The sequence below is a fragment of the Cyprinus carpio genome, chromosome A9, assembly GCF_018340385.1.
Source record: "Cyprinus carpio isolate SPL01 chromosome A9, ASM1834038v1, whole genome shotgun sequence".
Taxonomy (NCBI): domain Eukaryota; kingdom Metazoa; phylum Chordata; class Actinopteri; order Cypriniformes; family Cyprinidae; genus Cyprinus; species Cyprinus carpio.
In genome coordinates, this window is record NC_056580.1 from 9,023,309 (window position 1) to 9,167,487 (window position 144,179).

Below are 144,179 nucleotides of genomic sequence, written 5' to 3' on the forward strand. Positions count from 1 at the left end.
TCCACAGATTTAATTTACAGGTACCCAAGTCCTCATGGGAACCAGGTATGCGTGAGCAATTCCAGCATGCATAAATGGAATGCAACTTGTTTTTAAATTTTTGCATCTTGATTTTGGAGATCACAGAGACACAATTACAGAGTGTGTGGATCCCACTGAGCATGTCCTCTTCCCTTTGATGGATGTAAATAAAGACATGGCTCCTTGCAGGCCTGCCTATTGAACTTGGCTGTTGACAATGCCTCAGAAGTGGTCAGATCCAGTCAGAAATCCCTTCTGCCCTCAAGAAAAGAGCCCACGTCCTTAAAGGCAACACAGCAGCGGCTGTTCCGTCTCAACCGGGCGATGGCAGTGGTTCAGTCGCCAACCCAGGCTCTTTTAGCAAGAGTCCATTGATGTAGCAGAGTTATTAATTTGCCCTGTGAAATAAGAGGACACCCGGGCCAAAACAGAGGAAGATGGGTGCCTTTCAAATAATGCCAGCCAGGGAGCCTTTCATCTACTGTCATTGGGGTGAGTGAACTGGGTCTGCTGGGTTCTCACATGGGCACCAGGGCTACCCACGGAACTAACCAACAAAGGGTGTGCAGGAGGGACAGGGAGAGTGAGTGCCGAGGAGGAGGAGGAGAAAGAGAGAGAAAAAGAGCATGGGCAACTTGGTGTTTCTCCACTATTAACTGGTAAACAACTCTGTTTTTAGTTGTTTTCGTTTTTCGGAATGGCGTTCTTGTGGATTGTGGTGGGATTTGGAGTTCTGTGAGCCACTCTTTCAATCCCCTGAAGGTAATAGCAGCTTTTTTCCCCATCACCACTTCCTGCTGTCCCTAGAAACCTCAGGGGAAAGAGGGGCAGTGCCCTCAAACTGCCTGATAAACCTCATAGGGTCTTAACAGCCTCCATACTTCACTAGTTCTCTCTCTGGTGGAAGCCAAAGGCAATTTTACAATTAAACACTCTTAGAAAAATGCAAAGGAAAAACCATTAAAGGAAAAACTTATTTAAAAAGTTTATCTACCCTTAAAACCTTATTTACCCTTAAAACATACCCAAATCCTGCTCCTGGAAGGTCACTATCATGCAGAGTTTAGGTTCAATCCTTATCAAATTGGATCTGAACTCTGCAGGACTTTGGCCTTCCAGGAGCAGGATTGGACAACGCTGCCCTAACCGGTGCATATTAGCACTTAAGGTACTACCATGAACCTTTTAGGGTTAAATAAGGTACAACGAAATAACAAATCACTTTAATGCCACAGCCACAATCAAAAACTACAACACAATCACACTCATACTCAAAGTTAAACACCATTCTTCTAAAATTGTTCCACACTGTAGCATTAGTAGTGCTAGTAGTGCGTTCACACTGAAACACACTGAAAAAGTGCAGCATTTGAAACAACACTATCCTTCTAAAATTCCTACATTAGATGACATGGTGTGCAGTTTATGTGCACAATGCATAGTACATCATTTAGGACACAACTTCTGTTAAGGGCACCTGAATCCAAACTTCACTTGAAGTCTCTGGAGGCCTCTGTTTTGATTGGAGCAGAGACAGAAGATGTCACTGAATTCATTCATGCATGCAGAGGGCTGTGCAGCGTCAATGTCCGATTACTCCATTCCTCCACATGCATTGGAGCACGAGGAGTGGTTGGGGCAGTCACAGCTGGAGCAAGCAGGGAAAAAATAATACCAGAGATGTATAAAAGCAGAGGCTAAAAGCAGCCTGAGCCAGCCGCCTGCTAAAAAAACAAAGCACTGCCCAGGGGACAAGCACAGGGTCGGGCAGTGTGGACCGGACTCGCCACAGCCGCGTCTCCACACGTTAGTGCTCCTGCCAAATGGCTGTAATTGAGGCCTAAAGTCAAGAGCCCTGAATAACTCAATGCATCAATAGCAGCCTGTGGGACCTCCCCCCTCTATGGTATTCTTTACCTTCATAACCGACCTGAAACCACCTCTTCTTTTTTTTCCACGGATGAGCTGAAACCTCAATCACCTCCATGGCTGTGATGACCTTTACTCTTGGCTGAATATATAAGATGATGAGATGAAAGTGGGTTTCAGTGGTTCTGTTTCTAGAATAACCTCTGTTGAAACTTTCTTTTGTGTTTCAGATTAAGGAATTTTAACTCATGCAGTGTGTTTTGAAGCCTACTTCAAATATTTTTCTTATTCATACACCAGAAATTAGTTTAAGATGTCACTCTGATTATGGCCTATCCTAAAAGAGCCCACAAGAAGTCAAAGTTCACTGTTTGTGATTCACAGGGATCCTGATAACGATAAACATAGTGATCATTATTATGATGACTGTCCAGTGTTGTTTTGCGTAGCCGATAGCTGTGGAGGGATCCATGCTAATGGCAGCGTTTAAAATGAAGTAGGGCACATGCTGCACATTTCTGCCTGTTTATTGGTTCTACTGGGTTCTTCTCTCAGGCTTCAGAGGCCTGGGCTGCTTTTTTTCCTGCACGCATGCCACAGCTGTGGTCACTGTGGTGATGTTTCACTGCTCAGAATGGATTCACCAGCTCAAAAACGTTCTTATTATATTTATATTTTACTATACCGCTGCTGCCCTTGCCAGCTGTGTACTGGCTAACAGCCTTTTTTTTACTTTAAATAGGCTGTGACAATATGATTAAACAGCTAAAATGAAGGTAAACATCAACATTCAGTACCCAGTATTGACATAGAGCCCACAAGCAAAAAAGGCTGGATTTTAGGCCTCAGTTTTTGCTGAGAGGCAAGACCGAGAGGTAAAAGGCAAGAGTACAATGAGTCTCAGTGAGTAGGAAACTAAGTTTGATATTATGTCGGAAGCTGTCAAGCTTGTTTAATTGTACTCACACCTGCCGTTGCGATTGTTTCTGCACTTCAAAGTGAACATCCGAGCAACCTAAGGTTGGATTGATCTTCATGAAATTTATGGCTCTATTAATGGATTTTTGTTCTGAAAGGTGGTGCTTGAAGAAGACAGAGAAAGAGGACAGAAAGGATAGAGAGATGAGAGGGAGAGTATTGCGCAATAACGCAAGTGAAGAAAAGACAGAACAGATCCTGCGTGTCCATGTTGTACGGGTTTGTCTCGTGATCTTCTGTGGGATGCCGCTGTCACCCCGGCTGTGGCAAGCTGCTGTGGTACTGCAGCAAGCTTCAAAGACTGCAGGCCTGCCCGCAGCCCTAATTAGAGGGTGCTTGCTTGGAGCTGGGGATAAGCTAGCGGAACGTGTGCGCAAGTGCACACACTATGCTTCAGTAGCAGCAGGCTGACATGGATGAAGGGAAGGGATAGCATCCTACTCTCATCTATCTCTTAGTAGTCTCTCTTTCTTTCTATCTGTCTGTATCTCTTTCTGTCAATCCATGGCACAGGCCTGGAAGGAAACCATTGGTGCTGTAGATGTAGCCTATCTGCGACTGTAGCTATAGGGAGTCTGGGCCTCCTGACTGTATATTTCTCTAGGCCCCTTACCTTTTTTAAGACAAGCTTGGACGAAGATGTGGTCTGGTAGACGGTGCACATGCTCTGACACGTGGCACTATATGCTTATGACCCAAGTTTAAATCTTGCTTGAGTAATATTCCAATTCTACCAATATTACAATATTACAAAATTAAAATAAACTTTCTTAAAAAGTCATTTGGTTTTGCATTGTGTTTCTACACTGCTTCTGTTTTCATTCTCCTTCCTTTCTTGTCTTTAATGGTGAGCAGATCTTTGTTTCTTTCCTGACAGTATGACTCGCTCACCACATAAAACTTCTCGCCTCTCGCCTTGATTTTTTTTTATTTTTTATTGTGGCTTCAAATTAATTATTTTACAGGATCCTACAATCAATCCTTTTGGAAATACTGTGGGTCTCCCTGGATCTGTGGGCCCCTAGAATCATTCCCACCTTCCAACCCATTAGCAATGGCCCTTGGCCTACTGCTACAGGATATAGTCAGTTTGTGGTTAAATGTACCTGGTTATTTCCTCAGTGTAATGATTTAGTGGACACCAGAGGATTACTGCAACATCCTTTCATCATTCCACAACTCTTAGCCATTAGCTGTGATGATGAATCAGTTCATTATCATGGCCACATCTCTGCCTGGACTGTTAAATGCTGTTTATGATCAGCACAGCAACATAGAGGTCCTTTTTTTGCTAATTTTAACCTCTTCCCTGTCTGTCTTCAGGTCCCCTCACATTCCCTGTCTCACCTACACGTATATACAGAGGGAGACCCACAGGCCTGCAGTATAGCTAATCTGACCACAGGTAAACACTGTCTTACCACAGACATGCTCACTTAGGGCTATAATGGACAAAAATACCACACTGCGATGAATGCACACTCACACATCAGTGTACACACATACACCTTAAAGCAGACTGACTGTTTGTTGCTCTCAGAGAGAGCTTATATCATTCAGGGTTTTCCAAGAAAGACCACAATCTGATTCATGACACATTTTCTGTCCTCATGGTTTGTGTATATATTACAGTAAATTTTCCCATAGTGCATTCGTCTGGGGAAGGGAGTCAGGACAAAAACAGATTTACAAAAGCACAGAATTAGGTTACTGTAAATATCCTGATTGTCTATCACTCATCTAATATTTATTCTGGTCACAATATGTGATTTACTGTTTATTTATTTATTTATTTTTTAATTATATTGTTTAGCATTTATAAGTTAGCAATCTCGTGCTCTACTTTCTGGTGTTATATATTTGAACTGACTTACTTTCTACCCATACACTTCCATTCAAACGTTTGCTCAAAAGTAACACACAGACATTTACAAAGTTACAAAGCTACATTTAGAAAGGAAATGTATCACAGTTTCCACTAAAATATTAAGCATTACAACTGTTTTCAACATTGATAATAAAAAATTTAATGTTTCTTGCAAATCAGTAAAGAATGATTTCTGATGTGATACTGAAGACTGGAGTAATGACTGCAGAAAATTCAGCATTGCATCACAGGAATAAATTACATTTTAAAATATATCTAAAAAGACAATCATTATTTTACATTGTAATAATATTTCATAATATTCCTGCTTTTATTGTATCTTTGATCTAAATAAATTCAGCCTTGGTCAGCATAAGAAACTTGTTAAAAAATGTAAATGTTACATTAAATGTTGAAAAGGTTTATATATATATAATGAATATCAATGGTGTAAAATATATATATATATATATTTTAACAATTAATTTTTTATGTTTCACAGAGGAAAGTAGGTCAAACTGATTTTATAATGACACGAGGGTGAGTAAATGATAATAGCATTTTTCATTAGCATTTTCATCCCTTTAAATAGATAGATGCAAGAAAAAAAACAATAGTAGTAGTAGTAAACAAAAGACATTGCCTGGACTGTAATTAAAATAAATTAATCACATAACCAAGTGAATTAAAATTGCTATATTAATAAACAAGCCAAGGGCTAATATTAATTGTTCTCGCCGACTAAAAGCAGTGGAAAAATCCACTTATATTTTTGGATATCTATAAATGATCAAACTTTTATTTCCGCATATAGATATGGGTGGAGGTGTTCTCTGCAGACTCACAATTGAAAGTCAAATTCAGAATAGGAAGGAAAGTGGAGGAGACTCATTGAACAAACTTCATGTTCACAAAAAGATTCAAATCTGAAGGAAGTAATAATGGCAACTCCCATGCAGCCGCTGGAACTCATTGGTACTCTTGTGCTAGCGTGTGCTAACAGTCCCACCTCAGCCCCAATTTGTCATCAGTAGTGATTTAAAACAGGCAAGTGCAATCAGTGAGCAGCGTACAGATGCACTGAAACCAAAACATTGCTCTGTGATCTTCACAGATTTCAAACGTCAATGGCGGGGGGTTTAATCACGCTAGTTTTAATACTTCTATAAGAACAACAGAATTTACCGGAATTGCCATTTAATCAGAAGTTATAATAATGACTAATGTTATTGTCTCCTATGTTTCAGTCAACATATCTTTTATCTTCACAGAAACACCCTTCCTGGACAAAATATACTTCAGAGAAGAGTAAAGAAGAGGAAAAAAATTAAAGGCATTATAAAAGAACATGACGAGAAGATTGAAAAAGAGATTGAACAAGAGAGGAAAAGGCTGAGAGAAGAGATAAACAGAAATAACCTGACACTCAAAAGGATAAACTGAGTGAACTATTCTACAACACAGTAATATTCGAGTCTATGAATGCAAGGTCTGGAAATAAAAGGTATAGCCTGAGTGAGACTGATCAGTGATGTTATATGAGCGAGAGCCAGAGTCACTTGCATCGCTCAGCACTCCGACCCAAAAGCGCACATTCCCACATCCCAGCGCACCACTTTAAAGAGTGTCCCGGCTGCTCTGGTTCGCCACTCCCTGAGGAAACTGCAACTCTGAAACGGCAAATATCAATACATTCATTATGCACTTTATATTTATACATTTATATTCATGCTTTTATATAATCCTTGTATTTTGCTGCTAATAGTATTTTTAGAGAGGAGATGCAAGGCCGCACTAGACTGGCAGAGAAACTGTATGTTTGTCGAGTGGGTATGCAAGACAGAGAGAGAGAGAGAGAGAGAGAGATTTGGTTCACTGTGGTTTTATAAAGGGCAAATGCAATGGGCGCCCTGGTCAGTTCAGAGCACAGCTGTGTAGGAAAGAAACTGCTTCGATCCAACCCAGCTGTGGCTGCTGGTGTGCTGCTGGCACGAGGCATATTAACCCATCTGTAACAATCCAACGAGTTTTTCACACCGTTTAACAACTACCCAAACTAATGGCTGGAATGGCATGAGATATTTGTCAGCTGAGAGTAAAAGCAGTACAAAATGGCTTTGGCAAATAAATAATGTGGCTTTAGAGCCAATCAACTGATTAACCTTATTATGGAATAGTTCACCCAACAATGAAAACTTGCTGTTAATTTACTCACCTTCACGCTATCCAACTGGGTGAACTACGCCTCTAAAGAAACTGGACCATAATATATGATTAAATCAATTGATAAAATGATTCAAGATCAAAAATCAATTATAATCAGTTATAAGATGGCACCATGCATGGCTGCCTCGGTTTGTAGCTCCTTGGTACTTTTACTATTTTTGTTTGTTTGTCCTGTTTTAAGTAACTTTTTCCTATCAGCTTTATTAAGAACAAAGAACAATGCTGTTGAATCTCGACCCATTTTCAACGCAGTATTTCTTTTAATGGACAGGTTTACATCACCTCTACAAGTTCACAAAAACAAACAGCTTGAACATTTATTGACAGGTTGTCTGTAAATGTTTAACCTGTGGAATAAAGGGAAGAGGGCAAGAATGAGTGAGAGAGAGCACGAGCAAGCAAGCAGTATAATCAGAGTCTGCACTGGCCTCTTGTAGCCCTTCCTTTCTGATAGCTGCACAGCCTCTGGTCCAATGAACTCTGAATTGCAACATAACTTTGAAAAAAAAAAGAGCAAAGGAAGGAGAAAAAAAACATTCACGATCACAGTGCAAACCAGTTTTACCCCATAAGAACTCAGAGTCAGAAATAGTTGCTAATATAGTCAGCATAGTATAGATATAATTTAAAAGTCTGTTAGTGTATGTGACAGTCTAGTGTACATGTGAGGGTCATTCATCAAGGAGAGGTACACTGTTTGTGAACCTGGAATCAATTATTCCTAGCCAGTACCTAGGAAGACAGGTTGATCACTGCATAATTGTATTGAACTATAAACTAGTCATTTAATTTGTGCGTAAAGCTTTAAAGTAAGTTTATGAAAATTCACTTTGATTGTAGCAGAGTTGATAGTCTAGTGGATAATCATCACAAACAGTATTTAAAAGCTTCAGTGCTTACTCTTAACTATAATGATTGATATTAATATGGGAAACTCCATGTACACCCTCAAAAACACAGACGGCTCCAGTAGCCCATCAGGGGGTCTGTCCTGCAGAGCATTGGGCACGAGGGGAGTGATATTTACACTCGGAGACTCCAAACACACTCATTCATTGTTCATGTGTTTATTGTGTAGAGCACAATATTACTTTAGCTGGCTCGCAGAGATTTTGCTGATTGTTCATATTGTTTCATTGAATTTTATTTAAAATGGACCTAAACAAACGGTCACTGAGTGAATTTGCTTGCTAATGGAGAGTATTTTGCTGTGCCATTTGTCAAAAAGGCCACAGGGTTCGCCTTTAGTGACACTTCACAGGTCTGCTGCATGAATCAATTATTTTCTGTCCTTTTCTGATGCTTTGATAATATAGCATTGTTCATATGTGGTTTTACAGGAATATTTTGGCTTAAATACAATTTCAGCTATGTTGACAGCATTTGTGGGCACAACAAAGAAGTCACCCCTCAGATTATGAAAACAAAGGAAAAATCCAATGGAACTCTTACAGTGGAAATCCATATGGCATATACAGAACCGTGAAAAAATGTTGCATTACATTGAAAATATAAACATAAACATTACAAATGTCAGCATGGGACTGATGTGATTACCAAGCTTGTCTGTTCTCAGACTGCATGATATCTTTGCAAGAATATACCCAAAACAAAGTTAAAGCACTTTTCCGCACAAGGTCAAGGACTCAAAATGCAACTTTCTCTATCGATGATCATTGATAATTAACTACATATTTTGAGGATTTCTTCTGCAAACAGCCTATTATACAGTTAATATACAGCATATACAGTTAATAAGCATAGAAACCAGAAATATTCAGAAATATTATTGAATTGCACTGACACTACTAGATGAGAACAAAACCGAAACTAAACTGAGCTGGATAATGACAGTATTGTCTTCTGAAAAGATACTTCATAACTGATGAACTATGCAACACTGTTGGCACAGTTAATAATAATAAGGCTGGTTATAGCTGAAAAAGCCGCTAAATAATAATAAGGCTGGTTATAGCTGAAATTGAAGTCATTTCATAATTAACGAATTTTGCAACACTGCTCTTTTCCTGTTTTTCTCGGGGAAGCTGCTTTGAAACAATGTGTATTGAATAAAGCACTATACAAGCAAAGAGAAAAAGATGTTTTGCCATTCTTTTTTCTTGAGGACTCTAAAACCATGAAATGGACATATTTTCCATGCTTTGACGTCAAAGCTCAGGATAACCACTAGTGGAGTGTTTGGGACTGTGAGTTCTTGTGCAATCAGCGTTCACGTGACAATTTTTTCTGCAGCTGCAGTGTTAAAACATCTATGCTGAACTGAGCTCCCAGTGATTTAACAGATTTCAAATAACAATTTACATTCATGTACTTTAGTGCTATTGAACCCTCACTCTAACCTGAGTAATCAGCAGGTCCCAGCAGGCTTTGTCATGGAAAGTAAGTCTATAGACACCTCCGGGATTCTGTGTTTTTCTGACTTGGCTCAGTCGGAGTTGGATGGACAGCAGCAGCACTGTGTACAGGAGGGCAGAATAACCTCCTAGCACCTTCGATGAAGCATCCACAGAGTCGACAATCCAGGAGGTAGCGAAAGAGGCTGACTGATTGCTCTAATACACCTGTCCTGGAACCTACAGGGCCTGCCCGAATCCTGCATCCCAATATTTGATTGTATGCATTTTTAAGCTTTGGTTATGTTAATCTTCACTGCTCAGTCAAGGCATTTCCTTCCCAGGGCCTGGGTAATCAACGGCTGTCGAACTTGAAAATAAACGACAATTCCCCGAAATGCCTGTTGAGTCATATGTAGCGGTATATTGACTGTGGCCTTTGTGGAGAGGTAGGTTTGGAGGTGCAGAGCAGAATCAGAGCAGAGGTGCTGAGAGGCCAGCCACAGCGTGCACACAGGCCTGTATGTCCCTCACAGAGCCTGTGCTACAGCTCCGAGCAGGGAACAGGAGGGGGTGTGTGTGGTTTCGGGGGGTGTTGGGGTTTAAAACTCAGAGCCTCTAATCCTGACACACTGTCTCCACCAATTAGAACTCCTTCAAAAGGCGAAAGGGGAGGAAAAAACAAAACCAGAAAGCCAGCGAGGGCATATTTAGTAACATTTTGGCAAGCTATAATTACATGTATGGCTAACAGAGAGATTTAACTGCTTTTTACCCATTGATTGACAAGGCAGAGAACTACATGGTTTCAATACAAGTCTGCAACAGCCAGACACGCAGAGCAAGGACTCGGACAAGTGAGTTCACTGCATTTAAATGTTAAGAATCAATAGAAATCTGTTTATAAATACCAGGGCTCGACAATAAGGACTGCCCGATGGTCTAGGAACAGCGTGAAAGAAGCTCGGGACAGTTGACGAGTTTGTCACAGGCCTGATCGGGCCACTGCTGCACCATCATGAAAGTTAATAATTTGCAAGTTTTTAAGCCTTTCTTATTTAAAAATTAATGCAATTTTAAAGCATTTATAAAAAAAGACGTGAAAAACAACTGCATTCAGTACTTGCGCGCTGTGTTCTGTTTGTACAGCGTCCATTCTTGCGCTTGAACGGATAAATACATACAAAAGTATGCCAAATAGGCTACCTCTCTTGGCGAGTAACTGTGTAGCTTTAACAATGATTAATCTATATTTAATTTATACAGTGGAGTACAGATGCACCGGTCGACTGGCCATTTTTTGTTTTATTTCAACCGATTTCTGTTCCGGGCTTGCACACAAACTGCACCAAAATGTAATTTGTGAGGAAATATTATGAATTGTGTAAACAGATGTTAACAGAGGCCAGAGACGCTGAAGACACACACAAAATAACAGACACATAACCACAACATTCCACAAATTAATAAAAAAATGAATATTACAATAACCCTCAAATGTGGAAAATATTTGATACATTATTACAATGTTCTTCAAATGAAGAAAAAAATGTCTCTTTTCAGAACTGTTCACTGAAAGGTTCTTTGGGGAACCAACGGTTCTTCTATGACACTGCTGCAAAAATATTTTTGGAATCTTTATTTCTAAGAGTGCTGAGGTAAATATTTATGGCAAAATGAAATTTCAGTCACTTTTGATCATGTAATCTAAATGAAAACTCTTAACACTAGCTGTTGACAGCAAGGCTGCTGGGTCGGCAGTGTTCAGAGGGTTAAAATTATCATACAGGTCAATATTGACTGCTGGAAATTTATTCCTAACTTATAGTAAACATACAGAAATACATGTTTGTAGTGTAATGTGTATTAAGCGTTTTTCAAAATCCATTCATAGTATCACAGACCCTACAGAGATAAGCAAAGGAGAGCATTTTGGGCAAAAAATCTCTGTGAAGGTCCTTTGTAAGTCCTGCACGAGTTCATCAGGCAATGACCTTCCATCTAACAAAACACCATTATCAAAATTTCCAATATACACTGAAGAGCAGTTGATGGGGAGTGTAGGGCGCTGTTTCTCCACAGGACAAGTTAACCACATAAATCAACCTTAAAACAAGACCCCTTTTTCAACTTTTCAGATGAGGGAAAATTATTCTCCAGAAATATCTGGCTCTGGACTTTGATGATGAATGTCCTGTTTCATTCATCATAAACTTGTAAAAACATTGACAGTGACAGGGAGCTGTCCTAAAAGTCTGTTTGTGTTCAGGTCTGTAGAATGAGAGCAGGTTTATCATTATTACACCAAACATGATTCAGGATTCCCTGGGAGACGCAGGGAAAATAAACTATGCTGAAGACACCATATTATGGGAAAGTTTAAAAAAGAAGAAAACTGATTTCATGGAAAGAGCAATCATTGCTTTTAAACTGGTAGAAATAGCCATGAGACTGAATTCAGCATGATTTGTGCCATGCCAGGAAACCATATGGAGTTACATGCAACCAGAAATTCATGTGCATAAGTTTAAGGGATAGTTCACCCAAAAATTTAAATTCTGACACAATTTGCTCACCTTGATTCTGTTTCAAACCTGTATGTCTTTCTTTCTTGTGTCAAACACAACAGAAGATATTTTGAGACATTTGTTTTTTCTGTCCATACAGTGGAAATCATTGGTAACCAAAACGGTTTAGTTACCAACATTTTTCAAAATATCTTCTTTAATGTTCCACAGAAGTGTTCCAGGTTTGGAATCATGAGGGTGAGTAAATGATGACAGAAGTTTCATTTTTGGGTGAACCATTCCTTTAATGAACTGCTCACTGTGAAGCCGAATATTACTAATTTTGGTGGAATAGGACCCCCTCAGTGGTTACAGCCTTGTAAAGTGATTAACTACAGCTTACCATTATAAAATTTGGATTTTCCTATTTCCTTAATGAAGTGAGAAAAGTTTAAAAGTGATTTTAAATACTCAAGTTTGTTTTCGTTCATTGTCCCCATTCTTCAAAGCTTTCAAATCTCACTGAGCAACATCAGATTATAAATGTTATCTTTGTGGGAAACAGTTGACACATACTGTATTGAACTGCGTATGACACATCACACGGTGTGTTGTAGAAAGCTGTCGTACTGCACAAGCGCACACGCTCGCACCACATTGTCCTGTCAGAAGTGAAGAATTTCAAAATCCTGATAAGGGTCAATAAGGAAGTTGGTGAATATCAAAGTTGTTTACTTCCCTGGCAAATGCCTGACAACAGCCAGCTGTCAGACAACAACGTCAAAACAACAGCACACGCCTCACGCGCACATCCCGTAAACGAGCACCAACACCCATATAACAGAGAATTCCACGGCTCCCCAACCCCTCATTTCCTCTGCGAGCTGACGACCTGTAATCACACTTGGAGAAACCGCCATACTTCATTACTGCAGTGATTACACCAATTAGCAACATGTAGGGAGTGGCCCACAATGCCCAGCGTCACCGCCAGACTGCTCGCTTTCCACACATGCCGATATAAGTGGGACGTTTCTACTTTGCAGTCAATCAGAACATAGCTCTGTAGTCTTTTGTAATGGTTTATGGCCACAAACAGGGTGGAGAAATGAATAAACACTATGTGGTGCCTGTTAGAGCAAATATGAAATTGAATTTCTAGGAACATTTTATGAGATACTAGGAAGATGAGCAGGTAACTATAAAACATGGTCTAATTTTTGTTGTTGTTTTTTGTTTCAAAGAGCTTCTTCCATCTGTTGTCCATTATTCATTGTGACAGATGTGCATTTAAGGACATGACTAAATGTGCAATCAAGAATCTGGTGTGAATCACTGTTTATGGACACATTTTCTAGCCACTCATCTTTGATGTGCACTTGTCTGTCACAAAAATATCAAATGAATCATGAAGGAATCTAAAGATCTAAAGGCCCAGTGATCTCCATTCACCAAAGCCAGAAAGGCTGTTTTTGTCTTTCAACTCAACACATGACATGAATCTGAAAATTTGAGCACAAGATTAGCAGGTTTTTTATGCCGTACCCTTCTCCCTTTCAACATCTTCCTCTAAGCAGATGTTAGGCTCAGGAGTGGCATCCCAATAAGCCACAAGTGAGCGTATTTTCTTTCCACAGGCTTGAGAGAGAAGCCACAAAACAGTCTGCTGCAACTCAACATAAAACAAAGCACATGAAAAAGAGGGCAGAAATGAAGCGATTTCTCAAAAATTTGGGGAGAGTGGAAACTAAAGATTTTCTAATGCAACCTTTATTGAGGTTCCTGGTTTCAGCGCAGCAAACTTTTTATGCGTTAGAGGAACTCCCTGTAATTTTTCTTCACCACTAGCACTGGACAGGCTTATAATAAAAAGATGTCTATTCTGGGATTCTCTGTAATAATGGCCTCTTCTTGTCTTCATGCACTTCTGTCTTGTCTGAAGACAGAAAGACAGCAGGTGATAAATGCCTGGCCAGATGGACGGACAGCTGAATGAAGCCATGTGTGGATAAACAATCCACTGATACGAAAATTAATAAACAAAGTCTTTTTTTTTTTCATTAAAGTAATAGTTCATCAAAAAAATATGCAAATATAAAATATATTAATCAATTCAATTTAGATAGGACAAGATTGGTCAATTAAAGCATCATAATAGTCCTTATAACTTGGGACGTCTGAAGTCATATAATATGCAGCTTTGTGTGAACATTATTCATTATTAGTCATTATTCACTGAACATCTTGCCTTTACTCTTAAAATTAAAGGTTCTTTTTAGGCATCTATAGTTCCATGAAGAACCTATAACATCCATGGAAACTTTCCATTGCACAAAAGTTTCTTTATAATGAAAAAGGGTTTTCGGATTATTAAAGGGGTCATATGATGTTGCTGAAAAGAACATTATTTTGTTTATTTGGTGTAATGGAATGTGTTTATGCAGTTTAAGGTTCAAAAAACACATTATTTTCCATGTAATGTGCATTATTTTTTCTCCTCTATGCCCCACCTTTCTGAAACGCGTCGATTTTTACAAAGCTCATCGTTCTGAAAAAGCGAGGTGTGCTCTGATTGGCCAGCTATCCAGTGTGTTGTGATTTGCCGAATGCCTCAAGCGTGTGACGGAAATGTTATGCCCCTTAACATACTATGCCGTCTCCTAGGTCAGCAGCAGCACGAGCCTCAGTCAAGCATGTGCACATCCCATCATCGGTTCTCTTTTAGCAGTTCAGTCAATGTACTGTTAGGAGTAACTGAATAACTCAGGATATTGGTTTATTTGTGGATTAGTGCGTACTGCAGATGCAAACCGTTTCACACGATTCAGTTCGATTTGGTGAACTGGTTCAAACGGTTCACTAAGAAGATCTGGTTAAATAGAAAGATTTGTTCACGATCCGGGCATCACTAGACGAGACAAAACCAATAAAACCCATTACAAACGAGGCATTTGTTGCATCCAGTGAGGACATAATTACTGATTATAATGACTTACTTTGTCTTTTTACGCATTGTGTTGCGTATCATGCTGTGTAAACATAAAACCATGTCTGCATTTGTGATCGGAGAAACAACAAACAACAAGCCTACTCTACTGCTCAAAACTCATGTTTGAATCATCAGTGGTAAATTATTTGAATATAAAAAACTTACTTACACGCTGTGAGTCAGAAACACCAGACTGAACACTCAAATTTGAAACTGCCCAACTTTATAGAAACAGCTGTTGTGCCACAGACGCATTGCAGACAACAGGTTCAGGAAACAGTCCTCTTCCTCCATAAAATGTGCAGCACATATCAGAATATTTGAGTTGAACTGTTCTGGAACAGTGTTGAAATACAACTTAACCACTGATTTCTAGTCATGTCCACTTTTGGAAGGCCAAACAAAGTACTTTCGCTTTCACAACAAAACACACACCATCTCCACAACATGGCAGCGGCGGCAACAGAAAGAATAAAAGTTACGACTTCTTTCTTTGCGTGAACATTTGGGCGGTGTTATGCAAATCTTCTCACATCGTGATGTAGACATGTGGGGGCGTGTTAGAACAAGCCCTGTTAGGGGGGTGTGGTTGACTCTTAACTTTTATAAAAGTCTCTTTGGGTTTGAGACTTTAGTCTTTGCAACTTTACAGTTCTTCTTTATGCACCAAGAGCTTGTAACACTCCAAAGAGAAAGGAAAAACTGAAATCGCATCATATGACCCCTTTAAAATGTTCTTCATACTAAGAGAAAAAAATGTATTTTAAGAAATGATCACCAAAAGGTTCTTTGGGAAACCCAAAATTGTTCTTCTACGTTCCTCGTTTTTTTGTGCAAACTATTCCTTTACATGACATTTATCATTCATTTGGCTTAAATCACTGATTACAAGCCTGTGAACACATATACACACATGTAGACAGATCCTTCTCCTATAATTAGAAAGATGTGTCATGTTTAATTAAGCCTTAATGAAAGTGTCAGACAATCCAAAACACCATACTCTTCTCTTTCGCAATCTGGTGGCGAGGGCCATTAAAGAAGGACTCATGTGTGGTTTCCCTGTCTAATGGGGTGGATGAATTTCTCCAAAATGAAGGGAAAAAAGTGAAAAACACACTCTTGTTGCATGACAGAATCCCTCCCAACCAAGACTTGTCCTTTAATACCAAGACCTTTTTATGTGGCTTCTCCACGATTGCACATGGGGAAATGCAAACCACACTGTTACAGTGCTTATTATATACTGAGAGTATGCGTATGTGTGTTACTATGTGCACAAGGAAAGATCACTGCAGTTGTGCAGCATGCCTTAAACTGAAATGACACGTCTTAATTTGTCAACAAGCTTACCCTTGGAAAGAAGAGAAGTGAATGAAATAAAGGAAGCACTCAGTGCTAGATGCATGTGTGTGTACTACCACTATACAAAAAATGATGCAATGGAAGATTAACTTCAACTATCAAAAATCTGACTGGAGAGAGCTTTCTCTGTACATACCAAGGGGATCTATAATACCTGGAGAAAGGTATCTGTTGGCATTCCTGTTCTTCTCCATTACAGTTGCTTAGCTGGCACAGGACCCCGCAAAAGTATGTATTTGAGCCACTCAAGCCATAAATGTTTTGTGACTCACTCTGGAGCCACAGGAAAATTACATCATGACAATACCAACTGGCTAATCCCAAACCCTTCACTAGTGACTATCCTGAGCTGTGACATCAAAGGTGGCAGACAAGGACAAACATAAGTCAATTTCTTAATTTTAATTAAGAGCCTTCAAAAGAGAATCAGGCAATGGTGAAACGTCTAATACAGTGGTTCACAACCAGGGGGCAGGGACTGAAAAAAAGTGCAAAAAATGCGGCAGAATAATTTAAAAAGTGATGAGATCTGGAAAAGCTATGGAAATGAACACAGTTTCCATGGGCATTTGGATATGGAATTTTTCTATGCCAAGCTCTAAAATATTTTATCAGGAAGAAACTGTGCATAAATAATAATTGTATTATTTGTATAGAAAACATAGCAATGACCTTGGTGTCACAATGGTTGAGAACCACTGATTTAATAGAATAGAATAAACTATCTGTAACTTATATTTTGCTTAAAAATTATTTAGACAGAATACAGTCTGAACGACTGTCAATGGAGAAAGATGTTTGTAATTATGTAATTATGACCAGCAGGGGCAAACGGGGCCATACTAAGTAGCCAAACCCTGACTCCTTTATACACTGCAGTCTCTGTACATCTATCACTCATCACAGAAAAACCTTAAGATGTGGATTGATTAAGAATGAATTTTGAGCACTTATGGAATTGTTCTCTTTTAATGCAGGTGTAATTAAACTTTTGGATACCAAGGACTTGAGTGCCAAATATGATGTTCTCTGTGTTAGAGATCCTCTTTATAAATATAAAGGCAGCTAAAAAAAAAAAAAAAAAAAAATGTGTATACAAAACCAATTTAAACTGTGAAAAAAATAGTGATATTATGAAGACATGATCCTATGTCACTGTATACTACAACCAAAGAAGTTACTAAAATTGTATAAAATAAAACATATAGTTATAATAATTTATAAATCTTGGCATTAAATTACAATAAATTGGCAATAAATTATTTACCTATTTTTGACAGACATGCTACTGTGCATTTTTTCTTTTGCAATTGGACAAAAAAATAAAAAAAAACAATGACGACTTCGGCTTCTGTCCAGTTATTTAACTACTCACAGTGCAGTACTAGTTAGCTAGGCTTTTTTGCACTGAAATATGTTTTTCACTTTGCACTGAAATATGTTTTTCACTGTTTGCTGAATCAACAGCCATTTTTGCACTGAAATATGTTTTTCACTGTTTGCTGAATCAACAGCCAACAAATGTTGAATAATGTTGATTTAACTGTACAGGCCTTTATACAGGCCTCAGTTCATTTCAGTTCACACTCTTTACGTGTGCCTTTTTGAAACATTAGTTCAGTCATGTTGTAACGGGACTCTTTAGACGGATCCAAGTGCAAGCTTTAGTAACACAAAGCCGTAGTCGAACAGGCAAAGTCAAGATCCAGCAAACAATGTAATCTAAGGCAGAGACAAAAGAGTAATCCAAAGGAAAAGGCAATGGTCAAAATCCAAGTGAGCAGTCCAAAGTACAAAAAAAAAAAAAAAAAAAACAATGGAACAAGGCAATGGCAAATGAAAACGCTTGGTCGAGTCCACAATAGCAAAACAATACTTTGCAATGTGAATGTGAATGAGTGCAATTTAAAGAGTCTTTCTAAATGGAAACAACTATAGGTGTAAACAGTTCCTGGCATGGGGTGTTATGGGAGATGTAGTCCATGAAACAATGGTACAGTTTAAAATGGAGTGCCCTCTAGAGGATCTCATGGGCACTCCAGCTGGAGATCCTGACACATGTAGGCAAATGCACAGCATCACTGTGTCCACACTATGCTTTCTGTTTCAACAGATACTTGTCAGCAAGCATCACTGCCATCTCCATTTCTCTCCTCTCATGTCCTCACCTCTTCTGTGACAGTAAATTGAAGATGGCAGCTTCGTGGGCACACTAATAGGCTCTAGAGTTGAGTGCTGGGTAAGGTGCCGCCCCCCTGGCCGGACTGTTCCCATTGCCTTCTCTCCCAAAATCCGGTCTACTTGCTGCCATGCATGAACTGCCAGCCACAGGAAAGTTAAAAAAGAGGAGTCTAAATTAAGTGCCCTTTCATTCCAGCATTTTCATGGTTTGGCTAAAAACAGGGTGCAAGATGATTCACATTTTATAAGCCCTCTCTTGCGGTCGCCAGCGTCACCCTGGCGCTCGGACTCTACGGCTCATTCACACATCTCTCTCCCTTTCTGTCTTCTCTGTCTTGGTCTTATACTTTGTCTTCTCTAGCACTCAGTGCTTACAGATATATCTTTTTAATCACAGGTGACATGGCATGGTTAATGAAAGGCATGGGCAACATTACACATTTCACATTTTTTAATAATAATATTAATCGACAAAAATATATTAATTACTTTGTCAATATGTTATGGGACTTTTCAGTGTTTGCAATGTGTCATTGAATAAAGCCTTGATGAATAAACATCTCTGGTTTCACTGGTGCTGGTTTATCTTCTCCTGGAGAATATGCTGAATGACCAAGACAGTCCATAACACCCCTGTAACAGATGTAGCCTAATGTTCATGCTTTTAGCAGAACACAAACTTAGTGGTTAGAAGAAAAAGAAATAGGAAGAGGATAGACATTTCTCTAAACAAGTCTGACAGCTACTACCATACTGACCACTGTCCATTATCATTTCTGCACCATGGCTGCTGTTGGCCTGGCAACTGCTGCCAGAAAAAACACAAGGCAGAGGAACTCGTATGGGTGAAGTACACAGATGTGCTACTGGACAATGAGCTGCACTTCAAACTCAAAGCCAATATGTGTTGTGTAATGCTGCCCTCTGCTATTCATGAGTAGTTTTGCAATGAGCAGTAAATAAAAATCATTAGTTTGTTGAATTGGTGGTGTATGGTGTGAAAATGATGACTATATTTGCATGTGTTTCCTAATGCAAATTTGTATAAAAACGGCTTTATACACTAATGTATACATTTATCAACTCTCAGCACACAAGAATGTTCAAAGAACATTTTGTTAACGTTCCCATTAAGTTATTAAATTATATTTTTGAATGTCGTCTGAACAAATAATTCTGGACAAGGTTTTTTATGTTTAATTTTTTTTATATTGGTCATGTGACTGTAAAGGTAACATTAAGGGGAATGTCCCTTCTTAATATCTTGCAAACATGGGAATGTTACTTTTGAATGTTCTCTAAACCATCTCAGATGAACTAAACTAAAATGTTTCAGAAAAAAAGTCCCATAAATGATGTACAAATAACATATTGTGCTAATGTTTTGAGAATGTAATAAAGTGATTTTGAACGAACGTTCTATTAACGTTACCGGAATAATGTTTATTCAGAATGTTAGACAAAGTTCTGAGAACGTTCCCTGGAAAAATATTGGACATGTTAAAGGCTACAAACAACCCTGTGGAATGCAAAGTGGAAACAACAGCAGAAGTTGGTCACCAAGTGGTGTAAACATGGTGATGCGTTCATGCTACGTCAGAAATATTAATAATAATTTCTAAAATTTAATGAGCAAGCTCGATGGACAAATTCAATTGTAAATACACATTTCTGTAAATACATCCACTTAACAGTGCAATGTTTCTTGAACCTGCACACAAACAAACAAAATGATAGTCCGATTCACGAACAAATGATTCTCATGGGTCGGTTCTTTTAATCAAAACACTCAACTCGAGTTACCGATCTGAATCAGTCTGACGAATCCTGAATCAACATCTGACTCAAGTACTAAACTTTCGTTGCATGGCACCATTGCTTCAATATGTCATCAAGCAAAAATGAATGTAATTATTTATTTCAAACATTTTTTCTTTCGCACAGAATGTCTCAAATATTTAGTTAACAATATTAAGTTTATATTCAGAGAGTCAAAATTGACTTCTAATAAATATTTATCATAGCTTTCTCCTGATCAGGCCAAACTGTTTTTTGTTTCCAGAAAACATGCTATTTTGGACACAGTTTCCTTCTTATAGCAGCGGCATGCAGTGAATTACACATGTGCTACAAGATCATGACCACGTATTTACTAAAGATGCTATTCCACAGAAAATAAAAAGCTCCACCACAAAGACATGGTAATGAATTACATTCCATAGTTACAACTGTACACAGACTGACTGAACAACTCTTCCAACCTCCATTCATGCCAAAGCAGGAGGAAGCTCTGGGCAGTTGGCGAGAGGAAATGGCGTGGCTGGTCTGAGGTTTGGAGGAAGAATGGGAAGTATGCTGTTTCTGTGGTGCTGGTCAGACAGCAGGCTTTAGGTTTCCACACCACAGCTGCACTGACCACATCTGTCCTTTGCTCTCACTCAGTCTTCTCAGCCATTTAAGCTATAAAATGCTTCCTCACTAAATACGGCTCCACCCAAGTCTTAAACTGTGTACATTAAAAGAACACCCCCTACTACACCCACATAGCAGTGAATAAAATGGGCTTGCTCGGCTGTTAAAATTGTTGGAGCGGCCCAGCCAGCTTTTCATTCTCGTGTTCTGATGTTGTTTGTGGTCATCGTTGTCCCTTTATGAACAAGCAGGAGAAAAAAGACAGAGCAGTGATGAGAGGGAAACATTCACAAACACTGGATTCAATGAGTAACAAGAGAAGGACAGAATAAATACACAAACATATGCTTTTAATTCAATATTTTGATATTCCTAAAACTTTAATTCTTAAAAATAAAGGTTATTTATTGTAGAACCTTTAAACTCCATGGAATCTTTCCTGCACAAAAGCTTCTTTAGATTGTTAAAATGTTATTAACACTAACAACAACAAAATGGTTCACTGAAAGGTTCCGAAAGGTTCTTGGGGAGCCCAAAATTATTCTTCTATGGCATCACTGAAAAAAAAAAAAATTCTCCTTGTGAGTTCATTAAAACATTTTTTAAGGTTTCACAGGTACATTTTGTAAACACTGAGATATTCATGAAATCATCCAAACTCAAGCAAAGTCTGCCATTATCCTAAATATTTCACCTGCCCTCTGTTCACTAAAGTCACACAAGCTCTGTACAAGTCTGTACGTAACTGGGCTATTATTTTCTGTCACAATCATATGTTGGCTATGAAATGCAATAGTTTGGAATATAATTTTGATAACACCACGAGCTGTCAACACCATTGACTGTAGTGAGAATTTACAGTAGATGAGCTCAAAATCAGTTTGCATTTTCCAAACCATCCCATTTTTATCACATCAATTACTCACAGAAACATTTCTCAACCCTTTTAACCTTTCAGTACATATTTCTATGTTCTACCATTATCTGTGATTTACTGTGATTATAATCACAATTACATTCACATTTAGTCATTCAGCAGACGCTTTTATCCAAATGAGGACAATGGATGTAATTTGTAAATTGTAATGTTAATTCAAAATGATAATGTCTGGAAATTACAGAGAATGTTTTTCATTTTCAAACACACTGTTATAGGAATAATTCAACCATTTTATTAGAGTATTTGGTTTTTGCTAAAAGTTAATATATGCAATGTGTGCAAATACGTGGCATATATGCCGTGCTTAAATAAACTTATAATAATGATAACGTGGTATGAGTGTTGTTTACATTTAAATAGGCCTACATCAAGTACATATTGTGAACAAATGAATGCATTTGATTTATAATTTTAAATAAATAATACATTTTCTGTAGATAAATTATTATCTACAATATTATCTATTATTATTTATTTGTAGATAAATTAGTGAGTGATTCATTGTTACAATTCATAACGTAATTGGTAGAGCCACTTTATTGACTTTTATTTTATGGACTTTTATTGACCAGCGGAAACGAGAGTTGGTCCTTCAACATAACAGGAACGGATGTGTTCACTCTTTAGTTCCTACCGGAAGCGTAGAAGCTTACAGTAGCGTCTGATTTAAAAAGTTGTATTCGCCTTCGAAGCTACTTGACACGCTCCTGCTGAATTACTTTTAAACAAATAAATGTGCTTCCATTGATTCAGTGTAGCTTTGGATGACGAAAGCCCTCCAAATTCGAAGGTTTTGAAGGTTTTATTTTCTTACATTGTGGTGTTGGCAGTGGTGCATTTCTCATAATTTTTTTATTTCCCCCGTTTTTGAAAGAGCTTTAACAAGTACAGAACGATTTCATGTTAATACACAATAACACTGCGCATGTGAGAATCACTGTCAGTCGATTTGTAGTCACAGAAGGTGGACATGGCTCAGGATTTCCTCCCGGGCATGGAGAGCTCGGCTATCTCTGTCTTAAAGAGAGCCGTGGAGCTCGACCACAGCTCACGCTTTCAGGAGGCTCTGGTGTGCTACCAGGAGGGGATACAGCTTCTGCTGGATGTGCTCAAAGGTAGGATTAAAAACAGCGTGGAAATGGCAAACGTCTTCTACTGCTGATGGATTGAGATGGTAGTCTTACTAAATCAGATCTCTGTTTTTCTAGCTGTAAAAGATGATTCAAAGAAGGGCCACTACAGAGAGAAGATCAAGGGCTACATGGACCGAGCAGAACAGATCAAAGAGCATGTGAACAAACTGAAAGAAGGTAACGTAGTCGGTTCAACAACAAAAAAGTGCTTTAACCCAGGGGGGTTCAAACTGTGCTCCAGGAACCTACAACACTGGCTCAGTTTTCTCATTGTTGTCTCGTCTGTCAGAGGGTAAATACCATGAGCAGATAAAGATAGCAGACAGTTCCACTGGTTTCAGCTATGAATCCCTCTTCAAACCCTACATCAGAGACGGACTGACTGAAGTCTGGGTGGAGGACCCTTATGTACGGCATGTCCATCAGGTAGAGACTACAGTGATGCTCCTGAGCAGTGATGTATCTCAGAATGACGCCTTACAAATGTTTTGTTTCGCCAGTTGTATAATTTCCTTCGTTTCTGTGAAATGCTGCTGAAATGCCCGTGTAAAGTAAAGACGATTCACCTTCTGACCTCGCAGGATGAGGTAAGATTTTCCAGCTTCCACGAACCGTTTTAGATTTGCATTGACTAACACAGTGAAAACTGTGCATGATGTTTGTCATCAGAGGCTTCCATCAAAGTTGACCTTAATCTTGTGGTTTTCCAGGACAGCTCTCAGCAAACCAGTGCCCTTGCAGAAATAAAGCAGTCGCTACAGAGTCAAAATGTCTTTCTGGACATTCAGTACTCGTCTACTATTCATGACCGGGAGATCAGGTACATTCTCATTTACTGTATATTACAGTATCCACTCACTGGGCGTTAATATCACAACATTGTTCTATGTCTAAAATCGTTATATTCATTTTGTTTTCTCAGGTTTAATAATGGTTGGATTATTAAGATTGGCAGGGGACTCGATTATTTCAAAAAACCCAAGGTACCACCTAAATGAAACCGCTGCCATGCTTGCACAATCATGTTTATTAAGCATTTATACCTGTGAAGTATACCTGCTGTTTGTTCATGTATGCATAACGAACATATGAGACATTTTTTTTTTCTCTCTTTTTAAGGTCGCTTCTCTGTCGGATACTGTGATTACGATTTGAGAGCGTGTCATGAGACTACTGTGGACGTGTTTCATACAAAACACACTAAGAAGGCATAATCTTGCTTCAAAAGCACTGTCCTGGCATATCTATGGGGCCTAATTTTAAATGCAATCCTCGCATACCAACTGGAAATGTGCCTTTTGATCCCATTTACAACTTTTAAATGATGCAGAGTAACTGATTTTATTGCTTTTATTTTAAAATGTTCTGATATGATTTACAAAGTAATATTCAGAGGTCTTCTCTATAACATTACTTCTATTCAGCTGTTTTTAAACTATTTGAGCACTAGAAGGCTGTATGATAAGGTGATTGATACTGATATGTATTATTATATGTTTGCTTCACCCGAAGTGCATTTGTAAATAAGGTAGTAGTCTGTAAAATATTAAAACGTTTTTGTAAAGGGGTGTTTTTACTGACAATGCTGATATCGATCAAATATGTATTCTGTGCATCAGCAGCTCCATCCCGTGGTCAGTGAGTGAACCTCCAGTCATCATGCAAAAATGATTTTCGTTATATATTACAGCTTGTGTTCAGCGTCACGTATGGCTGGAGATGACTGTGTTTTTCTGCACTGGCTCAGTTAAAGAGCAAGTGAATGCCAGAGATCACCTCACCTGCACTTTATCAATGATTTACCTCAGAATGTGAGTATACGCGACTGCATTATATTTATATTAAGTTTTAGGACCGTCATGATGTCAGTTGTCGAGTTGATTTTGATTTAAGATAGTGTAATAGTGGTTACGGTAAGTTTTAATTTTGTTTTCTATATTAAAATTCCGAAATATGCGCATATTGTGACGTACTGATTAAACGATAACCCGCATAATGCGTTTTTGAATATCTATATAAAGTTATATTTATATGGGACGTTCATAATAGTCCTATAAAAGGCTTGCTGTTCGTTGTTGGCGGGTGATGATGATTTTAATAACTGTAAATAAAAAGCTGTCAGTGTATTTGTTTGCTTGGACATGTTTGTCTGAGTTGCTTCTTTTGCCTGTCATATATATAAAAAACATTTCTTACAATGAAACGCACGAATTCCCTGCAGGAGGAGATTAAATCTATAATCGCCCTTAATCTCGATATGTGCTCCTCATCTCAGTTCATTAAAAATATAGAGCGTGTCTCTAAATAACGCTAGTCCTCTCTCAAGGGAACAGACTGGAGAGATGAGGGTCAGGGTGGTGAATCTCATGAAACATATCCGGACATATTAAGGTTTTTTGAATTGTGATACTATTTCATGAGAATTCAGCATGATTCCCCTGTAATACAATTTTGTTTTACTGTTGTTTATGAATAATTTTACTTGCATTTTTAGCTATTTAGATCATTTTATTTACTTTTTCTTGGGTAAGTGTCGTGCTTAATTTCCACAAATCAATGCTATAATGCTACTGGTCTTAACAGTGCTAAGATGTAATTTCCTATGATTCTGAAGTGAAATAAATAACCATGAACGTTCTTCAGAGGTTTTGTAAGATTCCTGTGATGATGGTGATGATGATTTGACTATCTGACCACATGCTGTATGTGTAAATAACTGTATATCATGGTTAATACTTTGAATTATATGGAAGAACTGCAGTCTCACATTACTGCAGTTGATATTTTTTCAAGGAAGGTATATTGAGTTTTTGTAAAGTCATAATTCCACAGAATAAAAGACATGTTTTTTTTTATGCACATTGATAATGTGTGAGAACATGAATGAATATTGTATATGGTGCATATGGGGTAAGCAACAATAGTGAAAAAAAAAACTTACAAAGAAACCCAGCAAAAATGTAACTTAAAAATATAAGACCAATAATTTGACCTGCAAAAAAACAAAAAAAATGAATAATCAATAAAAAACACAAAAATAAAAAATAAAAAAAAAAACTAAAATAATGTGTGTGTGTGTGTGTGTGTGTAAACTAAATTCTCCCTCCATTTAGTTCAATCTTGACTGAATGTATGCAAGTGTGGTTTTATTGTGTTTACTTGTTACGCAACAGCTGTATAAATACATGATTATTTAGTAATTTTAATTGTAGGACTGAACATGCAAACTGAACCTAACTAAAACTTAACCTTTGTTACTTGAAAGAAAGTAAACTGTAATCAAAAAAAAAAAAACACAAAAAAATAAAATTAAACTAACTATACTGCTTAAACTAAGGTAATATTTTTCATTTTCATTTAGTTTTTGATGTACTAAAATGACTAAAAATAAAGCAAATAAATTTAATAAAAACTATGTAGACATATTTGAAAAAGACAACAAATTTACACAATAAAATTACTAAAACCTTAAATTTAAACAAATTAAACCTACATAAATTAATTGTTAAGCAGTACCAATGAAATAACAATTCAGAATATTTCAAAATATTAATAAAAACTAACAATATCTCAATGATACTAATACACTGGATTACATGAGTTTAGACAAATTCTGTTAATTTAAGAGATCTATGTGTTTGAATCCAACATACGAAACCACTGAGGAAACAAGCATTAATGTGTTTGGTATCACTCAAAACCTACAGCCCTTTTAACAACTAACACCCTAATGCATATTAATTATCATGACAAAAACAAACAAACAAGTTACCATAACAATAACAAAAACATTATATTACGGTTACACTGTACTTACAGATATATTGAAACACAATCAATGAGCTGTGTGCAATGTGCTTCAACTATGAAAACTGATTAAATGTGTATATAATACATAACATAAGTGTGGAATATTTTTGCCAGAGACCTTGCTGATTAAGAGGAAATTAAAAGGAACATATATTAATCAAATCAGATTATGACATGAATGCAAGCAGGCCATTAATATCTGAAACAATTCATCATGCAATGTCAATATATTTTCTTGTCCAGCAATAATTGGAGGAAAGTGTCACTATAGCAGTAGTAAAATGGAAAGTAGTAGGAAAATCCAGTTTACATTAAAAGAGACATATTTGCAGATTACTTTTGCTTCCCTTTTATATGCATGTTTGAATATGAAAATGTAAATTGACAGATGGATTATACTGAAGGCCGGATGCATAATGTAGGCTGGCTGAAAGTCACCCAGATGTCTAGCTGACTTTAGTCCAGTAGGAGGAAAGGAGAGGGATTTGTGGCCAACTCTGGATCCTGACACAGATTTATGCCTGTATCTGGGGCAAAGCTGCTCTGTGCTCAGAGATAATGGGTAGTTTAATGAGAGAGTAGCATAGGGTTAAAAGGTCAATGAAGGAGACGTACATGTCTAGGTGTACGTCTACAATGGACCCAGTACTTTCTTTTGACAGCCTTGTCTGTCATTTCTTTATCTCACCTTTTAAACATTTCAAATAGGCTGCAGCCTACTTTCACAGTTACTTATAGTAACACACAGGAAGGAGTTGAAAGCTCCTGTCATTGTCTGCACAGAGGGAAAGGAAGCACATCATCTGCTCAACTCAACCCTTATCACCTAACCGCACAAATCGAAACATTCTCATGATCTGAGCATCACAGATTAGCACTCTGCTCATTTATTTATTTATTTTTTTGTTATACACAATACAGAGAAGTAAATCATGAGTCTGATTGAGGAGATGATGGAGGGGTTTAACAAGTGGCTCTTAACTGATTAGTCTTCCCTGATATGGTCAAATATTACTAAAATGTAACCACATGTGGTTAAGACAGCAAGATAGACTTGTAATATTTTAAAAGACAGAAGAAAATGCTTTTCGTATCTTATTGTTGATGTCAAATTCATCTGTCACTTGGTTATATGGCAAATTCTAATGAATATTTTGCCCCATATTTGTAACATTTGTTACATATATACTCCCGTTCAAAAGTTTTTTCTTTTTTTTTTTTTTTTTGAAAGAAACAGTGTTTTTGAAAAAAAGTCACCCAAGGCTGCATTTATTTGATCAGAAACACAGTAAGACAGTAATATTGTAAAATAATCTTACAATTGAAAAATTGTTGCTTATCATTTTTGTGGAATCCTTTTTTTTTCAGGATTCTGTGATGAATAGAAGAACAACATGTATTAAAAAAAATTCTACTGTCACTTTTGGACAATTTAATGTGTCTTTGTTGAATAAAAGTATCAATTTCTTTCTAAAAATCATACTGACCTCAGACTTTTGAATTGTAATGTATAAATGCAAAAATAGAACTGATAATTTTTTCATCCAGGTTAAGCAGCCTTTGAATGGAATATGACGATATTTACATGATTTGCATACAAAACTGAACTACTCTGACGTTCTGATGTGTCAATGCAAATACATGACGCAAATGACAGTTGTTCGGTTGTCTTAACAGTGATATTTTCCATAGTCTCTTTAATAAATCATTTACAAACACAACAGGAATATAAATCAGATGTGATGCTCTGGCTACCCGCAGTTGACCTGACTGGCTCTGTTCATCAAATAGCTTCCTTATGCTCTTACTATCAACATATACACAGTTGCTCTTGCTGATAGAGTGCTGGGTGGTGTGTTGTGTCCAGCTCCTTACTGCCAAACATCAAATCCATCAACGTGACTCTTTGTCAGAGTCTGCTTTTCCTTTTCCTCTTCCTCTTCCACGCTTTCTTTTTCACCAGTTCCTCTCCTGATTTAGCTCTTTCTCCGGTCTGTTTTCCAGTTCCTCCATCTCTCTACATGTTTGTGATTGGGACAGAGCTTCAGTGGTTCATAGGATGTAAGGACATGTGTATCTTTTAAAAGGAAGAACAGAAGCTAAATCACACAGAAAAGAGGAAAGGATTTTTACAGACTAAGTAAGTGATGTCATTTATCTTGCTTATTTCAAGTACTTATGTTTTGTTGTCCAGGGTACTTACAGTGCATCATCATTCATAGCAATTCCATTATTTATATATAATAAATGAATAGTCAATCAGTAATCATTAATATTAATGTTTAAAGATTTTTGCTTTTGAAAGAAAATATTTGTATTCTGCAAAGATGCATTAAATTGAGCAAAAGTGACATTGTCAAGACATCGTATAATGTTATGAAAGATTTCTATTTTAAATAAATGCTAATAATTATTTTGGACATTTTATTCATCAAAGTATCCTGAAAAAAATGTGTCACTGTTTCTACAAAAAAATCTACATGTACAATAAAGCAGCACAACTGTTTCAACATTGATAATGTGAAATGTTTCTTGATCAGCAAATCAGCATGATTTCCGAAGGATCATAAAGACTGGAGTAATGTTGCTGAAAATTCAGCTTTACTATTTACTTTATATATTTTTTAAATAGCATTTTAAATATAAAATTAGAAAACAGTTATTTGAAAATGTAATAATATTTCACAATATTGCAGTTTTACTATATTCCTGATCAAAATGAATACAGTTTTGGTGAGCATTTTTAACGGTATTGTATGTAACTGTTACATGTCTGTTAGTTTTCCTTTAACCTAGTTTTTCTGAGTTGTCTTAATTATGTCATTCTGTTCACCTGGGTTCCATTAATTAAGTCATTAGTTCCTCGATTGCTTTTGTGTTCATACTCCCTGCTCTGTTCAGTTCCTTGCCGGTTATTTTTTATCATTGTTTTGTGCTATGTTCGTTCTAGTGATTCGTCTGCGTTCCTTGTGGATTAATAATAAATGACAGAATATCCGGCCTAACATAGTGATTAATCTGTGACGAGATGGATATCCCGGTTGTCAAGCTCCTTTGCTTGGACCAAGAGGATCGCTCTCACAAGGGACTTTTTAGACCTGACATACAAGACTCACTACCCGGACAGCTGCCTGTGTACTTTTTATTATGTTGGACTGAACACCTTTACTTAGACCAAGCTGTTCGGGAAAGGTCCTCTGAGGATCTTTGCCACATTTGTGGAGTGGGTGCTAGTGAACTGTGGATCGCCTTTTACCATCAGCCCAGTGGAGGAAATCACCAGCCGCACTCCCGACCCAGAGCTCAATCAGCCATCACCCCACTGCATGGAGCTTCTGCCAGAGCCTGTCGCGAATTGAAGAGCCAGCACGAGGAGAAGCGACTGCACCTACCATCGCCCTATAGCCAGAGGCTGTCTGGGTCCACTGGGGTCCCTCGTCCATCTGGCACTGCCTTGGTCAGTTGTTGACCTTCTTCCGCTACGGGATTCCACTCCTCCGGATTCACCTCGTCCCTCCACCTCTCTGGCTCCTCCTTCCCTCTGGCTTCACCGCTTTCCGTCTTCCGGGTCCCTGTCTCCGCCTCGTTCGCATGAGCCATCAGCTCCACCTTGGCCTTCCGGACCTCAGGTGTTACCCTGACTCTACCTTCTGCTCTGCTTCACCTGGATCTCCACCTCCAGCGGCTCGGCCTCCATCGCTCGTCCCCAGGGTTTCATCTGCCAAGTTTCCACCATGGCTCCTCCCTCCCTCGACTCCGCCCTGGGGCCTCATCCTGGCTGGTCTCTGGACCAACATCTGGCTCCTCCTCTCCCTGGCACCTCTCATCCTCTGCTCCCCATGAACTTATTTGGACATGTTTTGGTTCTGCCCCTCTCCTGCTTCACGTCCCCTTCCAGAAACTCTGCCCTCGCCTTCCTGTGAGTTTTAGTTTTCCTTTGATCCAACCCTACGTTCCATTCGGAAGGCCATATCCCTATGCCCTTCAAAGGGTTTACCCTCCGGAGTGAGAGCTTCGAAAGGTTGAAGGGTGTAGGAGACTAAACAACTGTTTCTTGAAGTGCCCTTCTGTGTCATCATCACTTGCACACGCGGAGGCGCCGTCATCATTCAAAGAATCTGCGCAAAGGATCATGGGAGCCCAAAGTGTCCATCAGTTGTACCCTTTGAAATCCTTCATTCCGAAGGGCCCTTTGAAGTGGCCAGTTTTGAGTACTTCGGTTTGGAACAATCCTTCAATATGGTGGCCATGATTGTTTTCACTCCGAAGTGCCCTTCGGAGGGCGATATATTCCGTTTGGAACGCACCGTTAGTTTTCCTGAGTTGTCTTAATTATGTCATTCTGTTCACCTGGGTTCCATTAATTAAGTCATTAGTTCCTCGCTTGCTTTTGTATTTATACTCCCTGCTCTGTTCAGTTCCTTGCCGGTTATTGTTTGTGCCACATTAGTTCTAGTGATTCTTCTGTGTTCCTTATGGATTTATTATTAAAAGTCTGTTGTGGATTATTTATTCGTCATCATGCACTCATTTATAAGCACCTAGCATTACAGTAAACAAGGTTAGTTTTTGGTCCATTGTTTTTCTGCCACTGAGTGTATTTGTCATGGCGGTATATCAGGCCTTTTCAGTTGGGCTGTGCCAGAAGTTTCTGATTAATCTGTAGTTGTAGGATTAGTGCTGAGTGAAACCTTACAGGGATTTCTACGCAGTGTCATCCAGCCCAAAGATAATCTTCATATTCTGTGTGATTTACAGTGTCTGATGCTACTGTAGATATCAGCTTTGTTAACATGGCAGTGACTGGAAAAAGGCACATGTTGACAAGCTGTTACATGCTGATAAAGTATCCATCATTTCTTATATATGCACTGCATAGTCTGCATAATGTTTTTTTTGTCCCAAATGAATACATAAGAATTCATAAGTCTTGAGTACTCAAACGTGAACACATATTTTGCTTAACAATAGTTTGCATACTGTTGGATAGTTTGCATATTGGATATTCTTCTGTGTAAATTAGGCAAGCAAACATTAGAGGAGCAAATGTCAAAAAAGGCATGGACTGGATGGACTTTGCATGTATTTTTTTTTGGTTGCATATCTGCGTTATCAAGGCACGGTCAGTGATAAGAAAGGTTTGTTGTTATAATAAAGGATATGGATGCCCATAAGGTTGAAATAAGTGTAATGCACATTGTTCAAAATAAGGACACAGTCTCACATATTTCACTTAAAGTCCATGTGAACAAGACAACTGGTTCCTGGAAGTCATAAACTCAGTTTGAAAATGAGGAGAGTACTAAAATAATAATATAGCTTGAATGCCAATGGTAACACACATGCCTATGGCACTGACCTCAGTCTGCTTTTAATATGCCTTATGTGATTATACAGCACATTACAGATTTAATGAAAGATAATTGCTGCTGATGTGTGTTCACTTACATATACTACCACTGAAAAGTCTGGGTCTTAAGGATTTTAAAAAAAATGTTTTTGAAGTTTCATATGCTCAAAGCTGCATTAATTTGATCCAAAACACAGTAAAACAGCAATGCTGTGAAATATTATTACAATTACAAGTAACTCTTTTCTATTTTAATATGTTTTAAAAAGTATTTAATTCCTGTGATGGCAGCCATTACTCCAGGCTTACAATTTTTTTTTTTTTTTTTTTTTTTGGAAACAGTGATATATTTTATTTCAGGATTCTTTGATGAATAGAAAGTTCAAAAGAAATATTTTGTAACATTATAAATGTCTTCGTTGTCACTTTTGCTCAAGTCAATGGATCCTTGCTGAATTAAAGTATTAATTTCTAAGTTTAAGTATTAATGTAACACAATTATGTGTATGGAATGCCGAAATCATTGTGTGAAAATCTTCTTTAATAAAATATTATAAATAAGGAGATCATGCGACCCTTCAACGGTGGCGCACTCACGGTCCTTCGCTCTGCTCATCCTGTCAAATATTCTACAATCCTGAAAGTAAATTTCGAACCATTCTCTATCTATTCCATCATGAGTACTTCAAAGGTCAAGGACAAATAAAGTAAAAATTCAAAAGATTCCACCATCAATCTATACTTCACAACTCGATTTATAAAACGTCCCCGCTGTCTGTACAAAACTATGTTTCTTTTGAATCGGCTGCACTACTCATCAGCGGTCCAACACCCACAGTTTTAGCGGTTATTTACCGGCCTCCGAAATATTGCAATACTTTTATAAGTGAATTTGTGCATTTTTAACCCCATTTGTGTACCTTATCACCCAATCTTATTCTCCTGGGTGATTTTAACATTCATATGGATACGGCCAGTAACCTACTCACAAGGGATTTCAATTCTTGCTTAGACAGTTTTGGTCTCCAACAATATGTGAATTTTCCAACTCACTCTAAAGGCCACACTCTGGACCTCATCTGCTGCTCAGGTGTCACACCACGGGACTGTACTGCAGATGTAATACCCATATCTGATCATAAATTGCTTTGGCTCATTGTCTTATATATTTCAAAGTTATTCATAGAGCATGTACAATAACTCCTTGCAAAAGATTCAAAATGAAACTACAACCAAATTACAATTGCCATTTCTGTAATACTATGTCAGCACTCAGCAGGTACTTTTCTTCATATTTTTGGGGAGTGTCCTATTCTAATAATAATCTATGGACACATGTAAACTTTGTTTTTCCCTTGTTAATACAAATTGATTATATGGTTAAGCCAAGTTTATGTGTTATTAATGTACACGAATTGATGGGGCCAAGCCGGGCGCTGTTGATGTTTGGCAGTATTCTTATTCTAAAGCACTGGATTATATAGAGGATGTCTGTTGTTGTTGTTTGTTGTATGTTTAAAAATAAAAAAAAATTTGACCCCCCCCCTCAAAAAAACAAAACAAAAAAAAAAAAACATAAAAAACAAACAAACACTTATTTAAAAAAAAATATAATGAAACATTTTTATTCAACAGTTTTAAGCATTTTTAATGAGTTCAAAAATGTTTTTATTTTTTATAAACGGAGTACATATCAACTGCTCACCCTTCGACACATTACCATCACAGACAGAGTCACAAATGACCAAAATGAATAGAGAAGAGAAACGCTCTGGGGCGCAGGACAGAACAGACAAAGGGGAAAAGAAAAACAATGCATTAAAATACAGCAATGTACAACTAAACTAACTGAAAATGGCCAGCTATTATTATTATTTTATTTGTATTTTTTCATTGTAAGCCATGAAGTCATTCAACATTTAACGTTGTTGCCTAAAGCTGATGATACACAGGGCAACTTATTGAGCAATTTTGCCAGGCAACTCTTTTTGAGCGATGTTCCTTGGGCACTTTCACATTGAGAATGGGTATCAAATATCTATCTGGATAATTTAGATCGGTCGTTGGCCCTTAGTCTCAATGGTTGCCCTTTGATGGCAACATTGCCCAAAGTTGCCCTCTGTAATGTCATCAGCCTAAGTGGGCAAACTGTGGCAAACTGTGTTAATGTTAATATCAGTTCATTTCTACATATCTCTATTGCTCAAAAAGTGAAGTCACGATATGTTTGTGAATGGCCGTTTGATTTACATTTGAGAGAAACTGAGAAGATTGTTAACAAGGTACAAACTAGCCACCTTTCGCCAAAAATTGCCCTTTTAAATTTAAACTAGGTCATTTGTGTGATTCACATAGAAAACTTGCTATTTCATACTTCATAGGTATTTTTAAATGTTATAACAGTGATTTTATAATTTCTAAATATAAATCCAAAAGAAAAACATGTGAAAAGAGCTATATTACAGATTGGAAATGGTAAATGAGACAATGAATGATCCTCTGCTGTCATCTAGTGGTTATATTGGGAATATCATGACATTCATTTCAATAATATTTGTATTTCTATGAGGTAGCAGAAATCTTCCACTTAAGCATGACAAGAAATGCAGATGTTCTTTAAATAGAACTCTAAATACATGCAAAAATTTAAAAAAAAAAAGAAAAAAATATAAATAAAATTAAGGCAAATGAATAATAATAATAATAATAAAAATAATAATAATAATAATAATAATAATAATAATAATAATAATAATAATAAATATTGTAAATCCCTCAAATTACCTAACTAAAAAGTGAGCAATATTACATGTTTTGAAAAAAAAAGATTTAAACATAAGTGTTCTACTGTCTGAGGTCAACCATCTGGAGTTAAAGGGGATGTTATACAACACACTTTTTTCAGATTAAACATTTGGTCTCTGTTGGGTTGAGAAAAGTCTTCTGTTACAGATACAGAATTTAGCCACGTTGCCACACCAGAGATATGACATTCCTCTAATATTTTATGTGTCATTAAACTTGTACTTGTCTGCTGCTCTCTTTTGTAAAACAACTACCTTACTCTATTATGAATTTAAAGACAACAATTAATAGTTAATTCCATTGATGTTTTCCAAACCCTGCCTGTATTTCTTTTTTTTGCTCCTCATTCCATCTCATCTGATTTCTGTGTAACTGTCCTCATTAACAGCTGTACCGGTGAAGATGAATGTTCTGGAGGCTTCAGGAGACCCAGAGGGAGAAAGCAGTGACTACTTAACAGGTCAGAAATCTTTCAGTAAGGCTCAATGCTGTCATCAGAAAGGACGTTTATAAAAAGAAAAAAAAAAATCAGTAATTTATTGTGCCAGATATTTGTCTCTTTTAATCCACAGTCAGATAATTATAATATATGAAATACATAATCTAAAGGTATGAAATGTTTGATGTTTAGGAAGGAAGAAATCTAGGTTAAAGTCTTTTAAGTCAAGCCTGTTTGGGAAGATAAGGAGGAAAGGGGATGATGGTGGTATGAGTCGGTCTGAAAGTGACATCACATGGAGTGTGGAAGACTCAGAGTAAGTGTTCACAGTCTCAACATGGTTTGAGTCAAGAAAAGCTAAACTCAAATGTTATCATGGACAAATAAAAAATTCATGAAGCCCTTGTGAAAATATAATGTGCTAATCTTAAAAAAATTAAATTCAAATCAAATATAAAAAAGAATTACAAAAAAACACAACATATCAAAGATTTAATAAATAAAACTTAATTAAAAACGTGTATATATAAAATGTACTTAAGTTCAATTTAAGTGGGTCAAAAAGCACTCTTATATTTAGCTAATCACATTTAATGTAAATTGAAACAATATATAATTTCCTTAACAAATACTCCTTTTTTTATATATATAAAGTAAATGCCCCTCTTTGCATTTTACATCTTTTCTTCAAAGTTGTTCCAAAGGCATGCTGGGGTCCCGGGCATTTTCACATGACAGCATTTTTCAGGCAAAGCACAGTCATTCAGACCCTGAACCACTGAGAATTCTGTCTCATGGCAAAATTCGAGCTCTGCAGGTGAGTATTACAAACCACACACTCAAAACACTAAACACACTTATTATGGCTAAAATATCCCACTTTATAAACACTCATCAGTGTGCTTGACGGAAATGTTTCAAATAGTTTTAAGATGATTTTTTTTTAACTCCAAAACAAAAAAAACCACAAAAGCATAACCCCCACTTATGTCCTCGCCCACTTCTGTTGCCCATTAAACGGCGTGAAGACTTAGGTGGAAGTTCAGGAGATGACGGCCTTCCTTGTAGAACCTATCAAACAATCAAAAACTAAACAACAAAAAATAAAACAACGAACAACAACCATAAAACATAATAAATCAGCAACCCAGTAACTTTGTTGTGACATAGTGAATGTAAGTGTATTGTCACCAATATATAATATTGTGTGATGTCCCTTTTAAATGTGTACTCCCCTTTCCTTCCAGGCCTCTGGCTCAGTGGATTTTAGCACTCCCCCACAGTTCACTTCCCTCCTGGACAACTCTGCTGCCCGTCACCGTATGTCCCTCAAGCCTAAGAACCAAAGAGCCATTGCCAAGAACAAGAGGGTGACCACTTTGGTGAGCCTTTTTAATGGACCCTTTTACAAATAGTATCCATTAGCATCACCTTGGTTCCCTCTACAAAAAGCCAATCTGATTTTTCCATTGGCTTTTGAATTATTGTAGAAAGTAAGCTCTGCGACCAATAAGAGTTTGTGATTGTTACATGTTTTGTTGTGTAATAAAATGTGTAATTCATCAGCCTTTATGAATTTTAAAGCCTAAAATCAACTGTCAGAAGTAAAAAGCTAAAGTTAGGCTATAAACAGTGCACAACCTCAGTGTCAACACGTTTAATCTTCTGACAACTCTATACAAATTGGAACGTTTGAAATAGAATAGTTAGAAAAATAAACACAACGATGCTGTTAAAGTGGACTAGATAGTAGATAAGTTTACCTGCTTGGAGTGATGTTCAATGTTCTCAACAAAATCTGTAGTCCCATTTAGCCACTTATTAGCAACTTTATTTTTCAAGACATGTAAATACTTAAAAAAAAAAAAAAAAAAAAAAAAAAAAACATGAGTGGGGTGTTACTGACGTATTTTAATGTTGAAGAATAAAATGTCAAAATATCATGAACTTCATAGACAATATTTCATAGTCAACCATAGACCTTATTTCAGGCATTTACCCCAAAAACCCATCGATTTGAGGACCAGAAGTTCAAAAATGGTAATTTCTGGGTTTAAAACGTTATTGCTTTTTGGAGAAAAACAGAACTTCAAATATTGTCTGATTTTTCCATTGGCTTTTGAATTATGTAGAAGAAAAAAAGTAAGCTCTGCGACCAATAAGAGTTTGTGATGTTGTGTTTGTGTTGTGGTAATAAAATGTGTAAGAATTTTAAAGCCTAAAATCAACTGTCAGAAGTAAAAAGCTAAAGTTAGGCTATAAACAGTGCACAACCTCAGTGTCAACGTGCAAACAAATCTCAGTGTCAACACGTTTAAATCTTCTTAGACAAACTGCTGTTTCGGATAAGTTAATTTTAATGATGTTCACCAGAAGTCAATTCATAGTCAACCATAGACCTTATTTCAGGCATTTACCCCAAAAACCCATCGATTTGAGGACCAGAAGTTCAAAAATGGTAATTTCTGGGTTTTAAGACACTTTATTGCTTTTGGAAAAACAGAACTTTTAAATATTCTTTTCCATATAACAGTTCATATTTAATAGATTTTGTACATTGCACTTCCTGTGTAGGCTGGAAGCAGAGCACGATCTGAGAGTTTAAACAATCTGGATCAATCACTGACTACTACGGAGGAAGAGACTACTACGGAGGAAGAGACTCTTGTAAAAGAGATACCTCGCGCTCGCTCGTATTCCTCGCAGGTCTTACGGGGGGAGAGGCTAACAACTTTACAAATCAACAGTCCAGTTTCAGTGACACCTTTAATGTCTCTGCATACTGCTGGAGATTGTAGAAAAGTTTCTGCTGAACCTGAGCTTGAGAGAAACATCCTGTCCACATCACCTCCAAGCCCCAGCCTACGGGAAACGACTCCAGCTGTGTCACCATTTGCCAAACTGCCAATCCCAGTGGTGCCAATTGACAAAAAGGGAAAAGGAGAAGTGAGTGAGATGCTCAGTAGCTCCAAACTACTCAAGAACAGCCAAAGTACCACTGTGTTAACTGTAAGCCCAACTGTAAGACCAAGTGTAACTACCACACCAGAACTGAGTCCTGTGAAAGATGAGAAGTCTAATGCTGTGCCAATAGATACCAAGACGGACAAATGCAGTGTTCAGAATGCAGTAAATATTGAAAATCACACAGCCTCTGCTCATGGTCCAACCAATGTGATTTGTGGAATAAATCTGAGACCATCATCTTTGAGGAGAAATATACCTTCCACAGATGAAAAACAAAAAAAAGAGTCCGGGACTGAAGCTCACACTCAAACAGAATCCATAAAGCGCCAGAGAACTGTGTCTGGATCGTTCCACTTCAGTGTCTCCTCAGACAAGAATCAAGAGCGGCAGAGGACTGCAAGTTTCACTGGAGTATTTGGACAAGCTGGATTAAAAAAAAAGCCTCCATCTCCTGTCAAACCTCCTTTAAATTTCAAGATAGAGCGGCAAGTAAGTTCACAAGTTGAGAAAACAATAAAAGACACATGCCCTAACATACCACCAACTTCAAAGAAGGAAGACAAAACGGACACTTCTCCAGTGATGCCAACAAAGTTCACAGATCTAGCAAAGAGTCACCCTCGGGCCTTGGATGTGGAGGAGAGTCAGGACAACGAGAAGCAGGAGATTGGGGTAGAGGAAGGAGTACAGGAGGTGGAGCTGGCAGAAGAGGCACGTGAGGATGTGATGGAAGATGTGACTATGGGAAAAGAGGAAGATGCTTCAAATGCATTTGGAGTGAAGCTTCGCTCTACCTCTCTTTCACAAAAATTTCACTTGGACAAAGCTCAATCAGAAGAAGTAAAATGCCACAGTGTTGAAGTTAGTGCACCGATTTCCTCTTCGGCCTCTCAGTCTGATTCAACCAGCTATGTGGAGCCTGAAGACCAATGCATTGGCATGGGGTCTACAAGAGTCCATGCTAAACTCAAAGACCCTCCTCTCCAAACTGATGCATCCTCAACTTCAGTTCATTCCTTCGGTTCGCCACCTAAGAGTTCCTGTAGGGACAAAGAGAGAGCTGGTGTCCTCAGACAGGCTGGTGAGTTTCTTTTCGTGGTTTCCCAAGGTGCATGAAGATTAAGCCTCTGGCCTATTTAGTTGCAATTATGACGAATGTGAACAGCTACATATCCTATGAGGATGATGATCCAGGTAATACCAGGAAAAGTCAAACATTTTAGAAAGCTGCTTTGTACAAATGTTTAACTGTGCCCATCTGTAAATACACTGGTAGCGGTTACTAGATTTCTGTTTAAGTTATACCTGTCTTATTGAACAGACAGTGGACTTTACTAAATCACTAAACCAATAAAGTCATTATCAACTTTATTTAATGATTAATTGATTTTAGTATAATATAAAAAGAGAAGCAATCAGCAGAGCAGTACAGTAAGAAATGATATGCACTATAACAAATAACAATACTAAACAAAAAATGGTGCTACAACAGCTTACAAGATGCATGCACATTAGCAAAATTCTGTTGCCCAAAAAAGGTTCACTGTCCATTATCAATAGTATAGCGATGCATGAAACACAGCTCACACAGAAGTTTTCTATTCAGTCTTTTCTATTCAGCTTTCTATACAGTCAGCATGTGAAATCTGCATGGGGTACGTGAAACTCTTGAACGTGTAACAAACTAGCTCAGAGGGGGAAATATTAATAATTACTCATAACTTTTTATAATTAATTATTCATATTTATATAGCTTTACGATTAACTGTAGCAGAATTAATTTTACAATCGACTGAACGGTTCGTCCACCGAACTGATAGTACAATCTTTTATCAATTCAAAGTAAGATTATTCTCCTGGCCAACAAGGATAGCTTTCTCACTGTTAATACTAAACAGCACAAGAGCATGTAACGAAATCATATGTTTAAGTGACCTTGATTTGTGAGCAGCGAACACAGAGACAATCGAGAGTGTTTATGAAAAAGTTTAATAAATGGGACTAGTTGTAACATAGCTAAACTAAGCGTATATGTAGGATTACAAAAAGGTAAAAGTGAGCGAGAGAGAAAGAGAGAGAAAGAGAGACAGAATGGCAATATTTACACATGCCCAACCCTAAGAGCCAGCAAGGAACCAAAATCTCCTTTAAAAAAGGGGTTAAAAACTATAGTGCATCTAACAGTTACTAAAAAAGGTTACTTGCATTGGTTTTGATGCATAATGACAGTCCGAAAAATCAGGTAAGGCTGAGTTCAATGTAGCGTGCTGGAGTTGTCCCTTGTTGGTCTTTACTGGGCCACAGGCATTTGGTGCATGGTGCTGAGTTCATCTTCTCATGGAATGTGCTTGAAGTCAGATCGGGCGACCAGAGTACTGTTCTGTTTAGCATCTTCTGGATGGTGGGGGGGACCCTTGGAAATTTAGCACCCATATAAACATAGACTGTGGGGCCAGGTCTGTAATTTCTATGCAGATGTCAAAAGGCTAAAAGGATCTCTGAGACATAAAGCCCAAACGAACATCAGTGATCCTATGCAAATGCTACAAACATGCCCATGAAATTTTGCAGGGCAATGGTAAATATGGCTCTCTTTTAGTAGCAAGTAAACAAGAACACACCTATTCACCACTACTTATTTAAGTCATATCTGATTTTGCATTTACCCATTTTACCCATGTTGGTTAGATCACCTCTTTCCGTGCAGATTTGTGATTTTGGGTGAAATAAGATGAATGGTATTTTGATAAATAAATATTCTTCTGCATTTTCAGAACCTGCTCAGCCCTCATCATCAGCCAGCAAATCCGCTAAGACTGTACCTTCACCAGCTAAAGAAGATGCAGACTTGCCTCCAGAAGAGACTACAGTGGTATCCTCTCAGGAGAATACAACATCTACAGCTTCAGAGGTGTCCTGGATGGAGATGGCCAGAGAGAAGACCAGAAGTCTCCAACAGCTCTTTACCAGTAGGCTGCCTGAGTTTCCTAGCTTGCAATCACGACCAACAACCTTAACCACAACACAACCACAAACATCCACTTCACAAGCCAATCCAAGAATCACACAAAACATTTCAAGCCAGCCGACGACTACACAACCTCTTTTGAGACCTCCAGAAACAAAACCGTTGCCCTCTGCACAGCAATCTGGAAGATCTACACAATCTACCACTCAGCTGATACAAACTCAGACCAAAACAACAGCAAGCCAGCCTTCGGCAAATTCAACTCAGACTACCACTAGTCAATCTCAAACTGACAGTGCCAGAGAAGTCCAGTTTCAGTCCAAGACTCAAATTTGTAATTCGACAACAAAATTAACCCAGTCTGAAGTTACAAGCACATCGACTGCACAAACCACCAACGTATACACAGCAAAACAGCCATCACAAGCATTGGCACCGCAGACACCACCCATCCAGCCGTCATCACCACTGCGAGCAGCATCACAGACCCCCTCACAAGCTATACTGCGTCACACACCACCCCCAAGTTACCCACATCTGTCATCAAGCCCAAAGTTAACGTCCCACCTAGTGTCCCAACAGTCTGCCAATACTGTCTCAAACGATCAGCCTCAGAATGAGGGGAGAGAGCCCACCGTATTCTCAGGGAAAGCTGACGGGGCGTCTGCGTCTCAGGGGAAAGACACTGGGCCTAAAGATGGCAGACCAGTGTGGGCAACAGGATCAGGAAACAAGACCTCACTCTTACAGCGCTGGGAGAACCAAACAACTGCGACAACCGAGGTATTATTTTTCCTGTAATCTCTAAACACACTCAGTTTATTCAGTCATATATAAACCAGAGAGAAGACACTTACTTAGGCCTCAGAAAACAGAGTGTGATTGTTTCACTCTAGTCAAGATTCCATTCATGTTTTACAAAAAAAATCTAAATGTTTACTGATTTAGCAGAAATGCTTTCACAAGTAGAATCTTTTATTTATTTATTTATTTTTTAACATTAACTCACAAATTAACTTTAGATAACAAAATCTCATTAAAAACTACACATGTCATTAAAAACTAGTTTGGAAGCACATTTTTGTCAAGAGGAACTGAACCTGTGTTATAAAATATACATTGTATGTTATTTCAAAATACTGAACTTCGTATCATAACATTAACACATTTTTCTTTTGTTATGTTTAGATTCAAAATAATACCACTTTTGTCACTTCAGATGTAGAGTAGGTGAAAAGTTAACACAAATAACAAATGCTAACTGGTGCTGGTAGCTAGCATACAAAATGGTTGGTTTGCTGTGATTTCTGGGGAAAACCATAATCAAATACTGAACTTGTTTCAGGTAAAAACTGCTCAGAAATATTATATAAATATATAATGTTATTTCAAAATAAAAAACTATATACAAATATAAAAATTCCACTACAAATAAAACAAAAATATATACTTATTTTTGTGGAAACCATCGTTTTTTTTTGCCTGCCCCCCCCCCCCCCCCAAAATGAATGAACCCAAACTGTGGAAAAAACATAATCCATTTTATTAATTTTTTCAGGATTCTTTGATGATTGGAAAGTTCTCAAGAACAGCAATTATTTAAAATACAGATACGTTTGTATCACAATAAGCATGTTAAGAATTTTCTGTCACTTTTTTCTTCAAAAACAAGATAATGCATCCTTGCTTAAGTTCAAACTGTGTTTACATGGATGTTTTTAGTTTTAACTTTGGACATTTGTAAGCCACATGGATGTTTTTAGTTTTAATGATTAATATGAATTATACATTTAAAAATTAAAATATATGAGTCTTTATGGAGGGGACACATGTACTATTTGCTCATAATATCTAGTACAGTATGTTCTGTTTGTGGTGTTTTGGCTTTGTGAATTGTTTCAGATTTCCTTTTCCCTGATTTTGATAGACAGGTGAGCTGAAATCCACAGCAGACTCCCGAACCACATTTCAATCTACAGTTCCTCTCAAACCAATCTCAAAAGTCTCAGGCACAGGATTCGACTCAGGTTTGTATAAGTGGGTGACACAATATGAGTTTAACATGACAGCTACCTTTGAAGTATATGCTCATATTTGGTGTCGATATTTCTAGAAGCATCAGTCTCTTCTGTTTCCATGAGGTCAGCAGACAGAGAGAATAAATGTCAGCAGAAATCAGTGCCACCATCATCACCTTCATCATCATCTCCTCTGCAGTCTGTCCGTGACACTGCCCAACCATCCTGGATGGAGCTGGCAAAGAGGAAATCCCTGGCATGGAGTGATAAGACTATGGACTAAAAAAGGGCATTTTCATGCTTCCATTTTCTAAGTTGCATCTAAGCAATTGTATTTGAGTCAGAGATTTGCTCCATGTGAGCTTCACTTTGAAGTTGATGTTAAAGCAGTGTGTTCTGGAAGTGAACCACTATTGCTTATTATATTATTGAAGGAAAGTTGCACATTCATCAGTCAGTAAACCTCCTTATAGAGTTTGTCTTCTGAAACCTCACGAGAGCTGCTTACGTGCTCTCCATGTGAAGTATGAATGTATGCACAGGAGATAAGTACCAACGAAACAAAAAGGAGAAGTTAATATTGTGAGCTTTAAAGTCATGTTCTCTTGCAACTCTGGCTAGCAGCTGCTGGTAATGTATTTTGTAAATGCACCACAGTGCAGCACAATAGAAAACACTGGGAAAGTAGATCAGAGGCGGAAGGGGAGGGAAACAAATTCAGGTTCAGACTCAATCAAAAGCACCCTGTGTGAGATCTCAGGAACAGAAACATATGGTACCATATGTTTTACCCACTACCATGTTATGTTGCTCAATGTTTCTCAGGTTTAACACATTGTTTTCTTGTGAAAATAATACATTTAATTATTTCCTTTCCAATTACAAATTTTATTTATTTTCAATAAATAAATATTTCCAATATTTCCAATTCAATTCCATCCGAGAATTTGACGTTGTATCATCTGTTAATTTTCTGACACCTATTAAGTTAAAGACTATTATAATTTTATGTTAAATTATGTGACTGTAAGAATATTTCAAATTACTTTGAGATTGCTTTTGAAAATACCAACTTCCTTGGCCAATAAATTCATCTTATTAAATCTGAGACGTGATATGTTATTTATTGTCATTTAAAAATATACATCAGTAACACAACAACAATAAATATTGTTTAAAAATAAAAAAAATAATATTATATCTACTTTACACAGTGTAAAAAGAGCATATCTACTTTACTCAGTGTAATTTTACTAATATATATATGCACACACACACACACTATTTTACTGTTTATACTACTGTTTATACTATATATACTATTTTACTATATACAGTCGTGGCCAAAAGTTTTGAGAATTACATATATATTATTTTTCAAAAAGTTTGCTGCTAAACTGCTTTTAGATCTTTGTTTCAGTTGTTTCTGTGATGTACTGTTGGCCCTTCTTTTTCAGGACCTCTGCAATTCGACTGGGCATGCTCTCAATCAACTTCTGGGCCAAATCCTGACTGATAGAAAACCATTCTTTCATAATAACTTCTTGGAGTTTGTCAGAATAGTGGGTTTTTGGTTTGTCCACCCGCCTCTTGAGGATTGACCAAAGTTCTCAATGGGATTAAGATCTGGGGAGTTTCCAGGCCATGGACCCAAAATTCAAATTCTGGTCCCGAGCCAATTAGTTATCACTTTGCATTATGGCACGGTGCTCCATCGTGCTGGAAAATGCATTGTTCTTCACCAAACTGTTGTTGGATTGCTGTTGGAGGGTGTTTTGGTACCATTCTTTATTCATGGCTGTGTTTTTGGGCAGAATTGTGAGTGAGCCCACTTTGGATGAGAAGCAACCCCACACACGAATGGTGTCAGGATGCTTTACTGTTGGCATGACACAGGACTGATGGTAGCGCTCACCTTTTCTACAAGCCTTTTTCCAGATGCCCCAAAAATCGGAAAATTCATCGGGAGATATGACTTTGCCCCAGTCCTCAGCAGTCCATTCACTTACTTTCTGCAGAAGATCAATCTGTCCTGATGTTTTTTTTTGGAGAGAAGTTGCTTCTTTGCTTGCCCTTCTTGACACCAGGCCATCTTCCAAAAGTCTTCGCTTCACTGTGCGTGCAGATGCGCTCACACCTGCCTGCTGCCATTCCGGAGCAAGCTCTGCACTGGTGGCACTCCGATCCCGCAGCTGAATCCTCTTTAGGAGACGATCCTGGCACTTGCTGGAATAAGCCTTCTTTACAAGAATTGAACCTCTTTCCTTGAAGGTCTTGATGAACCTATAAATTGTTAGTAGCCACAATATCAGTGCCTGTGAAGCCATTTTTATGCAACGCAATGATGGCAGCACACGCGTTTTTGCAGGTCACCATTAACAATGGAAGTAAGAACAATGATTTCAAGCATCACCCTCCTTTTAACATGTCAAGTCTGCCATTCTAAATACCCAATAGCCTGATAATGATCTCCAGCCTTGTGCTCGTCAACATACTCACCTGAGTTAACAAGATGATTATGAAATGATCTCAGCAGGTCCTTTAATGACAAAAATATTTTTTTTGGGATATAAATATCATGGCAAAGAAGGACTATGCAATTCATTGATCACTATAAACATTCTGGAGTATATATATATATAAGCAGCATATATATATATTCTCAAAAACTTTTGGCCACGACTGTATATATTGTAATGGCAAATCATCAAATTATGGATACCATGGTAAATTTTGTATTGACTGAACACATCAATTAAAGAAAGAACTGATATTAAAAATAAAATTTTTCTATTCTATAAATTGTATTTTTTTTAGTGTTAACCATTAAAAAATAAATAAATAAATAAAGAGGTAGTTCCTTTGACCTCATGATTCTCATTTGCTCTGACATGAACTGTGAGCTGTAAGGTCTTATATAGACAGGTGTGTGGCTTTCCTAATCAAGTCCAATCAGTATTATCAAACACAGCTGGACTCAAATGAAGGTGTAGACCATCTCAAGGATGGTCAGCACTTACTGAGTTAAAATACTGAGTGTCACATAAGGGTCTGATTACTTAGGACCATTGATATTTCAAGTTTTATCTTTTTTAATAAATCTGCAAAAAATGTCAACAATTCTGTGTTTTTTCCTGTCAATATGGGTTGTTGTGTGTACATTAATGAGGAAAAAAAAATGAACTTAAATGATTTTAGCAAATGGCTGCAATATAACAAAGAGTGAAAAATTTAAGGGGGCCTGAATACTTTCCGTACCCACTGTATATATATATATATATATGTGTGTGTGTGTGTCAAATTACCACCATAATACCACATTTGGAATGACAAATTACCAAATTATGGATACAAAGATTTTTGGTAATGACTGAATACAATCAACACAAAATTTACCCCTTTTTTTATTCTACATTTATTTCATCGTCATATCAACATTGACTTGCATGCCAATTTTTTTTTCTTATTACACTGCTGTTCAAAAGTTTGGGATCAGTAAGGTTTTTAATGTGTTTTAGAATAGTCTCTTCTGTTCATCATGGGTGCATTTATTTGACCAAAAATACAGAAAAAAACCAGTAATATTGTAAAATATTATTACCATTTAACATAATGGTTTTCTATTTTAATATACTTTAAAAACAAATTCTAATCATATTACTAAAATCTACATTTTCAAAATCATCACTCAACTCTACAATATACTACTCACCATCAGAAATCATTCCAATATGCTGATTTATTATCAATGTTGGAAACAGATCTGCTACTGAATATTTTTTTTGGAACCTGTGATACTTGTACTGAAAATTCAGCTTTGCATCACAGGAATAAATTACATTTTAAAATATATTAAAATAGAAAACCACAATTTTCAATTGCAATAATATTTCACAATATTACTGTTTTTGCTGTATTTCAGATCAAATAAATGCAGCCATGATGAGCAGAAGAGACTTCTTTAAAACATACAAATTACTGATCCCAAAACTTTGAATATCAAATCACCCCAGTATTTTGGTGAGAACGATGGTTCCAGCGGGATAAGATGAAGGTCAACCTGCTGCGGTTTTCAGGCGGTCCGGGTGGTGACGCTGTTTCAGACGCAACAAAGTTTCTGGCCACTGTCGTGTAACGCCATATCTATAGTTGCGAAATAAACATGCAGTTTTGAAGAAGGGACGCAGCGCCTGTGAATCTGAACGCCATGCTGCTGCTGCTGCTTCATCTGGTCACTGCATTAGCGACGCTGCTGTGTGTCGGGGAGGGTTACACCATCAGAAGCGCGGTCTCGTGGGCTGTCACCAGTGATGTGGTGGAGGAAGAGCTGGACACGCTCTCGGACGAGGCGCCCGCTGTGCTCGTCGATAATATCGGCATCTGGAAACAAGCCTATCCGTCCTCCGTGTACCGGGACGCTTCAGAGAAGAAACCCGACCAGATGTCGAAAGGCGAGGATGTGTCATCCGCGTCCCGTGTGTTTTCGTACCGGATGGAGGAGGTGAAGGTGCCGTCCAGCATCCCTACACCTCCACCTCACGAGGAGGCGGCGAGAGTCGCGCGATACATGGCGCACTATAGCGACTGGGGTCACCTGGCCACCATCTCCACGCAGGAGCAGGTGATGCTTTATTTACTAGGGTGGATTTAATCTACCTTCCTGCGAAGTTGACCTGCAGCTTTGAGCTATTATTTTCAGTTATCTATAAAATAAACTGTTAAGTCAGTGGTTGTCCACAAGGGGCCCACCAGGGGGCATCAGAAAACTTTTAAGGGCCTCAATATTACTTAAATGATTTAAAATAAGACAAAAAGGCATTAAAATCAGTCAAGATATTTATTTTAATTGGCCTTTTTAACAACTGCTATTTGTCTTTGAATATCCAGTGGCTGGCTGCATAAACTGCTTAGACTAGTCTTTTTTTTTTTCTTTTTTTTTTTGTGAAAAATCAGACTGATTAACACTTGGTTAACTGCTTGTTAGTTCTTAACAAAGTGATTATGTTTATGCATCTGCCTGATTTTAATAGTGATTGCTAGGAAAAGTAATGTAAATTATTATTCTTTATCAGGTAGATATTGTGAATAAAAAATGCTTGGAAAAAATATAAATCTCAAAACCATTGGCTATTATTATAATGAATGTAATTTTTTTTTTTTTGTTATGCCAAACTCTATTATTCTTTATCAGGTAGATATTGTGAATAAAAAATGCTTGGAAAAAATCCTTAACCAGTAATTCACGAACGACTGGAGGAAGTCATGCGAATATTGGTGTGGACAAAAGGTTGAGACTTGAGAAGCACTGTATTAATACGTGTTTTAAAGTCTTAAGTCTTAATGAGATTCAGCTAGTCCTTGCTGCTAATCAAGTTCATAGATAACTGCATTGAGCTGGTCTCCGCACCTGTCCCTCAAAACTGTTTATTGTACTCACACACACTCACACACACACACACACACATATACATATTTACACTTATTTATATACATTGGCTATATGCACTTCTGGTTAGATGCTAACTGCATTTCACTGGCCCTGTACTTACTCTGCACAATGACAATAAAGTTGAATCTAATCTAATCTAATCTATATCATTTTTTTTGTTGCTTTTTTTTTAAATGCACAATGAAAAGCCTTTAATTTAGCCTGTTTTCTTTCCCATGTTTTCTATCTTTTTTTTAGATTAAAGGCCTTCCATTCGGAAACATTTTCTCTGTAAGCGACGGTCCAGCTGACAACAGCACTGGCATTCCTTATTTTTATGTGACACCGATGGACAACACTGTAACGGATCTTCGCAGCTTCCCTTTTGCCTCCTTGACATTTTCAGAGGCAGAGGGAGATTTCTGCAGGTGTGTTCACTCACTTCAAAACACTGAAATAACTGAAGTAACGAGCCTTTACGTTTACATATCAAAACAAAAAGCATCTTTGACAGAGATCCCTGTATAATGATCATCTAAAGTATTTAATCCTGTGGTTATGTTTTCCTGTGACAGGAAGCAGGTTTATGACCCTGAGGACCCCAGGTGTGCTAGACTCACTTTAACTGGTAAAATGGTGGAGGTGGGACCAGAAGAGCTTGACTTTGCCAAAGAGGCTGTGTTCTCCAGGTAATTATGCAAAATCAATCATACACACATTTTCATTTTCATTAGTGAGCGCAGCTAAACACACTTCATACGTTTAAGGTTGAACATAAGGTCTGTGTTCCTTTGTGTCTGTTGGTAAAGTATAAGTAGTGATGTTTGCCTATTTTTGCTTAATATCTCGATTATTTTCTACGCTGTTCTCATTGATATACTACATAATGTAGCTGTTTTTTGTATCTGATGCAACTGAAATGTGCACCTACTTATTTTATTGTTGAAATGCATTGCTGATAGACAAAGTCTAGTCGGATTCACCTTGCAGCTGCATTAGAATAAATCACTTAAATACCAATAGCATTTTTTTTTCACCTCTCAAAAAAAGGTGCAAAGCTGTCTCTGGTGCAAAAACTAAAAGGTACATCCTTGTACCTTATTTACCCCATATTAGTACCATAAAGGTACAAATTAGTACTTTAAAAGTTCATATTAGTTGTGCCCCAGTGATAGTTTTATACCTTTTTACTGAGAGCATTGGATAAGCATTGTGTTTTGCAACTAATGTGTTCATTTTGGTGTGTGCTTTGTTTAGGCATCCTGTCATGAAGAAGTGGCCCCCTGGACATGATTGGTTTTTCATGAAGCTGGTTTTGCAGCAGGTTTGGCTGCAGGACTGGGTTGGAGGAGTCTCTGTCATCCCGCTTGAGGAGTATTTCAAAGCAACACCTTTCTGAGAAAAAAGAGCAACGCTCTTTAATGAAAACGGTACGAGCAGAATTGAACTGATTGTACAGAAGATGGTTTTGTTTTTGTTACTTTCAACTAGTGGTTTTTGCCCTGGCCATGATGCCGGTTCAGTGCCTCTGAACATATTCCTGCGGATTTATTGAATGTATAAATTATGTTCAAGGCAGCCTAACATTATCTATAGAACAATTTCGCAGTTCCATAAGGTTGAAGACCTTTATCACAAATAGACTGTGTAGACACTGTATTGAAACGAAAGCTATTAATTCATTATAAATAAACAAATCACTCATACTAAATAAATCTACCACAGGCCTTCACGAAAGAAAACTCATTTCTCTACTAAATACTTTAGTACACAAAGAAAAGGTTCATACTAAATAGTTTTTGAAAAGGTTTATACTAAGTAGTTTTTGCCTGTTTTCTCTGAAACCCACTTTACTGTATATGCTTGTACAGGTAGGTCTGACATTTCATTAACAGCCGAAATGTGGAATACAAGTTGTGTGTGTGTGTGCAAAAGAGAGAGTTTTTCGTTGGTATTTATGGTATCTAATGCTTTTCAAGTTCAGTTTCAGGTCTGCATTTACTCCTCAAGGACAATGACTTGGTACAGTACATGTACTCGTATGTTACACTGCATAACACATGTAATTCACACCTTAATGAAATATCTCAAATGTCTGTTTGTGCCTTGCATTACCTCTTCACAATGATATTGATGTGCTGCACAAATAAAATAAGAAATATGTTGAAAATACATATTGTGTGGAAAGAATAGTCATTGCAGTTTTGTAGGTTCAGTCTTTTAATGTAAATGAAGGACAAATGACATAGATTACAGAAAGGACTGATTGGAGTAATATGATTATGTAATACAGAATTAAGCTTAAAATAGTATTGCCAAGAGACTTCAGCAAAAGTGTCTTATGTAACGCAGTATCTGGCTTAAGTAAAATTATAAATGGTTTCTGCAGGTTATAATTAATCATCTCCATTTGAATGATTTGAGCTTTATCTTCAGCCGTACGTGTTCTTGTAAACCAGACTTTTCTGTAAGATGTACAAGAGGCAAAAGGAAGCTTTCAATATGAGTCAGCAGTGAGTAAAAACAATCACATAGGCAGCACAAAGCAGCACTGCTTGGCTGTATGACTGAAATGACAGCGTTGAAATACGAGAGTCAAACGTATGAATAAAATAGATCAGGGGAAAGAGCTCAGTTTATGGAGAGGATTCAAATCCAGATGATTATATCAAATGAAGATTAGACATGATAATAATAAGAGGCAAAACCGGGAAAGACAAAAGTGATTTGTATGGGTTGCATTAATACCACTTTAATGACACTACATTAAAATAACAGGATTTGGGGAAATCAAAAGAAAAGATATGACAGATGCATGCATAAAATAAAGGTTCAGGCCCACAAGCTATCAGTGACAGTGAAGGTCAGAAAAGCCAATCAATTATTCATTAAATGTGCGTTCCCTCTGGCGCCTGCATTCAGACAGCTTGTGCACATCTAAATATGGCAGACTTCGATCTCTCTCTCTCTCTCTCTCTCTTTTTTTTCCAAATTAGTATAATTATATGAGTAGTAGAAGTAAAAAGGAAAGCTTTTACATTTACTGTACCGGGGGAAAAGAAGACTTTGATGTGATTGGAAAACCTTTTTAATAAATATAAAAATCTATATCCAGCCTTTGTTAAAGTTTGAGTGGGCTGTGTTTTCGGTGCAGAGGATTTATTATTTCATGTATTTGTATTATGCATAATTATGCATAAAATAGAAATGTACATTCACATTATATAATGTTATATTGTTCTAATAGAATTTTTCTTTTACATTTCTACAATAAACAAACAAATAAAGTGAATTTAAAATAATTTAATGACTGACTACTGACTGATACAACATATGTTACTGTCAAAATATACACAATATAAACAAACTGTACGTTCATTTACAATATTTTCGTATTCATAATCAATAACCTTATTCCAAAAATATGTAGCTTACAGTACATGATATTCCCAATGCATTGAAAGCTCGCTGACGAATATGTGCAAACTGAAACTATAACAATACAATATCATCTCAAATTTAAATCAAACCAACAAAATAAACAAAACAGATCTTTATCTTTTAGATTTAGAAGTGCTGAGGGTGTGTGCAATAGGCTCAGGCCGCCGTGTGGGGGCAGACAGGAGCTGCGCGGTGCCTCCAGCCAATCACCGTCAGCGACGGGCGGGGTCTGATGTCTCCAACCAATCATAGTTGTCGAGTGGGCGACCATTGCTTTCTGTGGGTGTGGTCTTCAACAAAGCTTGATTGAGAGATCACATCACCGTTGACGATTCTGGCAGGACGGTCCGTCTAAATTTGAATAAACATCACGAAACGTGTTTTTGCTCGTTTTTTTCACTGGATAATTTTTGTGAGATCGAGCCGCGTCGGTTCGCTGTTCAATAACAGGCCGAAAGGTAAGAAGTGTTGAACTTGGGGTTGTTGCTCATGCCTGTCAGACATATTTTGGGGTCCTCCGACAGGTAGTCAACTCTGTTTATTTCACATCCCAGGCGGTTTATTATTATTATTATTTTGTTACCTTTCAATGTTTTATTTTACCCAGTCACCCCTGCCCCTAAATTAACTATCCTCCGCAGTATTTCTGCGTCTCTCAGTGATCAATTTCCTGATAAATAAGGCTGTGTACGTTTCATATTTAATCTGCTATCTGTTTAACTATTGTTGTTGTCAGTGCGGTCCAGAAGAAAAGAGCGAAACCAAAACAGTATGTTTTCATGTCGATCTCTATGCCTTTCTGTATGTTTAAAAAATGTATTCATGATCCCTTCCAGTGACGGCAGGCATGAGGATTGCACATCTCTCTCTGGAAATGCATCAGTTCCGCCGGGCTGCCTCGTGACTCCAGCAGCGACCGAGAGGAGGACCGCGGAGGAGACAGCAGATGATCCGGGCCCCCGTCACCTCCGGTCCGCTCCCCTGAAGCGCGTGTGCACGCCGGGACCAGGAGCACCAGAGGCGGCTGCACGGGGAGGCGCTGAAATGAGATGAGGCTCAGACATGGAACTGTTGCCACTGCGATTATCTTCTTCACGTCGTTTCTCAGTCTGTCCTGGTACACGGCTTGGCAAAATGGCAAAGGTGAGTTCATCTCTGAGATTGATTCAGTAGCGAAAAGGTGATGTTCTTTACATTCGTTACTACAGCAGAATTGTGAGTGCAGGTTTTATGCAGCAGTTCAATAAACAAGTTTTTGATAGAGTCATTTAAAACTAAATTTGGCCTTTTAGTTTGTTTATTTCTTATCTGTCAAAAAAAAAAAAAAATCACCAAGTATAAAATCTGGTCTGGAGCAGTGTGTATATGTGGAAGGGGTCGGCAGAGATTAGCCCACCACCAACTCAAATTGTTCTATAATCCCTCCGCTCCAGCACAGGGGTGTTTTGTTTGACACGCTCTAGTGAGAGAAGCCCACTCCAAGTGGGCATTGAGTACAATTAAACACTTGCTGCGTCTGAAATAAAGATGCTTTGCAACTGTGGAAGAAGTGCATTTTATATAGTATCAGTGTAAGTAGTATGGATGAAATCCGGATGCGCTACATTCGTTGTGTAGTCATTGTTGTGTCGCTTTCTCGCAGTTTACATTTCCCCTGGTCTCACGGGATGGTAGAAGTGTCCAAGTGTCAGTGATTTTTGAATTCAGCCACGCTCTTCTCTGAAAATCCATGAACACGTGGCCTAGTGGTCAGAGAGTTTGACTCCTAACCCTAAGGTTGTGGGTTTGAGTCTCGGGCTGGCAATACCATGACTGAGGTGCCCTTGAGCAAGGCACCGAATCCCCAACTGCTCCCCGGGCGCCGCAGGATAAATGGCTGCCCACAGCTCCGGGTGTGTTGTCACAGTGTGTGTGTGTTCACTGCTGTGTGTGTGTGCACTTTGCATGAACATTAACAATTCTGAGTATGGGTCACCATACTTGGCTGTATGTCACGTCAAGGTCAAGAAATGCCTCAGTGCTTAATCATAAACATTAACAAACTTGGAATAAGGACCATAATTAATTAATATGCAAGTTCCTTCAAACAGATTGACAAGTAAATTAAACAAAAACATTTTTTTGTTTAATTTACTTTTTTGATGGCACTGGTGTAGTGTGCGAATTTTATCAAAGCAACTAATTGTAGTAACTATGGTATTTTGGCCTAAACTATCGAATAACTGATAATACTTTGCAAGGTGCTTGATGGCTTAATAGCTGGGCTGGTGAATTAAAGGTTCGAGATTCAAACCCCACAAGGGGTGATCAGTGAACTGATACTGGGCACTGCAGGCTGTGGGAACACATCCAGTTGGCCGGACTAGATGACATTAACCTTAAAGGAACTTCCTATTTTCTACCCAGAAAGTAAATAAAGGGAGCTCCAGAGAAGTCTTAATGTTGGGAATTTCAGTTTAAGATAGCACCAAACCACCCTAGTTGGAAATCAATTGGCCTTGGAGCACATTGTGACAGCTCATTGCTCTATGGTCGATCATTCTCTAGTTAAATCCATCCGTGTATTGATTAGAGTTGTATAAAGCAGAATGTACAATTCTGTACGCTTGTTGATGATGTTTGCCAAACTCAGATCCTTGCTTCTGGCTCATGCAAGTTTTCTCCTTGAGATTTAGCCAAATGTAGAGGTTGACAAATTTGCATTCACCCACATTTGCATTCCCAACGCAAACAAATGAAAAAAACATTTGTTATGGCAATGAGATGTTGTACGATATCAGATATTTGAGATATTTTATTCCATTCTCATGCAAGTTAGTGGTGGAGTGACATATTTGGCCTTGTAAGAGATTTGTTTTGCAAAGTCTGTTTGTTTGTTTGTTTGTTTTGATAAATTTAATTCTTTAATAATTTTGCAAGCCTTTAAGTGTCTCTACTTTCTTACCCATTATTTTAAATGCTACACATTCACATTATACAGACATTTACTGTACATATGCATTTCTGTCCATCTGTATAAAGTTATATAGATTTTTGACTCTGTAGAGGAATCTGGAAAAATTCCCTCTCCCCCAAAAACCTGTTTTATATAGAGGAATCTGGAAAAATTCCCTCTCCAACAAAAACCAATAAAATGACAATCATATACAAGCTCATTGCAAGAAACTGTTAATCCCGGATCTTGTTAAGGTGAATTCTTTTGAAGATTCTGTTTATAGCTTGAAGGTACAAAGAGACACTTGTGTATCAGCTCATTGGACAGATCTGAGACATTTAAGCTAAATCTAAAAATAAATGTGATGCACAACATAAGCAGATGAATATCATAGTCAAACGGGGAAATCTTTGAAAGAAAGGTCACTGTATTCATTGACATGAAACCCTCCCACACATGCACACACCTCAGAAGCCTGGCCATCGTGGGTTTTTTAGTGACTCATGATTCTATAGTTTGATGTCACTCAGGTCTGAATAATTCTCATGTTGACTTGCTGCTCTGTTGCCTTTTCTCTGTCAGACCTGATCTGCATGATATTGAGTGGTGTTAGTATAGGGAAACACATTGAATATTTATAATGCTATAAATTATTATTATTGTCCTCTAAGGTTCAGGGTTCAGCCAGAATATAAGAACATCATAACATCAGCAGTTGTTGTTGTTTTCTTCTTGTCTTACTACCAGATTATTATTATTATTATTATTCATCACTCATTAATAAGTCACTTTGGATAAAAGCGTCTGCTAAATGGCTAAATGTAAATGTACACGTGTACAACGAATGCTTCCTGAAAGATCAAGTTAAATAGGGCTGTGCTGATTGAGGCATATATCAATATAAAACATTTCTACTTTTTATAAAATATCTATTTCAGAAGAAATTCTTTATACTTCAGTAAAAACTTTAGTAAAAACTTTGTGTAATCAAAAATAAGTACAAAAAAACTCATTTCTTAGTGTGATCAAAACCACTTCTATGAGGCACTGTACTAAAGATTTTTAAAAAAAGTAGTATTTTTATTAGAAAGCAATATTTCTATTTAGCAAGGATGCATTAAAATTGATAAAAACTGACAAAGTTGATTTGGCGAGCATGCTTTAAATTGATTAAAATTATAATGGTTTTCACAAAAATGTTAAGCAGCACAACTGTTTTCAACATTGACAGTAAGAAATGCTTCTTGCAGCAAATAAGAATGATTTCTGAAGGATCATGTGACACTGAAGACTGGATTCAGCTTTACCATCATAGAAATAAATTGCATTTTAAAATCTATTGAAAGAGAAAACCATTATTTTAAATTGTAATAATGTTAAAAAAATTACTATTTAATGTATTTCTAAGTACCAGCTGTTGTACTTCACTGTGGCATGGTTAAAGATCTGGCATCTTAACTGAAAGGTTATATATTCAGAGCCCATGAGGGCTGATCTGTGACTCTTTGTTATGAACTTGATCAAGGCACTTAACCCTAGGTTGTTCCAGGGGTCACTTTAATTAGTTCGCTGAAAGTTGCTTTGGATAAGAGGGACTGCTAAATCAAATTAGTAATTAGTTGGCACCTTACATCATTCTGCTGCTCTCCTGTTATAGAAAATGAACCGCATCATTGGCTTACTCCTCCTATTTTCTTTTCTTCTGCTCCGCTGAGCCTACAGAGGCTCTGCATCCTCAGGGTATGTGGAAAGCACAATAGGCCAAAAATAGCAGGCCAGGGAAGGCGTGATTAGCCTGGGAGAAATGGTGAGGGAGGCCGCAGTTTTCTAATGAAGCTGACGGAGAAGAGAGACCCGACGCTCATCACATAAACTTATTGCTTGTGCTTTTGTTGGGGCTGGCTTGCTTTTCTTCGGGAGGAGCCCACGCGTGCACTGTCAGGAGGAGAGCAGGAGAGCGATGGGGTTGTGTTTAGCACACTGCTGAGAGAGAAACGCAGAGATTTGCAATAGAAAGCAAATGAACTCTGAGACTTTGAGAGCGAGAGTTTCACCATGCAAAGAGCTTGATCTCTGTAACTTGATGATGCTCTCATTAATAACCATCATCTCATTCTGAGTGATGCACAATTCCCTGCTTTGCCTCCAGAATCATTCCGGATCATTCCGCTGTCAGCATTCCAGACAAGTCCTCATTGAGTCACAATTACACTCTTATCACTGTGGCATCCCCCGCCATTCTTCTTCCATATTAGGATGGAAAACGCAGCCATTGTCGTTAAGTCCTTGTACGTTTCCAGCCCTTGACATTTTTCAGTTTCACCACTGGCTGCTGTTCTTGAGAGCTGTCACAAGAACTCCTGTGCTGTCATTCCTGGCAGGTGTTATTGGCCCTCCCTGTGTCACCTCACATCTTTCTCTGTCTCACACTCTATTTCAGGTGGCATGTAGTTAGAAAAAATGTGGTACATTATTTCTCTTTAGGGTTGGGAATTGAGAACCGGAAATGACTGGAACAGTTTGGTTTGGGTTCCATTATTGGAACATTTTATTACATTACTTCTGGTAGCGTCAGTCTACAAAAAATATTTTTTTTTTCCCTTTATTTAGATGTTTATAACCAAAGACAACTTTTGTTAATATATTTCAGTATACGTCAATATATATAAACTTTATATATGGGAATAAAAGCTATAGCTTAGGCTTTGTTCTCTTTGTAAATATAGTTTAGATAATAGAGAGTGGTACCACCATATTACCCCTTTTTAAGTAATTAACTATTCAATTAATAATAATAATGACAATCAGTATTCTTTTCAAGAAGGACAATCTCTTCTGTTTTTTAATCACTTTAATTTACACAGCTTTAAAGTAAAAGGCACAGTAAGATTTTTTTTTTTTAATTCTTTTTATTCAGCAGTGATGCATTTAAATTATTAAAACAAGCATTTTATTATTAAAAAATATCATGGTTTCCACAAAAATATTAGGCAGCTCAACTGGTTTCAACATTGATGGTAATTAGAAATGTTTCTAGAGCAGCAAATCAGTATATTAGACTGATTTCTGAAGGATCATGTGACACTGAAGTAAATAACCTTAAAATTTAACAATACCATCAATTAATAAAATTCAAACTTAAAATGTATTAAAATACATCATTACTTTAAATTGTAACAATATTTCACACTATCACTGTTTTTACTGTATTTTTGATCAAATAAATGCAACTTCGCTGATGAGAATAAGAGACTTCTTTCAGAAGCATTAAAAAAAATCTTACCGACCTCAAACCTTTGAAGGGTAGTGTACTAAAAGAATCATTTAGTGTGATCTGAATCTGAACCAGAATTGGTAGATTCCTCATGATTCCCATCCGTGTTCTATTTTCAGTGTAGTTGTCTCTTAGGGTGCTCACACACACTTGGTTCGATTGCCTGGTCCAAACCCGAGTTCAAATGCATTTGAAAAAAATGAATAGAATAGAATAGGTAAGTGCTAATATTAATTTGTAAGGTGCTCACCAATTAACCAATTTACCACATATACCAATATTTGCGGTCAGCATTTTCATCATGAAGTGAACCAGTATTTAATATAGTAATGTTTACAGCATCTCATTTTGTTCATGTTTTAGATCATGTTCATCTCCCTATTCATCTCTTTACCTCTGTAGGAATAGGACCAGATTGTGTTTCTGCTGTGCTCACTTCAGTGAAAAAATACTATAGACCACATAATAACAGTCCTGTCATTTTTGCAGATGTTTGCGTATGTTTTTCAGATGGACACTGCATTGGTGTGTTTGTTTTAATGTGCTTACTCATCAGATTTACAGCTATTTGATGATATTCCACTCTCATCGTATTTCATCATTGATCTGTTTATTTTATGGTGGTTTTTGTTTATATCAGTACAGAATTCTGCTCATACCGCTTGCAGAATCTGTGAGATGTGTATCATTTTTTTAATAAGATGGATCATAACTTTTTTTACTGTTCTGATGAAGCTGTGTATTGCAAACATTTCACAAGACAAAATTTACATAAATGATCATTTTTGGCTTCTCAAAGGGGAGGAACTTTTAATTCTTGCCACATTCTCACAGCAGCAGAATACTGGTGTCAGTCCTGGATTTGAGTCATTAATATGTTTGCACTTTGTGTATTTTCGTGTGTGTTTTTGTTAACTTCCAGAGCTGCAGATATGAGCTGTGTGTCGTCTGAGGTTTAGATCGAGTCACTGTCCTCCATCAAAGCTCCCGTCGGTTCTCTGTGCGAGACTCAAATGCTCCACTCATTACTGAAGTAGAAAAGCTGCCTTCAGTTAAACAGGATTTGATGACATGACAAAAAAAAATTCAGGACAATACTAAACTATTACTCTTAGGTGGTCAACGGATGTTATTAAGAACCAAGGGTACATAAATGAAGCAGAAGTTTTTTCTTGTGGAATATCTGTTTTGCAGCTGAAAAAGAATGTCAAATTTTTATGATCTGTCTTGTATTTTTGTTAAACATCTTACAGATTTTTCATGACAGATGCCACTTTTCTTGTAAGTTTACATGTCCCTTGCCTGTGGAATAAGCAGTACAGTATTTAGGCGCTCTCTTGTAAAAGAATAGAGGATTTCCATCATTCTCTATACCCTGCAATTAATGAATGCCGTTTCTTTCTTTACCGGCACATACGCTAACTGGAAGAGAGGGGAAGATGAAGTAACTCATTCATTGTTTGTAGGGTCTGAGAACTGCGTTTGTATCCCAGCCATTCCAAACCCCTACCTTTCCCTTTGTTCTTGCTCATGGCCTTTCTCTCTCCCAAAACAATTCACCCACATGTCATATGACCAACACAGTGACTGTGTCACACAACGGCTCAGAACATTTCCTCTGTCTTCGTTCCTTATTCCCTCATTCATAGTCTGTTTATGTTTAACAAGCCTAGTGGTGATGAATTCAAACATGATCTGAAGTGGATTGATTTACAGATTTCACACTGCATGTTTTAAGTGTGTGTGAATAATTGGAGTAGAATAATTGGCAAAAAATATATTGGTATATTTTTTTTTTTTTAAGTGTGTGTGAATAATTGGAGTAGAATAATTGGCAAAAAATATATTGGTATGATGAGGTTTTGGAGATTGGTATAGTAATACCATGGTTTGTTTATATGGTATGTGATGTAGTAACAGAAGTGTTGCTCTAGCTGATTTATTGATTAATATTTGACCATTTGTGATTGTTGCTTCTGCTTATAACTTTCTTAATCCCAAAATGTCCTGACAAATATATAAAAAAATAAATAATTAAAAAAAAACATATATATAAATTAATCAATAATGGATAAAAGATATTGAAGTATGAAGACTCAAACGGATGTGTAAAAGGCCATAATGGCGTACTTTTGATAAGGGATGTTGAAGTCTGAAGCTTTTGAAGGATGTGTAAAAGGCCATAATGGCTAATCACTAATATGGTATTATAATTATTATTATTATTAACATGTTTGTGTTATTGTTATTACTACCATGTGATCCCATTTGTGTAATCACACTGTACTTTTGGTAAGAGATGTAGGGCCCTATGAAATCTGTTTTATTATTTTTTTTCAAATTCCATTTTTTCCGTTTTAATTTTTCTTGACTCCTTTTTAATAATATAATTAAATTATATTAATCAAAAAGCATGTCTAATTAATTAAAATCATAAAACTCATAAATTTTCACATCTATTTATTGAACGTTTAACAAAAATTACATGTTTAGGGCCCTATTAAATGTTTAATTTTTTTTCCTTCATATTTTTTATTGTTACCAAATTCTGTGTTTTAGCATGTCTGATTATTTGAATGTATAAAAAAATAATTTATTAATTTTTTTCTTAAAGTAGCCTTATGAATTTTTTTTCCTAAGAAATTCTGTGTTGCATATTTACATTTTTCTGGTTATTAAATGAAGGCATAAAAGGCATTTCATTCATCTTTTAATTATTGAAAATTAAGCAAACTTTGTTTTTTGGCTACAAAGGGGATTTACTATTAAAATTATAACATGGAAGAAATGTTGTGTGATTATTCCTTAAAAAAAATAATGTTTGTTTCTTTTTAGTAGTAGTAGGCGGCTATGTACATTCTACTGAAAAATAGTAATAGGCACAATGTCTTCAAATCAAACCGGACTTTTATTTTGACGGGTTGCCGTGAATACCTTTACAGTTCAGTGTATGTAATATGACGCTAGTTTTACTCAAATCAAACGCTCATGAAGTGACTCTCAGAGCAGTTCTGGAGATCCACATTGTTCATGTGTTTACGTCCTCGTTTAGTGAGACGGCAGATGCTGAAATCACCGCGAGCGTTGCATGCAGTAAATGAAACCACGCTTTTGCGCCATTCATTAACAGAGACACACAGAACATGCCGGATTCATATTTAAATTGACTTTTGCGGCTTAATATTTACAGATACTAGTCCATATCATGATTTGATTTAAGTCTAATGGCCTACTTTTGATTAATTCACTCAAAATTTGACAAATTCCGTGACATTCCACATTAAACTGTGAATTCTATTTTTATGACTGGATTCCGTGATTCCGTCTGCGTTTTCTGCACTGCAGAAATCATAGGGTCCTAGAGATGTTGGATTTTTTGGGTTATAAAGCTTGAAGTTACAGCAAATGAGCCATAGAGATGGAGGAGATAAAGAGGGAATTTTTATTTCTGTGGATGAGGCAATCTTGGCTTCAATCAACAGCAACTCTTGCCCTGTTCCTTATTTATTGTGTATGGGAAAGAAGGAGCATGTTCTGAACTTTCCATATCCCTTTGGGTTTTGACCTCTTCACTCTGTCCTTGATGAAACCATGTGTTATAAGCATGTGACTGTCCTCTAAAGACCCTATCTCTGACACACACACACACACCCTTAAGACTTTGTGCTGCTGTAGACCCTTGTCCCAGTGATTCTCAAAAGTGTTTGTGTTATATAACTTGTGTATTTTAAATAACTGTATGTTCCTCTAATATTCAGTGTTTATTAGAAAGTGGTGAAATCTAATTTCCAGTTTAAAGCAACTAGAGGCTTCCTGTTAATAATGATAAACTCTCCAGTTTTTAGAGCTTATCTGTTTCCCGTGGGGGTAGGCTGATGTCTGGTGCAACATTCAATCAGATTTGACCATTTTTAATTTCTTAATGCACACTTCTGGTCTAATTGCGAATGATTCATTGGTGCATGTTATTCTAAAAGAAAAATCTTTGGGAATGTTTGTTTAAAATGTAATGAGTTTCTATTTTAGCTGACATCACCTAGGTCACACAGGCATTTGGATATGTTGGATATTGGTGAAATGGCTATTTTATCATTGTTTTAGCAAACTTTCATGCAGTCTGGCACATTTTACATGATGCAGCTAATTCCCAATGGACAAAAATGTAATCCTATGTAGGGGCCATCACAGTGTTTTGAGGCAGTTATATTACATTTTATACAAAATCTTGAGCAATTTTATACTCCGTGTCGATGATAGCAGAAGATATATAGTACTGTTCAAAAGTTGGAGTTAGATTTTTTTATTATTATTATTATTATTTTTTTTTAGTTAATTTTAGCTCATCAGGGCACTTCTATTATGCTGACTTGATGCTTAAGAAACATTTCTTATTGTTATCAATGTTGAAAATGGTTGTGCTGTTTACTATTTTGATGTAAACCACGAGATATGGCTGGACAGTTTTTCTGATTTTTTTTGTTAAAATGCGATTTGTAATGTTTTGCCATAATTTATTTATTTTTGTTATAAATTGAAGAATTGTTGTTTGAATAAAAGTATTAGCAAATGCTACAATTAGTCATGTTGATAATGTGCCAGTGATAACAGTTAAGAGATAAATGATCCAACCACATGACGGCACACCTCTTTAACCATTCACATGTGACATGATGAAGGACTGCATTGAAAAGAATGGGATAAAACACAAGCAATGGAAAAGCAGCAGAGTGGTATGCAAAAACCTGTAAAGGATAACTACTGTATGTTTGATATTTCATGTTTGCATGCAGGTGACAGGCTGAAAGGTGCTGTTATTGTTACAGGTTAAATGTTCTGAATTTTTTGCCAAATCGCTCAGCGCTAAATGACCTTCTGTATATTTGCTGTAGCTCAGCAGATAAAGTATTTCAGATTATAGAAGTAAAATTGGTTGCAAACACCGTTTCATGTTGACTTTCCAGGAGTTTCACCCAAAACCTGCTGCTTGAGAGCTGAGAGTCTTTCTGGACTTGCTGGCCCCTTGAGAACGTCAGCTCATATTCCCATGATGGAACTGAACTGCATTTCGGCACTTTGATTCGAATTTCATGATGCCGGTTTAAAAGTCTTCTTTGCTTCACCTTGTTTTGGGGGCTTAAGCAGCTTTAATTTTTTCTCTAGCTGACGTGGTTGCCTATAGATTTTCATCTGCTGCTCTTTGTAGTGCGTCTCTCCATCATGCAACAGAACAAAGCCAGTCCCTCTGAAGGCGCTCTGTTCTTTGTGCTGGTCCACAGGTTAAATTTTTCCACTGATGTCCTCTGTGAGTGATTTTTTTTTTTCTTGTGACAAATTTCAGTGTTCACCCTGAATAATCCCTGAGGGTGGAGAATGAAAGGCTGGAGCAGTTCTCCTGAAGTGCATTTTAGTTTGAGAGGGCGCAGGGAAGAGCTTTCACAGCTGCACAAGAATAAAGAAAAGGTCACATGGTCATCATCACTACACTGTCCTCACCTAAAACCAGAAACTCTGCCTATAATAACTTAAGTTGACACCCAGGCAAAAATGGTTACTTGATTCTGTAGTGGTTTTAAAAACAATTGGAAAAAAGTTGGACCATTTTTAAATAGAAATGTAACCCTCGACCACAAAACCAGTCTTAAGTTGCACGGGTATATCTGTAGCAATAGCCAAAAAAACATTGTATGGGTCAAAATGATCGATTTTTCTTTTATGCCAAAAATCATTAGGATATTAAGTAAAGATCATGTTCCATGAAGATATTTTTTTATATTTTCTACCATAAATATATCAAAACTTAATTTTTGATTAGTAATATGCATTGCTAAGAAATTCATTTGGACAACTTTAAAGGCGATTTTCTTAGTATTTAGATTTTATTGCACCCTCAGATTCCAGATATTCAAATAGTTGTATCTTGGCCAAATATTATCCTATCATAACAAATCATACATAAATGGAAAACTTATTTATTCAGCTTTCAGATAATGTATAAATCTCAATTTCGACAAATTGACACTTAAGACTGGTTTTGTGGTCCAGGGTCACAAATGTGAAAAATTGTTTTTGGTTGCATAATCTTCTCTAAAAGCAACTCTTTTTGTAACCATGGCCCCATAGCTGTAAAAAAAGTACTTCTAAGGTGTGAAATGTCATAAGTGAAAACAATGCAGACTCTCATCAACAAACAACAAAACACATGCATTTAACGCATAAAGCTCCCCATGCAGACTCTCCTCAAGATGCTCGTGGTCACATGCATTTGCCGCATCGACCAACAACAAAATGTTTGGTTTAAATGCGACTTCAGTGTGAGTGCTGCTTCATGCATTTTTTCGCCCATGAAATATCACAGAAAACATAAATTTTGCAGAAATTTCACTGATGTGGCTGCATCTTTATTCAGTACTATTATACAACTCTCTGGAATACTTAATTCTGATTGGTCAGTCACGGTATTCATCAGTCAAATGTTTATTATTTTCTATAATAATTTGTATTTTTCCTATAATAACTGTATTTTTCGTATATATCGGTGATGGTTTATCGTCTCTCATATCATTCCACACACTTATTCTTGCATATTTAAGTAGCATTGTAAAAAGTGGGCTAATGTACAGTCAGCCAATTGTTGTAGGGAACACAGGGTTTGTTCTGTAATTAATGTACAAATGACTGCAATATTTCTTATTTCATTGCATAAAATATTTCACTTCTTTAGACTCCAGTCAAATCCCAATAGAAGTAAACAGCTCTTGCCCTACATTTTTTCCACCTCAGTATTCTCTTTCACTTTTGCATATGTCACATTACATAAGTTCAGTTGGTTGCTAATGCTGTTTTCTGTTGGCAAATACAGTAATTGCTATAATGCAGATGTGTATGTGCTGTAATCACCAGAGTGATATATGATATTGTGCATCAAGACACATCAAATATGTTTAAGTGTAAAGAAATACATAAGGAACATCCCCATTTTATATACCTGTTTGGTTCAGGATTAAGAGCGTTTCATTAACATGCTGTTGGCAGGGAGGTTGACAGCGTGATTGTTCAATGTGTCCATTTTTTGTCCCCACTGTGTAAATCAGAATCAGAAAGAGCTTTATTGGCAGGTATGTTTACACATAGGCTACGTTCACACTGTCAGTTTTTGGGATTGACGACAGTGTTTACTTACAGGTGTGAGTCTCAAAATGTACCGTTCACACAGCAGCTTACAGTTTCGTTTGGAATACTCTCTGTATGAACATGCAACGGTAGTCAAGCCCGTATTTCTTACCAGTTACCATAGCAACAGTGACCAAAGTAAAATCAAAGACGGCGATGTCCATAATACATTAAAGTTTAATCACTTCTGACATGATGAGTCCAATCGAGCTGTGAGTTCTTTCGTCAAATCTTCATTAATAACAGACAGCAGCTTTTATATTTGGGTGGAGAGCGGCACTCTCCCCGGAGCATTTGAATCACATGCAGAACATAAGACTGACGGGAGCGGCTCAGTTGGAAAACTGACGGGATCTAAGCTTTCAGATGTCACACCCGTATAAAAGCGAACTGTGTGTGAACGTAACCATATTAAGGACTGACAACTGTATTCTACTGCTGTGTGTACATGGCCATACAAAGAATTTGTTTTGTTGACAGAAGCTGCCACAGCACAAACAGATTAGAGTGACAGTACACAGATAATAAAACTAGAATAAGTAAATAAGAAATAATAATATACAACAAATATTTAAAATAAAATAGGCCTACACAATATACAAGTAGACAATAGATGGCATTAGTGTGTACAAGTATTATGTACAAATGCAAGGAAATGTAAATAAGAAGTATGGTGTTTTTCAATAAATAAATGTATAAATAGTTTTGTGTATTACACATTTATTGCCAAGTTATCTGTTGATGAGATGGATTGCCTGAGGGAAGAAACTGTTCTTATGCCTGGCCGTTCTGGTGCTCAGAGCTCTGTAGCACTGACCGGATGGCAAGATGAAAAAGAGGAAGTTCAGAGAGTAAGTGGCCTGGGTGTGAGGGGTCCAGAGTGATTTTGCCCGCTGGAAGAGTTCAGCTCTTGGAGAGTGGGAAGGGTTGTACCAGTTATTCTCTCAGCAGTCTGGACTATCTGCTGCAATCTTCTAAAGTCTGATTTGGTAGCTGAGCTGAACCAGACAGTTACTGAAGTGCACAGAACAGACTCAACTGAACTGTGTGTAGAACTGTGTGAGCAGCTCCTGTGGCAGGTTGAACTTCCTCAGCTGGTGAAGGAAATACAGCCTCTCCTGGGCCTTTTTGACAATGCAGTCAATGTGAGTGTCCCACTTCAGGTCCTGAGAGATAGTGGTGCCCAGGATCCTGAATGATTCTACTGCAGCCACAGTGCTGTTCATGATGGTGAGTGAATCAACAGTTCTTAGTAAAATAAGCTTAATCAGCAGCACCAAATGGATTTTAAAACTAGGTTGGGACTTTTGTATGTCTGTATTATTCACAGAGAGGTTAGATGTGCCTTGAAAAACAATGTGTTGAGTCGCCGAAATTCAGAGAATGTGCGCACACACTTTGGCTCATCCATCACATGCACTTTCTATATGAACATCTGGGTAGAGGCCTGAGAGGCAGGAATGGAGGGGTATGGGAAAAGATAACAAGATTACTGGGATGTGCAACAGTTTATGTGCTAATCCATTTAAAGTGGCTGCAGTCTGTCGGGATATTGAATGGACTTTCTGTGGTTGAGACAGACACTAGGGTAATGGTGATTTGAGGGCTGACTGTCCTTCATGGCTGGTTGGTAAATCATTGCAAAATTGGCTATAATCTGATGCTGGCCTGATGTTGTAATGCAGTAAAGAACTATAAGAAAAGTCATCTGTACTAGTGGTTGTCAACCAAGAGACCGGGTCCCATTATGGGGGCCGCAGGATGACTTAAAAAGTATTTAAATAATTTTTTTTTATTAAAATATTAATATTTCTATCTCAAATTTAAGTTACAAATAAAATGCTAGAAAAAGTCAATAAACAAACTGAAATCATATGTTATATGTATTTTTCCCTCCTCAGCGACTATTGTTTTTATTGAAGAAAATAAAGTTCTGGAAATGACATTAAATTTGGTTAACTGAATAAATATATTAAATGTCCCAGCTTCTGTTAATAAAAAAAAAGTTTGAAAAAAAGCATTTTTGTCTTAATTACAGTAGAATGAACAAAATGTCTTATCTATGAGGCCAATATTTCGGCAGACTTGTACAATAATTTGTAATGTAAAAGCTTTAGTCCGCCTGAAATCATACCAGTCTATTTTTGTGAAGCCGGACTAACAGACTAGTAATATGGTTGTAGCTCAGTCTCGTCCATCATACAAGTAATTCACGTTATTAAACTATAAGCCTTGTTTAAATTGAATTTAAATGTGTTTCACACTTCAGGATGATGAAGTTGCTAAATACTGCAGAGGCATTGATATGTAAACACAGGCAGTAAAGTGCTCAGTTTATGACGTCAATATCATGAAAATTTCCAAAAGGAGCTGTTTTTGCTGTATGAATGGTCTGAGTGTACTGAGGAGGGAGCTTTGGGTTGAGAAAGTGAGACTATTCAAAAGTTTGAAGTCAGTAGATGTATTTTTTTTTTTTAAATGTTTTTGAAAGACGTTCTGCCTTGTGCTCACCAAAGCTGCATTTATTTAATCAAAAATACAGTAAAAACAGTAATTTTGCTACGTTACATATTTGTGTAAACCAAATTTTCCTCCCAGGATTCTTTGATTAAACAAAGTTCAAAGGAACAGCATTAATGTGAAATGGAAATCTTTTGTAACATTATGAATGAGTATTGAAATTACTGGCACCAATCTTGTGAACCATAGTCTATGTCTACGTTGTTTATTTAACCATTTACTTTAAAACACCACAGAAAATCTGTTTACACTCTGTTTTCTCCTGACCCAGTGTACATAGATCCTTATTTTGAAATGAGTTCAATATGTGTGCTGTGTAAAGCCTTTAAGGATAGCAGCAGATGCATGTGTACACATCCATTCTCTCTTGAACATCACTCAGCCCTCAGCAAGCTCTCTGTGTGTGTGTCCAAGACAGACTAACATATAAAAGGCCTGCAGCCCTTCAAAGTGTGCCTTCTTAATTCAAATTAGAACCTAGAAGCTTGAACACATCCTGCCCACACTCAGGACAATGTTGTTTTCTTTATAATCGCACAGGCCTAACATTAACATTTTTTGTTTGCCGATGGTGTCAGATGTATTAAGAAAATCTGCTGATCTGTGTAATTTGATGCTCTTGTTATTGTTGGATAGAGTGCCTTTACTCTCCAACATACTAAAGTCATTATCTTTGGGAATATGAGAGTTTCCCTATAGCATTGGCTGATTGCCTGCCCAAACCACAGAGGAGTTCAGTAGCAGTTCAGTGTGATCAGTAATATAGTGTTGAGCACAATGAGCTGTTGTGACCCCATGTGGCTTTAGATGGTTTTATTTTGATGTATAGTATTACCGCATGCATGCATTAATCTGCTTGTACAGATCTACAACTCAGAACTGGTTTACCAACCAACTATGTTCCTGTACTTTGTACTAGGGATGTCCTGATCAGGTTTTTTGTGCCCCCGATCCAATCCATTCCGAGTCATTAAATATTGAGTATCTGCCGATACTGAGTCCCGATACGATATTTGTATATTCCTGTGTTTGGTGCACAATTCACGTAAATTAAAGTTAATAAAATCATTCCAATGTATATATACACACACACACACACACACACACACACACAGAGTGCAAAAAGTATTTTAAGAAAAACCACAACACAAACATTGTTGGACTGTTTCGGTATACAAATAGCTAATTAATTAATTAGTGAGAGTGCAAAAAGTATTTTAAGAGCTAGCAGTGCCAAAAGAGCCCACAGTTGAAGAAACCCCCATTTAAATCCAATTATAAAAGGAAGGGAAGAGACCCGAAATGCAAGCTAAGAACACAGGATGTAAACACAGTTCTGTATCTGAAGAGGAAACTGAAATGCTGAGATGCTGAATCCTTACAAAACCCCCTCCGTGGTAAGAAGAAGAGCTTGCTGGGAATGTAGAAGCTTAGGATAAAAGGGAGATCAAGAGGAAACCTGTGAGAGACTTGCTGAGGTCCAACAAGCAGTCATTCTTCAGCTGTCATAGCAGAAGTTCAAAGCGATTAACTCAATTGATGTTCTTGTGGCAAATTGGACATGAACACATCCTCCTCAAAGAAAATGAACCGTAAGCTTTTGGATCTGCATAAGAAAATCAAAGTTGATTGACCGAAAACGTTTTAAACCACCAGGACAGACCAGGACAGTCCAATTGCCACTGACTCGCATCGCATTGAGTCATCAAATAAAAAAATAAAAGACCCAATGACAAAATGCTAAACCACACTTGAGTCTGCAAATAAAAGGTGGCGTGACCCAAGGCTAATCTGCTCTAGCAGAGAGCACTTCCCACTGGCACTGCCTCAGACCACATTCTCTCGCTCCTTGTCATGCTGAGCAGCAGAAAGATAACCTTCCTGGAACCCCATCTCTCAGAAACTTTGTTGCAATCAGCAAATGGCTGACATGTCTGGTTCCTGAAAATAACGCTTTTGCTGACTTTACATAATGAACAGTTGTACTGCAGTTAGGGGTGCTACACAGAGCCGTTGTTAACTGACAAGCTGCGCAAATCCACGCTGATAATGAACGTGGATTTGCGCTGCTTGTCGGTTAACAACGGCTCTGTGTAGTAACAGCTGCCCTATGTGAAATCACGCACCGGATGGAATTTACCGCTGATTAAAGAACCGAATTTACTGTCGAGATGCCATTAATTATCGGCCGATGTTTATCGTGCACCCCTAACTATAGTGTTTAAGAGGTTATTTTTGAATAGCCCCAAACTTATGACAATCTCATGCTAATGTTTGTTTTTGTAGATTAGCAGCAGTTTTATGCAGAACACCTAATATTGTAAAGGACACATTTAGTCATGACAGAATCTTTGTAAATTTTAAGCATCATTTGGCAATTAAATTTCCATCTTAAAAGTCACACGATCTTGAAAAGTGATGCAGCTTTTTGCAAAATAGTTTCTTAATTTTTTTATAGTAAGCAAAATCAATTTTATGTCCAAGCAATCTTATACAGGCCTAGATATATCTGTGAAAGTTTACCCTGTGGGTAAGATGTGTCACTGGCTTAACTAATAGTGCCCTTTATTATTTTCAGTTTTCATTTAAGTAATTTGTTATTTGCGTTTGTCATTTTTATTAGTTTTTTTTTTTTAAATATATTTACATTTAATTAAAATTATTTTATTTAGGTTTTAGGTTGAGTAATTTTAGCAGTTCGAATTAAACCTATTTCAATTAGTTACCGTGGCAACATTCCTATTTTTTTTTTTTTTTTTTCATGTAATAGCCTACTTTTTAATTCCTTACATGAATGATGCACTGCATGATTCTGACCTCACGTTATGCCTGTCTCTCTGTCCACCCTCCTCTTCTCTCTGTAGAAAAGTTGGTAGCCTATCAGAGGGAGTTCCATTCCCTGAGGGAGCGTCTGCGTGTGGCGGAGCACCGAACCCTCCAGCGCTCCTCTGAGCTCAACGCCATCCTCGAGCAGTTCAGACGCGCCATTGCAGAAACCAACGGCAGCAAAGATGCTCTCTCCAACTTCTCAGGTTACTGGACGTTAACGTGGATGTACACAAATAGTTGTGTGTGTCATTGTCAATGTATTATTATCTGTCATGCAGATTACTGTTTACTGTTTTCTAATTATCAAGCAGGGTTTTTTTTTACCTACACGTTGTTAAAGAGTGCAGCAGTGCCTGTTTACTTTTTCTCTTGCCTTGGTTTCGGAAGAATTTTTTTTTATGAATTTTTTTCCCATAGGGATTAAAAAAAAGTTCTAAGCCTAGAACCAAAGCAACTAGGAGGTGAATTATAACATTAAAAGCTTTGAATCAAAAAATATTTGAAAATCAGACAAACAGGCAAAGCCACACATACACCCCAAGCCGAACATTAATTTAGAGCAAATATTGTTGATTAAGTTGATTAAGTTTCCAAGGAACAGCTGTCCTAGATTGATAATGCTCTTATGCCTGGAGTGTTGTTTGATTTGCCTTTTTGGATAATGCAGTTAAACTGCTCTCACTTTCTTCTAAATACTGAGGATCAACAAGTGTTTTCAAATTTTTTACATTATTGTATTCTTTTTTTCTTTTTATATAGTTTATGTATATTGTCATAATGCTGAAGTGCCCTGGTTTCTTACAGATGAGACACAGAAGTTGCTGAAGGAGTTGGCTCACAGGAAGCCCCTCCATGTGCCAAATATCTACCACCATCTGCCTCACTTGCTAAACAATGAAGGCAGCCTGCACCCTGCTGTACAGGTGGGCCAGGGACGTACCGGAGGTGAGCCAAACAACGTACTATTCATCAGCATTTTAAGCTCTCACAGTAGATCATTATCAAACATCTGATAAACCCACTGAAATATCACTCTCTTCAATCCAGAACTGACGTTCCAATGTCCTTTGAATATGACCGAACTGTCATTGATTGATGAAAGGTGCTTTGGCCAAGTTCACTAGACAATTGCAAATCACTGTTATGGCCTTGTTAAGACTCAGAGCTGTCATGTGATGTTTGTTTTTCACCCAACATTCCTCACATTTTCACTCAAACAGCGGGGTGTTGCTGTCTGCCGCATCCGTGCTTGTCATATTGTGTTACACGCCTGTTATCCACGGGCTGTTACAGGCCCGGTCAGTGTGTCAGAGATGAAGCTGCAGCCAGAGGCTTTTTGTCCCTCCTCCACACACCCACAACAGGCCTATCAGATTGTCATTAGAGGAATCAAGCCCTCCTGGGTTCAGCGAGGGTAATGGAGAGGATAGTCATGGGGACATGAATGTAAGGGTGGGAGCCACAGGGATAGGAACCACTTAACAACATTGTTTTAGGGGGTAGTGTAGATGTGAAATCTTTTATTAACAACAATAATGCATTTTTTGTTTTAAAAGCAAGGCAGCAACATAGAGTACTAGAGTTCTTTATCATATCATTATTGTTTATCATAAAAGTAAGAACAATATTTGTAAAATCTGACAGAAAATTAAGGATACATGAAATAGCAGTTTATTTATTTAGCTACCATATTGGCCGATGTGAGGCATTTAATTGTGCACACACTCATTTCTTCCTGTTTTTACATTTTGAACATCACTGAACACTATATATTCATTTTCTCCTCCCTTTGAGTTGTTGAGCCTATTTGTTTTCTTTCTTAACTATGCACTCTTATGTGGTTAGTTGGATTTTGCATAGTTTGTTTTTCTCTCCTGCTTCTTGCTACCCTACCAGTTATTATGAATTTTGAGTTTTCAAAACATAAGTAAATTGGAACTGGAAAGGAAACTGGCAGTTTTGTAAATGGACAACAGTAAATGTGATTTTCCCATCTCAACAGATGAACAAACACTGGGCAAAATATATAAATATGATAATTTCATTTTCTTTTCAATTTGAGCTGTTTATCTTGTTTGGTTTTCTATTCGATCTCTGCATGAATATGTGGTTAGTTGCATTTTGCATTTTCTTTTTCTTCCCCTTCCACAACCGGTGCAGATGTACAATGATGTGCAACACATTTTTGGTTCACGCCCCACCAATTAAAAACTACTGCTTTACAATACTGCAGAATAATAAGGAAGTGAGATTGAGTAAGTAGGTAATAAACGGAAATCTTTAAGAATTTCTGCAGTATTTAATGTATCCATAAGCTGACAAGAGCTAAACACAGTGGTTGTGATTGTAGAGATGTAAACACATATTTAAGATTGGTAGACAAATGTAAAAGTTTAAGAATCTCTTGATTATTAATGTGCATAATGTAAAGTCAGTGGCCCCTTCAATGTCTGTAGTGGTTGCAGTCCTGCTTGATTGGCTGGGCTTTTTTTCCTAGCGTAGTGACCAATCCACTGATCTGGCTAATCGACACCCTAAGCCTGGAGCTGTCGTGCTCTTTTGTGGTGCACTCTATTTTGTTCTTGTTTGTGTGACACAGTGTCCCACACTATACTGTATCAGGCAGTATGTGGGTTAATGACAGATGAGTTAAGGCAACGGCTAGGTGGCTTTATTACAAGTGACATCCTATGCTGGGACAGACTGGGTGAATAACAACAGTGATGTAAGAAAATGTCAAAAAAAACTTTTTTGTGTGACTGACCCCTGTCACATGAGGAGGTTGTTTTTCTGAGCATATGGGAAAAACAGAGAGAACTCGTTTTTGGAAAGCTGAAGCCCACCAGTGCTTGACGCCCACCTCTTTCAAACCCAAAGATGGACCTCTCCTGCTAGCTACAGTAATCTCAGCCTCCTGTTTCCAGACTGTCTGTGGGCAAGACTGCGGACGGCTCTGGCTTATGCCTATGCCTGCGGTCCCTCTCTTCTCATTGAGATCGTGGCTTAGAGGGCTATTTTTAGAACATTAAATGGGGACATCATCTTCTGCCCAGACCCTAGAGACTGTGCACCATTTCTCATGATCAACACCACCCCCTGATCGATATAGACTCGGGTTTGCTAGTTAAGAGTCCAAGGAGAACTAAAATATTCATGACAACTGTATGAATGTTAACTAATGGTCTAATAAGCATTATACAAGCCAATGACAAAAAAAGAAGAAACGGAAAAAGGTTTTGAAAAATATTTATACCATTCAAGTTTAAATTTTATGACTCTGAGTGTCATGTGGTGTAACCATCATGTTTAAAATTTAAGTTGTAAAAAAATTAAATAATATAAATATATATATATATGTGTGTGTGTGTGGTGTGTGTGTGTGTGTGTGTGTGTGTGTGTGTGTGTGTGTGTGTGTGTGTGTGTTTATAAATATTATGAATTATTAATTTAGAAATAACATAAATTTTGGCAAGTTGCACCAGTTTCTGGGGAGTTGCACCACATGACATTTTACAAATAACCTTTTCTCATTATAAAAAGATCAAATTTTAAAAGACTTCTTGACTTTGATATTTTTTTCTGAGAGATGACAGTTGTGTGTTCGAATTATCTTTGTTGTGCTTCTCTCTCTACAAACAATGAAGCAGTTTAGTTTCTTTGATTTTACCTTGTTGTTTTACCTTGTCTATTATCTATGCTTTTTTATTAATAAAAGTCACGGGGCAGTTTATGTGTGTGCACAGCGCAATTTGCAATCTCCGACCTCTCTCCCTCTCACTGTGTTAATTTGCAAGTGATGTGTGTATGTGTGTGTGTGTGTGTGTGTGTGTGTGCATCAATACCTGTGCATTAAACGGTTTTAATTCATACCTGCCAGCCAATCAGAATCGAGTAATAATACAGAACACAGAAAAACAATCAAAAAACATGCAAAATACAAAAAAAAAAAAAAAAAAAAAAAAAAAAATTAAAAAAAATATTTAAACGGTTTTAAAAAATATTTAAACCATTCAAGTTTAAATTTAATGACTCTGAATGACATTTACAAACAACCTTTTCTCATTACAAAAAGATCAAATTTGAAGACTTCTTGACATTGACACATTTTTCTGCATGTTTTTGCATGCTTAATACACCACATTATGTTTTTTGGTCACACCACATTACTTTTTTTTTGGGAGACAAATATTTCTCAAATATGCATCGAAGAAATATTAATGTTTTTAAAAGAAATAATAATGAAGGAATATGCCAAATTGCTTAAGGTTTTTATTTCAAGAGTTTCATTCTTGTAATTAGTTTTTCCCCTTCATTATGATATCAGGAAAATTGTACCATCCTGATATTTTTCGTTCTGCCCCTAAATATATATTAAAATGAATTTTAATTCAGAACTAAAACATGCTCAGTTAATGAGCATCATGCAATTTAATATGTAATGTATTGTTGTTGTTATTATTATTATTATTTTTTTAATGACAGTTATTATCAGTTGTTAATGAGTAAATCTAGCCTTAGCTTTAGAATCTGATTGGGCGTCCCTAAACCTGCAAAGGCTGAAAACCCTTGATATACACAATTAGAAAGAGAGCTCTGAGAAGTTTGAGAGGATTAGTTGAAAGACACCCACACTAATAAAATGAAAATGTTCACCAATATAAGGTTTCAGTGAAAGCCCCTACCGTCTCAAACACTCTGTTTTTCTCCTCAGTAAGGAACTGTAACATCCCTAGAGACCGTCTGTGTATAAATCTGCCGTAGTTTAGTCTCAAGGCACGTTGAGTGGCTGTCTCAAAGATAAGCATGCAGACTTCAAATACTGCTGCTGAGGAGTGAAGAAAAAGCATTCTGGGAGAATGATGCAGCTCAGCGGCTCTTTATGTAATCGAGCGCCTGAAGGCCAAACGCTACTTTTGTGAAAGAGAAGAGGCGGCGTAGGAGAGGATGACTTGTGTTGAATGCACATTAACTTAAAAACATGTTTGTTTTTCTTAATGTGTCACTTTTTTTTTTCTTTCTCTCAGGTGCTTTACCTCTCTGTCTGATAATCTTCCTCTCTTTAATGTGCGCTCTATCTCCCTCTCTCTCTCTTTGATCCTCAGCCTACTTTATTCCTTGCCCACATGGTGTTACCTCTCAAAACACTTTCTGGCTTGCGGTGGGAAGCAGTGCAAAACGAGGACATATTTTACTATCTTGTTTGTTGTTGATGAAGTGTGACAGAGCTTCTGTCAGTCTGTTACTCAAATCAGCTCTCAAACTCACACAACATTTTTATTTTTTGTGCTAGTCATGTGAAAAGACAATTCAATATCCTTCACATGCTGTTAACACTTGTTATTGGTCCCTTATTGAGTATCTTGTTTACTCATGTTCTGACTGTATCAGGAGTCAGGATCTCTGTTCTTCTCTGTAGTCATTTAATTTTTTCTCTTTAAGACTGGTCATACCTTTTTAAAGTCGGTTATAAAAAGGGAGAATTGTCTCTTGGCTAACAGCTAGTTGGTCAAAACATAGTGGCTATGTTTATGCAACTGGCCCAAGATTTGAGATATCTAGCCAGAATAATACAGCCACAGAACCTCAATCAAAATCTGTCATATATTCGTCTTGTATGGCAGTCTCTAAACAAACCTATTTCATGTTATTTAGAGTAGTTTGTCATCTGCCTGGTGATGACTGTATGATGTGCTGATAAATTCAGTTTATGAGGCTGGACTTGAGGTTTTGTTCTCTATTCTGTGCAGTTTCCATAGTGATGGGCATCCCCACGGTGAAGCGGAAAGTAAAGTCATACCTGTCAGAGACGCTTCATTCACTCATCGATAAACTCTCGGCGGAGGAGAAGCTCGACTGCGTCATCATAGTGTTCGTGGGAGAGGTGAGCATTTATCTCATTGGTTTGAGAAAGTGTTTGTGTGTGAGGATTGTGGCTGGCTCTGACTTCCTGTTTGTGAAGTTTTTGTGAAGTTCAACTTGTTATGATGGAAACTAGTGTGCCATTCTCACAGTCAAACACTGACTAAACAAGTGTCTCTCAACGAGTGGTTCTAACGGTGCCACTGACAACCGGGAAAAAGTGTTTTAAGGGCATTTTGTTTACTTTTTGTCCAGGCCTTTCCCTCTTGGGCATCCCTTGCATGGGAATTATTTAAATTCGGGAAGTTGAAAAGTGTATAAAGGATAATGGGACCCCTTTAAACAGTTGTAGTTGACACAGTGGCACTGTATCATGTTTGCTTGATGTTCAGTGTAAGATCTGAGTTGTGAGACCATCACCGGCTTTGTAAATGGCTGAATTGGGTCAGAGTGGTTTGTTGTTTGTTATCTTGTTACCACCCGTTGAGGGGTGTGGGCGGTTCACGCTGAGAACAGGGGTCTCGATGCTTTTATGCTGCTGTCTGAACGATAGAGCAAGAGGAACAGACACGCAGACATACCTGTCAGGATTTGTCTTCCGCTTCATCTGTTGCCACAATTTTGTATGTCTGATGAACACAGAGTGGGAGGGAAAAATTTATCTTGAATTTAGTGAATCTTAAAGTAGAAAACGCTGGGTGATCTTATGTAAAATATCTCTCTTTATTCATAGTTTTTAAAGGTAATTTGCATTTGTTTTGAAATTGATTAAATGGGTGATTTTGGCCAAACAGACATTGTTGGCAGCAGTATTTACCCACATATTTTAACCGAGCCATTTAAAAATGTACACTGCTGTTTGTGGTCAGCAAGATTTTTTTGATGGAAAGGAATACTTCTGTTCATCAAGAATAAGTTATATTGTTCGAAAGTGACAGTAAAGACCTTTATAATGTTACAGAAGATTTCTGTTTCAGTTAAGTATTTCTGTTCGCCATTAATACTAATCAGAAATGTTTCTTGAGCAGCAAATCAGCATATTAGAATGATTTCTGAAGGATCATGTGACACTGAAGACTGGAGTAATGATGCTGAAAATTCAGCTTTGCATCACATTTTAAAATGTATTCAAATAGAAAGCAGTTATTTTAAATTGTAATAATATTTTGTAGTATATACTGCATATAATTATACTAATTATGCAATTTACAGTATTTCTAATCAAATAAATGCTGCCTTAATGAGCTTCTTTCATAAACATAAAAAAACGTACTTATCCCAGACTTTTAAACAGTAATCTATATTTGTAACAAATTTAAACAGATTGTTTTTTTTATGTTCATGTATTATAAACTTTATCTTGGTGGTTTCCATCAAAATGACAATTACTAGTGTTTGTTGCTGTAATAAAACAACAGCTTGATTTTATAATATACAAAGAGGCTGTTTTTAAATCATTCATAAGTTCTTTCTGCATTAAGAGAAACTACTTAAATATTTATAATAGGAATGTTGTTACTGTGTTGCAGTGGGCTGTTCTAGAACTGTTAGTTTAATTGACTAATCAAAAAAAAAAAAAAAAAAAAAAAAAAAAATCTGTATTTTAATAAACAGGGAAAAAAGTTAGGTGCAGCCTAACACCTAACAGTACACAGTGTTTCTATACGTTAACAGTCTTGTCATAATAAATGTAGTTATTTTGCTCCAGTTTGTGCTTGTTTGTACCCGGCTTCTTGTCTGTTAGGTCTGGCTGATGTTTCTTGTGTGATCAGTCATCAGCTGTTCTTGTGGCTTTCTGGAACGATGGTAGTGATTAGTTTGGAGTGCTTTAGTAAAGAGGGAACACCCAGTGGCATCTGCATCTAAAGACCCTTTATTGAGGCTCTTGTGTTCCCCGAGCACATGTGTGTATGACAGAGAGAGGATTTCCCTTCCCACATCGCTCACTTCAGTTTTACAGTACTTGCACAGATGGTGTAGGGTGAAGAAAATCAGTGAGAAAAGACAATTCGTCCTCCTTACCGAGATAACAAACAGCCCAAAGCAGAGTCACTCCAATTCCCATATTTTTCCAGGCTGTCAGGCGCTGCTGGTATATTTACTTAGTTGTTACTGCACCTGTGTTTCTGCCGAGCCTGTGTGTGTGTGTGTGTGCACGTGCTAACCAGTGTTTTCTTTGCTTTCTCACAGACGGACATAGATTACGTAAACAGTGTGGTTGCAGGCCTTGAAAAAGAGTAAGTACCGTTTTTTTTTTGCCACATGTTGAACTTCTCCAAGAGTACAGTACGTTTAGTTTTGCCTGTCAATGATCTCAATTGTACATTTGACCTAATGGTTCAGATGCTTTGCTAACCGTTGTTCTTGACTGTCATTGTCCATCAGGTTCTACACAGAGCTGAATTCTGGGTTACTGGAGGTCATATCTCCCCCTGCCAGCTACTACCCAGACTTCAGCAACTTAAAAGAGACATTTGGTGACTCAAAGGAGCGGGTGAAGTAAGTGTTCAGGAAACATTATGCTCTACAGTAGCCACGTTCTTCTACAATACACTAATACACTGTGGGGAAAGTACATACTTCTGGCTATATAATAAAAGTTGCCTAGTTGCATACTTTAAACGTTAACATATAGAAAAATGTATTGCCTAAAAGTGACCTAATTTATTACCTGAAAATTTCTACATACACTACTGTTAAAACGTTTGTGGTCGATGAGATTTAAAAAAAATTAAAGATTAAAAAAAAAAAAAGGCTGCAGTTGTTTGATTAAAAATACAGTAAAAGCTGTATTATTGTTAAATATTATTACACTTTACAAAAACCTGTTATCTATTTTGATATATGGTAAAATATAATTTATTCCTGTGATGGCAAAGCATCATTACTCCAGTCTTCAGTGTCACATGATCCTTCAGAAATCATTCTTATGCTGATTTGCTGCTCAAGAAACATTTCCTATAATTCATCAATGTTAAAAACAGTTGTGCTGCTTAATATTTATTTGGAAACCATAATATATATTTTCAAAAATAATATGATACATAGTTCAAAAGAACAGCATTTGTTTGAAATAGTTATATTATGTAACATTATAAATGTCTTTACTGTCACTTTGATCAATTTAATGCCTCCTTACTAAATAGAAATATTAATTTACTAAAAAAAAAAATCTTACTAACTTTACTAACATGTTGAGCAGAGGACAATTTTTTTTTCTAAACAAAAAATGCATATGCATGCTTCATCGAAAATTTTCATTTTCTTGCCATACTGTACTCAATGTACTTTTATTTGAAACCATATTGCATACTACATATGCAAGAAAGTATAATAGTACAGTATGCAGTAGTATAGTCCATTTCTTAGCCTATATATACACTACCATTCAAAGAATTGGACACACCTAGTTTATTATTATGGTTTTCCATATTTTAGGATATTAGTCAAGTCATCAGAACTGTGGAATTGTGTATTTTGTGTTTTATACATACTTTATGTAAAATGCATACAAAAAGACAGCATTTGATTTGTCTACAAAACTAATTCAAAGCATTTAATTTTAGTCGAGCATGTTCAAGCGTTTGACAGGTGGTGTGTAGGTGTATTGATTGTGGTCTGTCATATGGTTGCGCTGGCTGTTGCTGTGGCGGGTGCACGTGACAGTATTTCTAAAGATGCCCATAGAGATTTCAGTGGCGAGGATGAAATAAAGTTTTGATTAGCCCGGATCTCATATTTCAGTGCCGGAGTCAGAGCTGATTTACTGTCACAAATGTGATTAGAGAGAGAGAGATGTCAGTGAGATTTTCTGGAAAGAAAGACGGAGCGAGAGGCATGGCAGATTTGTTCTGAGACAGGAAGCCACTAAGCTCAAGGTCAAAAACATCAACTCCTTCATTCCTTCCTTCCTCCTCTATCTCTCTCTCTCTGTCCTAAAAGGACTCTTCTTCTCATCTCCTCCTCTCCCTAAATCTTTCATCCACAGCTGTCTCAATTTAATCCCATTCAATCTGGGCATCTCTTTGTTTCACTGCCTCTTCTATCTTTTGGTGTCATGCTCTCTCTTTCATAACTGTGATTCTGTCTGTCCTAGGGTTGTCACGACTATAAAATTGACTATACTAATGCCGAATATAATTATTATTAATGCCACAAGATATTCAGTAGCAGTTGATATGCTGTTCAACACACTCTTTAGTTTGTTCAAATAATAATAATAAAACGACAACAACAATATAACATGTTAAATTAAATCAGGGCCATATAGCTTTCAGACATTTCTAAATTATATAAATAAGTTATGTTTTACTTATTTATTCATCTAAACAACATTAGTAAAACATTAAGAGCAGTAAGTGGTTTTGTCTTTTACAAACAGTATTTTCAAACATGTACTACTTTTCAAATGTTTGGGTAAGATTTTTTTTTTTTTTTTAAGAAATTAATACTTTAATTTATAAAGAGTGCATTAAATTGACAAAGTCACTGGAAAGACATTAATAATATTACAGAATGTTTCAATTTCCAAAAATACTGTTCTTTTTGAACTTTCTATTCTATAAAAGAATCATGAAAAAATAATCTACAGAAATAAGCAGCACAACTGTTTTCTTTTCAGCATTGATGAGAAATGTTTCTTGAGCAGCAAATCAATATATTAGAATGATTTTTGAAGAATCATGTGACACTGACGAGTAATGATGCTAAAAAATTAAATATTTAATATATTTAATTAAATTAAAAATATATTCCTTTTTTAAAATCTTTTCAAATAGAAAACAGTTATGCTAAATGAACACACACACACACACACACACACACACACACACATATATATGTATACAGTGGTGTAAAAAAGTGTTGGCCTGATTTCTTATTTTTTTGCATGTTTTTGCATGTTTGTTTCAGATCATCAAACAAATGTAAATATTAGTCAAAGATAACACAAGTAAACACAACATGCAGTTTTTAAATGAAGGTTTTTATTAATAAGGGAAAACAAAATCCAAAACTACATGGCCCTGTGTGAAGAAGTCTTGCCCCCCTGTTAAAACTGTGGTTTATCACACCTGAGTTCAATTTCTCTAGCCACACCCAGATCTGATTACTGCCACACCTGTTCACAATCAAGAAATCTCTTCAATAGGATCTGCCTGACAAAGTGAAGTAGACCAAAAGATCCTCAAAAGCTAGACATCATGGCGAGATCCAAAGAAAATCAGAAACAAATGAGAAAGAAAGTAATTGAGATCTGTCAGTCTGGAAAAGGTTATACAGCCATTTCTAAAGCTTTGGGACTCCAGCGAACCACAGTGAGAGCCATTATTCACAAATGGCAAAAACATGGAACAGTGGAGAACCTTCCCAGGAGTGGCCGGCGGACCAAATTTACCCCAAGAGCACAGCAACGACTCATCCAAGAGGTCACAAAAGACCCCACAACAACATCCAAAGAACTGCAGGCCTCACTTTCCTCAGTTAAGGTCAGTGTTCATGACTCCAGCATAAGAAAGAGACTGGGAAAAAATGGTCTGCATGGCAGAGTTCAAGACGAAAACCACTGCTGAGCAAAAAGAACATAAAGTCTCGTCTCAGTTTTGCCAGAAAACATCTTGATGATCCCCAAAACTTTATATACTGTGCACTGACGAGACAAAAGTTGAACTTTTTGGAAGGTGTTACGTTCTCATTACGTGTGGTGTAAAAGTACCACCGCATTTCAGAAAAAGAATATCATACCAATAGTAAAATGTGGTGGTAGTGTGATGGTCTGGGGCTGTTTTGCTGCTTCAGGACCTCGAAGACTTGCTGTGATAAATGGAACCAAGAATTCACCAAAAAACCAAAAAATACAAAATCAGAATGTCCAGCCATCTGTTCGTGACCTCAAGCTGAAGCGAACTTGGGTCTTGAAGCAGGACAATAGCAGGACAATCATCCAAAACGCACCAGTCCACCTCTGAATGGCTGAAGAAAAACAGAATGAAGACTTTGGAGTGGCCTAGTCAAAGTCCTGACCTGAATCCTATTGAGATGCTGTGGCATGACCTTAAAAAAGGCAGTTCATGCTCGAAAACCCTCCATTGTGGCTGAATTACAACAATTCTGCATAGATGAGTGGGACCAAATTCCTCCACAGCGCTGTAACAGACTCATTACAAGTTATCGCAAACGCTTGATTGCAGTTGTTGCTGCTGAGGGTGTGGCCCAACCAGTTATTAGGTTTAGGGGGCAAACACTTTTTCACACATTAAAGTGGACAGGGTCATGTAGTTTGTGGATTTTGTTTTCCCTTAATAATAAAAACCTTCATTTAAAAACTGCATGTTGTGTTCACTTGTTATCTTTTACTAATATTTAAATTAGTTTGATGATCTGAAACATTAAAGTGTGAAAATACATGCAAAAAAATCAGGAAGGGGGCCAACAATTTTTCACACCACTGTATATATATATATATGATAGCATACATTTTTTTTCTTTCACTTTTAACTTTATACATTAGCAAAAGGATGAGCTTACAGTTTTGTTTAAATCTTTGTATTAGGTTGCAGTTCCTAATAAAGTTATTGGCTTCTGGCCTAATTTATATGTAACTAAACTCTCATTTGGTTTTGGTGTTTTATTGTTGATTTGGACTATCAAGGACATTGCTAGATGGCTTTTGAGTGAACCAACTTGACATGACTGTGTGTGTGTGACTTTAGTTTGTGTGCCTTGTTGAGCATCTGAGTACTTATTCTGTTCCACAGACTCTACTCTCATCCACTTTACTAAGTCAGTTTGATCAAAGAAAACTAGTGGCTTTGATGCCCTTCAAATTTAATATTCTTTGTCCTTTTTGGATATTTTTACCTCTCTTTTCTGAATCCCTTACTGAAAAGGACGAATGAATAACAGAGGTTATATCGAGTATGCGTGAGTGATGTGTTTTTGTTTATAGCCTCACCCTACCTTTATTTAGCTTGTCGGCTATGTATGTTTCTGTTTTCTGTTACTGTCAGTCACACTCGTCATACGCTTGACATCTAGAATTTCACTCCCGGTCAGTTAGCTGACTCGTCATCAACAGGTTTTAACATTCAACCTTGGCTTTTAGGCTACTGGACATCTCCCTTTTTTAACAACTGTATGATGTGCTGTATTTGTGTTGTTTTGTAGATGGAGGACCAAGCAGAACTTGGACTATTCCTTTCTAATGATGTATGCCGTGAACAAAGGGGTCTATTATGTCCAGGTAATCAAATGACCAAGTTTAAAGGTGAAGTGTGTAGTGTCTGCACCACAGAATTAAAAATCGAATGACTTTTCAAACAGGTTCCCAAAACACTCCCCTGTCTGCTATTGGACAGTGTGTCAGTCAGTGGGGCTGTCCCAGGATCGTCAGGATACAAATAGAAACAGAGCAATGTTTTGAAAGCGTCATAGTGTTTACACTTTGGGGAAAGCAACCTACGCATGGTTTGCTTACAGCTGTTTCGCCCATAATAAAACTATTTTCAACTCAATGTCTATTAACAGCATTTGTGGCATGCTGTGAATTACCACAGACAATAACTTTTTGAAGATTAATAATATAATATTAAAAAAAATTTGTTACCATATTGATATAAATTTGACATAAATTATTATTATTATTATTATTATTATTATTTTCAGTAGCAGTTAACACTGGATAGATTAGCTTCTATTGAATATTTAATTGTATATGTTAGTTCCCCTGTTTTTACATTTATATTATTATTTTGCCCTTATCTTACATTCTCTTTTATAATATAATTTTTCTTTAAATTGCTGATAATTTAATAACAGCAAGAAATGTAATCTTTAGCACATATCAAAATTAATATACATTTTTATACTGTACTTTATAATGCCTAAATCCACTCTCAAGGCGTTTAAGCCTGTAAGTTTTAGTGTTATGTTTTTAGTTTATTTATAGATTATTTTATAAGTTTATATATACACTCATTTTTATTTTAAGCATTTATTGTTGAAATCAAATTATAAAATCATTTTTGTTAATTGAAATAAAGCTGATTTAAAATAATATATAAATATTGAATGAAAAACTTAAAACACTTACACTTTCAACACTTCCAGTGATGGTTTAAAAAATGGGATGTAACTTTTCTTTGCAATATCTTTGTTTGTAGTTCAAATTTTAAATGATTATTTGCCTCCATTTTAAGTATATTACTGTAAACGCAGGTTTCTTTTACTTCTGCACACTGGAGGTCGAATCAAAACTCTTATCTTTGCTAATTGACAGCATATCGTACATAGACATGAAGCTGAGCAGTTGAGACCAGTGTTAAGCTCTTCAGTTCAGACAGACATAAAGTACCCCAAAAGCTCTCTGCTCAGGGGTTGCCATGGTAACTCATGTGTCTGGATATACCCTGAAGACACACTTTGGCTCTGTAGCGGTTGTCATGGGAACGTGACTTGGTGGTTTTGGGATTTCTGTTTTTATGAAGTGATAATGATTTTACAGCTGGGAATATGATCAGGGGAAGGAATTTGCTACGGTTAGAGCAGCTGTACATGATCGCAGCAGATTTAAAGCGGCATAACATTCAACTTGACACTGAACAAACAAACATGAAAAGCATAACATGATGAAAACAATCAAGCAGAAGCCTCTGCCAGCCCGTTATTTTTGCAGTGTGCAAGATATCAGCTGTAATCCTGTATGAGAGAGTTATGGAAATAAGATAAATTAATAAATGCGTTTTTATAGTTATACTTGTTTGAAATGATGTTAAATATTTATGCAATATCACACATGAGAGTCTTTAACTTGTCTTTTAACATCATACTTGCGATGAGAGGCTGGGATTTTAATTTATTACATTTACACTACCTTTCGAATGTTTGGGATTAGTACTATTTTACATTTTGCAAGAAGTTAATACTAGCAGTAAAGTGCTAATATGATCAAAAGTGACAGTAAATCATTTGTTACAAAATATTTCCATTATGAATAAATGCTATTTTGAACTTTCTGTTTATCAAAGAATTAAGCAGCAAAACTCTTATTAACACTGATAATATTTTTTATAGAGTGATAGTGATCATGTGACACTGAAGACTGGAGTAATGGTGTCACACAAATAAACTACACAATAACATAAATAAAAATAGAAAATTTATATAAAATTGTAATATTTCACAATTTTATTGAGTTTTTTATACGTATTTTGAAAATTCTCTCTATTTTTTTTGCTTCTCCAATTATATCTAAAACGTACCAATAAATCTCTCTAATAAATCTCTCTAGTGTCTCCATGTCTGTGTGCTCTCAATACACGCTGTGCTCTCTTAGGAGAGGGAAAAGGTATTGCTTCATGTTTTTTTTTTAACTCAAGTTACTCAAGGTTATAGGAAACATGCTTTAACTTTGGCCCTGTCCCAAATGGCACACTTCACGTGCAGTTGTGGTCTTGTGGCCCCTGCGTGTCCATTAAGTGCATGAGACCGTAGGGTGTCCCATTTGTCATTTTAGCTTTCAGAAGGGTGCTCGTGAGCCCCTACTTCCACACCGATGCGAACCCCACGATAAATTCTACCCTACAGTCAAAGCAGCATTACGTAACAAAAGTGTGGACTCTGTGCTTCTGTTGGTGGCAAGAGTGAATGTGTGAACGACTCAGAGGAAGACAGTGAGGGGTTTTTCTGTGCTTCTGTTGGTGGCAAGAGTGAATTTCTGAACTGTGCTTCTGTTGGTGGCAAGAGTGAATGTGTGAAGTTGTTGTTTTTTCTCTCTCTCCAGGTTGATTGCTAGTTAGATGTGACATTTTAGTAGGTGCAGCTTGTGTCAAGACAGATCTTGTTTATGAGCTGTTCTGTATGTTTCATAACTGTTTCCTGTTTTTCTAACAGTTGGAGGACGACATCGTTGCCAAGCCCAACTATTTTGCCACCATGAAAAACTTTGCTCTACAACTCGCCACTGAGGACTGGATGATCCTTGAGTTTTCACAGCTGGGCTTCATTGGTGTGATCTTTATTTATAAATAACATTTATAATTTATATATAATATATCTTTATATATCTATATATATATATATAGTATATATATAGTATATATATTTGAGTTTCTTGTGCAATCAAGCAACAAAAAAAAAACAAAAAAAAAATCAATATAAATAAATCTACATAAATAAACACCCTCCCTTTCCCTCCCAACAAAGAAAAAACATATAGCTGCATAAATATTCTCCCTTTGTGTCCCTCCGAAGAAAGAACAGGTTTAGACCCGGAACAGAATTTTTTAATTTCAGTTTTCTAAGATTTTCTTGTCATAATACAGCATATAAATATTTATTCTTCTATATATTATATATTATATATATAGTTTTTTATATCTATATATATATATATATATCACAATATATATATATATCATATATATATGCAATATGCATGTTTTTATGTGTGTGTGTAATTTTTAATTGAAAGGCTGCATTAAATTAATTGAAAATGACAGTTATCATTTAGAATGTTACAAAGGATTTCTATTTGAAATAAATGCTGATCTTTTGAACTTACTGAAAAAAATGCTGTTTCCAAAAAAAAAAAAAAAAACCTAAGCAGATGATAATAAAAATAAATACATAAATAAAAAGTTTCTTTTTACCAAATCAGCATATTAGAATGATTTCTGAAGGATCATGTGACACTGAAGACTGGAGTAATGATGCTGAAAATTCAGCTTTGGATCACAGGAATAAATTGCATTTTGAAATATAATATATTTATTTTTAAATGATAATAATATTTCACAACACTACATTTTTTACTGTATTTTTATCAAATAAATGCAGCCTTGGTTAGAATAAGAAACTTATTTCAAAAACATAAAAAAATCTTTACAGCCCCAAGCTTTTGAATGGTAGTCTTTTTTAAATTAATGCATTATTATTATCATTTTTTTGGTTTTGTTTTGTTTTTTGTCGTTCTCAGGTAAGATGTTCCAAGCCCCAGATCTAAATCTCATTGTGGAGTTTATCTTCATGTTTTATAAGGAGAAGCCCATTGATTGGCTCCTGGATCACATACTCTGGGTCAAAGTGTGCAACCCAGAGAAAGATGCTGTAAGTGTGTTTCTGTAACCTTGAACTCTCCTCTACTGTGGTGCATCAGTGAGAGGCTTTTCACACTCCTTGAGCGCAGCAGAACAGGAACTTGTATTTTTTTATCTTTCTTTCTCTCTACAAATAGACACGTCATGTCTCTATTTGTATTTCTTTATTTTTTAACTCTATCTGTATTACATCATTCCCACAGTCTTAATTTGGCTTCCTCATTCTTTTTCTTTCCAGAAGCACTGTGATAGACAGAAGTCGAGTCTGCGCATTCGTTTCAGGCCCTCTTTGTTTCAGCACGTAGGCCTACACTCCTCCCTTGCTGGGAAAATCCAGAAACTCACGGTAACTCTTATTTCATGAGCACTGTTTACACCTTGTATAAACAATCCATCTTTGGTGACTTAACCAGCAAAGTTTAAACCCTTGTTTTAGCATAATGGATGTTTGACAAGCTAGTCCTTCATTTGTTATTCAGGACACATTATTGTTTACACTACAAATGTAGTTTTAGTGAGTGTTGTCCAAAACATGTTGGAACCCGGTTATACCTGTAATTATTACTGACCGCTTGTATTCTGCTCATCTGAGATGGATGTTATTACTGGCTTTTCATGACCTTGCACAACTGTCAAATCTTTCCTCTAGGTGTTAAAATTCCTGATTCTCTTCCATACAAACTTGCTTTCACTTCCTGCCATCTTGTCTTACCCAAGTATCCTGTTTTCTCATACCCAAGTGTCTTTTTTTCTTGAATAGCTGACCTTTTACCCAATTTCGCTTGCTGTTTTTACTGTTAAGGACTGTTCTAAATCAGTCCGGCCATCAGCTGCACTTCCTGTTAACTTTGTCTTGTGCTCTGTCAGGATAAAGACTTCCTGAAACCACTGCTTCATAAGATTCATGTGAACCCGCCGGCGGAGGTGTCCACCTCTCTAAAAGTGTATCAAGGTCATACACTTGAGAAGACATACATGGGCGAGGACTTTTTCTGGGCCATTACTCCAATGGCTGGAGACTACGTCCTGTTCAAGTTTGATCGTCCCGTCAACATAGAAAGGTCAGTCTCTCTCAGGACGGCTGAAAGAGATGCACACACACACACAGTTATCGACGCTAATGATGACCCGATGACCTAGAGCCAGTGTGAGAGAGGTTCAGGACATTTGAGGGATCAGTATTGCATTTATCCACATTTATTTAATACACTATTCACATGCAAATACACACACCCAAGTAATTTTGTTCTGTAACCCTCTCCTAAAAGTGATGTTCACACTCACTCAGAGAGCTCTAGTCAGAAGACATCATTCACACGTCTCCACGTCTCACTGTCCTCACAGGGGAGTAGAGGTGGCTAATGAGAAGCTTCTAAAATAAGACCCTGCAACCAAAAACCTCTGGAGAGGAAGACAGTGGGATGTAATTGAGAAAACAATGTTGAGCAGATACACAACTCTAGGAGAAGATTCGTTCTTTTTTTGTGCAGGCCCAATCTGGGTCAGTGTTTTGGATTTTTGGTTGCCCTGCCAGAACGGCCTGTATTTTTAGTAACATATCTGTATGTGTGTCAGAAAATATATTTAGAATTTTGGTTTAAATGTGAACCTTTTTTTTAACAAGCAATATAAATAAAAAAAAACTTATTTTATAAATATAAATCTTCCATAAAAATAATTTCTGAAATTTCAACATATTTCTAATGCTTTTATCTTTCTTTTTTTTGTCAATTAAAAAAACAACAACAACTCATCTACAGTATATCAGCCAACTAGATATTAGGTTAGTGACATGTTTAAATACACAGAATTCATAACCATGTTGTTAAAGGTGTTGTCAAGGGGTTGTCATTTACTCACCCTCGTGTGATTCAGAACCTACAGTACGTGCATATTTCTTCTGAATAACATACAAGATATTTTGAAGAATATTTTGACTGTTTTTGTACATACAGTGACAATTTCTGTATTTGATGATGACATCATCACAAGGTCTACCGGGTTCCTGTCCTGCCAGCATTTTTCAAAATATATTTTATAGTATGTTTCACACAGAGCCGTTGAGAGAGAGTTGCCACATGCTTTAATCTTGCGCCATGTGATCACATGGTAGGTAACCCTTACATGGTCACATGAAATAGAAATAGGGACCCCTATGGGAATGTCGCAACTCTGTTTCTCAACGGCACTGGTTCCACAGAAGAAATTCACACAGTTTTGAAACAACATAAGGGTGAATAATTGATGACAAAATGTCTTTCTTTAATTTTAGTACAAAAAAGTATGATGGTTTCTGTAAGCCTCACAACTGCTGAAAATTCAGCTTTGCATCACAGGAATAAATTAAATTTGAACATAGATTAAAATACAAGACAGTTATTCTAAATTGTAATAATATTTCACAATTTTACTTTTTTTGCTGTATTTTTTTGAAGGCCCAAAACTATCTTACACCTGTCCTGGTACGTCAGAACACCCTTATGGTTGATCCTGTTAGTGAATAAGATAGACAGAGAGAGATGAGGGTTATTTCGGAAAATAGATGTGGACAGACAGTTATGCTGTCTGCCCATTAATTTTCTTTGTCTAACAGAGACCTGTTCAAAGTGTTTGTGTGAGTAGAAACAGTGCTAACAAGATGAATTATCAATTTACTAACGTGTGACTGGATTTAATTAGCAGCTCAAGTAGGGGTCTATTTAGAAACCCCTCATCTGTGTGTGTGTGTGTGTGTGTGTGTGTGTGTTCAGGCTGCGCTGTCTAAGTTAGACTCAGTCTTCACAAGTTCTTGTCCATGTCCTGCCAGTGTTTGTACATGTGTGTTCATGAATATTAATGAGTTTGTGCCTGTACATGCATATTCATTAACAATCAGCCTTTGATTTGCAGGTTCCTTTTTCGCAGTGGAAACCAAGAGCACCCAGGAGACAAAATAGAGAACACTACTGTCGAGTTCCTGCCCTTTTCGGTAAATGAAAAAACACATTCTCAGTTAGATTTAGACGGTTTCCTCTAAATGTCCAAACAAGCCCCAGGATGCCAGGTGTGTCAGAGTCTCAGGAATATCTGGCGTAGGTCTCCTGTGTACACTGCCACCAGGGCTAATTTTAGTCAATCACAAGTCGAGCTACTTTGGTAATGAGGCAGCGTACTGCCATCCTGCTGTGATACAGAGCTTAAAAAGGCTTCGGATGGGCTTTGATGTTTGTTCTTGCAGATGTTCCTTGAATAAATGAGGCTGGTAATGCATCTGAGTTTGTGTAAATGGGTTTGTGAGCTTGGGTTTGCTTCTTATTTTATCATTGAATACAAATGTTACTCCTGCAGTTGTCTTACATTGATAGCGTAGTGCAAGTACCTTTCAGACTCAAGACTCTTCAGGCGCTTGAAGTGCTTTTAAATGAGTATGTTCTGCCTCACAGGATGCTGAATTGAAGACCAAAGAGAAGTACAAACGAACAGAAGATCGGTTCTATAAGCTTGGTGAGTTACATTCATGATCAAATCAGCAGTTTTGCACTTGAAGCTAATTATTATAACTGAATGCAAAATGTTACAATCACGTCTGGTCTCCCCTTTTAGAGTTCAAATATTTTATTCTTGGCTTTGTGTCTGTCTTTAGCTCAGTTTGAGAAAGGAGTGGTGGAGGGGACGGTTGACCCTGCCTTTAACCCTGTGGTGGCTGTTCGTCTAACGGTCCAGAAGGACTCCGCCGTGTGGGCCATTATTAGCGAGGTCTGCTTGCTGCCTTTGGTTTAGTATCCCAGTATATGGAAGCAGAGATTTTGGATCATATCTACAGTTACTGAATATCTTATAAACCTGACACTGCACTTAATGCATTCATTCCAGTGGAACGTCAGCTTATAAAAGATCATATTTTTGCGTTGAAACATGTTATCGTGTTATTACACAAATTACTACAATTGAAAATGTTGAAATTTAGGAGTGTTTTGACAAAGCATCAAGCCATATATCATACCCCTTCTGTGTTTTGCATTGTTTGTCATAACCAGCCATAACAGTCAACGCTGTCTGGCACATGAGGACATTTTGATGTGGACACCTTATATGTCCAAAATGAGAACACAGTTGACTGGACAATAGATGTGCATAGATGATGTTCTTCATATGCCTGGTTCTTGACGGATGTTCTTTGGTGTCTCTTGTCAGATCCATATCAAGAGGATACCTGGGTAACTACCTGAATGTCTCCAGTGGTCACCTAGACAGGGACGTGCTGCTCGCATCTACAGCGGATCGAGTGACCCTCACATTATCAGAGTGCGTGGAGGAACCCTGGCTTTGTGCTTCACCTCTTAAACTTTACTTTTCCTCTTTTTTTCTTCTTCTCGTCATCCTCTGGTAGTTTTGACATTCTCTCTTCTCTTCTACTTGCCTTGGCCTCTTTCTTCAGACTTCGTGTTACCTTTTACTATTCCCTGAATTCTGTTGTGTGGATGTGACTACTACTGTACAGAAAAAAAACCAAGCAAACACTTTTTGACAGAATGTTTCCAGACACTAAATTTGTGTCGTGGAGAATTGCAATCATCGCTGTCATTAAGGTTTGAAGTTCAGGATTCAAAGCTACACCAATGCTGGATAAGTTAATATCCCCTACTGATGAAGATTGTCCTCAGCGCTCTGCCGTCATGGACTGTAACTGACCATAAACTTTGGGTCAGAAAAACACGGCTGGATTTCAGCTTAGAGATGAACAAGTGGGATGAAAGAAATGTTTTTGTTTCAAAGTCCTTTTTTAGGTTTTAGGCCGCTGGTGTTTGACACTCTTTTAAGAACATTTCGAGACCAGTTTATTATTTAATTGGCTGTTTTGCCAAAATCTTAAAACAGCATATCTTTGGGCGTCCACCTGGTCAACAGAAGTGGATTTTCTTCCTCTGTGTTGGTTTATTGTCAATGAATCAATCATGGCTTTTAATCCGAAGGTTTTTAATTGCTGTTATTATTATGATAATGACGATCTATGAAGGTGAATTAATTTATTTGAAATAAATCTTTAATTTGTACAAAAGGTAAATGCTTTTATTTTATATTCTTTGGAAATGTATGATGTGGCAGAGAATTTATTGTGGCTTAATGTTTGTATCTTTGTGTAGTTCAGAAGGGTGCAGGGCCACCCACCTCTGTGCCTTAACATCCAGTGTCCCAGTTTGGGGCGTGGTAAAGGACTGCCTTGTGCCCTGTGTCCAAACACTTAAATCATACATTAGGATAGTTTGTTAGATGCTTGATTTAAATGACACGTTCATGTTTAGAGCATGGCATGTCCGTATTTATGTTTCAGAATCTTTCATGTCTTCATTTGTTCATTGAGCATTTTCCATCTCAAATACTCTGCTTTCATCACGTCAGTCAGAAAAGTTCTCCTCTCTATGCTGTATCACAAGTATCTGAATGTTCAGTGAGTCATGATGAAGTCCAGATAGAATCTGCTGATTTTTTTTCTGCACCGAATGAATTCAGATGTGGTGAAATGTGATTAATGAAGCTGAGGGTACTACTAATCATAAAAAACAACAAACTAAGAACACAAAAAAATAATATGGTGATGGGCAAATAAAATGAGCTGACATTTCAAAACGGCGAAAAATTATATTTCAGTGCTTTTGGTTCTCACACAAAATGTTCACGAAATGTTTTGCGTCTCCTTACAAACATAAATCTATCGCTTCAACCCAAAAACTTTGAAATATAAAGAAAAAGAACTATAAACCAATACATTTCAAGATAAAGCAAAAAAACCCATAAAAAAACTAAAAAAATTACTGCCGTTTAAAGTTTTCTGGGGGAGGTAAAAAACGCTCATTTTTTGTGAATGAACGTAAAAGTTTTTGTGAATAAACCAATTTTATTGGGGGAATATAACATTTTTTGCAACTTAAGCAAACTTAAATGCCTTGAAATATTTTTTTTTCATCACCTTATGACGGCCGTTTAAAGTTTTCTCTATAGATCTCCACATGCACAAATTATGCAGAACTTCATGAATGACGGCCGTTTAAAGTTTTCTGTAGAGTTCTGCAGGTGCAGATTCTGTGTGGATCTGGCCAGGAGCAAAATAATTCCAGAATCATAGATTTATAATGGAAATGGAATAGAACCGCTACATTTAAAGGAACACTCCACTTTAAAAAAAAAAAAATAGGCTAATTTTCCAACTTCATTTTTGAGCGAGATGCTAACGGTCTTTGTACATGATGTAACTACAGAAGAATCAGGTTTTAAATATGAGAAATATAGAAACTCTGGTCATTTTTGAGCGAGATGCTAACGGTCTAATCTGATTCAACGAAAAATTCTAACCTAAAGACCCGGATCCCGCCAGACCCGGAGATCGGCTGAATGGATTCGAAAACGGGAAAACTCAACTGTTTAACTCCAGGGGAGTTGGAAAATGAGCCTGCTTGCAAAAAAAAGTGGAGTGTTCCTTTAAGGCCGTTCACACCAAGCACGATAACTATAAAGATAATGATAAAGATATCGTTCTAAAAATCGCTCTCAATATTAAAGAATAGCAGAGTCCACACTACAACTATAACGATAAAGGCACAGAGAAACGATATCGTTGGAATCACTTTCAGAACGATTTTTTTCTAGCTGATGAACGAGACAAACATTGACAGCCAATCAGAATCCATCCCGCTATAACGAGCTCGAGAATTTAAAGCGGCAGACACACGTACGCTTAGTTAAACAGACGATATCGTTCTCTGTTGTGGACGCTAATATCGTTATCTTTATAGTTATCGTTCTTGTGTGAACAGGGCTTTACAGCTATTTTCTGTAGTGTTAAGTGTGTGTGCTGGTTTTGACACCTAGATTTATTACACTGTACATTTATTATATTGTAAAGCTATGGTTCTTATTTATTTTGCTTGTAGCCCCTGACGTAGGGACTGAGGTAACTGCTGTACAGATTTCCAAAGTGCTCTCATCTCATGTGATTGTATATATCTTTAATAAGATGGAAGTTTTAGTTCAGAGTGACATGATGTGTCCTTGTATATTCCTTGATGCTTCAAGTTTCAGAGCATATCCTTTATACATACATACAGTATACCTTCATTTTAGTGACTACTTGGAGCTGGATGTGAATCGCAGTACTTGAGCAGTGTGTGTTTTTTTTAATAGAAAGCCAATGTACTGTCATAACCATTTGTTTACAGTTTGTTAATGATCTCTTCTGAGAGACCACAATGGAGTGGTTTTCAGTGTTTTGCCGAACTGCTGCCTTTTTAGTCAGATTTGTGCTCAATGATCGGTCTCCACACCTGTTTTAGCACTGAAAGATGGATTGTTATCCATTGCACTCTTGTTAAACTCTCATGGGCCGGTTTCCCATCTGGGATCAGTGGATGTCCATCTTGAAATCCACCCTTCAGTCTTGCGTTGAGATGAATCAGACATGAAATGTGCTCCTCTTGTGTTGTGCATTCTTGACTTTCATGTGCCTTCATCTGTCTTTCTCCAGCTCTGACATTGATTTGAATAAACTGTTCCAAAATAAACCAGTCTTGACATAATTCATCATTTTATGTTTCTGTTGTGTTCCCTCATTGCGCATGCGATTTATCTTACGTATTTAATCATACAGCTGTGAGTAATATTTTCATGTTTTGTAGAATGCATGTTGTGATGTGACGTCAACAAAGAGTGTTGTATGTATGAATTATGCCATTTTAGGGCCTAAACAATATTTTCCTGCTGTCTTAAAGAAAAAATGGGTCTAAATTTAGGATTTGTCAAACTAATAAAGACATTTATGATACATATTTGTCAGTACTAATAAAATGAATGCATTCTAAATACGCAATAACCAGGTTTATATATTTATGATCAATCAGTTTGTTTCAATCTCGTATATTCTAACTGAATATTGCTTTGTCCACAGGTATTTCTATTATAGTTACATACTTGTAAACTGAATAAATGTAATTGCTTTTACAATGAACAGATTCTGAGCAATATGAATAAATGCATTTTGAAATGATTATTTAAATAAAATCGAAATAAAATGAATTAAAATAAAATCAACTATGCCATGATTATTTTTTTTAAATGTATATCTAACAAGTATGCATCACACTAAGTTTATTAATCTGTTTGTTAAAACTTTGTAATCCAAATGGACAGAAATTGAATATGCCATATTGTCAGATATTATATATATCATATTCAAATACATTAATCTTAAATTTAGGCCTAAATATTTTCACTGTACAGTTGTATTATATTAAATCTGGAATGGAAATATCAAACCAATTTATAAGCAAAATGCTAGCCAAGTAATTGTTTAAACTCTAATTGTTCAAACTCTTTTGTCTCACAGTACAGTACATATATTTTTTTTTATAAACATTTTCCCTGAAAATGCTGTTTCTTTAAAATAGCTGCCACAATTTGTCTAATGCGATGATATCGATACATTTTCAGTGTTGTTCAAGTCTCTAGGTGCCAGAGCAAACGTGATAATGTACTACAAAAGCATTATTTTAGTGCCATCTTCTGGTCAATACACATGCTTCACACTTCTAGGCTGTTATATTATATTACTGTCACATACCGTACTTAGTACAAAAAATGATTGAAATCGATGCATAATTGTTGACAGTATAAAATGGCGTAATTTAACACTATTTTCAATAAAAATACGTGCAGCAGTTTTGAGTTCTGTAAGCGTGAACCAATGAAACATTTGCGAACTACAATTCCCACAATGCACCTGTCCCACTCCCTTATATACGTCATACGTAACATGGCCGCTTTCATTAAAATTTCGCATTTGATTTATCTGTAGGCTAGCTGTTGTGTTCTATTCGCCTGATCTCATATTTCGCTTAAAGCTGCTCGAATGAAAGCTCTACAGAATGCCTAAATATTACGAGGATAAAGAGGACGATGGCCGCGCCTGCGCTGGATTAAGAGAAGATTTCAAAGCCTGTCTTCTTCAGCATGACTGTGTAGCGAAGGTCTGCACAACAAAAAAATCATTCATCCCTCACACCACACCTTTTAATTAATGATTGATTGATGTTGTAATTTTTTGCTAATAACAGTGCGTGAGTTTAACCAGAGCATATTTCTGATGTCTGATGTGCTACAAAAGCTACTGCATAATAGAAACAAGCCTTATGACACACATGCCTTAAAAACTAATTGGCAGAACGTGAACGGAAGTTATTTTTCCCCCAGCTGTCTAAATAATGATGGTCTCTGTTGTGTCGCAGGACGGTAAGAAGCCCAGTGAGTGTCTGAAGGAAGGACACTGCAAAGGCTTGCATGTGGCTTTCTTTGAGTGCAAGAGATCCATGGTCAGTACATCTGCTGTTTAAATTATGCACAATTCCTTAAAAAAATTCTGATTAATGTACAGTTCAGACAAGGAAAACAACCTCTCAGCTAAATGAGGTAAACTAAACAGGGAGCCCTGTCAGTTAATATTAAAGACGGCTCAGGACACATACATACATACATATATATATATATATATATACAGGTGCTGGTCATATAATTAGAATATCATCAAAAGGTTGATTTATTTCAATAATTCAGACTGATATTTATATATATTTCAAATATATTTTCAAATGTTTATTTCTTTTAATTTTGATGATTATAACTGACAACTAAGGACAATCCCAAATTCAGTATCTCAGAAAATTAGAATATAACTTAAGACCAATACAAAGAAAGGATTTTTAGAAATCTTGGCCAACTTGAAAAGTATGAACATGAAAAGTATGAGCATGTACAGCACTCAATACTTAGTTGGGGCTCCTTTTGCCTGAACTACTGCAGCAATGCGGCGTGGCATGGAGTCGATCAGTCTGTGGCACTGCTCAGGTGTTATGAGAGCCCAGGTTGCTCTGATAGTGGCCTTCAGCTCTTCTGCATTCTTGGGTCTGGCGTATCGCATCTTCCTTCTCACAATACCCCATAGATTTTCTATGGGGTTAAGGTCAGGCGAGTTTGCTGGCCAATTAAGAACAGGGATACCATGGTCCTTAAACCAGGTACTGGTAGCTTTGGCACTGTGTGCAGGTGCCAAGTCGTGTTGGAAAATGAAATCTGCATCTCCATAAAGTTGTTCAGCAGCAGGAAGCCTGAAGTGCTCTCTACAAAACTTCCTGGTATAAGCTGTGTTGACCTTGGGACCTCAGAAAACACAGTGGACCAACACCAGCAGATGACATGGCACCGCAAACCATCACTGACTGTGGAAACTTTACACTGGACCTCAAGAAATGTGGACTGTGTGCCTCTCCTCTCTTTTTCAGGACCTGAATAAGGAAATGCACCATTGCATAACCCTCACCAGGTAACTAGAAGGTGGCCAACTGACACTGGAGATGGCAAGCCAATATGGACTGTGCCTTTCATCAATTACTCTGCATGCAAACTCCATGACTCAGTTTTGCACTTTTTCTTGCTGCAGCTTATGCACCATGCCGTAAAAACCTATTGGCAGAACGTGAACGGAAGTTTATTTTTTTCCCCCAAATCATGATTCTCTGTTATGTCGCAGGACGGTAACCCTGCGAGTGACTGAAGGAAGGGACCCTGCAAAGGCTTGGCATGTTGCTTTCTTTTGAGTGAAAGAGATCCAGGTCAGTACACCTCTGCTGTTTAAAATGCAGTGGACTGATTAATGTACAGTTCAAGGAAAACAACCTCTCAGCTAAATGAGGAACTAAAGCAATCTTAATTTACAAGAGCGGCTCAGGACACATATACATATATATATATATATCATCTTCCTGGTCATTATAATGAAATCATCAAAAGGTTGATTTATTTCAATAATTCCATTCAAAAGGGAAACTTGTATATATATTCATTTCATTATTTACCACAGACTGATATATTTCAAATGTTATTGCTTTTAATTTTGATGATTATTACTGACACCTAAGGAAAATCCCAAATTCAGTATCTCAGAAAACTTAAGAATATAACTTAAGACCAATACAAAGAAAGGATTTTTTGAAATCTTGGCCAAGCTGAAAAGTATGAACATGAAAAGTAGGATCATGTACAGCATCAATACTTGTTGGGGATCCTTTTGGGAATTACTGCAGCAATGCGGCGTGCATGGAGTCGATCAGTCTGTGGCACTGCTCAGGTGTTGTGAGAGCCCAGGTTGCTCTGATAGTGGCCTTCAGCTCTTCTGCAGGGGTCTGGCATCGCATCTCCTTCTCACAATACCACCATAGAACTTGTTCTATGGGTTTAAGGTCAGGCGTGTGAGGTTTGCTGGCCAATTTAAGAACAGGGATACCATGGTCCTTAAACCAGGTACTGGTAGCTTTGGCACTGTGCGCAGGTGCCAAGTCCTGTTGAGAAAATGAAATCTGCATCTCCATAAAGTTGGTCAGCAGCCGGAAGCATGAAGTGCTCTTAAAACTTCCTGGTATACGGCTGTGTTGACCTTGGACCTCAGAAACACACAGTGGACCAACACCAGCAGATGACATGGCACCCATCACTGACTGTGGAAACTTTACACTGGACCTCAAGCAATGTGGACTGTGTGCCTCTCCTCTCTTTCTCCAGACTCTGGGACCCTGATATCCAAAGGAAATGCAAAATTTACTTTCATCAGATCACATAACTTTGGACCACTACTCAGCAGCAGTCCAGTCCTTTTTGAAGCGAGACGCTTCTGACGCTGTCTGTTGTTCAAGAGTGGCTTGACACAAGGAATGCGACACCTGAAACCCATTGTCTTGCATACGTCTGTGCATAGTGGTTTTTGAAAGCACTGACTCCAGCTGCAGTCCACTCTTTGTGAATCTCCCCCCACATTTTTTGAATGGGTTTTGTTTCACAATCCTTCCAGGGTGCAGTTATCCCTATTGCTTGTACACTTGTTTTCTATCACATCTTTTCCTTCCCTTCGCCTCTCTATTAATGTGCTTGGACACCAGAGCTCTGAGAACAGCCAGACTCTTTTGCAATGACCTTTTGTGTCTTGCCCTCCTTGTGCAAGGTGCCAATTGTCGTCTTTTGGACAACTGTCAAGTCAGCAATCTTCCCCATGATTGTGTAGCCTACAGAACTAGACTGAGAGACCATTTAAAGGCCTTTGCAGGTGTTTTGAGTTAATTAGCTGATTAGAGTGTGGCACCAGGTGTCTTCAATCTTTTCACAATATTCTAATTTTCTGAGATTCTGAATTTGGGGTTTTCCTTAGTTGTCGGTTATAATCATCAAAATTAAAAGAAATAAACATTTGAAATATATCAGTCTGTGTGTAATGAAATGAATATAATATACAATTTCACTTTTTGAATGGAATTAGTGAAATAAATCAACTTTTTGATGATATTCTAATTATATGACCAGCACCTATATATATATATATATAAGAATGGCCAATATATAGTTGTGTACATACATTATAAATATTGTATATATATATAATGTCCAAAACATGTCCAAAATACTCAATTGGCCAAAATATACAAACATTAAAATATAAAAATTTGAATGGTGATGGTCATAAATTTTAAACTATGATTTTTTTTTTTTTTCAAACTATTGAATGGTGATGGTCATAAATTTTAAACTATGATTTTTTTATTTTTTCAAACTAACAAACAAACTTATAAACATTATTAACATTTTCTTTATTATTATGGTTTTAGGTGTTTTTATTGTTACTTTGGACCTGTGTGCCACTGCCTTCAGTGTAATTTAGTCTAATTTAATTCAATTTTTATAGCTCGGTTTCAAACCAACTAAACTACAGCCAAGTGCACGTGTTGACGAGTCAGAGTGATAATGTCAGAATGTCTTTACTGTATAATAAAAGCCCTTTCCTTCTTTAATTACAGTTGGACACCCGATCTCGATTCCGAGGCAGAAAGGGATACTGAATAACACCTTCAGCATGAATGACATGTTTTGTATCAAGATGCCAACACATGCTCTCAAATGTATAAATATTATGCTCTTTAAGCAAATGTGTCTTGTGGAACTTAGTTGTCATTAACTCTTGATGCTTATTTGGGAACATGATGAACTGCATCAACACCAGAAATCATCAAATAAAACGGATTTCCAGTTCTGAACGATTGTTTATAAAATCACTGGAGCCACAAAAGAGAACAATATTCAAAACATTAGTGGTTTATTTAACAAAATGTAATTATTCAACAGGTGACTAGCATTTCTGTATGAACAGTTTTATGATTTTGGTAAAAAAGGGAATCTGATTAAGTAGCAAATAGCAAAAATTTTCCACAGAGATGATCATAAAAATGTGATGCCTGCTAATGATCATTTATTTCAAAGCATTCATCATGAGCTCTTTAAACCTCTCCAAGTCCACTTCCTTCAAGATGTGGGCTTTGTGAGTCTTCTTCAGGATATCGAGGTGATCGACAACCATCATTCCCCGGCAGCAGTTTCCCGCCAGCTCTACAGTGACGGCTTTGTGTTCAGTTTCAATGACATACTTGTCGTCTATGGCTGCTGCCATGGCATACGAGTCACAGGAGATGAATCCCTGGCCATCCACCAGCTCCTTCTCAATCCTCTCACTGTAGCAGGACTCCATACTGTGCTTGAAGATCTGCTTCATAAACCGCATCATCATCTGTCCCCAGACACACAAAATCCACACAAAACCCCAAAAACACACGCAAAAATAAAACATATATATACCACATATACAAAAAAATATAAAAAACAAAAAGCAGTACAACAATTATACATAATAATCTGTATGAGATGATGATCTCACCCAGGGTAGTTTACTGCGACAGGTGAACTCCCAGGTCGCAATGTAAACTGGGCAATGGAATTCATTTAGAACAATATATGCTGCTTCAGGATCAGCTGCAAAGTTGTACTCTCCACATATAGTAGTGTTCCCACGAGCTAAAGATAAACATGTTATTCTCTAGCCTGGTTTAACTGCATTAAAAATATGAAAAATAGGCAATACACAGACTGATTTGCACTGGGCAATAAAGTCCTTCTGACGATGTACAGTACAGGTCAAAAGTCACTTATGCACAGCAAGGGCACATTTATTTGCTCAAATAGCATAAAAACAGTAAGATTGTGTAATATTACAATTTAAAATTACTTTTCTATTTTAGTATATTTAGTATAAATGTAATTTGTAATTAAATGTAATTCAGTAATTAATGTATTTGTTATCAATAGTTGTGCTGCTTAATATTGTGGAAACAGTTTGGGGTATGACTGAAAAAAAAAAGTTAAATACATTTATTCAGCAAGGATGCATTAAATTGATCAAACTTGGCAGGAAAACTTTTACATTGTAAAAATTTCAATTTTAAATAAGTGTTCATTGAAAAAGAATCCTGAAAATACAAAAACAAAATTACAGTTTCCACAAAAATATTTAGCAGCACAACAGTTTCTAACGTTAACAATAATAAGAAATGTTTCTTGAGCTGGAAATCAGCATGATTTCTGAAGGATCATGTGACACTGAAGACTTTTAAATGTCATTTATTTCTATGATGCAAAGCTGAATGTTCATTACTCCAATGATGCTGAAAATTCTGCTTTGCATCACAGACATAAATTACATTTTAAAATATATTCAAATAGAAAACAGACAGTTTAAATATATTGTTTAACATTAACAACTAATTTGAATTAGTTTAACTGTGTTTTTGATCAAATAAATGCAGCCTTATTAAGCATAAGGAATGGCTTTCAAAAACATTTAAACAAAAATCCAATAATTATTCCAAATGTTTTAAAAATTGTCTATGCTGTGTATTTTATTATTATTATTATTATTATTTTATTATTTATTATTGATAGTGTATTTTGGATATGACATGGATTAAAGGCTTTATTTATTTTGAGTGAATCTATTTTAAAGTAAACATTTAGATTAATATTATTTGAAAGATGCTATAATTGCAGCTAAAAAGACATTGCTGCTGGGTAGAAGTCTGTTTTTAGGAATCATTAACTCAAATGATTCATCAAAATGGTCACTTTAATTCACTGAAATGAATCAAACTTACCAGCTGTAATATTGGATATATTGTGCAGTCCTATTCTGATAAAATATTATGTGTAAAGTAAGTATAAGGGACTCACAGTCTGTATTGCCACCCATAATGTAAAGGCCTTTGAGTTTCTGAGGAAATAAGGGGTCAAGTTTCACTGCCAAAGCCACATTTGTCAGCGGAGCCGTGGCCACTAAAGACACCTTAGAGAAACAGGAGCAACACATGATTCACACATAACATGTAATTCCATTAATTAATTTTTCATATTGTATAATCATATAGACCTCTCCAGGATTCTCATTGACTATTCGGATCATGGCTGACACGGCGCCCTCTTTCTGGACAAGTTCCAAACCAGGAGCGTCGGGGTCCGGGGCGTCCCCGAGTCCATCTTTGCCATGAAAATCTCCAGCACCGACGGTCTGTCCCAAGAGAGCTTTAGTCGCTCCACGGAATACAGGAATCTAAAGCAATTCAGACACATAATCAGGTTTTCTAATTATGTTGGAATGGCTGTCATGTGCTGGACAACAGTGCATAACTGTGCAGCAAGTAAAGCTATTCCTGTAGTTATTTAGCTCAAAATATCTCTACAAACAGAATTATTAGAGGATATGTAATACTGAACACAAAGAAAATAATCAATTCAATAATTCAAAGTTTGACAAAATAACCAAGGCAATTCAATAAACCCTTATTTTCTTGAATGAGGTTCTGATAAACATTTGCATTCACCCTGCCAAGTAGCTATATAAGAAGTTATATAGAGAGAGCTATATAACTCCTCCTGCAGAAAACATCCCCCAAACCATGCAATCTCAGTGAAAATGATGTAATGAAGGAAACTAGCACCAGGTGGCAGATTAACACCAATAACTTGGAGGTACTGGATCTGTAAGTGTTCTCTAATTTTGAAATTCGAGTTCTTTTTGAAATATCTCATGCAAGTCTTTATACTGAATACAATTAATTTATAAAATATGCTTAAAAAACTGCCCTGCTACTCCTGTTAGGATAAATTGAAATAGGACTAAGCAGTGACCTTGAAATTAAGGAAATTATAGGTTAACAAAATAAGACAAATGTGCACATCTTGATCCTTTTCAAAAGTTAACTCCTACAGGGTTGAGCTGCCTTCTTACGAAAGCATTACTACATAAAAAAATATTTTGTTCAAACTAACATTTTGCAGATTCTGCAAGGCCTATGTAAACCTAGGACCGCAACAATAGTAATTCAATACATTTCCACTACTGTTCATATAACACATTCAAACTTCCCTAATATTTCCGGGTTTTTCCATGAAATTTCTCATTTGTAGCCCTGTCTTCCCCTTCTTTTTGCTCACCAATATCTTGTATACTGATTCTTCCAAGTTTCAAAGTTATGCAAACACTGCACAATACTTGCTGGAAATACTATGTGCTAACAAACGTAGCATTGTAATTTCAAAATATGTATGAAAATCATTTAAGGACAATGCATCACTGCATGACACAAAAGAAATGTCCATCTTATTGTGATATGGCGTATGGGACCGTCTCACCTCCAGATGCTTACACACTTTCAGGACACGCAGGACGTTCTTGCAGACATTCTCTACTGAAGTGTTGCCCTGAACACAGGAGATGCCCAGGATCTGCACGTCGGGCACTGCAAAAGCCATCATGATAGCCTGAGCATCATCCACACCACAGTCCACATCCACAAACAATTTCTTCATGCTGGCCTCTAGACAGTGACATGAGAACAAATACATTCAGTTAGCAACAGTTGGTGGTGAAGCCTATCTGGGCTGATGAAAGTTACATATTCAAAACCAACAAGAATTTGAGGCTTTTCAGTTTAAGTGGGGATTGTCCCCAAATTTAAATGTACTGTTGGATACTTAGGGTAAATATCAGCTAAATGACTAATTAGTAGATTAGTAACTACACGAATGTCTCTCTGCCTGGATTTCTCTTACCTGTAGTGAAGTGGCTCTGGTTGTTTCTTGAAAGCTCTCGTTATCTGTAAAAGGAGTCCGTTATCTGTAGGAGGAAATTTGGAATTTTTTAATTGTTATGGCCTACGCCTTGAGTTTTGGGTTTGTTATTTCCCTTTTGTTGTCTTTATACCTTGGAGTTGCTCCGTGGTTTGGGGAAGTATATTATCCTTTTCTAGTTATTCAAGGTCTCTTTTTTTTCCCCGATTTTTGTTTGTTAGTTTTCCATTAGAATAGTTTTCCATTTGTGTTATGTTCCGTTATTTAAATAAATATTTTAGCCTGGCATCAGGATTCACATGTCCTCTTTATGCTGCATCCCCCTTTCTGGCTAAACTTAACAGGGGTTTGTAACATAAACTAGGGGCTCATCCAGGATAACGCTGTTTAATTTTGTTTTGTTAAGCAGATAATAGTGGTGCAGCGATCTCCGGGTAGGTAGAGTAAACCAGGGGGACCATGTCTAACACCGGTTCTTACAGTGGTTTACTGATTTATTGTTTTGTTTATTTTAGTTTCTTGTTTTTGGAGGAATCCGGGGGGAGGCAGTAATGTACGGAAAACTCAAAGACGTAATCAAACAGACAACAAACACTATTAATGGCAATTACTATATGATGCAATCAAACTTATGGCAAAATTTGGTAGTTCTGTATGTTGTTTCAAGGTTGTCATTATCTGAGGTGTTCTGAGGTGTTCTGGATCCAGACTGGAGCTTGTGTAAATCCTAGTTACCGGGTAAATCCCGTGGCAAAACAGAGAAACAAAGAGACATAATTAGCGTAGCTGCTGTTCCAACCAAGTAAAATTAATTAGTTTAACCCAGGCTAAATAATAATGCGCATTTGATCAGATATAACTGTAGTCCAAAATTATGAGATACTTTATTTGAATGCTTGGCCAAAGAGATGTTTTTTTAAAACTAGATTTAAACAGAAAGAGTGTGTCTGAACCCCGAACATTATCAGGAAGGCTATTCCAGAGTTTGGGAGCCAAATGCGAAAAAGCTCTACCTCCTTTAGTGGGACTTTGCTATCCTAGGTACTACCAAAAGTCCAGAGTTTTGTGACCTTAGGGAGCGTGATGGATTGTAGCGTGGTAAAACAATATATATACACACAAGCTAAACCATTAAGGGCCTTATAGGTAAGTAATAATATTTTGTAACTGATACGGAACTTATCAGGTAGCCAGTGCAGAGACTGTAAAATTAGTTGGGGTAATATGATCATATTTTCTAGACCTGGTAAGGACTTAGCCGCTGCATTTTGGACTACCTGTAGCTTGTTTATTGAAGATGCAGGACCACCACCTAGAAGTGCAATTACAATAGTCCAGTCTAGAGGTCCGAATGCATGAACTAGCTTTTCTGCATCAGAAACAGGTAACATGTTTCGTAGCTTGGCAATGTTTCTAAGATGGAAGAATGCTGTTTTTGTAACGTGAAATATGGTTTTCAAAAGACAACTTGTCTAATATAACACCCAGATTTTTGACTGTAGAGGAGGTAACAGTACATCCATCTAGCTGCAAATTGTAATCTATGAGATTGTTTGTACTGTTATTTGGTCCAATAAGTAATATCTCTGTCTTATCCGAATTTAATAGGAGAAAATTATTAGTCATTCAATCTTTTACGTTTTTAACACACTCCGTTAGATTAGATAATTTAGAAGTTTCATCTGGTCTTCTTGAGATATATAATTGAGTATCATCAGCATAACACTGGAAACTAATCTCGTATTTTCAAATAATATTACCAAGGAGCAACATGTATATTTAAAATAGCAGAGGACCTAGGACAGATCCTTGTGGGACTCCATATTTTACTGGTGATAAATGAGATGACACCCCATTTAAATAAAGTGGTAGCGATCGGACAGGTAGGATCTAAACCATCTTAAAGCCTGCCCTTGAATACCTGTATAGTTTTGTAAATCGATCTATGAGTATGTCGTGATCTATGGTGTCAAAACGCAGCACTAAGCATCATGTAAAACTAGCAATGAGATGCAGCCTTGGTCTGATGCAAGAAGAAAGTCATTTGTAATTTTAACAAGTGCAGTTTCTGTGCTATGATACTTCCTTAAACCTTACTTAAATTCTACATAGACTTTTTTTTTTTTTTTTTTTTTTTTCAGGAAGGAGCACAATTGAGCAGACACAACTTTTTCTTAAATTTTAGACATAGACAGAAGATTAGAAATGGGTCTGTAATTTGCCAGTTCACAAGGATCTAGTGGCTTCTTAATAAGAGGCTTAATAACTGCCAGTTTGAATGGTTTTGGGACAGGACCTAAAGATAACGACGAGTTAGTAATATTGAGAAGCGGTTCTTCTGCTACAGGCAGGGCTCTAGACTAACTTTTGGCACTGGTTGCACCTAAATTTTTTTCTTAGGTGCACCAGCACAAAAAGTTAGGTGCACCCAAATTTTCGACTGCATCGCATTTAACACTGCAGATTTACAAGTTCACTTTTTTTTTAAATTGCTGTCCATATAGGCAATATTGACTTGTAAATGATTAACTAACAATCTGGTTAACATAAAGTTCTTTATTTGAAGCACAATTCTACAAGAAATTAACTTACTGAAAAAGTGCTGGTGCTTAAACTGCTTCACTGAACTTAAATTTAAACTTAAAACATCTCAAGATAAATGAAATAAAAATAAAATCTAAATTAAGTGTTTTAAGGGCTTCAAACTGAAAATTCACCCCCAAAAAACATGGCTCAATGTCTTATGGACTATCCTCGATCGCAGTCAAATGCCCCTCGGATTGCCAAGCTCCTGTAGTTTTGGCCTTCTTGATCTTTGGCCCTTGTCTAAACCAGCTGGCCACACTCTCTCTAGCATCAAAATCTTCCAGACTTGGCCCCTCTACACTGATTCTTATCAGATCTTCCACTGTGTCTGAATGAAGGGATGCTCTAGTGTCTGATTTAAACAGCTAAACAGTCCCTAAACAGCTTATACTACTATTTCAGCTATTAAAATAGTTCAGTTTTGTATGTAATAGCAAAATGATTATATTTTGTTTCTTTTTTTATTAAGTTAATTTAGAAAAACATTTGGAGCATTTTTTTGGTTAAATATAAGTTTTTTTTTTTTTTTTTTTTACATTATAAGTAACGACCAAGCGGCCAGCTTTAGACAGTGAGCCTATGTTGATCAATTTAGCCTTCTCAAATCATCACGACTCGCCTAAAATAAAATCTATAGATATAAAACAGTTCAAGCATATAACAATGTATAAATGTTATACCCAGATAAATGTGCACTATATCCAATAGTTTGAGCGGAGACGCTTCAGGACATGGAGACGCCAGTGTGATCACTTGCATTTTTTTTTCAGTGGATACGCTGTCATTTTGCACATAAAGGTAAGAGTAATACATCATTCATAACTGCAAGGTACTTCTTTGTGCGCACTCACAATATCAACAAAACGTTGTGCTTTTATGAAATAAAGAAAAAAAACACGATGCGCTTTCTGCGTCTGGTCTTTAACAGGAGTACACAAATTAACCGAAACTCAGTGAAAACATGCCTCACAGACATGATAAATATATCTATAGAAAGTTTTAAATAATTACTTAAAATAAAACAAATTAAAAAAAAAACCTTTCATTATAATCATAATATGTAAAGATGCACTTCTCTCTAAAGGCGCGTCTAATGACATGGCGAGTCAGGATCAGCAACTTCATCCTTGCGACACAGACTCAGAAAACACTTGTTTATTAGTAATAATTCAAATATCTCCTTACTATTTCCCCCCGGTCACATTTATGGTAATTACTTTTGCCGGTGCTTTGCGGCAAGCTTGAGCCTATTGCGTGTATTTGAACGCAGAACTGTTCAGCTGCTGACGGCATGTACCATAGGCTACTGCTGCTGCGGGACACTAAACACTGTCGAGCCGCTCTTGTCAGTCGCGGTAGCACGGTCTCGTGTTGTTTCCACCAGCGCGGCAATTTTTTTTTCATCACTAATTGATGGATGTCTAAAATATAAAAGTAAGGAGAGGTCTAAAACAGGGGGGAGGCCCGGCCTGCGTCTGAACTATGACGTGAACATTATCCCGAAGGCCGGCTCAAGGGGCGGGATAAAAGTTGGGGCCCGTCGGGTTTGGGCTGAAATGCAGGGCTCTAGTGTCTGTTGTTGAACCACAGGGAGACTTTCAGAGTCGCAAAGACTTTTTTTCCCCTTGAACGGCTGGTTGCACCGGAATTTGTCGCACTCTAGAGCCCTGACAGGTAACAACTCTTTCAGTAATTTAGTGGGTACAGGATCTAATAAACATGTTGTTGGTTTAGATGCAGTGATAAGTTTATTTAGCTCTTCCTGTCCTATAGTTCTAAAGCACTGCAGTTTATCTTTGGGTGCGATGGATGAAACTGAAATATTAGACGCTGTAGAATCTACATTTGTTATTGTATTTCAGAATTTCAGGTTATTTGTTAATCTGTCTTTGGTGGCTGGAACAATAGTTCTTCCTGGATGATAACACAGAGCCATATAGTTAATATCAGTAATACGCAGAATGCACGATACAAGGAAATGGTCAGTAACATCATCACTTTGAGGTACGATATCTATATCAGTAAGATCGATTCCATGCGATATAATTAAATCTAGTGATTAAAATGATGAGTGGGCCCGGTAACATTTTGCTTGACTACAAAAGAGTTTATTAGGTCAGTAAACACAAGTCCTAATGCATCATTTGTATTATCAATGTGATTGTTAAAATCCATGACAATTAGCATTTTATCAACGGTAACTAATAGGTATGAGAGGAAATCTGGAAATTATTTTAGGAATTCTGTATACGGCCCTGGTGGTCTATACACATTAGCCAGATGTGTATAGACCACCAGGCGATCCAGTTACTCCGGATGACGCAGGTGCACACCCGTTTGGTGTTGGTGGGGAGGTAGGACCACCTCTTTCGATGCCTAAATTTGAACCTTTTTCACTCTCTGCTGTAGCTTCACCAGCATCTCAGGTCGATTTGCGCTTTAAAGTGCGGTTGGCTTGTTTACAGCTAGAGACATAAGATAAGGCGCAGAAACAAAAGTACACAACATCAAAATTAAATAAGTGACATTTAAAGCAAAAAAAAGTAATATTCGATAATCGCTGGGTATTATTCAATTAGTAGTCAATGAACCAATGCACTCACGCATGCATAAACACACACCCATAGAAAGAGGGAGAGGGAGAGAGACTATTCAGGCTTTCAATCTGCATGATAACAAACTGTTTAATTCATTAGAGAATAGTCTATCCTCACCCAAGCCAATTGATGGTTGTATGATTGCTGAAACATATTAAATATCACAGATAAACCGAAATGACAGCACTTATTAACATAACAGTCTGTGCGATTATCAAACTGCTCACAAGGCTGTAGGAGCACTAGGACGTTACCTATTGCTTTAAAAGGAGCAGTGAACATTAACAGCATTTTAAAAAAAGTTTACAGATTACATTAAGATTAGAACGATTAAATTCAGCCATGAATATTAGGCTTAAAAACATTATAACACACAAACAGAAATATTACATCTTTAAAACACAATATGCGCGAAAACATATTGTGAACAGCCGCTGAATGACCGGCACTTATGTGAAACATTCATTTTAAACATCTGTATTTATAACAATAACGCTATTTCCTATTTTTATTTAAAAAAATGAGCACTGTCACATGCTGGGGTAAGAAGACACGGGAGCGCAATCTGTTCACAATTAGTCCGGCCGCCAGCGAACGCACAGACGCGCGGGGGCACACACAAGGTAAGCCTTTGCCATATTTTGACCGTCGGGGGTATTTGTGGTCCGTTGGTTTTTTCCACCGTAGTCCATGGGGTCGATGGTGGATAGGTGGGCACGTGTCTGGCAGTACTGATTTGAATTCGGTTGTGTGTCTGTGATTTCTGCAATATAGGCCTCACCAAAAACAAGGCGTGCGATTTGCAGATGCAGGACCAGCGAACTCAACTTCTTGGCTTTTTGGCCAGCGGTTGAGTTTCATCTGTCTACTGTTACGCCGATCTATTTCTTCACTCTCTGAGTTGTTTTTGATGAGAGGGCACCACACCTTGACCTGCACTGCATGTTTAACTTCCTCATTTGCGAACCGCAGGTGTTTGTGTCTAGGATCGAGGAATGATGCGATGTATGCAACCTTGATTGGAACATTTTATGTTTTTTAAATTCAAGTTTGTTTGTTTTTTAAATAGCCTACAAACGGGATGCCAGCGCAAGACGTGAGTTGAGCATCTTTTTGATCAGTTTATCATTCTCAAAAAAAAAAACAAAAAAGGATTAGCATTCATAATATTTAGGATACAAGTCAAATACAATTACGATAATAAAATCAGTTACATTGGAGTGAAGTACAAGTTGAATATATCCACACCTGTGATATCGGCCAAAAAAAAAAAAAAAAAAAAAAAAAAAAAAAATTAAAATTTGGCACTCTGTTCATTCTTCACATTTTAACACAAAAAAAAAACAGCATAGGTTACTAACGAGTTTCTTAAACTTCAAATTGATTTTATTCACGAGGGACACTCGTTTGGATTTAAAATATTGTGGTTTTTTTTCAACATGCGCTCCACTATTTAATTCGTTTTAATTTAGTGCTTGCAATATTAACAGGAAAAAATTTATGCGCTTGAATGTGACGCTTGAACGGAGGCGAATATCTAACTACAAATTAAAGAGCGTTAAAAAACACATTTATATGGTTAGTATTTTATCTTAACAAATGACAGAGGGCTGAGGCTTATGTTATAATACAATTACAAAACCAAAGCTATTGCGATTTAAAAAACGTTATATATATTTCCAAGGCATTTATACCATAATTACAAAGCTTGTGAATAGTCACTTAACGGTAATTTACTTCGAAAAATCAACATAACAGAGTTCGTTTAGATATATCTAATATTATATAAATATATATATAAATAAACATTTACGACCCACTATATATTTATATTATACCTAATTATAATGAATATAGAGTATATATATATTATATATACCATATAGTCAAAATTAAGACAAATATATATTAACATATAGATACTAAATATATATTACCATGATAATATAAACTTAGGGGAATAATAACTCTACCGATTATATATATAATATGTACCATATATATAAATAAATATCTATACATATATATACTATTATATACATATATAAAATAAACATATATAAATATATATATAAAATATTGATATATATAGATATTATATAATATATATATGTGGACAGTAAATGTTTCAGTTTATCACCAGGTGGACTATGACAGTTTATGCTTTCAACAAATAACCAATCATTGTTAAGCAGCTAGACTCAAATCATGACTCACATACGTGGGAAACAGGAAGTTTCTTCGCTCAGCACAGTGGGAGTGCATCGTTTTGATTAACTTTGTGGGTTTAGTATTTTACGAGAATCCTAAAAAAAATCATATGCGGTGAGAAGGTAGACCTTGTTATGAATCTGAAGGCAGTTTTAAAACAAATCCTACAACGAGTGGATCTACAGCTAGCGCTGTATCGGTGTTAAAAGACTCTCTAAATGCTTCCATGTCTCCATTTAATGTCGCGAAGAATATTGTGATTGTGAGAAGGAAGTTGAGGCTTATTTTCAGGCATTTGAGCGTATTAAAGCTTCATGCGTTAAAGTGGATTACTGAGGGTTTGGTCATTAAGCGATAGTTTACCAACAAATGAAAAATTTGATGTTTATCTGCTTAACACCCAGGGCAATCAAAGATGTAAGGTGAATTTGTGCTTCTTCAGTATAGAAACCCAAATTACTGTATTTTTAGCTTCCAGAAGTTCGCCCAGTACTCTCCAGCAGTAAACTTAAACTGTTTCCAGTGCTAGTCAACCCGGTCCATCGAATCTATGAGAGAGAAACAAAAACATGTAACAGAAAAAGTCAAATTTAAACTGACCTGCGGCTCGTGCCGATAATTGATGTGTAACGACACAAAACGATCGAGTCTGTGCAAAGAAAAACTGAATCAGTAGTTTAGATTCGCGGTGTGTTTTGTGTTTTTTGTTACCTCGGATTCACGCAACGTCCGAACGTGGTTGAAACGCCCCTCGATGCAGACTGTTAGCGAGGTGGACGACACGGAATACGTGAGGTAAATTTGCATTGTTCGTGATGACGTTAAGGTGTTTTCGGCGTCGTGCATGGAAGTAACACGTCATTCACAACGCATGCTGCACATACTTAACGAAAGTACGCTAATAAAATGTAAGAGATTTAAAAGACCGCTGAGGTGGGGAAAAAAAAAAAACAAGACAAAAAAAAAGGAAAAAAAACAAGCCAAAAAAAACAGAAAGTACAAATAGAATACAGCACACAGCACATAATTATGATTTCAACCATGTGGTCATCCTGAGGTAAAAATTATACCAGAACTTACAGAAGTGTTATTTTAATTGTCGGTGTCGTATTTATTACCAAATTTATATTAAACATGCTTTTGCACTTTAACATCACTTGTGAAAGATTGTAAAAATATTACACTTTTAATGGCACCTTATAGATTTCGTATTGGGATAGTCAAACATTAAAACCTAGATAATAAAAATCACTCGTCCAACTTATAGTGTTGCAGATGGCGTAAAACGTGTTCCCAATTGATGCGATCGAACCCCGGGTTTCAAATCTGCCTTTGACTAAGTTTTGTCTCTTCTTCTCCCTTTTCAAATTACAAAGCACAGCAGAAAAATCATTTATTTTTTCAATAAAATGATGAAGTAACAGGAATCAAAGAGTTTGTGAGGGAGGGCTTTATATTGTCCACAATAAGGGTGGCATCCATTTAATAATTTGGAATTAAAATTTATAATTTTACACCCACACATTGACACGGCTCATAATAGTTATAACTAGCATACTGTTTTTATAATTCACTACAAATAACTAAGGTGCAGATAATTGCCACTGTTTGCAATAAGTAGTATAAATAGCAGAAAATCATAAACATGACACAAGAAAAAAAAAGTCATCTACTTATTCTGAAATTCACCTCCATCACTGATAAAACAAATCAACTCTTACGCCGAGCCACGTAAGCGTTAGTCCTCCTAAAATCTCTGAATAAATAAACACCTTGTATGCCAGGACCTCCCTCCTGCCATTGACCTATATTACCTCAAGTGTTGGCAACAGCTCTTTAAAATATCAGCTCTGCACAGTCGGACACTGGGTCAGTGCAACACCGCGGCCCGGTTAAACTCCTGGTTGTATTTATGCAGAAAATGCACAAAAGTACACAGAATTCACGGAAAAACACCTAATTAACATAAAAGAAAAAACAATATTTATAAGCAATATTAAATCATTTTGAAGAAAGGCCCAAAAGCGCCATCCAAGAAAAATAAAATGTAAACGTATTTCAAAATATTATAAGGATGGTGTTAGGAAAAAGTGGTTTATTTGCTTTGTCTGTAAAGTACCTAAGAGATTTAATTTATGACCAGTATTAACATCAGTTAAATTAATAAAGTTTGTCAAGTCAAAATTTTAGGTTGGCTTGGCTTGAGAAAGCATAGCCTGAAAGTTTGAAGGTTTTTTCCAATTTGAAAATTTTACAGTGTAGAGCAATTACAGTCTAATCAGAGAGCGAAAAAAAAAGGAATAGTTGTTGAGAGGAGGACAGACAGGAAAGATGAAAAGAGGACAGACACTCAAATTCTTTGTTACAGTACTAACTACATGGTTAAGGAGTTAAAGAAATATCTAGCCGCCATGAAGTGGGCATCTTCTCTGAATTTTTGTTCTCCTGACAATGTCCCTAAAAAGTCCATGATGAAGTCACATGAAGGGTAAATTTAATGAGGTTAATACTTACAATTAAGGTGTCATTTGTAACACAACTAGTTAATGTATTAATTAAACATGAACAGCACTGACGGGCGAAAATAACTATTTGGGGTATTAATTCTATCTTATAAAAGTTAGTTTAATGAACAAATGATTACAAATATGAAATATGAAAATATGAGACTGCATCTGTAAAAAGGCTAATTTTTCGGCGGAAATATTTTGGTAAGGACCCTTTAAAGCGCAGCAGCAGAATCCCGTCTTCAGAATACATACATAAAAACATGTCAAATGTTTAAATCGCACACATTGCAAGACACCTCTATGATTATGACCAACGATCCTTCAATTAAAAGCCATTAACACAAACGCACAAGGAAAACAAACGCAATTAAGTTTTTTTTTTTTTGTGGTTTTTTTTTACTTTACCAACCGAACTCACAATCCACATACAATTCGAACAATCTGGAAATGAATAAACCCGGGCTCATGCTACATTAACGCCAGTCAGTAGCCAGAATTCGCGCACGAGTATTTACGCGGTAAATACATGTACATGACGATCCACACAATGGTGCATGCATTTTATAGGACATACCCTACGGTCACTTTGCGCACATCATGCGCGGGGAAAAAACATATGTCTTGTATATGGGACGTCACCGCGCTACAGTCTGCAGCGAGGAGTACTTGGGAACTGAAGGAGGTCCAAGATGAGCTCCGCAAACTTAGCTGTTTATTTTGTCTTGTAATGCAGTTAGAAAAGCATAATTAAGTACCAGATCACATTTAACCAGCGTTAAATTTGTAGTAGCTGTCAAAATGGGAAAATCAGAGAAAAGAAAAAGTAAGGATGGAATGCTAACAAAAACGGTAATGACACAAGTCAAGCCCGAAAAGAACTTCTGACTGAGAACATGCATGACTACATAAGCCATGATACTGACTCTGCAGAATTCATGCTGTGTGAGGAAGAATTTCCCTGTCTTCCAGAAACCCCATGTAAGTCCCCTGCCATCAAACAATGCAAGACCGAAAGTGCTGACACAACTGCCATCCTTTCACAACTCGGGGAGCTCTCGAGGCTGATTAATAATCCAGGGTTTGTATGGTCATGAAAAACCTGGAAAAATGGCAATTTCCAGGCCTGGAAAAGTTTTGAAAAAATAAATTGACCCACAAAGTTTTGGAAAAGTCATGGAAATTTGTTTCAGAATCTCTGTATATTCGAATATAGTTGATAATATTGGTTAAATTACAATAGCTAACGTTCGCACATGGGGTAACGTAGTTTCAGCTAATGTTAGTATTATATAGCAATGCCAGGGAAATGCAGATTTAAAAATGTATGGCTTCATGATGAAAAGCATGAGGGGTGGCTTGAGAAAGATCAGGACCCAGGATGTGCTAAATGTACACTGTGTCATAAAACATCTGACATTTCGAACATGGGAGAGGCAGCCCTGTCTAGCCATGCTAAAGGTGCAAAGCACCAGTCTGCAGCTGCGTGCTCGACAGCTCCCAACCCGATCGCTGGCTTTTTCACCCGTGTGACTGACGTGACACCCGCTCCCAGCTGCGGTGCTTCCCTCTCATACACTGTAAAACAAGGGACCATTTTGAGTGCTGTATCCAGAAATGAAACCCTAACTGCAGAGGTACTGTGGGCGCTAAAGGTGGCTAATTCGCACTATTCCTACAAGACACAGGCCAGCTTTTTCAACACAGTTACAAGGACAGGTCCAGGCCAGCTTTTTCAGACTATGTTCCCAGACAGCAAGATAGCTGGCAGCTTTGCATATGGTGAACGCAAGTGCTCATATTTATGCACTTTTGGACTGGCTCCTTATTTTATGAAACTGACTTTTGGCAGATGTATCGAAGCACGTTTCAAGAAAGCGGATTGCTCAAATGTGTTATGCTCTTTGATGAAATCCTAATGTCATGCAGGGCGTGGAAAGTTACGGTCTAAACAGTTAGACATGCATGCTAGGCTATGGAACAGGTCCAAGGTGAAGACTAAATACATCAGCTCAGAGTTCATGGGCCATTCATCAGTTCAAGACATCGCTGAAAAAGTCAATAACTTGCTCTCAGAGATCAGAATTAAGAATCTTGTCCAGATCTCAATGGACGGATCAAGGAGACGTCAACTGGAAAGTATTTTGAAATACTCCAGAAGCATGTGCAGAAAGATGCAGGAAAGTCCCAAATTAACATTGGGTTGCACATACTGCAAAATGCGTTCAGAGATGGATGTAAATCCACCAGATGGGAAGTTGAATACAGACTCTCTATCTTGTATTGGCTGTTCCATGATTGCCCTGCACGTCAAAAAGATTTTATGACAGCAACCGGTTGTAAAACTCCCATGCTTAAATCTTGTAAGCACTGGTGGATTGAGAATGTCAACGTTTCAGAAAGAGGATTGCTCAAATCACATTTTTGACGTTTTCCATTATATAATCTAGAGCAAGATTTTGAATATGTTTAAATAGTTTTAAAATAGCACGTTTTTGTGTTTAGAAATGTCAGATGCAGGGCAGTGGAATAAAACACTGTCTAGAGACGCGTCAGAAATGAAAAAATAAAAGGCGTGTTTTAAATTGAGCTATAGTTAAAGTTAAGGACGGGTGTTGCTGGACACTTTTATTTATTTTTAGTTTAACCAACATTATTGCCTCCCATTGATTTAGTTCATTATCTCCATGATTACGTTAATCCGTCTAAGGGGTTCTAAGGTTATTATGTAGAATTTTAAAAAAGCTAAAATGAGAGACACCTAGCTCAAGTAACAAAATATGTGGGGTGAAACATCCGCCAAGGGACCTTAAGCTCATGAAACGATAATAGGTCATGAATTTTTTGCTTTAAATTTTTTGCCAACCACATTAACATGTGGGGAGAGGGGCGCCTGCAGGATCACTTGTTATTGATTAGATTTATATGAAATTAAAAGTTAACGGCTTGAAAAGTAATCTTGATCACATTTATTCACGTCGTTGGAGTCTTTTACTATTACTCTTGATCATCGAGACCATTTTATTGTTTTGTTTTTAGCTAACAGTTCATGTAATGTTCATTCTTGTAGTTTGATAAATTCATTGATAGTTAAATAAATAAAAATGTCAGTTGTCTTAAGCTCAAAAGATAAATTTGTAAATTTAATTTGGCTTGTAAATTAGCAAATTAAGTTATCAAACTGAAGAATAAAATCACTTAATTTTACTTTTTCACAGGCATCATGGGATGATTTCTGAAGGAAAAGCATCTGGAAGAGGCCTCATCCACTCCTGAAAAAGCTCCTCCATGTCCCTTTTCAAGACAGCAGTATGCACAAGGATAGTTCTCAGATTGATATTGGTTTTGCAGCAGAATCCCACCCTGTAGGGACCCAACTTAAGTCTTCCAAAAAAAATTTCAGATAGGCAGACACGTTATCCAAGGGCTATACAAAGTAGATCCCACCACGGAAACTCGATGTGTGCGGGAGATCGCGGACCCGCCTTTAAGATGGACTGCAAGAAAGTCTTCCCCTGATTCATCCCTACACCTAGGTGGATGGTGTGACTCCTTTTGACTCTTGATGAAGTTTGCTGAAAAAGGCTCCAGTGCATTTACAGTTAAGTGAGAACCATGTAAGTGCCCCACACAGCTTTGACCTGGAATTGGGTGAGCGCATGACTGAAAGTAAAAAGGAACTCTGTGTAACTCAAATGGAGAAGGATGATTACTTTTTATACTTCGGTTGAAGCTAAACATGGTACGTAAATGAGGCTTCTGCAGTGTGCACGCGATATCCTTAGAGAGGTTGAAAGAGAGCTCAGATACGATACAACCACTATTTGTGAAAAATTTGGGCCTGCGAGCAACTTCAGGTTATGTTGGCTCTGAGCTGGCGTCATGGAATTTGTCCCCAAAACCGCTGGAGCTAAGGATCTAGCGCTCCAACAGTCACTGGGGGACATGGTTGCTGTGTGACAGCGACGGGAGAGCCCTTCATTTTTATGGTCCCAACACCGCTGACCCGGGTCGGGGCACCTTCACGCCATGGGACTGGGTGGTGCAGATCCACGCATAGCTCCTCAGCCGCTCCTCACAAAGGACGACCACGGCTTTCGCTCTCCTACCCCTCGCCACCTACGTAGATAGATGTATGGTGACAGCGGGGACGGAAGCCGCGGAACATCCGGACCCGCCAAGCCACAGCCGCATGATGAGATTCCAATTCAGAAATATGCAGGGAGCGGAGCTCTCAGTGCGTTCACAGCACTGAGCACTGTCGGCCTGCTCTTGAAAGTGGCGGAGCGCATGACACCGTGAGGCGTCCACTGGGGGATCATAGAAGAGACTGAACGTGCGGGAGAGACAGAGACAGTACCCCGTGCGTGCCATCAATCACCCCGTTCATCGCCGAGAGTCCGAAGGTCTAGACGCATCCCAAAAAGGCAGTCGTATCCGCTGAGAGGGGATCAAACACACGATCTTGATAAAGGAGATACTGGAAATTTTGTGAGTAAGCCATAGGTATATCTGCTTTAGAGCTGAACAGTTCCTACACAAGATCTCGATGAGCGTTTAGAAGAGTGGGTGATGCGAACTATGTGGATACTCCGTTTGCAAAACCCGGTCTGAAGAAGATTGTGCTAAACACCAGCCAAAACATTGTCCAGGTAATTTAACACATAGAAACGGCCCTGGAGCCGGTGGTCAACAGGGCCAGAATATTAAACCCCGCTGCGTCCATGCATTTCGTGTGAAAGTACCTTGTGCCAGAATCGGGCCATCACCAGAGAGCTAACTTCTGTCTAACCGTAAATTGGGCAGGAGAGCACCAATTCAAAAATATGATACAAAACTTTGCCCTCATAAAAGCGAACGTCTGAGGAACTTCCTGTGGAGCAGATCTCTTGCGTAATGATCTGATGGTTATATGAAAATTTGCATCCTTCAGACCGATCGGGACAAACAACCAATTGTTCAGATGACCAGAAACAGAGACAGAACACTAATCTGTGAATTTTAAGCCGTCAACATCTTGAATTTGCTCGTGGCGGCATGACAAAAGGCGCAAGATTCAACGCGCACGTGGAAGTCCAGTAAATCCAATATTGGTCTCGCGGCAATAAGTAAACCGAACCATCTTTTGTTCTTATCACAAACACAAACCACCGAAATCGATAACGGATCTTAACGATAAAAACCTGACTTTGGGAGCCAAACTCTTTAAAAAGAGAGGGGTTGTACTGAAGTCTTATAGGGGGACGCGCCCTTTCGCAAATAAGTTAGCTCGGCAACCAGATCAGATGACATTCTCTTGATGCAGCTGACACTGTGGTTTCTTCTGAACTCACACTCCCAAAAAGTGGGAAGAACTCTGTGAAAAGGAGGGATCGGGCCTTTAATTCAGGAAAACTGAATGGTGTGTCACATCCGTGATTGTGCTACACCAAGCCAATTGACAGGTAAATTTACACCATTGCGGAAAATCTGCCAGGCTCGGGAAGCGTTTCCCACAATGAAGCCCGAGAAAAGGAAAACACGTTAATACAATTGCCTCTAAAGCAGGAATCTGAGGCCTGCGGCTGTAATTGTCTCCATGATCGTCGTGAGAAAACCAATTGTGCAGAGCACGGAAAGCTCGCAAGCGTCTCGTCTGAAGCCATGGCGTAATGCATGTTGGTCCCAGAAACCGTCAGCTTGTGTTTCATTGTCTAAATAAATCCTGAAAGCGTGTTCATGGGCCGGATTTGTATTCTTCTAACAGGATGCACACCGGGCCGACCGCTCTCTAGCGCGAACGCGGTTTTTCTGCACAATCGTGGGCCATCATAAATGGGGCCATCCCTCGAAAATTCCCTGAAGGCCGTGAACTTGTGCGAGCGCAGAGTGTCTGAGGGGAGTGCTCGAATCCGGTACAAGCCATGATAAGCTCGATACAAGTGCTTTCAAGGCGCCTTTTTCGGGTTGAACATCAGTCCAAGTTAGAGTGTTAGAGTGTAGGGATCTGCCACCCTGAGAGGGGTTGGATGCGCAATCAGGCGGTCCTGTTAGATTTCCATTCGGTTAGCAAGGTTTACAGGGAGTTGTTAATCATTTAGCAGGGACGGTTTTGTATATTCCAAATTTAGCAGGAGGAATTACATAAATGAGAACAATAGAAGCAATCAGAACAACAAGAGAACAACAACGGTAAACAAGTGCTATGACAAGTCTCAGTTAGTCTAGTACAGAACACGTAGCCAGGTTTTTTTTTTTTTTTTTAAAGAATATGATAGACAAGGAAAAGAAAAAGGTAAGTACTAGTATTAGTTGGTTAAGCGCAGGCGAGGCAAAGATGAGTCTTTAGATGTTTTTGAAAATGAGGTAAAGACCTCAGCTGTTCGAATTGAGATTCGGGCGAAGGTCATTCCACAGCATGGCGCAGTCCAGGAAAGAACAGTCCTGTCGAGAGTGATTTGAACCTCTTTGGGATGGCACCACAAGGCGTCGTTCACCTTGCACGCGAGCGCAAACTTCTGGAGGGGCATAAGATTGAACTAAATGATGTTTAGGTATGTTGGTGCCGTTGCCAGTGGTTCGTCTTTAAGGGGTTGGCAAGCATCAGGTACCTTCGTGAATTTGATGCGAGCGAGCTACTGGTAGTCAGTGTTACCTGATGAGGAGAGGAGTAACAGTGAGGCTGTTTTTTGGCTCATTGAAGACAACCCCTCACTGTTGCATTCTGGATCAGTTGCAGAGGCTTGATAGTACATGCAGGAAGGCCGGCCAGGAGAGCATTACAATAGTCCAGTCTGGAGAGAACCAGAGCTTGGACAAGAAGTTGGGTGGCTTGCTTTGACAGGAGGGTCTAATCTTCCTAATGTTGTGATAAGGCAACTTGCAGGACCGGGTCATTGTAGACAATATGGTCTGTGAAACTTAAAACTGATGATCCATCACAATTCTAGGTTTCTGGCTGTCCTGGAAGTAGCTATGGTTGACGAACCCAGCTGTATAGAGAAGTTGTGATGAAACGATGGGTTAGCTGGAACCACCAGCAGTTCAGTCTTAGTAAGGTTGACTGAAGGTCCTAATGGAGGGCACAGTCCCTGACGAACAGCAAGAGTATCAGGAACTGCTGTTAGGGGCCTGAGGACGAGAGGTCTTTGCCGTCGAACTCAGGTCTATCCCTTTTCGTTGTCACTGGTGAGCCGGTGGATAAACTCTAGGACCCCAATCCTTACGAGGATCACTAAAGGTGAAGGCTCTTCCCATGAAGCGACCCGTTGGTGGTGAGAGGATGTTGATCTGTCTCTCTGGGTCTGCGAGGAATCAGCTGGCGTAAAGTGGCTGATTGCTGCTTTGCTGCCCTAAATTTCTCCACCACCGAGGTGACCGCCTCTCCAACAGATGAGGGGTGACCCGCCTCTCCAAACAAGAATTTATCTTTTGTCTTGATATCGGTGAGATTAAGCAAGAGGTGGCGCTCAACCGTCAACATCCACCATAGAACAGCCCAACTGCTCGGGACAGTATGTTTGGTAGCACGTAGTGCCAAATCCGTTGCTCGTCGCAGCTCTTTCACAGCCTCCGGTGTGATACCTTCTCCCTCGTCAAGCTCTTTCAGGAGCTCCGCTTGGTAAGGTAGAAGTACCTCCATCGATTGGAGAGTGGCAGTCGCTAAGGAGGGCCAGGTAAGACTTACCGACGAGGTTTGAACCTACCCAAAAAAACCATTCGAAGAAACTACCAAGCGGTGGCCGAATTTGGCGCAAGATGTTTGGCAAGTGTCTCTAACACCAGCCACAACCCCTGTAATTCGCGCTGAGTAAGGCTGTTTCCAGGACCTCGAAACCTCTTGGTGGGTGGCGAAATCTGCAGCCACAGCTCTTGTAATTCGCGCTGAGTAAGGCTGTTTCCAGGACCTCGAAACCTCTTGGTGGAGGTCCAGGAAAAAGGGCAACGGCCTACGGGGCTGTGCAGGTGTACGACTGGTTAGAAAAATGGTCGTCCAGGCTGGGATGAAGATTGGGCATTCGGCCGTCCTCCACTTTCCAAACACTGAGCCATAAACCAAACACCATCAGAGTAACAAAGTACAAAAGCTAACAGCATTAATCATAACATCCATTTCTCACACAACCTCATATTTACACAAACAAAAACCTCAGCCATAAAATCCTCTGACTCCAAAGCCGCGGTGGACAAAACTGGGAAAGTGAGCGCAACCCACAACCGAAGGAAACAGCATTGCAGGCCTCTGGGGTGGGCCGCAGATCCTCGATTTCTTGCACTCGAGTCTGGGAAAGTGAGCGAAAAGGTCACGAGCCGAAAGGGTTTAATTTTGATTATTATGTGCATGCTTTTTTTCTCTCTCATAGATTCTGTGACCATTGACAAGTATTGTACTGCTGAGAGACTGCAACGCCTGAAGCTAAAAATCATACAATTGTGTTCTACTGAAGAAACAAAGTCTCCTACTCTTGGATGCCCTGGGGGTAAGCAGATAACATGCAAATTTTCATTTTTAGGTGACCTAAATCGCTTTAATGCTGCAAGGTAAACTAGACAGGGAAAAGTTTGTGCATCTCTCCCTTTGTAATAAAGTGTTAAGAGACTACTAGAAAATTACTAAATGACAATCCATCAACCAAGTATCAAAAAAAAAAAAAAAACTATCAACCAAGCCACCACGATATTCCCATATACAACTACATAACAACCTATAAACTGCCATTGGTGAAGGATAACAAACCGACAGAACACTGATCTAAATGCGAGTGCTCCTTCCAGGCAAAAACATGTTTTTTGCTGTATAAGGTGTTTTTTTTTTTTTTTTTTTTTTTCCATCACACAGTCAGTAACTGTCTGAGGTTGAATACCAAATAAAAGGCCTTCGGATACTTAATTCCAAATAAGAACAAGATATACGCTGGCTGCAGCTATATATATTAAAAAAAGCTCTACAAATAAAAGTTATAGATATCACAGACCACTTTCAACTCAAGCTTGAGCGGTACAACTGTACCACAGTGTCAGCTCACGTCGTTTCAGGGACTGTCTGATATGGAGAATGACAAAAATAAGAGCCTCCCAACATCCTTATTAAAAAAACAGATGCAATCTCTAACTTTAAAAAAAATCTCTAAAAAAATAAAAGTTCTCGATTGCACAGACCTCGTTCCATCTCAGATTGAGAGTAAACCTCTTGCCACAGTGTCCACGCTGCATTGGTTTCAGGACTTCTGTGTGTAATTACAAAATAAGAGCCCCCTCAACTTTCATATATGTGTTGTTTTGTGTCTACTTTCAAAAAGCTATAAAAATAAAAGTTCTAGATTGCACAGTCAGGTTCCACCGCAGATTGAGATTACACCTTCCACAACAGTGTCATTGCGTCGTTGTTTTATGACGGTCTGATGTGGAATTACAAATAAAAGAGCCCCATCACTTTCATATATGTGTTGGTTTTGTTTCTATTTTCAAAAGCTATAAAAATAAAATTCCATAAGATTGCACTAAGCGTTTCCACACTCAAGGTGAGAGTACTGTACACCTTGCCACAGTATCAGCTGTATTGTCGTTTCAGAGAAATTCAAATGTGGAATTACAAAATAAGAGCCCCCCAACTTTCATATACAATAAATTAGAATGTCATGGAAAAATTCATTTATTAACTTGTGTATTAAATAAATTACTAAATGTATAATCAGGTGAAACATTATGAAGTTTCATTTACATCATCTCAATGTTTCACAAGGCCAGGATGTGTTTTTTTTTTTTTAATGTTCTATAACATAGACAGCAATACGATATAAAAAGTAAGATGAATTATAATGTTGCTAGCTTAATGTCAAGAATGATTAGAACAAAACTTTACTGAGATAGGCAGGGACTTTACACTAATCAAGGATAATTGTATTTGAGAAAAAAAAATATTTATGCAACTGATTGGTATTCAAAACCAGAGAGAGCTCGCTTCAAATAGACAACATTTGAGACCTATATAGCTACTACATTTTACTATAGTCTGCAGTGTCACATCAGAACTCCTCAGAAATCCTTCTAAAAGGCGGATTTGGCGGCTCAAGAAATATTTCAACTACTATGATCCACTAATGAAACAGTTGATTAATATTGCTTAATTAAAATACTGAAGCAGCGAAATTGTTTCCCCCAAGATGCTTTGATGAAAAGAAAAAAAAAGAATGAAAAACAAAGCATTTATTTGAAACCAAAATCTTAACATATTGTCTTTACTGTCATTTTTTATCAACTTAATTAATCCTTGATGAATATAAAACTAGTAATTTATGTAAAAAGTGTTTATACTCATATATACTGTAATACATAATAATTATATTAAGTATTATTATTATTATTAATACGTAAATATCCTAATAATAAAATTACATTTTTATTCAGTATTGATAGTATTAATAAAAAGAGTTAATGTCTGTCTTAGCGTGAATGTCTATATGAAGATTACTGTATGTGTAAGGAGTGAGTGAGTCATTGTTCCCCAAGGTTGTACCAATGAAAGAGTGCTTTAAATTATTCACGTTGGGGGTCTCTTCAGTTGAGATGCTCACCTTAGAAACTAGCTACCTCTGTATAAAGTAGACCAGAGTGAGGGTTCACTAGAGAAAGCGTAAGGAATTAGGTCTGTATATTGTACACTAAAATGCTGTAGGGATCAGGAGACTGAGGACCAAAAAGATAACAGCATTACACGTAAACCCCTAAATCTGACGGTGCCATGTTATGGAGGACGTCGAGGAAGGGAGGGGGGTGAGCGTGAGTCCTGGTACAAACTGTGTTTACATGGGCTGAGGCAAGCGTGAGATACCAAGGACCTGCAACGTAAACATTTAACCACGTCTACAAGCACATACAAAGTCTGGGACAGGGACGACATGCGGTTCACGGCGCGTCCCTGGAGACGGTAGACAGTTGGCCATCTCGGGTTTCCTCACCGCTGGCTGATTAGGGTATACTCTCCGAGTAAGGTCAGACACCACATACGCTAATTCGGCTATGGATCACATTTCATAGCACAGTTTGCATTTTTCCCGGAACCTCCGCTGCTGTTGAATCTGAAATGCAGAGTTCCAGAGGCTTTAGACAGCTAGTTATATTAAACCTCAGCTGAAGACTGAACAGAAGAGGGTACTGAGCATGAGAGGCGAATACAAAACCGTCCACGAGTTCAGTACGATCATTCGCTTTGGCCAGACCTGCCGAATCATCGGTTCTTCCCTTCCCCTCCGTCTCATTCCGTCCATAGCTCAGTCTAGTATCAATGCCAGGCCTCGGCATGCCACAATGTCTTAAGGCAGCCTGGATCGTTGCGTTGACTTTCCAGACCATCTCCAGTAACTTATTTACGTCGTACGACGTGGTCTGCGAACAAGCTTCCCGCTCTGATGGCAGGGGATCAGTTAGCTGCTTTAATGCAACGACGGTCTGTGTATGTGTTTCACACATATCTCATACTCCCACTGAATGTGGAAAACATCAGGCTGAAGGCCCTCGACGGAAAGCACAACTCTTTGCACTGTGGTCTCGTTCCCCTTAAGGAGGGATTCCTTAAGACCGGAGGGCAAGAAAAACAGGCATTCCAAAAATCATCAGCATCCTCTTAATCTCTCCAAAGCTGTGCCCAACCCATCCAGCGGGAGCAAAACCGGGCATCTGGACGCACACACTCCCGTCCTGACCATCTCAATCAGTCATTCGAACTTCATTGGCTATGACATCACAACCTCAACAACGTCCCAGATAAGCAGTGTGTCCGTACAGTGTGTGTGTTTGCAAATGTGGAAGGCCAAATCATCATTACTGTTGGAGTTCATCAGCTTGGCGGTGGCTGCCTGCACCTGATTCTGCTAAGCTTATGACAGACTTCATTCACCACAAGCACAGAACAGTAACCAATTAATCTTTTCCTGTTCTCCAAGCAATAGTCCTCCAACAGGCTAATACAAAACACAAAGCATCTTACCACTTCTGCGCTGGTTGAATCTTTTCTTGAGGTTGAGTCTTACAAGTTGCGCACTACAGGTTGGTAGGAAATAGGAGGCTGGAGAATTGTTCCACTGTGAAAAACAGTCAACAGCTGGGGTAAACCAGTAGAAAAAGCAGCATGACGGGCACTTTCCCTTAACAGGATACAAAATAACCGCCCAAAAGACTAACAAAAAAAATATTCGTGTTTGTTAACCTCAGTAGGACACCGGAATTTTAATGAGTTATTGTTTATTTTTTTTATTCCATTACTGTAGGTTCTGTCTCTGCCATTTTTTACAACCTTAAAATGTTAATTATCATGATTATTTGTAAAATAGAATTAAACATTTAATCACACTACCGTAAAATAACAACTAGGTGTGTTCAAAATGTGCGGGGGACATTTCGGGTCAAATTAACATCAGTTTCTGTAAGAATCGTTTTGAGGATGTTTTAAAATTATTTAATTTTAGGATAAACCTTAGATAAACAACAAAAATAAATAGAAAGTTGATGTAAATGTGTGACATTTCTTGGAAAATTTAAATTAGTTAATATTATGTTGTAAGATATAGATATATTTTAATCAATATAGAACTGTAAAATATATATATAAGGGACCACTTGACACCATTATTTGACCTAGCGTTAGAACACTTCACATGATGGTTAACAACAGTTCGCAGGAATCGTTGTTGTAAAAGCCACTGTGACTAGTCGTTCGACGCGAAAAAATCGTAGGGGGACAACGCACAAAGAAGTAACTGCATTCCTGTATATGTCACCAGTGTTTTCTACTGAACCAAGATCTGTATTAAATTCCGAGCGGCCCTCATGCCCTGCCATAAAGAAAAAAAAAGGAACGAAAAAAAGGAGAGAAGCTGGGAAACCAGAACGCACCAGAAATGCTATTTAGAACAGACCAGTAATTTTGAGGATCAGTGTCAAGGAGAGAACTTTAGAAAACATTAGGCCAGTGTTTCTAACGATACACATGGCACGAATTGTGATAATGCAATCCACTGGAAATCCTGAGGTTTCAAACGAAGGTGCTATAGTGGGTATGTGGGTCCACTAGGACACTTTCTCCCCTGGGGGAAATACTGCTGGGGTTCGAGCGCTGTGGGCTTTAGGTTGGGAATTAACAAAGAAAAAAAACATTTGGTCCTGCGCGTCGCCGTTATTCTTGAATGGTTTTGTGGGCTCAACAGGCTGGGAGCGCTGTTGTAACTGCCTGCTATTGACACTGACGGGACCATCGAGTAAGGTAGAGTGGATCACGTGAATGAAATGAGCATGACGAAGCACAACTAGGCGTTTCGATGGGATTCACTGTGTTGCGACAGAATGCGATCATCTGACAGATACATAATATTGCATTCCAATCCGTGGAAAAAACCAACAAACAAAAAACAAAATGCAGAATGCGTAAAAACTATGCTCCACCCGGACTAATCTCCACAGAAAAAAAAGAACAGCGGAGCAGCGAAGCTACACATGCGTACTTACAAACATTTGGAGCTTTACAAGGTCATACCGAATGATTACCGTTAAAATGAGTACGCCAATGATTGCCCTTGGATAGCCACGTGATAAACAGTGCAGACTAAATTAGCCCCAGTGAGCAACTCCAGCAATGCAATAGCAAAAAACGAAATTATCCTCTTCAACGCGATGAACAAGAAAGAAGGTATAGTAAAAATCGGCCGCCAGTTCTCCATCATGCAGTGAGCAATGCAGACAAAATGATATTCTGGGCGGGGGTTAACCAGTACTGTCAAACAGTGATCACAGCCCTACGCCAGTGTGGTTAGACAGGGAGACCTCCTTCACTTTCTCAGCCTTTTTCATAACAGCCAAATTCCAAAGGGAGTAAGAGACGGCGGTCTTCATGTGGGGCGTCCCGAAGCAGGGTAAGCACGGAGGCAACTCAAAGGTAAGGAATGTTCCCTCTCAAATGAGAGTGCATTACCAACTCAATGACGCGGGGAGGACAGGAAACCAAAACAAAAGAGCAAGATAGGTAAGTGAGAAATAATGAAAAGATAAATGCCTTCGGTCCGTCCAGCACCAAAGAGAGAAGAGGGAAAAAACAGAAGGGTGGCAGCGGGTCGCTCCCTCAACCGTGGAACTCTGATTATTTTGCCACATCTAACTGCAATTCATCCTTAAATCGACTGCTTTAATATCGGCGGTAACTGAAGCTTCGCATTGCAGATGGTTTTGACAAAAGCGAAGTGAAAATGAGCAACTGAACTTGCTCTTTCACAACACTCAGCCTTCAGAGTGTGAAATGAATAGGTGTCTGTGTGTATGTGTGAGAACTGTATGAAATGTATGTGATGGGTGCTACACGTCTTCAAAGATGAGTCAGGCGGTTAAGTGGTCTCATTCTCATGAAGTCTAAAATAGATATGTGGATTTTTTTTTTTTTTTTTTACGGATGCTGCATCTCAGGCTGAGAAAGCCCAAGTACGAATAATACCTCCTTGAAATGGTGCCAAATGCCCAGCTATCCAAAACCTTGAAGCAAAAATTCTGAGCGTTGAATGAGTAATGATTGATCACATTTGCTGCAGCAAGTGAAACCATTAAAAAATTTCCGCCTGCTTCATTTAATCATTAGCCTAATATTCTCCATCTGCTACCTGCTTGGTGTGGTAATGGACGCCAGGGTTGAACGGTGCTAAATGAGGTTTGCTCTGTAGAAGTCACGCTTGCGTGCTTGTCCTGCTATTGGACGGGAAACGGTCTGGGCAGAAGCTCGCAGTTCGCAGCTTGTCGGACACCTATGAGCTCACCTGCAGGAGGCTCTGAACAGCAATCAGCCATCATGTCTTTTTGACACCAGTGACAATTTACAAACCTGACGCGCCTCACAGGAGGGCTCAAATTTCACAATTTCAGAAGGAGTGGAAAATGAAAACCAGAGAAGGAAAGAATAAGGAGGGAAAAAAAGTGAGAAATCGGAGGACAGGGTGAGGAGGTCCAGCCTAGCGCAGATGGTGGGTGTTGGTTGCCAGGGCAACATTGAACAGGCAGAACAATGAAAATATGGCATTATTTTCAGAGCACTCATGAAATGTAACCTTCTTCCCTCATCACTAGCTCTTTTCTGGCATTTGCGATGTTGAAACTGACAGCTCGCTGGCTAATCTAAAAGATACGGGAACAATTTACTGACATTTGTACAAACAGCTTCAACAGAGTCTTTTAAGCTCTCCTAAGGTTCGACAACAATTGATTTTACCCTCATTTAGACTGCAAAGATACATTAAGAGGTCTTCTAACACAGAACGTTCTTGATGAGTCGGAATAAACAATAAAACCATTGTGACTGGTCTTAAGAATTCTGGGAAGGCCCACTAGCAGAAAAACCAAAGAGTGGGGGACTACAGGGATCTTTTGCGATATTTAGCAACGTGTTTCTTGGTTTTTTAAAGAAAGGAATTGGTTAGTCTTAAAGTGAAGGATAGGATGAGGAAGAATGAGTGATTTTTGATTGATTTGTGCACTAAAGAACAGGTCCAAATAATAACTCTTGACCAGAGTTCATCGAAATGGGCCACCATCTGTGCATTCATCACCCAGTTATCACTAAATGGTCTAATGAAAGCCCTAACACGATGAATCACAACTTTGACTTTGCCCAGTTAATCCAATAATCTGGAGGCAGGTGGCGAACGGCCCTTCTGATTGGCTGACACCGAACTGAGCACACTGGGTAATAAGTGGGTGTATCAAAGCACTAATGGTTATAATTAGACACACATGGAAAAGCTGCATGCATTCAAGACCAGGCCAACATTCAGTCTACTGCAAAACCAGTGACCTCAGCGTGGGCCCGACACAGATTTGAAACTCTTCCAGTTCGGAATGGTGTAATAATGAAAGCGAGAGTCTGCCACGGGCGTTTTTGGCCCACGTTTGGTCCCCTTTATGTGTCAGCACAAAAAACACATTGTACCCTAATGAATCTAGAGACTAACAGAGGTGAGGAGCGTTATTTAGAAGGGAAATGGCTTTGAATGTAGACCCCGGGGTAGTTGATACTAAAATCGGTTGCGACAAGCCTTTTTGAAATCTTAGTTCACCCCTGTAATGATGCTGCAGGGAAAGTGATAAATACTTTATAAGTGTTTTAGTGCTTTATTTCAATTCAATGAGTGCTACACCAACAGAATGCCTCGCCAACACTTTTAAAAGTTCAACACTTTCAAGTTTTAGATTTCTTAGTGTGTCTCATTTGTTATCAGTTATCCGTTTATAGTCATCTGCAATCATGTGATGACAGATCCACACTTACATGTGCCAAACTCATAAACCATGACCCTCACACCCAGCACCAGTGCTGTTTGCACAGAACGGAGAGGGCAAACAGGCTGTGGACTTTATGAGCCAACATTCACGCCTGTGCGCTTGCCTGTTTGTTTGCGCTGGCCATCATGGTCGGTCAGGCTCAGCAAACATGGAAAGACGTGATTGAGAACCATAGAAACAACAGAGAGGAGAAAAAGACAGACAGAAAGAGGCAGCCGTAACTTTAGGCGGCTCCAGAAATGCGCTCAGTGATCGGGTTACAGAGCTGCGACCTCATGGCCATCTCCCCCGAGAGGATCAGGTGAATTCCCAGGATAGGAGGGCCTCAGAAGGCAGACTCTCCAGATTTAATTATACGCTTTAAAGAGGATTATTTAGCTCTGCATGAGAGAGACAGATGACTACCCGCTCTCCCTCTCTCTTCCTTTCCATCTTCCCCCTTTTCTAGCTCTCCATCTTTTCTCTCTTTTTGTCACAAAGAATGTGGGATAAATGAGTGGACGCTCTTACCTGGGCAGGGAGGCATACTGTCGCTCGATGTCCTCATAGCGGGGTGTCATTATGGGGTCAGGGTTTCTCATGGGCATCTGGTAAAGGGCAAGAAGATAGCAGAGGGAAAAAGAGCCGAGGCGGTTTACATGACACATCATATAATACTGGACAGCAATACAGCTATTGCAGTATACACACTAGTGTGTGGCAGGGTCAACAGGGCAGCATACACACAAAGCATGTTGTACATAAACAACTGTGCAAAAAAATAATTCAACGTGAGCATTTAAGGCTATTACATACTGTACAAAACCAAATCCTTTTTAAATAACTGACCATCATTTAAAAATCCTACAATGAACAGTGATCTTATATTTTAAATTATGTAATTTATATTTTAAAACATTATAAATGTTTCCTTATGTGGCCTTTTTGCTCACCAAATCTGCATATATTTGATTAGAAATGCAGTATAAACTGCAATGTTGTGAAGTATTATTACAATTCAAAAAGACTGTATTCTATTACATTTATATAACATATTTTAGAATATATTTAAATATATTTTATATCTATTCCTGTGATGCAAAACTGAATTTTCAGCATCATTACTCCAGTTTTCAGTGTCACATTAGAAATCATTCTAATACGCTGATTTTCATATTATTATCAATGTTAAGGCTCCTTAATATTATAATTGTGCCTTAATATTTTCATGGAAACAGCAGTGCATTTTACACAGAGAATACCCAAATTAATGCAGAATAAACTATTCATAATTTAAAATATTTAATATAATATTTTCATTATTTTAATTTAATTTATTTTTAAATAATTATTCAATAATATTTGTTTAAAAATAACAACATTTAGTTTTAATAAAATAATAATAAAAAAAAAACATTACAGTAGCTACAGACATTCAACATCACACACCTTCATAAAGGTGAACACCAATATTTGTAATTTACAGGTCACTATGGTGTCTGAAGAGTCACTAAACCCATAATTAGATAGATGCAATAGAACATAATGAAACACTATATTCTAATTTCAGTTGTGCCCCCCAGATTTAAAATACCATTTTTGCAATGACCCCTAGATAATTTCTCAACTTGGCTCGAGGACACCTACTCCACCTTGGCAGACACCCCTATCGGTCTGGTCACATTACTGTAGAGTTTCAATGTGAAACATTAATTAACGTGAGCGATTCATTCAATGCCACATTTTAGACCGGCACTGGCCCTGTCACTCTCTCGCTCCACATTCATCATAGAGTCACCTTCCACCTGAAATACCTGCTGTGCCGTGTAATCAAGCCTTGAAAGGTAGTGTGAGTTGCTCACAAAGGCTGCTTATTGGGGGATTTAGCACTGGGAGTCTTGGGGAGGGGGTAAAAAGCCGGATCCCAGATTACATTTCCTAAAACAGGATGGAGTCTAACAGTCCTCCAACCCTCCTGGACTAAGCCTGACTCAAGCCCAAGGAAGAGCTAGATTAACTGTGCGAATTACATTAGCAAGATGAGCAATCTCTTAAAAGACAGGCTAAACCTCCCCTCATTCAGCATGCAGATTTGGGAGCATCTCATGTTTCCTTCCTCTAAAGACCGGCGCTTTCAATTGGAGTTAGTCACACCGTATGCAGTCACACAGTTTAGAGCCCGTAAAAAACATTCAAAAGCATAGACTTCATTTTGGTTAGACTTCCCCCATTTGTCTCGGAGCCTTCTTGTCCCTGTCCACCCGAAAAAGCAAAAAGATGACAGCGGATTGGGACTGTGCGAATTGTACCCTGACACATATAGGCAACTTAATAATTGATAAATACTGACATATAATCCATGAGGAAATTATTCCAGTAGATTTAGCAGGGTCTGACGGATGAAGATTCGAGCCATTATGGAAAACTGGCTGCTTTTCCAAGGGCAATATGTGTGAAATTGTGTCATCTGTCTCAATGAGCTGATTTTAAATACACAGGTTGCTGTGCTATCACCTCTCTCTCCACCGTCCTCATAACGGCTGCCCTCCTGCCTGAATATTAGCCACATTTTTCCTCTCAGTCTCAAAAAAAAAAAAAAACCCTGAAATGTCTTCGGGGCTTCAATATATACAGTATGATGAAAGGACGGGCGCATATTACCTGGGAAAAAAAGGCTAGTTGAGCGAGGGGTCAGAGAGGAAGTGCTTCTGAACGAAAGAAGAAATGTCCTCGGTTTCAATCTTCCTCGCTCTATCTTTGCCTCCCCTTCACAAGATGCAATGAACTCCATGAGTAACAGAAGTGGGCGTCTTTGAATGTTGATGATGGTGAAATTCAGAACGGTGAAGATAACCATCATATGCCTGGAGGGTTAAAGAGGAGAACTTATCTTCAAATGGAGCAGATATCACTATCTGACACAGTAAGACCTCAGTGTTCAAAACTCAATATTTGGTATAGAACAATTTAAAGGATCCTTCCCCAACAGAGATCGATATCTGTCTGGATCTGCCCCGCTGTAATGACGGCAGTGATTTGCTTCATTATTTGGCTGTGCCCTCGCATTCACACCATGTTGCTAACTGTGTCCACACTCTGCCCTCTCACCATCTGTGCTTTCAACTCTGACAGAAGCTGCCAATCCATGCTGACCGAAAACCAGCCAATCAGGAGGAAGCGGAAAAACTGAGGAGCATAAAACGAACTCTCTGTAACTATGAAACTTATAACAGTGCATATGAGGATAAAACCACCTTTCCAGCAGAGACCTAGCCTGTGGCTAGAAAGGAGACAACAAGATTAATGATGACTTCCCTCATTTAAGGGCTGATCAGATATAGAAGTTGTGTGGCACAGCAGTTAAGGCTTCTAACCGGAAGGTTGCTGATTCGATTGGAGCAAGAAGTGAGTCATCACCACTGTGCCCGAAGAGGTCTATAATACCTGGAGTGAGATCTCCGTTAGCATTCCCATTCATCTCAATGACACTGGCTCGGCTGGAAGCATGTGATTTGAAATCTGCCATCTTTGAGCCAATCATCTGGGCAAATGTCTTGTGATTAATCAAGCAGTACTGATTAGCTCAAGGTACTATGAGATTGTGGACAGTCTCACAGGATGCTTTGAAATGCTCACACTGGTAAAACATTTGCTTTAGAACAGAGAGCAGCAGTCAGGTTCCGCAAGTAAAAATACCTTTCATTTTCTCCATGTAGGGGTACTGACTTTTGATGATAACTTTAAAACTTTAAAGACAGACCTGCTGTGAAGTACCAGGTTGTTAATCGATGGAATATGCTTTTGTTGAAGCCATCAATGCACAGTTTTTAAACTTATTCTTAAATAATTCTGTTTAACAGCTGAATTTATAGTGAAAACTACATTATACATGATTATGAAATCAACACTGATCAGAAAATCACAGCACATAGCACTAATTACACACGGTGTATGCACATTTTGCTGTAAACAAAATGAGGTATATTGTTTTTATATACACAATCAACAACTTTAAATCAGTATATTTCTTAGTATATTTATATTTCTACATTGTTTTTTATTTTGATGTCATTCACAATGCTTCTTGGAATTGTAGATCTTTGCCACATTAAAGCAGTTGACTATACAGACTTGTACCTTTGTCTTCTTGTCCCGTTTTCAAATAAAAATTTGTAATGATGTGATTCACCTCATAGATGGTTGGTTTGGTTCATGGTTTAGAACTCTTCTCTAATGGAAACATACTTCTGGAACCAAGGCCACTAAAAAGTGGGCCGGCACTATTGCACTCTATAATGAAATATCAAACAATATAGCAACTATTAGCATTAGCAATTAACACTGTTGCTTTTGGTGGGAAAAACAGAACAAATGCCTCTCATTAGAAAAAAAAAGAGATGCTAACAACAACAACAACAAAAAAGTTAATGACAGCATACTAACTAGTCAAACATTGACCACTTGATAGCACCCTATAGTAATCCAGATAACCCTAGGATGCTTCCTGGAATAAGTTCATTATGAAAATCTAGGGTGAAATTACATCAGATTTGCGCCGTGGTGGTGTGGAAATGTGTAATGTTTTGATTCTATTCAGAACAGCCTAAAAGTATTCATGCAGAATTTTAAATTTGATACACATTATATTCTGCTGTGTATAAAGACCTAGCGAGCTGCATCAGAACCTACATAGGCAGCTACCTTTTAAGGCATCATCCTAACTATCATGAAATCATGAAAAGTGACAGATTTGGAAAGCGGTACAAAGCCAACTCTCACATTTCACATTAGCACAGTTGACTTTGGCAAAGCTTAATGTTAGCATGTTGCTAACCTACTGCAATTGCACAGTATACACAAATATTAGGTGAAATAGTCCATTTTAGATTAGATAAGAGATTTTTTTACTGGTGCTTTGAATAAAAGTATATTAATTATCTACATTCAACTTTGTCTGCCATTTTAGATTTTTACTGAAGTAAACACTGTTGGTATACAACACCATAACAAAAAATCAAATACAAAAACAAGAACCCTTTCTGACATCTGAATGTACAAGTAGGTGTGTATGACTAAGTTAATTGTGATCATGTGTGTGTGTAGGCACAGAGGTCAGTATTTGTGTGGGGTGTGTGTGTTTTTGCTCAGGGGGCACCGCAGGTCTCTCTGGAGAGTGTGTATTCATCCCTCTGCTCTGAGCTGCACAGGGCTCATGCATATGTAAAATGCAGAGATGAAATCAGTCTGATTTTAAATTGCACTGCAGGCTAGGTAAACAAATGAATGTGAAGAGGGGAGAGGTGGAGTATGGTGTGCTGGAAGGGCAGGGTGGGGTGTGCTGACTCACACCCTCAAATAGACAGCACCCTGGCCTCATTAGAGTCACCTCACCTGCAGCCGCCACTAAAAAAATCTCTTGATCTGACCATGCAAACTTTCACCCACAACATTATCAAGAGTTTGCTCAAGCCGGCCAGACTCGCAGGGCTGAAAATGGCACTTGTTAAATATAAATGAGTTTATTCATGAAGAAACCTTTAGCGGTCCAGATTAATCTGTTCTTTTCACACACTCTAAGTGATGTTGAACAATATGCTTTTCTTTCTTTTCTTTTAAATTTGGTTAGGTTTTCGCTGATTATAAAATGACAGCAATAAATTATATATATATATGTATACACAAACACACACATACACACACACACACATCAGTGCAGCAATAATTAAAAATGGCCAAACTGTCCCTACAATATTTGAAATTCTTGCACTGCTCTGTTGAAATCCATTACGCAGTGCTCGTTATTAGGATGCCGAAAAATTTTAAAAGTTATATTTTCAGCCTGGTCTGCCTCTCCGGGGTAACAGCACTCGTTAATGTCAAAATTACTGAGAAATCCAATCAAATCAAATTAGGCACGGTTTACAGTTCACAGAAGCAGAGCATATATATATATAGTATATATATATAAGTTTTTTTTTTTTTAGTTTTGTACATTTTCGGACTGATGTATGAAAGAGATTTGTTTACCATATCACTAAATGGAATGCAAAACTTTGAAGCTCAATATCTCGAAACTGCTCAGAATGCAACCTTATAATTCCAAGGTGATGATATACATATATATAAAACGTTTATTGTTCTTTTCTTCATGAAATTTCTCTATCCTTCATGATCTAATTTGTCAATTTTTCTAAATGTAGCAAAAAAAGAAAGGCAATGACTTCACAAATAAATATGCAAACTTTGCTTGCAATCAATGTCTATTTAAACAAACATCGGAAGATCACGCATGATCCTGCATTCACTACAAGCATCATCCAGCACAACAAAACAAAGTCCAAAAGTAAGTCCAAGCCTCTAATCACTTGTACAGTAGCTTTGTAATCCTTGTCAAAATCCTCTATTTTTTATTTTTTTTCTCACCTTAACAAGACATCAAAAAGTGCGGAAAGTGAGTCATGACAGTAAAGAAATAGGGCCCTGTAAACTGTTCAAGAATTGGCCCCTTGCTATACTCTACCTGGGGTGACGATTGGCAGCAATAAACACAGTGGGGTCTGACTGACAGACACGCTGGTTGATGTGTGTCAGAGTTAAGCTTCGTAATGAAGGCCATTGGGACGGCATGGTGGGAGAGCAGGCCGATGCTGTATCCTCCATCCCACTCGTCCCTGCTCCTTCAGAGCTAATGGCCTACAGAAAGCCATTTCACGGCATGCCGAGCAGAGGAGAGGAGAGATGAGAGGGTAATTCAGGCAGAAGAGACTGACACAGCCAGTCGTAAAGTGTCCTCCCCATCCCTTCATGCCGTGCACAATCCATGAGCCATCAGCACAATTACCTGGACCACCGTTTGCACCCGTGCTGAAACTTATTTTGATGTATTCATCCCTGATGCAAGCCCAAAAATGGCAGGCCAGTGCATGTAAAGTAAACGTGAAATGACATCCGAAACCCATTTTCTTCCATAATGAAATATTTCAGAGAAGAAGAAGAATATTCAAAAAGAAAATAAATAGAGGACCAAATGTTCTTTTCTCTTTGGAGAATCGGAAATTTATTGGATCATGATCAGATGTCTGATGAAAATTAGCTGGGTTCAGTATTATTTTTGTATAATTGAGATACTATTACAGTTTTTAAGTAATATTTTGAATTAGTTTATATTTTTATGTTTTCATGTATATCACAGTGTTACAAGCTCTTGGTGCATATTTCAAATGTTCTTTTCTCTTTGGAGTGTTACAAGCTCTTGGTGCATAAAGAAGATATATTTCAGTTAATAACTCAACATTGTTTTGCTTAATGTATTATTTTTGGTTAATGTATTAATTTAAAGTTCACTCTCAAGAGCATCTCCACATAATCCAAATTATTCAGATAATTATTTTCTGTTATTGCTGTATTATATTAATTAGCATTACATTTATTGCAGAAGCAACTGTTAGCAAGACTTCAGAAAAGTTGTGTTGCCTAAACTGACACCTATATTGCCTTTTTTTTAAGGATTTTCATTAACCAATATCTTGGTTATATTAACTAAAATGAAAGGTTGTTTAAGAGGTGAAACAATGTATTAAAATTATGATTACTCTTTTTTTATTTTTTGGAACAACATGCACAATACTGTTCACTTTTTATTTGAATGAGTAAATGGATTAGTTTTTATTTTTTAATTTTTATGTTGACTTCAATATGATCCCTATGACAGTACAGTATAGGTGATTTCAGAAAACAGCAAGTGTTCTTGACTCTATGGGTAGAGACTGTTTGAAATGTCCTAAGAGTGAGGGTAGAGAATATGCTGATGTTTTGTGACAGGACATATTTAATCTAAGACGCGCAGTTCTGTCATGTGAAAGACTGGAGGAATATTAATATCTGCATTGATAAATAGGTCCCATTACTCCATCATGTTCAGCACTCATAAAACACAGTCAGCGACGGGTAACATAAAAAGTCTGCGCAAGAAAAAATCTACGCTGCAGACAGCTAATAACATCCAGCTCTTTTGCAATTTGTTAAGATCTGGCTTTCACTTTGCAAAACGACAGGCTGCAGTGAAAAATGAAAAGCCCAGAGTTTTGGCTACTTTTCCAGCTGACTCAAGAGTTTCGTCATCCATCAGCACCCTGTGCACAAGCACGTATCTCTGCCCCTCATTACTTACGCTAAGACATCTGATCACTTCCTCCAACGGACATGAATAACCAGACATGTCAATTCTAATCGAAGGGCATTCATTTATTCTTCTGAGCTGCTGGTCATATGAATACTGACAGTGCTCCAAACAGGCAGTACTTCCTCTTCTGGGAGTACGGGAGCGAGATGAGCAGGGAAGGATATGTCTCACTCTGTGATTGTACATGAGAACAGAGTCAGATCTGGCATAATGATGCAAGCATAACCAAAGCACTCACTGGAACCATGGGAAGTGGTAGAGCTTGCCTTCAGTGATAGCAAGTGAGAAAGCCTGGGTTAGGTGCAAATTACAGAAAACAACAAAAACATAAAAAACCTAATCAATGGGAAACTACCTTAAATTGCTAAATAAAAATTATCAAACTTAAAACAAAAACAATGAAAAATTTTCATAGTTTACTCATCCTCATGTTGCTGAAAAGAAATGTAAAATTAATTTCATTATTGGTTGAACTAACCCTTTAAATTATATTACCAAAACAAGAGAGAATAAATAATGCTATATTTTCTAAAGGCTTGTTTGTAAGTCATATTTGTAATGAAAGTCCTGCAGGGGTCCACGAACAGATATATAAAACATACTGTTTTACTTAAAAATAATACTTATATAAAATATAATGTGCCAAATGTAAATTTTCAAAGCAAGCAGTCCCTATCATAAATATATACACTAATCAAAACTTTTTTATAATACAGAAATTAATACTTTTAGGACACATTTAATTAATATGATTAAGTAAAAGGATTTCTATTTCAAATGCTTATCTTTTAAAATTTATCAATTAATCCTGAAATCCTGATCATGTGACACTGAAGACTGAAGTAATGACTGCTGCCATCAGAAAAATAAATTAAAATGTAAAAAATATTAAATAGAAAAGAGTTATTTGAAAGAGTAATAAAATGTTACAATATTACTGTTTTTCAGGTTTGATCCAATAAATGCAACCATAACAAACATAACACAACTCTTCGAACACTGGGTCTGTAAAAGTTGAAAACTCCCAACTTTTGAATAGTTTTGTAAATTTATATGCAAATTTAAAAGGAAGAATAATGACAAATCAAGGTAATACTGGGTCACTGGGTCTGTAAAAGTTGAAAACTCCATCAAACACCATAACTTGTTTGGCTGGAAAAAAGTGTAATCTCGAACACCAATCTCCTTCCACACACACACACACCTACACCCGTATGTGTGAACAGTCCTCATTTACATATACACATACTCCAACGCAACCACCCACATCTGAAAAGCCAAAACCACAGGCCCTCTTCTGACTGTTAATTGAGTTTAGCCAAAGTGCTGCCATTGCACAAGTGATGTGAGTTATAGATTATAAGAACCTCTCACACGGCCATCGATTAAACACACAGGGGAAGCGGCCCAGCGCAGGGCCAGAGAGAGCTGATGTGAGCTGAACACTACTTTGAGGATCTCTGCCATTTAATTAAGAGGAGGAGAAGGTCAAGGGGCAGCTGTGCAGCTATAGCACTTAATGCAGGGAGGAGAATGTTTAAGGCCTGTTTATGAATTAAAAAAAGAAAACAGAAAGGTTACGCTGAGCTAAGCTGTACTTCAGACAACAACTTTCCTCAGTTGCAAATGATCAGGTTTCTTTAATTTAAAATGAACAACACACACTCATGGCAATATGTTACTCTTTTACATTTGGCAAATTAATGGCAAATTTGTATGCATTTGTAAACAAATTTCAATCTCATTTGTATGTTTTCATACAATGTACTAATGCTCCACTGACTGACTGATTTTTAGGGGTGGACATTCCTTCATATGGATGGAATCATGGTCTGAAGTTAAAAGAATTGGAATCTATGTCCATCATACACTACCTGATTGTCTGTGAAATTGGTAAAATCTGACTACCCAAAATCTCCAAACTGGCTCTGAGTTTCGATAACTAGCATCACTCATCCAGACTGCATATTGAGGCAATAACATTGTAAAGAAACCCTGTTCTCAATTTCGACAAAAATGTCAATGCAAAGGCGACACACCTGAAACTGCTCTGACGGAAGAGTTACCTACTATGTGCATTCGTGTGGAAGAACTTGGGAGGAACCGTGGCAGACTCAAGACGACCTGTGATACTTCAATGGAAAACTCACTGAACAGCTCTGGAATTCATTTATGCAACTTTGAAGTCACGTAGCGTAGGTCATGGCCCCGAAAGTTGTCATATTTGTCATATTTATAGGCGCCATATTTTATTTAAGAGATGCATAATGATCACATTTGAAAGTGAATAATAACCTAAATTTCTGTCTGTTCATTCCACAAAGCTATCGCATGTCTAGGTAGAGCACAGCAAACAATTTCTGCTTTCATGCTGTTCACAGAACATTTTTGTTGTAATGCTATTACGTATTAAACATATTAGAATATGGTGAGAGAATATTCAGTTTGCCCTCTCTATGCACCCAGTTAGACAAAAAAGACAAGCTTTCCCACATGCAATTCTCTCAGTGTTGGAAAAACAAAGCTCATGTAGGGTAGATGAATGTGTTTTGTGTATCAGCAGTTGAATCTCAATTGTGAATGCGCCTCTTTTATACAGGATCCAGCATTACGAGGTCACGGAGAGTTTTAAGTGTTTTTAGACCGGGGCTGATAAAACGAAGCTGGTGACTCAAGCACCAACCAGCTTTTGGAACAAAAGTAGCCTTCCTGCGGCTGTGTCAACCGTGGTCATCCTCTCTGTAAAGAGCACCTGGCCCTTAAGAACAGACAATGTGAAAAACGTACAAAGCTAATTCAAGACTAATTCAAGTAAGGTACTAAATGGTGTGGCATTCCTATCTGTCTTCAGTAAGAGGAATGATAATTTTTGCGTTTGACCTTTGGTCTTTTTTAGTTCTCTCTAGCTCTCATTCGTTAGCCATGAGCATCACTCAAATACGGTTGAAATGTCACGAGGCAAAAGAAGAAAAACAAACTCATTCAAGTCCACTTCTATCTGCTGCTCTCCTTTACTGCAGTAATTGCTGTGGCTTGTGAAAAGCCATCAGTTTCCAACCCTAATTAGTGAAGGCTCTTAACAAAGTCTCTCCAGCCGTCCCTGAATGCTGTTCCCGCTGGCAGCCACTGTGACTGCCAATAGACTCTTACCCAGCAACAAAAAGATCTATTTGATAGCTTTAATTTTTCATAATTTTCTCTAATGAGGGTGCATTGATTTTAACTAGGACATGAACACTGCGAGGGGAGAGTGGGAGCTAACGCAGTGACTTCTCGTGCTCTGAGAATCCATCGGTAGAGCTCAGCATTTTGTTGCATATGAACACTTCGTGACTTCGTTTTATCTTTATGGTTATGTTAGATAATGCATTCTGAGTACCACAGACTAAGTATCTTCAAATACACAGCGGAACATGAAAAAAAAAAAAAAATCTAAGATAATGAGATTAAAGTTGAAATATTTAAACTATGAGAATAAAGTCAAAATATTTCAAAAAACATGCAACATGCAAATGGCCCAGATTGGGAGCACCAGGAGATATTCCAAAGTCTCAGTTTTACAAACAATATATTACAATAATGTTTTTTTTTCACGCTCTTTAATGCCTATGTTAACAAGTTTGAGCCCACTTCAACTTTTAGAACGTTTTATTAATTAAATAGGGTACATGTGAGGAATAAAAGTTTGGACGCCACGGATGTTTTTGCGGAGTAGGTGGTGGAATTTTCACAAAGAAAACGGTTTAATTTAATGAATTGGTTCACATAAATACAGAAATCTGATCATTAAAAAACTTGAAAAACACATTATTGTAAAACATGTAATTTGTGTTTTGCTATAAAACTGATTTTGAAAGCTAAGACATTAAAAGTAGGCCTCCCAAAAGCACAAAGCTTATTGCTATTGGGTGGCTGGCGCACTACAAATAACGAATGCAATGGAAGACATGAAATATAATTTCCATATTGTCCCCGTGAGTATGACACATGGTATGATTTCTGCTAATAATCCCACATATATTTGTAGTGTATTAAAAAAAGCGTTAAATAAGAGCTACAGCACCCCCCCAAAGGAATGTTGATTGGGTGTGTGAGCTGATGTTAAGATAAAAAGTTTTTCCTGTTCAGTCTGTGAATAAATATCATATTCTTGATATTAAGATGTTTCCTCGAGTCCTTAAAACTGACTCTTCCTCATCCCAATAAGATGATGTGGGCGCTTGGACGCAACAATATTCAAATCAGTTCCGGTGGCCTGCAACTTCTCCCGGTGCTCTCCATCCGGGCCATTTGCATGTTACGATTGAAATTCTCGAAACATTTCGAATTGGGAGCAATTTTTATTTTTATTAAAATGCAGTATGTGAGCACAGGGATCTCTTAACTTTAGACTTTATTCTTCGTAATATTTTGACTTTATTCTCGTAGTATTAGGACTTTATTCTTATAGTATTAAAACTCTAAATATGTAATATTTCGACTTTATTACGACTTTATTCTCAAAACATTTCGACTTTATTCTTGTAATATTTTGACTTTATTCTCAAAATAATGCCGTCGTAGATTTGAAAAGTAATCCTTCATTCAAAAATGAAAAATCACTTTAATCTCATAATCTTAGATTTTTTTTTTAACGTGGCAATAAAATGCCGTCGTAGATTTGAAAAGTAATCCTTCATTCAAAAATGAAAAATCTGTCATCATTTACTCCTCCTCATGTTGTTCCAACCCATATAATTTTCTTTCTTTCTTGAAAAAAACAAAAGGAGATATTCAGCATAATGTTTATGCAGCAATAAAAGTTAATAGTTGTATCTTCTTCATTCACAAAACATCAAACTGCATCTTTTTGGTTACATTTATTTAATAGAAAATACAGTAATATTTTGAAATATTATTACAATTTATAATAACTGTTTTCTATTTTAATAATAGAAAAATAAAGTAGAATGCCATTTATTGTTGTGAGGGGAAAGCTACATTTGCTGCGTAATAAACATTTCTCATTATTACCAGTTGAAAACGCTGCTGCTTAATATTTTTCTGGAAAGTGTGACATTTTT

The 144,179-nt window shown here is 37.6% G+C and overlaps 6 protein-coding genes across 7 annotated transcripts; 5 read left to right on the forward strand and 1 right to left on the reverse strand.

Moving 5' to 3' along the window:
- The first annotated feature begins 22,307 nt into the window (after positions 1 to 22,307).
- Positions 22,308 to 24,406, forward strand: LOC109072543 (MIT, microtubule interacting and transport, domain containing 1). 2 transcript variants are annotated; one of them, XM_042763400.1, is made up of 8 exons: positions 22,308 to 22,499; positions 22,665 to 22,824; positions 22,918 to 23,019; positions 23,132 to 23,268; positions 23,343 to 23,429; positions 23,553 to 23,662; positions 23,765 to 23,825; positions 23,961 to 24,406. In XM_042763400.1, exons 2-8 carry the CDS (start codon positions 22,680 to 22,682, stop codon positions 24,054 to 24,056), a joined length of 738 nt encoding a protein of 245 aa, XP_042619334.1. In that variant the 5' UTR covers positions 22,308 to 22,499; positions 22,665 to 22,679; the 3' UTR covers positions 24,057 to 24,406. The 2 variants fall into 2 exon arrangements, with proteins under 2 accessions (XP_042619334.1, XP_018944328.1); XM_019088783.2 differs by having other exon boundaries at positions 22,310 to 22,824.
- An 11,135-nt stretch (positions 24,407 to 35,541) lies between these two features.
- LOC109072541 (mucin-5AC-like) lies at positions 35,542 to 44,277 on the forward strand. The gene is made up of 6 exons (XM_042763081.1): positions 35,542 to 35,562; positions 36,494 to 36,628; positions 37,821 to 39,294; positions 40,988 to 41,964; positions 43,109 to 43,208; positions 43,295 to 44,277. The coding sequence occupies exons 1-6, from the start codon at positions 35,542 to 35,544 to the stop codon at positions 43,480 to 43,482; spliced, it is 2,895 nt and encodes a 964-aa protein (XP_042619015.1). The 3' UTR covers positions 43,483 to 44,277.
- A 2,985-nt stretch (positions 44,278 to 47,262) lies between these two features.
- LOC109052017 (protein CREG2-like) lies at positions 47,263 to 50,799 on the forward strand. The gene is made up of 4 exons (XM_042763401.1): positions 47,263 to 47,820; positions 48,886 to 49,055; positions 49,203 to 49,316; positions 49,885 to 50,799. The coding sequence occupies exons 1-4, from the start codon at positions 47,407 to 47,409 to the stop codon at positions 50,024 to 50,026; spliced, it is 840 nt and encodes a 279-aa protein (XP_042619335.1). The 5' UTR covers positions 47,263 to 47,406; the 3' UTR covers positions 50,027 to 50,799.
- A 1,550-nt stretch (positions 50,800 to 52,349) lies between these two features.
- Positions 52,350 to 92,781, forward strand: LOC109075984 (alpha-1,3-mannosyl-glycoprotein 4-beta-N-acetylglucosaminyltransferase A-like). The gene is made up of 16 exons (XM_042763402.1): positions 52,350 to 52,526; positions 52,905 to 53,211; positions 70,832 to 70,999; positions 71,601 to 71,741; positions 76,544 to 76,677; positions 78,846 to 78,892; positions 79,041 to 79,154; positions 83,820 to 83,895; positions 86,544 to 86,658; positions 87,628 to 87,758; positions 87,987 to 88,094; positions 88,616 to 88,809; positions 90,638 to 90,716; positions 91,171 to 91,231; positions 91,371 to 91,483; positions 91,922 to 92,781. Exons 2-16 carry the CDS (start codon positions 53,118 to 53,120, stop codon positions 91,946 to 91,948), a joined length of 1,602 nt encoding a protein of 533 aa, XP_042619336.1. The 5' UTR covers positions 52,350 to 52,526; positions 52,905 to 53,117; the 3' UTR covers positions 91,949 to 92,781.
- A 3,730-nt stretch (positions 92,782 to 96,511) lies between these two features.
- Positions 96,512 to 100,848, forward strand: LOC109075983 (cytochrome c oxidase assembly factor 5). The gene is made up of 3 exons (XM_019091813.2): positions 96,512 to 96,744; positions 97,003 to 97,086; positions 100,612 to 100,848. Exons 1-3 carry the CDS (start codon positions 96,643 to 96,645, stop codon positions 100,651 to 100,653), a joined length of 228 nt encoding a protein of 75 aa, XP_018947358.1. The 5' UTR covers positions 96,512 to 96,642; the 3' UTR covers positions 100,654 to 100,848.
- Positions 100,849 to 100,890: 42 nt separating this feature from the next.
- LOC109075979 (probable uridine nucleosidase 1) lies at positions 100,891 to 104,861 on the reverse strand. The gene is made up of 6 exons (XM_042763403.1): positions 104,747 to 104,861; positions 104,327 to 104,511; positions 103,065 to 103,244; positions 102,869 to 102,980; positions 101,493 to 101,659; positions 100,891 to 101,375 (listed from the first exon to the last, which is right to left on the reverse strand). Exons 2-6 carry the CDS (start codon positions 104,501 to 104,503, stop codon positions 101,061 to 101,063), a joined length of 951 nt encoding a protein of 316 aa, XP_042619337.1. The 5' UTR covers positions 104,504 to 104,511; positions 104,747 to 104,861; the 3' UTR covers positions 100,891 to 101,060.
- Positions 104,862 to 144,179: the final 39,318 nt, after the last annotated feature.

What these genes read in the sequence shown, in the direction of transcription:
- LOC109072543 (XM_042763400.1), top strand. Translation starts at nt 22,680, where the DNA reads ATGGCTCAGGATTTCCTCCCGGGCATGGAGAGCTCGGCTATCTCTGTC. An exon ending in TGTGAACAAACTGAAAGAAG is followed by an intron (nt 23,020 to 23,131) that starts GTAACGTAGTCG and finishes CTCGTCTGTCAG; the next exon opens with AGGGTAAATACCATGAGCAG. An exon ending in ATGTACGGCATGTCCATCAG is followed by an intron (nt 23,269 to 23,342) that starts GTAGAGACTACA and finishes TTGTTTCGCCAG; the next exon opens with TTGTATAATTTCCTTCGTTT.
- LOC109072541 (XM_042763081.1), top strand. Translation starts at nt 35,542, where the DNA reads ATGGAGTGTGGAAGACTCAGA. An exon ending in ACAAGAGGGTGACCACTTTG is followed by an intron (nt 36,629 to 37,820) that starts GTGAGCCTTTTT and finishes CTTCCTGTGTAG; the next exon opens with GCTGGAAGCAGAGCACGATC. An exon ending in TGGTGTCCTCAGACAGGCTG is followed by an intron (nt 39,295 to 40,987) that starts GTGAGTTTCTTT and finishes CTGCATTTTCAG; the next exon opens with AACCTGCTCAGCCCTCATCA.
- LOC109052017 (XM_042763401.1), top strand. Translation starts at nt 47,407, where the DNA reads ATGCTGCTGCTGCTGCTTCATCTGGTCACTGCATTAGCGACGCTGCTG. An exon ending in CCATCTCCACGCAGGAGCAG is followed by an intron (nt 47,821 to 48,885) that starts GTGATGCTTTAT and finishes TCTTTTTTTTAG; the next exon opens with ATTAAAGGCCTTCCATTCGG. An exon ending in GCAGAGGGAGATTTCTGCAG is followed by an intron (nt 49,056 to 49,202) that starts GTGTGTTCACTC and finishes TTCCTGTGACAG; the next exon opens with GAAGCAGGTTTATGACCCTG.
- LOC109075984 (XM_042763402.1), top strand. Translation starts at nt 53,118, where the DNA reads ATGAGGCTCAGACATGGAACTGTTGCCACTGCGATTATCTTCTTCACG. An exon ending in AAGGGGTCTATTATGTCCAG is followed by an intron (nt 83,896 to 86,543) that starts GTAATCAAATGA and finishes TTTTTCTAACAG; the next exon opens with TTGGAGGACGACATCGTTGC. An exon ending in AGATCGGTTCTATAAGCTTG is followed by an intron (nt 91,232 to 91,370) that starts GTGAGTTACATT and finishes GTCTGTCTTTAG; the next exon opens with CTCAGTTTGAGAAAGGAGTG.
- LOC109075983 (XM_019091813.2), top strand. Translation starts at nt 96,643, where the DNA reads ATGCCTAAATATTACGAGGATAAAGAGGACGATGGCCGCGCCTGCGCT. An exon ending in AGCATGACTGTGTAGCGAAG is followed by an intron (nt 96,745 to 97,002) that starts GTCTGCACAACA and finishes GTTGTGTCGCAG; the next exon opens with GACGGTAAGAAGCCCAGTGA. An exon ending in TTGAGTGCAAGAGATCCATG is followed by an intron (nt 97,087 to 100,611) that starts GTCAGTACATCT and finishes CTTTAATTACAG; the next exon opens with TTGGACACCCGATCTCGATT.
- LOC109075979 (XM_042763403.1), bottom strand. Translation starts at nt 104,503, where the DNA reads ATGAAGAAATTGTTTGTGGATGTGGACTGTGGTGTGGATGATGCTCAG. An exon ending in TATGGGTGGCAATACAGACT is followed by an intron (nt 101,660 to 102,868) that starts GTGAGTCCCTTA and finishes GTTTATCTTTAG; the next exon opens with CTCGTGGGAACACTACTATA. An exon ending in CATCTCATACAGATTATTAT is followed by an intron (nt 101,376 to 101,492) that starts GTATAATTGTTG and finishes GTCTGGGGACAG; the next exon opens with ATGATGATGCGGTTTATGAA.